We start from the raw sequence: 122,287 nt of genomic DNA, 5'->3' as shown, positions 1-122,287 counted from the left end.
ACTACCGGGCTCTCTAAGTTTCTGTTCCAACTAGGTAAAGTAAAAACAAACGGCGGTTTAGCTTTTTTGATTGTGTTTTTTCTCTATTTGTAATTGTGGATTCTGGCGGGCAGTTAACTTTTTATATGTGTTTATTGATTAGTTGCTGGGGAAATATTTCTTTGATTTTGTACTTGGTACTGGCGGGGGAGGAAACAACGTTTCTTTCTGTGCCTCTGTCAGCTATTAGGACCCGTTATATTTACAATCTTGAAGTTATTAAGAGATAATTTTCCTCACTTTTCCTTTCTTTTTATTAAAAAGATTCTTTTTCTATACCCCTGATTGATTTATCTGGGTTTAAGGGCTGAGGAACGAAGGGGGGGGATCTCTTTGGTTGTTAGATTTACGGAAAGGGGCGTGAATTCTTTGTACTGGCCTTCAGGGTGAGAGGGAAAGGGGGGAGGAAAAAAAAAACCTGCTCGGATGTGTTTAATGGCAGTTTGAAGCACGGGATCTCTAGGGGGGGAACCAGGAGGGGAAGCCTAGGGAGTTGGCAACTTTTAGTGAGGGAAAGAGTTTACTTTCCCTGTGTTAAGATCCAGGGGATCTGGGTCTTGGGGGTCCCCAGGGAAGGTTTTGGGGAGACCAGAGTTTATCAAACACTCAGAGTTTTGATTGGTGGCAGCATATCAGATCTAAGCTGGTAATTAAGCTTAGAGGAATTCATGCAGGTACCCAAATTTTGGACGCTAAGGTTCAGATTTGGGAATTATACCTTACGACAAACACATATTAAAACAAATCACTTTTGCCACAATTAAAAACTAGTCACAGAAGACAACAAATAAGTAATTATGTTCGGACAACTTTATCTGTAATAGGAAGCACTTGGAAACAACACAAAATTTATATATTTGTAATAAACTACACATGAATGTTATCCACATTACTAAAAAGACACAATTGTGCCAGTGCCATGTATCTCCCTCAGGCAAAACTCCCAATGGATTTCAAGTAAGGCATACAGGATTGGACTCCAAAAGATACAACCAAGTAGCCTGAAAGAGTAAACATATAAAACACAATTTTCAAACAAGTCTTATAGATAGATACTAAAAGCCATATATTAGGTATCCATCATTTCTACTTAAATAACTGAATCTTAACTATGTCAGTAGGAGCTGATGACGCTCAGCTCCTCTGGGGAAAAAAATCAAACCCTCTTATTTAGGGGCCAACATATCACTTTCAGTTCCTAACGAAAGGCTTCAATGTTTTCAGACACGGACCACAATCCATGCAACCAAATTAAAACAACTGCATTTTTCCCTCTGACCCAACAGCAGCTTTAACAGTTAACTTTTAAGAAAAGGGTCCATAGAAGTCTTTCCCTTGGCAAAAGCCTTCTTCCTCACATTAGTCCTCCCTGTGCCTTTCAATCTAAATTTTTAAAGCCCCTACCACAGTGAATTTTAGATTACAAATTATGATTAAAAATACCTCATCTGCATAAGTTTGGTCATTTAGTAATAGTTTCTCATAATTATCTAAAGGTCAGTTATCTAGAAGCTCACTCACCAACACTTTAGCATTATTTTGTTACTTCAGACTTCATGGAGTTGAGTTTTTCAAGGTGTTTTTTAAGTTCTTAGAAACGGTGTAGAACATACAAATATGGAGAGAGAACAGAGTCACATTTACAATAGCTGTTTCAGAAATGGCATTACATATCTGACTATGCCAGATAAGATTGTATTGAGTGACAATGATCTTTTTACCCTTATCATGCCCAGTACTTGCAACAGAGACTAGCACACATCATGGTGCTTCACAGGAAAGCTATTACTTTTTATGTTTAAACTTCTCTCCCCAATAACAAAAGTGAAAACAATAATAGAAATAAATAAGTGACTACACTTCCTGGTTTTCAGTAAATAAAGCACAAAACAGCTTGTAGCACCTGGATTGTGGGGTTCATTTCAACCTTAATCCACACCCTCTTCCAAAAAAATCAACTAAATACCAGCAGGGAAAGTAACTGCTCAAATTATTAGAATCAGTATTTTGTTCCAAACCAGCGGTTAACTTTTTCAGTGCTTAGATAAAGAACCAGATTGACAATATAGTATTCCTTGGATTCTTCTATCCAAACCAGCTCAACGTGGACTTTACCCTCTGAATCCATATAGTTTAAGTCATAGTTGTGGCCCATATAGTCATAAAGGCAGGATGCCTTAGAAGAAAGTTTCATGTAGACTGGGGCACTGAAACACCAGAAGGGTTTTTCTGTTTCATCCAAGAGGGTCACATCCATCATGTAACAGTTCTAAAAACATAAGCAAAAAAAAAAAAACATTATTTTTCTATGTGCAGCATATATCAATTACCACAGGGCTACATCTTACAGTCCTTGCACAGTTAGGTAGAACTACCACTCATGTTAGGGGGAATTCTCCCTGATTTAGGGCTGTACAGACTGCAAGATTTGGCACATAGGTAGATAGTCAAACTAAAATTCACAACACTTCAACGGCCACTGTAAAAGAACTGCAATCTATTTAACTGAAAAGGGTTCCAACTAATAGGATTATAGCCTACACATGCCATTGGTAGCCTCCTGCCAAGCACATGGTAAAACCAGCCATGTTTTAAACATTTTTTAAAAAATATTTAAAATTATATATATAAATAATTAGTGTGCTATTAGTTAAAATAGTAAGATGTCCTCCATTATGAGGAAATGTGGAGTTTAAACTTTGGCCCAGGACTTCCATGGACCAGGCAATATCCCGAAACAGGCACAAAGAGTTCCATGACTGTAGAAAAATACAGATGTGCACAAAACAGAGGTCAGCCTTTAAACTAAAAATACTGCTAGACATGCCCCTGCTTCTAGGAATGGGCAGAGGCTGTAGAGTTCTTTGATTCCCAGAGGAACAAATACAATATTTTAATCTTTCTTTTAAATTATATACTAAAATTAAATAAAATACTTTAAAATGATTCTTTAAAGCAATGTATGAAAATATTACACAAGACTATAAAATATGAAGATGTACATCAGTCAACGTATAGAATTCTTGGATGTTTTGATGCAAGTAGTATTTACAGGCTTGTACATTATCATTCTTCAGGTATACAAACACTGGACAGGCATACATACCAGGTGATGTGTCACTGCCAATCAGCAATGAGTTCAGAATTGTTAAAACTACTCCTGTACTCTGAATGAGGACATACATTTTTACTTTTAAGGGTAATATCATATTAATTATGTCATGTAGACAAACTATTTGATGTTTCTCAGCCAAACATACAAAGTAAAAAACAAAGCAATTAAAACAGGCAATTTTTCAAAATATAAGAGAAATATCTGGTTCACACTTGTTTATTCATAGGTTAATCAAGTCAGCGCAACGTTTCACATACAAGATGTCATGAGGGAAGTCTCAGCAAATTTTTCTCTCTCATGACCTTGATTTCTAACCCTTCTTAGTGACCAGATCCTTGTCTTTCATTATTGATTTTGTAGTTCAATTACAGTGATGTTACATTTAGATGCAAAGAGATTAATACTACCTTCAAATTAGTTCGGACTTAGGATGTACTATTTTACTGACATATCATGACACATTAGGCACTCCTTATCTCAAGATTATTTATTCTTTAAATCAAACATCTGTGTATAACATAATGCTGATGTCTTTTGAAATACATTAACTTTAGTATAGTCACTCAACCTGCAAATACGATATCCTGTATCATAAAACAATCCAGAAGTTAATGAAATGTTAATGTAGAGAAATAAAGCATTCAGAAGTCAGGAAATGCAGATCTGTGATGTAAACTCAAACTTAACTCTGTCCCTTATGCATATGCCTTAAAATATGGTCTCTCGTCATACATTATTTTAGCATATAACATATAGTACAGAGTACACTAGATTATAGATGTTATAATACAGTACATACAATCTTCAGAATTAGCTTTCTTTGTAGATCTTGATGAGACTTAAAATACAAGCCAAGTTGAAGAAAATCAGTTCCGTAAATTCAAGGGTCATAGATTTTAAGGGTGGTGTTATCTTCTTGTCTGATCTCTTGCATAACATAGGCCTGTTATGAAAGTTCAAATCTGAACAGCCTAGACTTTGATATCTGCCTGCCTGCCTCACCCTCCAAATATTAGGGGTTCCATAATTACTACTTGAAGAGCAGAGATATTTTTTTCTAAATGGATGTCTCAGTTGCAAATGGAGATTCTTTTTATGTTTCAGCAAAAATGGCTGGACTGCTTTTGCACTGTGTGCATAACATCTCATTATTTTCCAATCAAAATTTATGCACATTGACTCAATTGCTGGAGATAGAAATAAATTTAGCTTATATCTTAAATATCAATGAAATCATCAAAACATGTGAAGGCTGAAAGAAAATCACCCACAGCACCACTTTTTCCAGTAACATTGTACATATAAAAAACGTCAGTTGATATATTATTTGTAAAAAATAGATGTATGTGAAGATATAAAAATAAACCTTTTACATCATAGGCATAATGAGGCAGAGTTCAGATGGTTTTACCCTTAGTTCTCTATTTCTTCTGAGAGCTTGATTTCTCATTCTTTTTGCTGTTACATTAATAATTGTTTGCATGAAATATATTTTTAAAAAAAGAAAGAAAAATAGAGTGCCAGTTAGGTGTAAGTTCCATAATTTTATGGTCTTTAGCTTGACACTTCCTGAACGCAGTATGTTTTTAAACAAAACCTCCTAAAATCATCTTCCATCAAGACTTTTTTGCCCTGATTCAGTAAATCACGTAAGCTTGTGCTTACATCCCATTGACCTTAAGCACATGAATAATTTCATGAAGTTAATGGGACTTATACACATGCTTAGGAATTCTACATAAACAGGCTATAAACTCTAGGCTGACAAACTCAAGAGCCAACGCAAACTTTTAAAAAGCCTCAAAGAAGTTTAAAAGTAATCTACTGTGCAGAGCATTTCTGACTTAAAATGATCATAGCTCTCAAACTTGGCTATTTCTAGATTCAGCTATTTTCAGTTTTCTAACCACAACATTTCTGACTGATTGATACAAATGGGAAATGTGTATTTTTCATATATGTAAAACTAAAAAAAAAAAAAAAAACGCTCAGCTGATCTTGCAGATACTAGAAAAAAAAACTTCACCTCTCGGTAGGGTTGCCGGGCATCTGGTTTTCAACCAGAATATCCAGTCAAAAAGGGACCCTGGAGGCTCCGGACAGCACAGCTAACCAAGCTATTTAAAGTCCAGTTGGCAGAGCAGCAGGGCTAAGGCAGACTTTCTGCCTGCCTTGGCTCCGCACAGCTTCCAAAAGCGGGCGGAATGTCCCTCCGGCCCCTAGGTGGAAGAGAGGCCAGAGAAGCCCTCACCTCGAGCACTGGATCCGCAGCTCGCATTGGCTGGGAACCATGGCCAATGGGAGCTGCAGGGGCAGTGCCTGCGGGCACGGGGAGCGCGCAGAGCCCTCTGGCTTCTCCACCTCGGAACCAGACATGCCAGCCACTTCCAGGAGCAGCACGAAGCCAGGGCAGGCAGGGAGCTTGCCTTAGCCCTGCTGACTGGGAGCCACCGGAGGTAAGCACCGCCCGCCCAGAGCCTGCACCGCAACCCTCTGCCCCAGGTCAGAACCCCCTCCCTCACCCAAACTCCCCCTGAGAGCCCAAACCCCCTCCCGTACCCTTGCCCCAGCCCTGAGCCTCCTCCCACACGCAAAACCCCTCAGCTCCAGCCCAGAGTCCCCTCCTGCCCCCCAAACTCCTCATCCTTGGTCCCACCCCAGAGTCCACACCTTGAGCCAGATCCTGCACCCCCCAGCCCCTGCCCCAGCCCTAAGCCCGCTCCCACACTCCAAAACCCATCATCCCAAGCCCCACCTCAGAGTCTGCACCCCCAGCCAGAGCACTCACCCCCTCATACCGAAACCCCTGCCCCATCCTGGAGCCCCCTCCCAAACCCTGAACCCCTCATTTCTGGCCCCACCCCAGAGCCCACCTTCCAACCCCGTGCCTCAGCCCAGTGAAAGTGAGTGAGGGTGGGGAAGAGAGAGTGACAGAGGGAGGGTCACTGGAGTGAGTGGTGGTGGTAGGAGGAGGGCCTCAGAGAAGGGGCATGGCCTTGGGTATGGGACAGGGAAGGGGGCGGGACAAGAGTGTTTGGATTTGTGCAATTAGAAAGTTGGCAACCCTACGTCTGGGCAAAGACCAAGCATAAGAAATTTCAGTCAGAAAGGAATTTGAGAATGTTATAAACAATTGAAGAGCGAGGACTCAATGGAAGTTATAATTCAATCTTAACTGTAGCGAGTACTGCCAACAGCAGCTGTAGTAAATCACTAAACATTAAGCTGAATTTTACACTCACTGTTGCCCAGGACAACTGATGAACACTGTAAAGCACAATGCAGTTACTTTAAAATATAGGAAACAAATATTAACTCACTCATCATAGGTATTTCTTTCTGCTCAGCCTGCCTAACTGCAAAATAGCAACTATTAATTGTATTTGTTTATGTCAAAATAATATTATAAAAACGTCAAATTCAAACAAAAACTCTTTAGTATATATTCATTTTTAGGACTGTTTGAAAGACTGGTGCACAGATTACTTCAAATGTGTACTCATTTAAAGGTTTCCAATCTACATTAGTTAAGTATGTTAAAAATGTATTTTTAAACACTGTTGCAGTACTGTGGTATATTTCTTCATTCTTCTTACTAAAAATATGCATGTTTGTAGTTTTTGGACACCCTCTTTTAAGAATTTAGTACAACTGAGTCCTAGACAGGCATTTCTCAAGAACAGCATTAGCTTCACAACCTCCATAACATCTGGATTTTATGAGATTTTTACAAGTTCAACTACCCAAAATAACTTTGTAACATATGTAGCATGCATGTCACTTTTTATTTTGAAATAAGTATTTCCAGGAACAAAACATTAGTGATTTACCTGTACATTGCCTTCAAACACATCAGTTCTCCAGAAGAAGCCAACTTTCCCAGCAAGAGGCAAATGTTGTGAATTATTTTTTAAACTTATAACTGTAAGCCTCAAGTATCCATTTCGAATGTAATCTGAAAAGATTAACAATACATGCATAGTTACAGCACAACATATCAAACTAGGTCAGCCACTCAGGGAACGTTCTTACCTCTACAGTTCCTTTTTCTAAACCCTCTATTCATCTCCTGCACTTTAATAGGATACTTTCCTCAAGAGCCAATAATTCTTCATGCCCAACCAGCTGAAAAATTCAAGCCAGCATGTCTCAAAGATGCAAAGGATTAGTTTATTTTCTGAGGCGACAAAAGATGGGGTGGAGTTGGGATTTTCATTTTATTCAAATACAGAAATCTGAGGCCAACCAAGTAGAGTTAAAAAGAATGCAAATAAAGAGTTCCAAATTAAATGTTTCAATCCCTTCGAATACAACAAAAACATCAAGTTTAACATCAGAGAAGGAGAAGACAAGTGGTGCTTCATTATCACTCTTTTGTCCACTTTGTCTGATGCATGTTATCATGCTGAACCAATATCGATTCCAGGGTGCATTTATTTATATCAGCAAGTGGAAAACCTTGATTTAAATAAATGATTTATGCTTCTTCCTTGTCCTGTTTTTTCCCCAAAGAAAGATTCATTTCCATTGGTTAGTACAACCATTAAAACATATTGTTTTGATTATTTACAATTAAATATAGCCTTTACATTGGATCTGGTACATCTTTTTGCTAAGAGAGAAAGAAGTCCTGTGTTCTTCCCCCAAATGGGAAGAGTTTCCTTTCTAAAGGACATGGAATATTCAGTGCCGAATTCTGAGGCCTGATTATACTATGGTGTTTATCTTAGTAATCCATAGATATCTTACAAGGACAAACTATCACTTCATGAGATAAGTGAACTTCTTCATAGGACACACACCATAAAACTAGGTCTCCTTGAAGAAGAGATACTGAGGCTGATAAATCACCATGAGCAAGAAGGAAGGAGGGAGTGTCATTGGAGTTCTTTACTATACTGATGAAGGAAAAGGAAACATCGGGTCTAGCCCTCCATAGATGATCTCAATTACTTATGAATACAGGGTTGGAGTCACTCGTGCTGGCACAAAAGGTGGTGTAAATTATCCTCCTGGCATGAGTATGGCTCAACTACACCAGGAGAATAGTCAGTACTATAAACACCTCTCTCTCTCTGAAGGTTGTTACTAGTTAATGGAAAGTTGGAACATGTTTATATTCCCCCAGTGTCTCCACAGAACACCACCTTTCACAAACACAGCAGGGAAGTGCTGAGGCAGTGCAGCCATCCTAGCCATATCATCTCTATAACCTAGCTGAACACTTTTTGGGGCTCCAATACCTACCTGCAAAATCCACACCCACACTTCTATATCCCCCCCTCCCCCCCAACACACACACACACAAAACAGAGGCAAGGGTGGTCAAATGTTTTCTGGGCTGCAACCTCCCTGGTGGACTCTTCACCTGGCACCTAAAGTTAAGCCAACAGAAGCCCAGGAAACCAATGCCTGAATCTAACTCACAGTATTTCCACCAATAGTTTAGCAAACTGTGGAATTATATATACAGTATGTTACCCAGAAGTGCAAGGAAAATCTAACTATGGTTTGGGTGTAGTAGCGAAATTCATCCACAAAACAATGAAATGGCTAGCACATCTGTGTACCACTACTCTTTATTGGACAAAAAAAGAACTGCTTGACTGTGGCATAGGCCCTATGCTGAGGGTAACAGAGATTTTGCATGAGCTCAGGTGGTAAGGGTCTGCTTTAGGTTTAGGAGCAAAATTATTAGGGGTGCTGAGGGTACTGCCGCACCCCCCTGGCTTGAAGTAGTTTCCATTATATACAGGGTTTACAATTTGGTTCAATGGCTCTCAGCACTCCCACTATAAAAACTGTTCCAGCATTCCTGACTTCTATCCTCAATGTCACAGTGCAGTTCCTAATGGCTGTGGAACACAGTATAGTGACAATTAAAGAATTCACAGAGGGAAAAGGATTTGTTATAGTACCCAGGAGCTGGGAGTCCTGATGCACAGATGAAGAACATGGACCACACAATCCTCACTCTGAAAGCTAGACCCATGCTGGAGAGGACTCTGAAGGATACCATCCTCAGCTAGTATGCGGAAAACCTGAAGCGGAAGCCAGACCAGGGCAAGACATTTGAGATGACCTGCAAGCGGGACACCAGCAACCACTTCCTCCTCAGGGGCAGCATCACCCGATTTGCTGAATGGAGGTTCATCCACAGGGGCCAGATCAACTGCGTTCTACTGAATGGAGCTGTCTGCCACAGGAATCAGGACAGGCAATGTAGGATGTGTGGCTATGCCAACAAGACACTACCCCACATCCTGTGTAGCTGCAAGCCTCATTCCAGAGTCTGGCAGCTGCAACACAATGCCATCCAAGATCGCCTGGCCAAAGCCATCCTAACACCCATAGGGAAGGTTGCCGTGAACTCCACAATCCCCAGAACCGACAGCCAACTATGACCGGATATCATCATCACCAACAAGGACTGGAATATCATCATCATGATGGACGTCACAGTGCCCTTCGAGAACAGGACCCCGGCCTTCCATGATGCCCAAGTTCAAAAGGTGGAGAAATACATCCCTCTGGCTGAAATCTTGAGAGCTAGGGTTTCCAGGTTCAGATCATCAGAGCCCTGGGCGCATGGGACCCCAGTAACGAGTGAGTGTTGCAGGAATGTGGAATCATTCAGTGTTACACTCAGCTGATATGGCAACTCTTGGTGTCGGATGCCATCAGGTGGTCGAGGGACATCTACATAGAACACATCACTGGACATCAGCAATACCAGGAGGGATGAGCTGGAGTGCCAATGACAAGTGCAGTCAGGAAAGTAATTTAAATACTTTCTCCATGGATTGTATTTTGTAAATGGACAACCTATCCTAAATGCTCAATTACTGAGGGACAGTCTTCACTCATTGATATATTTTGCTTTGCACAACTTTTCATGAGTGATATACCTGAATACTTAGATGCTAATATCTAAGCTGTATTCTTAAATTTATTCACCTAAATTTGGGTTATTGTTGATTATGTACTATGTGTATCATATGACTCCTAAAAACAAACTTTGTATTTGTGGATAATCTATGCACTATACCCAGAGGTACAGACACTTTTCTCAACCTATGTATTATATAATTTTTTAACATTAGCATTAATAAAATTGTTAAATTTTTTTTTAAACAGTGCTGTTCTCTCCTTCCACTCATATCCCTACGAAGTTGAAAGCAAACTGATTTAATGTACTACATGACTGTCTGGCAAGCTATCAAAATTCACATTTGTATTGGCTCACATCTAAAACTTTATGCCAACAAAATCCTCAGTGAGAAGCATATGGTATGCAGAAATAAAGCACTGAGAGACAGAGGGGAAGTTCTCTCCCCCCATTTACAAAGGCTTGTAAAATGCTTTGCGAGCCTTAATTGAAAACAGTTTAAATTAAAGAGACAAAGTATTATTACATACAATTTTTAACAAACTATACTCTGGTTCTACTATAAAACAAAATAAAATGCTAATTCCTTAAGTAAAATGGCCAAAATTTTTAAACTTTGATGCTTAAAGCTACGTGCAATAATACAAAATTAAACTGCTTACCTTTAGGCACCATTTGAAAATTTTGATCTATAATGTAACATTGCATGGAATCTGGGGGACACTTGAGAATATTATTAATATGAATATTGTAAAACTGTAATGAGTTATGCCAGATATGCCACGTGAGGTATCTGCAAAAAATGTTATAATTTGCAGATATGATAATCTCCTTTATGTGTTTGTATCCCTTTTGTATTATGGGTTATAGATATGTATGTATATCTGTATTTCAAACTTGTGTTATGCTTCTTGGTGACGGTTTGGCATCAGCACTGCCTAGCCTGCTTGATGGCTCATTAAGGAACATTAGCTATACAAATGACTCATTGAGAGAAGGCAGATACACCTTATGACTCAACAAGGTATGCAGGGACATGCCTATGGACAGAACTCTAAGGATTTCAAGCCATGTGAGGGCCGCTTGTGTTTGAAACAAAAGGAAGCACAGGCCGCATGCCAAAAGACTACAAAAGGCAGCTGCATCTTCTCCATTTTATCTTCATTCCTGCTTTTTACCTCTAGAGGAACCTTTGCTACAAACTGGATCTCTGAACAAAGGACTGAATGACTCATCCAAGCTGTGGATGTATTCCAGAGAGACTTTCAAGCCAGCAAACTCACCAATACTCTAGGAACCTGAAGTCTTTGTATGTATGTGATGTTTTACCATTTAACATCTCTCTTCTTGTTCTTTTTTCTTTATAATAAACTTTTAGTGTTAGGCGCTAAAGGATTGGCTGGCAGCATGGTATTTTGGGTAAGGTCCAAACCTATACTGACCTGGTGATGTGGCTGACCCTTTGGGGTCAGAAGAACATTTGGTATATATGAGCAGTTTTTTAAACAACTTCTCACTATATTGGACCTAAGTGCTGATTGGGAGCCAGAGAACTGGAATGCAATAAGGAGGGATATGTGATTTCTTTTTTTTGCTTCTTGATAAGCAGTGTGGGGATAAGAAGCACAGTTTGCCACTAGTTGGGGAGTTTAACTTCAGTGTTACCCACTAGTCCTGGGAGTATCTGCTCTCCCTTTTGCAGCCTGCCCTGACATTTCTATGATGTGTTATACTATGAAAAAGTTTTCATTTATGGTTAACAATTTTGCTGCTTTTTAAAAACATCATACATTAAGCCAGGGTGAAGGTAACTTATTTTACTTCATTTCTCTAGATCTGAAAGACTAATGAATATTTGAAGAGGTCAAATTCCAAACCTAGGTAATATAAATCCAATACAGCAGAATTTAGATCAGGATAAATACCTACTGTTAGCACAGAGAGAACATTAAGGGTTTCCATTTGGAGCTAAGCTTTTGCAAATGGGATTTTAAAAGACAAAATTGGTTAATAAGCATTTTCCTCAAAGGAATGATATTCACTTATCCACAAGTCAGACTCTATAATGGAATGACTATTTCTACTCTCATAACCCACTCAGAATCAATCACATTTTAATGGAAATAAAATAAAGCAACTGATGGAACCATGCCATCAATAAAGAACGAACATTCAGGACACCACAGTTATTACAGGATATTAATAAAAGGAATCCCCACATCCTTGATGGACCACTTGGGGAAGCTATTTTGCACGTAATACATTTCCTCTTAGAACTATTTCTGTACTCTCTAAGATAGAACTGATAAAAGGAGATCTCATGCTTTAAATACTCCTTAAGTGTGCATGCACACATGAGAAAAATTAAACTTTACACTATCCTGGAGGCTATAAATGCATCTTTGCACTAGAATACTGCATAAGGAGTACTTTACCCATCACCTGGAACAGTGAGGTTCAGCCAACAATTGAAGAAAAAATTAAACCAAATACCTTATCATGGTGTTCGGTTACTGCATGTCTTTTTACATATCAAAGTTTTACCCTCGCCTCCTGGAGGAGGTTCTGGCTACAGACACTGCACTTAAATTCCAAGGACTCGGCAGCTCTCTTTTAAATTTACAGGACTTTGTAGAGCTCTGAACATTTCTCTGACCTTTTCACTAATACCAGCTGAATCATTTGATGCAAATAAAAGCCACTGAGAATTTATGCTTTTAAAAATGAACTCATCATTCATGAATAAATCAATTCATTAATCATCCAAACCTACCTTGTAGACTTCTTCCTTCATTATGGAGACCCCAAGACACACAAACAGATTTATAGAACTATTAGCATTTTAGATGTGTATAGCTAGGCTAGAAAATCCCTGTACTGATGCTGCTGTCATTGTCCAAATTGAGACATATTCCCATTCCGAATACATCAAAATTCTGTCTCTCCCCTCAAAATGGATTCCAAATTTAAACAATTACACAACTTCCTCCCTACCCTTTTCAGGGCTACTTCCCCATCTCCTCCCAGGTGTGCAGAAAACCCTTGGGCCACCCAGCTTATTGCATCCTCATCCCTCCTGTAGTTCACAGAATTCATGATCTGCTCCTCATTCCCCTCTGATGAGGAATACAGCAGCTCCCCCCTCACTTTGTTGCCCAACTCACCTCCACTCCTCAAAAGAATCAATGGTACTTCTGCTGCTGTGTCCAGTACCTCCCTCCTCCTCCCAACAGAAGGAAATAATGGCTACTCAACCCCACCCACACCTGTGCAAGCAATATTTCCATTTGCTCTAGGTGAAGAATGAGTAGGGTTTTTCAAGCCTCAATATATGGGCAGACTGGAAAAATTCCTACTACCCAGAAGCTCAGAACAAGCAGAAGTACTATGTAGACAAGTGTAAGGCTTTTTTTGCCTTCCAAATAAGGAAAACAGGAGGTGCAGCAGCCATAGCAGCTGACTGAAGGACATCTGCATAACATCTGGGCAAGGCAGTTGAGGGGTTGAAAGGGAGTGAAGCAAAGAGCACTGGTAGGAAGCAGAAGGAGGAGGGGCAATAGAGCTGAACTGCCAATCAAAGGGATGGATATGGTTGATGTCACCCATACAAGTACCTCTTTAGGAGAAAGGGAGTTCGGTTCCAAGTGCACAGCTCAGCATATCTGAAGTTGAAACTCTGAATGTGACCTCTACTAGTGCAATGACTGGGGAAGCAAGAGACTGGGCTGGGGCTTTTCAAAGGGAACTGTTTTGCTATATATATAAATGATGCATTAATTAGTAAACCAAGCCAAAGTAGCCTTTGTTGTAAAATCAAACCATCATTTGATTACTTGCTGCTGCAAAACACAACTAGATGTGATTTTAGCACAGAGCTGCTCTCTTTAATGCTTTATTTCATCTTTGCAAGATTAGCTATTGCTGCCTTGCAAAGCTAATCTTGCAAACCAATCCTCAAATGTGTTTCAAATAGCTGGTGTAAAAATTATTTACAACAAACTTGGTTAATTTAAAAATATATACCTGAAAAAAGAGTCTAGAACATATGGAACCACCCTGTTAGGATTCTTGCGTTAGAAAAACAAACATAAAACCAAACACATATCAACCTGACTCAACAGAGAGCAGTGCTAAAGAGTTCTGGGCCAAATAAGCAAAAAACATATGGCACAGGAGAGTATGTTAAAGGAACATGTGAAATCCACAAGTAAACACTATCCAGAATTCAAAGAAAGCTAGATATCCATGGAAACAAAAATGTAGATTATTTTATCCTCCAATAAAACAATCCATCAAGTTATAGTACACAGCCAGCTGCCTGAATAGGGATTATTGTCCATCAAAATAAAGCTTTTGTTATTTGTTGTTCTCAGTTCAAATGGCATTTTTGGGGGTTACCAAATACATGTCCTGAATTAAGATTTCATAACTTTTGACCAACTCTGCTCTAAGAGCTGCACAAACTTTAAGTCGGAAGCCAATAGTGCACTCTACTGTCTTCACCAAAAAAAAAAAAAAAAGTGCATCTACTACAGTGAATAGAAACTGTTACCTATCAGCTGTGTTCTTGGAGAATCAGGGCACATTACCGAGCCTGTCTGACTCACAAAAGACCTTCCCCCATCCCCACAGCCTCCGTTTGAACTAAAGCCAATCAGAAGAAAGACTTACCAAAGGCAGTGGAAGACACACCTAAACTCCTCCGGACAAGGGATTAAGGGAACTCCCCTAGACTCATCTGATTAAGGATGGGACAGAGAGGCATCCCTATTATCATACAAAATGGAGAACAGAGATTCCAAGGCAACAGCAGGGGAGCCTTGCATTCTGGGGGATCTCTGATCCAAATGTTAATGAACCCACGCCTTCACACACCCAGCTCATTAGTTATCAAACCAATTCTAGTAATAAATTCTTTACTATCCAAAATACTGAAGCTGCCTAATTGCATTGTGAGCTTGTCAAGGTTTCTTTCCTCACTCTGAACTTATGGGTACAAATGTGGGGACCTGCATTGACACTTCTAAGCCTAATTACTAGCTTAGATCTGGTATACACTGCCACCACCCAGAATTCCAGTGTCTGGGGCACTCTCTATTCCCCCAAAACTTCGTCCCCTCCCTGGGTTGCCCTGAGGGACTTCATCAATTCCCTGGTGAACACAGATCCAAAACCCTTGGATCTTAAAACAAGGCGAAATTTACCATCCCCCTCCTTTCCCCCCACCAATCCCTGGTGAGTCCAGATCCAATCCCCTTGGATTTTAAAACAAGGAAAAATCAATCAGGTTCTTAAAAAGAAAGCTTTTAATTAAAGAAAGAAAAAGGTAAAAATTATCTCTGTAATATCAGGATGGGAAATGCTTTACAGGGTAATCAGATTCCTATAGACCAGAGGGGCCCCGCCTAGTCTTAGGTTCAAAGTTGCAGCAAACAGAGGTAAAATCCTTCCAGCAAAAGAAACATTTACAAGTTGAGAAAACAAACATAAGACTAACACGCCTTGTCTGGCTAATTACTTACAAGTCTGAAACATGAGAGACTGATTCACAAAGATTTGGAGAGCCTGGATGTACTCTCAGTCCCAAGAGCAAACAACAACAACACAAAGAGCACAAACAAAAGGCTTCCCTCCACCAAGATTTGAAACTATCTTGTCCCCCTATTGGTCCTCTGGTCAGGTGTCAGCCAGGTTTACTGAGCTTCTTAACCCTTTACAGGTAAAAGAGACATTAACCCTTAACTATCTGTTTATGACAGAGCTCCTTCAGAGGAACACCACCCCTAGCCAGGAATGGGCAGCTCCTAATGTTTAGCTCTTTGGTATACTCCCTTGAGTCATCAGTTTACCCAAAAATAAATCTGTGTTCTCCCTTGAACCATTGTTCTTTCCCTACAAAAACCCCTACCCATGCTCAAGTAAGTGCTCTGATGCCTGGATCCAAAATCTGCATCAGTTCCACTGGGACTTGATCTTCTCCTGAATGATTGTACTGGGGGCTCTGCCTGTCTCTACCACTTTGGATTCTCAGCTACCACCACCACCCTGGGAACCCCAATTGATTCAAGCTTCACAGAGTGGTGAGAACCCATCTCTCTCTCTCTCAGTATAGCCTTCCGATTCTGACTTTTGTGATCAGTTATAGTTTTCTAAACCTGATTTTTATAATCAGATTTAAGTTAGATTTAACATTATCACTGTTTTGTTTGTTTGGCTCCCCTTGTATGATTATTACCTGGCAATAAATAATTTTCATGGTTAAGCTGGTTGCTTCTCTCTCTCTTCCTCCCCCCACCCCCCACACGCCCGTCCATGGGTGTTTTTCGGCTTCCCCATTCACTCTGCAGCAGTACTCCTTGTAACTAAGCTAAAGATCCCTGCAGCACCCAAAAATCCTGTGGGGTTTGCATCAAGTGAGTTACTACCAGAACAATTGTAATGTGAACATCAGGACAGGTACATGCTGAACTTGAGGCATATGAGGGTAACAGCTTGGAAGTGCTGCTCGACCCAGGCTACTGAGTCCAGGAACATATACAGGGTCAGCTTGGGAGTGCTGATTAACCTGGTCCTCTCAGACGCGCTCTGTTAACGTGTGTTTGTCTGTCTGTCTGATTCTGGAGCTGGAAGAACCCAGCCATGGGGAACCTAGGTCCTGCAGGATACCTCCAATGGGAGGGGACTTGGAGAAGGGAGAAGTAGAGCTCCGTATGAGAACAGAAGTGACACAAGTAGTACATTGACTGAATTACAGAACGCCAGCCACCAGAAGAGTAACCCAAATAAATGAGCGTACCCCAAAGTAATGGGCAAATTTGGTAACAAAGCATCAACATTAGCCATTTATTGGAAAAATAATATGAAGCAGTAATAATTGCTTACCTCATTTTTTAAAAAACAACTGTTCATAGGGTACAGATTTTGTTCTCTCTCTCTCTCTCTGATTTTTAAAATTTAAAAAGTTTCCTTACCTCCTACATCCAACATAAAAAGGAATGCATATTTTTCATCATGTAATTTGAGAGGGACTCGGGGTGGGGAGAGGTGAGACGCATGGGGGAGAAAACAGGATTTTCTGATTTTATTTATTCTCTGGGGAAATTGTTATCTGAGTTTAATTATTTAATGTTGCCAGCTGGCAGGATTTATTTGTATATTATTATTTAATGCTGCTTGGTGGTTATTATTGTAAGTTTAATTATTATTAGGACCCTCAGAGCTTCTGCATGGGCATGCTTTACTGTTAAGCCCAAGGAAATAAATAAAGTAAATAAATATTATTGTAAATTACTTACAAACACTTACACAATTTCTCACAACTCTGTATTGATTGCCATAACAATAATATATGTCAGTCTAGAGAAGTAGATCAAACAATTATTCTTTGTCTGAATCACAGTATGCTTATTAAGTTGCACTGTATCTGAACAATGAAGCTTTGTTAAAAATCACATCTAGTCAAAGCAAACTTAAGCAATTGCAGAAGAGTAGTAAATTGGCTGACGCTCTGGAGGTTTTTCGCCTTCCCCTGCAGCATGAGGCATGGGTCACTTGCTGGTGGATTCTCTGCTTGAGGTCTTCAAACCACAATTTGAAGACTTCAATAACTCGGACATAGGTTAGGGGTTTTTATAGAAGTGGATGGGTAGGGTTCTGTGGCCTGCTTTGTGCAGGAGGTCAGACTAGATGATCATGTTGGTCCCTTCTGACCTATGAGTCTATGAGTAAAAATAAAACCACATTGAAATCAAGTCCTGGTTATTACATTTGTTTAATACATTATAAAATTAATTCTGTTTTTGGAAATGCTTTGTTTGTTACCAAGATGCTTTATCCCCATTTCAGCCTTGAAAGGTAGAGAACAGTTTTATTTTCAATCCAGAAGCCTGCATTTTTTTTAAAGAAACAACAAACAGTACAATATCTAGACTGTCAATTTGCCAGCAGTAGCCAACAAAATAATTCCACAACAAAAATTCAAGAAAGAAAAAAACTAGTTTATCCTAAAAGCCAATTCTATTTTCCCCCTTGAACAGAAAGGAGTTGAATACAAATGGGGGAAAATGAAGCCAGGAACCATTTTTAAAGGAAAATCTAAAATCCATTAACTCTACCTTTTCTGCAGAACAGATTGCGAAATGTACCACACATGTAAGTATGTCCTCCGCTGTGCATATCAATATGTAGTTGGTAGCCATGCAGTCCATATTCTGGGTCAACATCATCCAGTATAGGTTTATGAGGGGGCAGGATATATTGTCTTAAATAAAATCAAGATAAATCAGGTGGGGAAAAAAACAATTTAGCTTGGCAAGAAATGCTGAGTAGTTTCAGCAGAGGAGGTATTTTAAAAAGATTCGGAAAAGGGCAAATGCAATTAGCAGTCAAGGTGTTCTACTTTCCTACCTAAATTTCTGAATCTCGAAGTTTCACAATAGTTTACCATATTCATTACAAGGTTTATTAATGTGCTGTAAAGACTAGTCAAAGGCAGCTAACTAAATTTACCACTAAAATACACCTAAAGTGTGTACATGTAAAACTTTAATAGATGGACTTGTATGCATTACTCTGAATCGAACACCCATCTGGCCACCTGCTTTTTTCTAACATAGTGGTTCTCAACATATTACACATCGTGGGAACGTATGTGTGGGCTGCCGCCCCTGGACCTCAGGGCCAACCAGCTGCCCCAACACCAGGACCCCTGCCACTCGGGGTGGGTCGGCTGCCACATCCCCCAACCATGCAGCTGCCCCAACTGCCCGCCCCGGTCCCCTGCCACGTGGTTGCCCCAGCCCTCAGGGCTCACAGGACCAGGCAACTGCTCCAGGCCACGGACCCTGCAGGGTGGGCCAGCTGCCCTGGACCCCGGAAGTGGCGGGGCCAGCTGGCTGCCCTGGACCCCAGAGCTCACAACCCCTGGGGCCTCAAGGGAGCCCCAGAGCCCAACCCTCTGGCAGTAGGCAGCGAGGCAGCCCGAACCCTTCTACTCAGGCAGCTGGAAACCTGGAACCCAGGGCACATCCATGGTCTTTAACACACAGCTGACCTGGGCCACAGCTGTGTTCTAACTGGGCCGCATGTGGCCAGCGTGCCACAGGTTGAGAACCACTGCTGTAATAGCTGGCAGGGAAATAGTGTCCCTGTGCCTGAACCCTAGTGGAAGGAGCAGAGTATTGAATCACTGATGTGGGGTAACATTTTCAGAAGCACCTAAGTGACATAAGTCCCAATGAAGGTCAATGAGACAGACTCTTAAGTCACTTACACTTAACAAAATAAGTCACTTAAACATATTGGAAATTTTTACCCATATAAATGACTGTCCCTGTGGAGTGAATGTTATTAGATATTCTGTGTGTGAAGAGAATCCCAATGAAGGGGGTTGGGAGAGGGGGAGAGAAAGAGAGCATATCTACGCCAGATTAAATGTTCCTTCAGCCTAGGAGGAAAGGGTATGAAGAAGAAGAAAAAAAGAGCTGCTCATGGAGGCTAGTTGACATAGTAATCATTATTTTGGCTATTTTAACGTGTAAGGAAAAGCTCACACATTAATATATTGCATTAATATACAATGTTAAATATACCTATTTAAAGGACATTGTCTACTAGAAATCTAATAACTTTTTCAATAAGATTTAAAAGTAGATTCAGGTTCTAAATTAAGTCACCCTGTCACTTTTTTTGGATTTACAATGACATTTCCTATTTTTTAGAATGTCCCTCTTCCCTGTGGGTCTGTCACACATCAGGAGAAAGTGACTAAAATAAACTGAAAGAAAAAAAATACAGAAAAATTTCTAAATCTCTTTCAGCTACAGTAAAAGGTTTCAGACACATGTGTAATTAAGTCTAGCCTCTCTTTAATGTATTACTTCACCGCAGTACATTTTAGCATGAAAAACATAGGCCTCTTCCATATCATTTTGTAAACCAGTTGTTACAACTCTAGTGCACAACAGAGTTCTTATTCTTGGTTAGAGGGAATTACAATTGTTACTGAACTTTATCACCAATCAATTTTAATTTTCAAACTCAATGTTTTATTCAAAAGATCATCCCTAGCATCCACAGGCAAAGAGAAACCAGTACTTACATAGTGGCAGAGCCCAAAGTGCTTCTCTCAATAAGTTGATGATGATGAAGACTCGCTATTACAAAAGCAATTCCATTTCCTTTCTGAAAAGTTAATTACAATGAATACATTTCTCACCTGGAAGTATTGTGCATTAAAGCTCACAGATAAATGCTGCTTCTTTTGCTGCTGCGAGATTACCACAAAGTATTAGTACAAATTTAATAGTAGTTATATATGGGCCACTATTCACATAAAATGCTATCATACACATTGCCTCAGCACAAGAATACATAAAGCACCACTGGATAGCTACCCAGATAGGAAGATTCTCTGCAGTATCAGCAACAATTCATTAATCTTATTTTTCTACCTTATAATTAGAACTCTTAAAAAGGTGAGCACAAACGGGGGAAAAAAAACCCAAACCTTTTTCTGAGGTGCTATGCACCCAAACAAACTTAACTAGGCAAATTTAGATACTTAATAAACAGCTAAGGCCATGGTGAGTGGGACTAGCTGAAGAGTAAGGTGCTACTCACTATCAGTCTAATAGTGGTAGAACCACAGGATTCCACCCAGAGAAGGATGAAATTAGTGATGCACATCACCCAAGGAGAGTACTCTTAAAGGACCATAAAGAGGTCTAAGGCACCTCATGCCCTGTAACTGTGATGGTACAGTGAGACTAGGTGGTGGTGTAGCCTAGTGATCCACTCTCCAGTGGGGGGAACCAGATAGTAGCACTCTGGGAGAAGAGCAGATCAGGGCCTGTCTCTTGGAAAGAGTGCCAACAGAAAGTCTGGGGGAGAGATCACAGGTGCAGCTTGCCCTTGAAATGTGACACTATGTCAATTAAAAAAATCCCTGGCATATCAAAAACTGGACGAGGAAAATAAACTGTACAATGCACATCTGAATGTCACATTGAAATAATCAGAAATCCATATATTTTTAAAGCATAAACAGTACAGGGGGCCTTGACTGTGGATTCCTATTAGGCTATGAAAGTCATTTGCACGCATCTTCTTTATCTGTATATATATATGTGTGAACTTTATAAAAGAAAAAAAAAAAAAGGAAGATGGAGGAAACTGTGCCTTCCAGGCTACCATAATGAACAACATACTGTAGCTGAATGTAATCTTACCTTCCAGAGACCCACCAGGAGTCCTGGGTTCAAATGGAAAAGTTGCACAAGCATGTCAGAGCCAATCATTGTTGACACTTTAGTAAGGTTAGTAAGGTTGAACTCAGCAATCAAGGAACGTCGCCAAGGTCTTTGAAGAGACATAGCAGAGTAAAGAAAGACACGAGTGCGCCATTAGTAATATGAAAGTTCAGACACTTTTCATTTTCTCCCTGGGCACTAAAACAAATTGTTCTGAAACTGTGCAATATGAAAAGCAGTAAAAAGTCTAGCTAGCAGCTTACCAGCAGGTTTGCAAAGCCTAGTGGGAAGAGAATCTCCAATAAGGGTGTCTACCAAAATCTATCACAGGCTGATATAACATATCCACTGTACAGTTCAACAAGAGGAACTGATATGCTCACTAAATTTCTTACATCCCAGAGCGTTCTTTTATTAACAAGTGGTTTATTATAAAGAAAACGCTACCATAGCAAAGGGAATCATGAAATATTCATCAACATGAAGCAGGCAACTTAGGAAGGTAAAGCTTTCTTGGAACAAGTGAAATTTGAACAGAAAGATCATTTACTAGTGAATACGGTTGTATTTTTCAGGTTTTTTGTACCCTACCAATCTGGGATCAAAAACTGGTGTAGAATCACAATGGTAATACATATTTAATACCACTGACCGCTGCCTTGTTGGCTGTTTGCAGGAATGTATGCAGTGGTTCTTTAGTGTATTCAATCCTTCACATCAGAGAAAAGTTTCACAAGATATTGTCTGGCAACTGCTCATTCTCCAGAAAGACCCTTGTAAAGATCCATAATGTCACCTTCCCATGCTTGTTTGTTTGTTTGTGTTTGTTTGTTAGTTTTAAAAAAAGCAGGATGCCATCAGCAGGAGATTGCAGCTGCAAACACGTCCCAATCACAGCAATATGCTTGTAATACTCAGTTCTTCATTCCTAGAACTTCAACAGTGTAATTTTTAGGATATAAGACTAAACGTCCTTTTACTTGAAATTCAGATTCTGCAGGCTCAGTAACTCTCCCAGTGTGTGACCAAGAACAGGGATCTGATGAAAATGAACAAGCAGCAACTCATCCAAATAAGGCAAGAGAGACATTCAGGAGGAACAGGCAGTAGGAACAAAGAGTCTGTATTATCGATTGAGGAGAACTAACTTCTGCTAAAATAGTTCACTACTTCAGGATCCTAATTAGATCCAAAACTGTTCCTGGATTTCCTGATAGTAGCAGTGTTACCTTTCTTCATCTAGCAATACAGCAGTAGGTGAAGAAACGTGAACCTTACAAAAGTTACTGACACCTCTACAACTTCCAGCTTGCCTACTGCCATGGTCCACTTACGGCTTCCTATGATGTCCACTCTGAAACTCCAGAAAGCTAGGGAAGAAAAAAAGACTTCCCATCCCAGGCTGCTGTGAACATAAAAGACCTCCTTTTAATCTCTGCAATGGTTCCCAGTTTGCTTCTGGGACTTGTTCAAGGCGTATGGATCATTATCATCAAAAGGCCTAGAACCTAGTTATTTGAGAGTCTCTCTCTCTCTCTCATATATGTTAGCACATCACAAAAATTAAGCAGAGATGGGGAAACATCAAAATCAAAATGGCCAACCAATTCCAAGACCTGAGAGCTTGCACCTCTGGAATTTGCTATCCTTGCAGCCTACAAGAGCCAACACATAGAAACCTCCAGGGCAAGAAACCCTTAGTGCATAGTTTAAAAGACAAAAACAAAGAAACCCATACATAGCAAAGTGAAGACCTTTTTAGTATTCATTATTATATAATTTTGACAGGTTTCCATGCCCCTACTTGCTTTATGTCCCATGCTCTGGCCTCATTTTTGGAAGTGTATACTTTTTGATATGGCAGGCATTTTGAAAAAAATAATGTTTTAGTTTTTCTTTTATGGTGCATTAGGACTGCTTGTGTGTGTTTTTTCACACATTAACGTTAGATTTTTAAAAGAAAATAGGTTTTTACACATTTTAAATAAAGTTTAGTAAATAGAGATTAGACCCTTTTTCAATAATTTACAAAAGAAAGTGGATTATTGCAAAGTGAGAAAAAGGAAAAAAGAGAAACTTTTAAGACTGCACAAAAGGAAAATACAGAACGTTTTAAAATGGCAAGAAAGGAAAAAAGAAAGAGAAAGGTTCAAAACAGCAGAAAGGGGTAAATAACACTTCCTTATTCACTTTCTCCACAACATTCATGATTTTATAGACCCCTATCATATCCCTCATGTCTCTTTTCTAAGCTGAACGCTGGAGTCTTTTTAGTGTCTCCTCACATAGTAGCTGTTCCATACCGCTAATCATCTTTGTTGCCTTTCTCTGTACTTTTTTCCAATTCTAACATACCTTTCTTGACATGGGGCGACCAGAATTGCAATGCAGTATTCAGAGTGTGGGTGTGCCACAGATTTATAAAGTGGCATATTGGTATTTTCTGCCTTATTTTCTCTCCCTTTCCTAATGATTCCTAATAGTCTGTTAGCTTTTTTGACTGCAGCTGCACATTGAACAGAAGTTTTCAGAAAATTATCCATGACTCCAAGATCTCTTTCTTGAATGCTAAGAGCTAATTTAGACCCCATCATTTTGTATGTATAGTTGAGATTGTTTTCTAATGTACATTACTTTGCATTTATCAACATTGAATTTCATCTGCCATTTTGTTGCCCAGTTTTGTGAGATCCTTTTGTAATTCTTCGCAGTCTGCTTTGGACTTAACTATCTTGAGTAATTTTGTATTGTCTGCAAAGTCGGCAACCTCGATGTTTTCCCCTTTTTCCAGATCATTTATAAATATGTTGAACAGCACAAGTCCCAGCACAGATCTTTGGGATATCCCACTATCTATCTCTCTCCACTATGAGAACTGACCATTTATTCATACCTTTTGTTTCCTATCTTTTAACCAGTTGCTGATCCAAGAGGGGACCATCCCTATTATCCCCTTACTGCTTACTTTGCTTAAAAGCCTCTGGTAAGGGAACTTGTCAAAGGCTTTCTGAAAATCCAAGTACATTATATCCATGAAATCACCCTTGTTGACCCCCTCAAAGAATTCTAATAGATTCATGAGGCATGATTTCTCTTTACAAACGTTACATTGATTCTTTCCCAGCATATCATATTCATCTGTGTGTCTGGTAATTCTGTTCTTTACTACAGTTTCAAACAATTTGCTTAGTACTAAAGTTAGGCTTATTGTCCTGTAATTGCCATGATTGCCTCTGGAGTGTTTTTTTAAAATCGGCATTACATTACATTAGCCATCCTCCAGTCATTGGGTTCAGAGGCTGATTTAAGTGACAAGTTAGTAGTTCTACAATTTCACATCTGAGTTCCTTCAGAAGTCTTGGGTGAATACCATCTGGTCCTGGTAACTTATTACTGTTTAATTTATCAATTTGTTTCAAAACCTCATCTACAGACACCTCAATCTGGGACAGTTCCTCAGATTTGTCACCTAAATAACTTAAGCATGTTTTTTATACCCTAAAGAAACATGAAGAGCAGAAAAATTCTAAGTTAATTTCCATAACTAAATAATTATTATCTCTGTGACATAGCTGAAATAAAGATCTTAGTATTTTTTTCTCTAAATGACTTGCATAGTAAGAAGCAAAAAGTAGTTTACAGGAATGTAAATTGTGAAGAAATATGCTCCCGTGGAATATCAATATTATACAAAACCCTCTTGTAAAGAAGGAGTTTACAATTAAAAAATAAAATGTAAAGACATGTCATAGCTTCCTAAATGTTGAAAGGAGCTCTTTAGTATGGTTTTTAGAGTTTTACCTAAATGAATTGATCAGAATGTAAAAAATCCAATCAAACAAAAATTTCTCTACTCAGAAACTATAAAGAAAGCTTTACAATTTAGGGTACAGTATGAAACCCACCAATGATGTGATAACAGTCACTCTGTGTTCTTGGGGAACTAGGGCGCAGTATCCAGCCTGTCTGACTCATGAAGGACACCCCCTCCGCAGCCTCTGCTTGAACCAAAACCGATCAGGGAAAAGACTTGAAGAGAGCAGTGAAGGTCGGTGGAAGACACACCTAGTTCCCTCCTGACAAGGGCGACAGGATTAAGGCAACTCCCCTAGCCTCATCTGCATCAAAGATGGGACAGGGCAGAATCTCCATTAGCTTACAGAATGGAGAACAGAAATTCCCAAGGCAAGAACCGCACTGAACTCTGGGACCAGAACAGCAGGGGAGCCCTGCATTCCGGGGGATCTCTGCTACAGATGTTAATGAACCTACGCCTGTACACACCCAGCTCAGTAGTTATCAGACCAATTCTAGTAATGAATCCTTGATTGATATCCAAATACTGAAGCTGCTTAATTGCATTGTGAGCTCCCTGGAAGGAATACCACCCATATCCAAGAGCGATCAGCTTTTACTGTCTAGCCTAGAGAAAACCCTTGAGTCATCAGTTTACCCATACACAAATCTAGTGTTCTCCCTTGCACCATTATTGTTTCCTTACCAAAAACAAAAAAACTACCCAAGCTCAAGTAAGTGTTCCGATGAATGGATCCAAACTCTGCATCAGTTCCACTAGGATTTCATCCTCTCTTGACTGATTGTGCTGAGGGCTTTGGCCTGTCTCCAGCACTGAGGACCCTGAACTACCACCATCACCTGGGAACCATGACCAGTTTAAGCTTCATGGAGTGGTGAGATCCTAGCTCACTCTCTGTCTCTCTGTTTTCTTTTCTACCTCAGGTATAACTTTCTAACCCTGACTTATTTGATCAGGTGTAGTTTTCTACATATGACTTTTGTAACCTTTAACAATGTAACTTATGTTTGTTAGGCTCGCCTTGTGTAGTTATCATTATTATTCAATAAATAACTTCTATGGTTAAGTTGGTTGCTTCCCTCCCTCTCTCTCTCTGAACTTTACTCTTTTGTGGTTTTGGCTTCCCCCATTTATTCTGTAGTGTTGTAGAGTGTTCTTCCTTTACTTCCACAACAGCAACGCTCCTCTTACTAAAGCTAAAGATCCCTGTAGAGCCCAAAAATAGCATGGAGTTTGCTCATCAAGTGGGTTACTATCAGAAAAATTGTGACATGAAAGCGGGAATAGGGAAGTGCTGAACCTGTGACATACGAGGGTGGCAGCCTGGAAGTGCTGTTCAACCCAGCCTGCTCAGGCTTACTCTATTCCGGTGCAGTACCTGTGGCATATAAGGGCTGCAGCTTGGAAGTGCTGCTTGGCCCAGCCTATTGAGCCCAAGGGCATATAAGGGTGGCAGCTTGAGAGTGCTGATTGACCCAGTCCACTCAGACTCACTCTGCTAGAGAAAGAAAGAGAGAGAGAGTATGTGAGTGAGTGAGTGTGTGCGCACGCACGCATCTGATCCCGGGGCTGAAGGAACCCAGCCCTGGGGAACCTAGGTGATGCAGGATAGCTCCATTGGGAGGGGACTTGCAGAACGGAGGAGGAGAGCTCCATATGAAAATACAAGTGACACAAGCAGTACATTGATAGAATTACAGAAGCTCCTCCGCCCCCCAAAGAGTAACCCTAATAAATGAGTATACCCAAAGTAATGAGCAAATCTGGTAACAGATAGTTTTTACAATAAAAAACTAAAAAAAGACAAAAGGAATAGCTTTGTGACTGCATGAAGCTAGATGACAAGTCTGTAGCCTTTGACACAGTTTATCTGAAGAAACAGCTCCAACCCCACCCCACTTCCCAACTCTTCTTTTCCTGACGTCTTTTTAAATTGACAACTGTTATTGTCTTTTGCTAAATATACTGTTGTTAAGTTTTAAAAAATAAATGTAAAAGGTTAACGTGTAAAACAGGAGATGGGAATAACAGAACTGCCCTGGATTTTAGGGCAACACGGATAACTGACTGAAATCTTTTTTAGTGAAACAGTCTTGTCATGGGCCATTCTTTGTTAACTGTCATGCTTTGAGCATGGGCAAGCATTTGTCATACAGAAACTTTATGAGGCACTATTTCCCTCAGATAATGGACTATCAGAAATAATACATCAAATAAGATTAGCAAAAACACTGAGGGATTGCATGCTTGGAGATATTCAGAAGTACCTGCAAAGCAACAATCACAATTTTTTTTTTGTTTATCATTACATTCAAGAGGCCCTAAAGAATTGTTTTTTCTGGTGTTCTATAACACTTTACATTTTACCTTTGTACAAGCTGTAACCCTAGATGCTTTGCAGCACTAAATAATGAGAAAAGTACTGAAAAGCTTATGCCCAAATAAATCTGGTAGTCTTTAAGGTGCCACTGGACTCCTTGTTGTTTTTGTACTGAAAACAGAGGTGCTATTTTGACTAACGCCTTAATGCAGAGGGCCAGGGGAAAAATTGAAAGGTACAGCTGAAGCAGAAGAAAGAATGGTTTAAGAGGTGTTCTGAGGCTATTTTAGGATGGCCCAGATGCCCTGCTGCCTAGATTTCTTACACTCACACACAAAACCCAAGGGGACCCTTGTCAGAGGAACAGGTTGTCTACATGCCTTTTGTTGTTGACAAACTGTAACTTAACAAGTACAATACAAAACTAAGGGTGCAACCTACTTCCGTTTTGACCCCAACCTCCCATCTTACTATGACACAGACAGAGGTTTCTCCTTAGAAAGGGATGGAGGCCTATGGACTTTTAAAGCGTTGACCCTAAACTACTGGCTAAGAATGTATTCCACAACCATTGTACAAAAAAGGATGAGCCATGTGAACAGACCTGTAAATTAAATATGGAAGTGCTTAATTTTCCCCTCTCAAGGAAATGAAAAGGTTGACTTTCTGATAGAGCTACACTAGAGTTATACAGGAAAACTTATTTTAAGAGAAAAGGCAACTGACTACGTAGCCTTAACAAATGTTGTATTTTTGATTATATGTAGTTTCATAATCCTAGGGAACTTGATGGTATTGATTGCCCTATGAAAAAAACAACAAATTTCACAATCTCATGTACTTTTTCTTAAAAATCAGAAATCTAATTCGTTGTGATTTGTTAACTAGAATACTTCGTTAATATAGTTCCAGACAAAGACTGGTAAATTACCCAGGGAAACCAAAATAAGCCAACATTTTCCAATAAGAAGGAAAACACTGTACTTTTTATATGCATAAGGTCTTCTTTTAATCATAGTCAAACACCTCTCAATGGCTACAGCTAATAAACTAAAAGTGTAAGTTCCTAGGACTACAAACACACCGCCTTCCCTAATAAACCAGATTGTGTAGGGCAGGCTCAAAAAGTCTTCTTTCCAGACATAAGAACGTTTACTTTTGTAAACTATTTCAGTTAACAGATCAAAAAGAGTTAGATCACCAATTTTAAAAAGTATATGAGGTTGTGGGCACTAAGAAAGTCAATGGGCATGTACCAATAACATCAAAGAATTTAAATATATATATATAATTTTTTCTCTTCTCCACATACATCATTCACTGTTCCTGGACAATGACACTAGATCAACACGTTTGTGCTCTGGGTCTTATGCACTACCATACTGTTGTGTGCAGTTTCACAACGTCACACATAAATATTTAAATTACTAACACTCTGAAGTCCTTCCACTTACACCAAAGAAATCCTTTCATGGATTTTTTTAAAGATTTTATTAAACCTCCCTTTTATTCATATTAGGTCTTCTTAACACACACATTTGTTTTAAACAAAAAACATTCAGATTAAAATATATTTTAACAACATTTCCTTACTTGTGTAACAAATGTCTTAGATTTATATATATGATTAAATAGAGATAAAGAATTGTTCTCACTGGATTTTTAATTACAAGTTTTCCATGGGTCTGGATTTTCCATTCTGTCTTATTTATATCTATGCTTAGACTGTCAGTTTTCCAAGGCAGGAAGTGTCTTTTTTTCTGTATTGTAATGGTCAATCACTATATCATACCTGCTCAGTTCCTAAAATAATGTGATAATAAATAAATATATGATTTTGTTAAATTCTCTATTCTCCCTGGAACTCCCTGGTGCCAGTGAAAAACAAGAAATAGATTTCCTAGGATAAGCTGTGGAAGGGCTAAAAATAATTCACTGGTTGGGTCAGTTTTAGGTCAGGCAATTTCCACACAGACAATTCCAACAATATTTAATTGTATAAAAATACTTTAATTTAAACTCACCCATTCTTGGTGGGAACTTTACATTGGTCAAGAAGCAATGGTGTCACGCCACATAATTCCAGAGCTGACAAGGTGTCTAAACATGGCCAGTTTGTACCATACCAAAATACAGTAATAGATCTGTCTTTATAAGAGATGTCCACCTGCTCCATTACATGTTCCTTTCCATTTCTGTCCTTCAGTACAATCACCCATCTCAAACTATATGTTCTGTTATTGAGGAAGTAAAAACAATTAAAAAGTTATTAAAACAACCTGTCAGAAGTGACAAGAAGAATGTATGGAACTTTAGAAATTCAGGCAGCAATGTTCGTGGGGATTCCTTGGAGAAGGGCATGTATCCTTCCTATTACTTTCAATGGAAATAACCAAGGTAATTTCTCTTAAAGTGTCTTCTTCCCTGCAAGCAAAAAACTTAGAAATATTTCTTACTGCACTTTTATTTTCCTTACTTTTATTTTGTGACTAAATCACATTAATCAGATTGTGAGAGCATCTCCTCATCATGATCTGAATTCACAACTCTATTTCACCATACACAGATATCATATAAAACCACTACACCAACATTCTGAATGTAGCTTGGGAGTAAACACACTTTATGACAAGACAATACTTACTTGATAGCTTCTTTGGTTTTAAGTGGGAGGCCAGTGGAAGGGTTTATAGGTTTCAGAAGCTGAATTATTCTAGTTTTGCCAGTTGCTATTTGTTTCATGATATATTCGTTCTTCCAATATCCCGATTCTCTGTCCTGAATTGTAGCATGGCTTAGTAAGACAGCTGTTCTTTCACCAGAGTTAGTTTTCCAATTTGTTCTTTTAGGTGGAAAAAAACTGGAGTAAATTTTGAACCAGATCACACTGAAAAAAAACATTCAAGAGACAAAGTAAATCCCATAAAAAGAGTTATTACCAGTGAGGGCACAGACCAGTAAAGAACAGATCCACCAGCATCAGAATTAAAATATACAGTTGCAGGTGCATCTCAGGCATTATTGAGAATTTTATTAAGAAAAAAATATATTATCCAACTTTAAGAACAAGTTGGGTTTGTTTGATTTAGGTGGAGAAAGGGAATACAAATAATTTCTAGAAAGTCCCAAAGTCTAGGTTTTGCCTCCTTCTGTATTCATAATTTCCCCTTCTTTTAGTTTGTTGTTAAACCCCATATTCTGTATTAGTGCTGATAGTCTAGAAATTAGATTGCTGGAGGAAAGACAAGTCACATAATGAGAACTAAAGAGCATTTATACACATCTTGATATTTTTGTTGGACATTAAAAGTTTTACCAGACATCCTACTTGTACTCATTACTTTCTCAAACAATTCACACTGAGATCAGTGGGAATGTCTGAGCAAAGACTGAGTAAGGATGTCATAATCATAACCAACAGGGAGATGCAAAAGTGCCATTTGTGCTGCATTCCCAGACCTGTCCTCAGCCAACACAATGCCAGGGCAGTCACTGGTACAAATCAGAAGGCTGCTTTAAGTTGTGATGGCTGCTAATGTCCCCAAGGGCTAATCCAACAGCTGGGCCATACCAAGGATGTACTCAACATGCCCTTTTTGTACCAAGCCACATCCCTTGCACCATGGCTAGAAGAGGGTGGCATCAAAACTGCTACAGTGGCTCCCTGCCACCCAAGAGTCGCCACTTTTCCGCATCAAGAGTGTTTTATAAATGTTATCTAGTTAATCCCCACTGTACCCCAGAGAGGTAGATAAGTATCACTTATGTATGGGGAAAATGCGACAGCAAAGTTAAAAGATTGCCCAATTCATAAAAAAGTCATTTTCAGGGCCAGAATAAGAACTCAGGACTTCCCAATCCCTAGTCTTGTGCTGCAGCACTAGACAACGTCTCTCTCTCTCTTTTTCATGCATTTTTGTATGCATTTAAAAAACACCCTTCCTTCCTCATGTTATAATTCTTTCCCTCTGGGGCTGTCCTTTCCTCATTAAAACATGTTAAAAATCAGACAAATTAGAGACGATAGGAAGAGAGAGGGGAACAGTATGCAATAAATATGTTACCATTTATCCTTTGAATACAATTTTACAAACGATGAACAGGATATGCTACCAAAATATCAACCACACAATCCATAGTAATTATACCAAAGACACATTATGGGGTTTTATTTCTCACTTAGAAATTAGCCTGAGCACAGGATTTTCACATCCACTGGTCAGCCAGATCTTCCTTACCAGTCTCTGCTTTTTCCCAGATGAAAACTATGTTATCTTGCTCTAGTATGTTTCCCTGGGTCTTTTTCCATAAAATATTCAGGGCTTAGATGGCTCCCAGGCTGACCTCCGTTCAAGAAAACAGTCAGTCTCTCATAGCAGCCTGTTTCCCATGCCCTCAGTGGTTGATGTAAGTCATTACACATCACTACCACCAAGCTCTCTCTTCTTATGAGTACATCATTCCTTTTGTAGGGGCTTCTCTGGGAAATCAACATTAGTCTGATGGTCTAATTCATGTAAGATTTATGTGAAGCTTCCTCTCTTGAACTCTTTGAGCTGAAGCTGTGTAAGGCATGCAGCCTGGGAGGCACAACTGAGGAGCTGCCCCCTGTAAGAGGTTGCAAAGATCATACTACCAACAGCCCAAGCTTTCAAGTAGCCTCCTCTCTCCTCCTCCTCGATTCTGATTTGAAAAGGGAATTCAGGATGGAGAAGTTAGATTTCAGAGAAAATCCCAGAAGCAGGACAGAGAGCTGAAAATGTTTAGCACTGGAGGCTGAGATGGGAAAGGAGACCTTGTTCTCAGAAAGGTCCAAAACATCTCTGAGGCGTCAAGTACAGCATTTACCAACTAGGAGGGAGGCATGCACCAGCCCAAGCTGTTGCAATCTCTCCCACTGGCAGTAGTTGCAGTCATTCATGGTGTGAGCAGAAGAAAGTAGCTGGGAAAAGGCAAAGGAGTTACTACGGGCCACAAGCTCCCTACACCAGGGGTGCTCCCTTGCATTTATATGTGACCTGTGTAATATAATCACATTTAAAAATGAAATGAAATCGGAGGTTATTTACAAAGTATATTTCTAGCCCTCATGGTTGCAAAGTAAATCTACCATATGTGAACCAAATGCAATCAATGCAGTGAATGTTAGCAGATGCAAGCATACATTTCAGACCATAACTCAGAGGAGTGGATTTCCCTGACTCTTTAATCTTACTGGAGTGTCCGCTCCAAAGCCCAGTGATGACTCTTCAATGACAACAGTAACAATTCAGTGCATATCATTTTAGCAGATGGGGTAGGAAATGGAATGGGAGAAATTGGAGAAATAGTGGTGGGTCTAAGGAAAGCAGATTTTCTCCTTAAGAGATGCTAAATACAACAACATGGTACTGAAAAAAATGATACCTAAACATTTTAATTACTACACAGAGGTTGGCCTCTCCACTTGATCCATCTGCAAAAGTCCCAATGACATCAGTGGGAGATCAATATGAATTGAGTCTTAAATGTATACTCTGACCCATGGACCATAATTAAACATGGAATTTAGCCCTTTGAACTGATACCCTTGTGATAAACCTCTCTCTATTTGTTTTTTTTCTCCTGTTTTTATCAAAAATAAATTCATTGTACTGTGACAAATGAAAGCTGCTGAAACCACCACCAGAACTGCCTGGTTACATAAACCCCCTGCAACAGCGGAGGGGAAAAACTGGAATGAAAAAGCAGGAACCTGAAAAGAAGGTGTGAAAATCCCTGCCTGTGAGGAGGGAGTCCAGCATCCTGTGCTGGTTAATCTAAATCAGAAAGAAAAGTAAAGTATAAATTGATCTTATAAAGCAATAAATGCAAAAAAACAGGTAAGTTTTCAAAGCAGTGTGCTTGGTTTTAGCCACGCAAGTCCCATTAACTTTAATGGAACTCACACAGCTAAAACTGCATCCAGTATATTGAAAATTTACCATATAGATTGCAATACAACAGAAAAATAGCTGCTGGGTAATTACATCAATTCCCTGGCATCAATGAAAATAAATTAAAAAGTCTCATATAACTCAGGTTAACTTGATTGCTGTGAGATTGAAATTACTATGTTTCCCCCCTTCCTTACTTATCATTGGCCAGATGATAGAAGCGTTTATTCACACAACCGATACACAACAGGGATACAGCATCCAAATAAGAAAATATCTTCAGTAGTATCTCTGATGGCATACTGAAAACAAAAAGGAAGGGAAAATATTACTGGACTTATGTGCAAAATAGAGTTGACAAGTAGTTAAAACCCTTAACCCCTCAACACAGGAAAGTGAACAGAAAAGAGAGAAGCCACCACTTCATAAATCCACACGTCAAACCTGTCTTTGTAAAACGCTGTGTTCTCACCTAGAGTGTTAATCTGCAGCCTCCTCAGTTTTGATTTGTTGCTCTGATCTAAAGCCTTTGCTTACTGCACTTCACAACAGTCTACTGAAGTGGCACAAGATGTTAACTGCTAGCTAAGTTCCTCATGCATTCATGTTACTTTTTTTGAGCTTTAAGTTGTGAAAAGTAACTTCATTCAAATTATGTGAAATTATTCTGTTCACTCCTCCACACACCCCCGAAGTTCACAGTCTTTTTCATATCATGGCTCCACATTCAGTCACTCACCACTAATACTTCTCAAATGTATCCCAGAATCTTGTGTGTTCATTATCACCTTTCAAATGTGGTGTCAGGTCCCAAGGTACTTTACCAACAGCGCCTACTCCAAGACAAACTTTGGTGGGATGCTGTATCTCTTCTCAGCTCCATGTGTACTTGTAAAAGGTTTAATCCAACTGCCATTAAAGTCAATGGAAAGACTACTGCTAACTTCAACAGGACTTGCAGCCACCCTCAGCGCACTTCTGAAAGTGCAAATCTGTCTTCCACTGTGGCTGGCAGGCTGTTCAGTGAAGGGCTGGTGCCTTCCCTGACATCCCATTGCTGCTGCTGCTTTGCAGTCACCTGGTGAAATGTGCAAACCATAGCTTGGAGCATGAATTCTTTGTCTAGACTCTAGGGGTTGGAACCCCCAGGCCATTAGATTAACATTTGCACATGGTACAAAAATTGGAGGGGATAGCTCAGTGGTTTGAGCATGGGCCTGCTAAACGCAGGGTTGTGAGCTCAATCCTTGAGGTGGTCACTTAGTGATCTGGGGCAAAAATCAGTACTTGATCCTGCTAGTGAAAGCAGGGAGCTGGACTCAATGACCTTTCAGGGTCCCTTCCAACTCTATGAGATAGGTATATCTCCATATATTATCATATATTTTAAATAAACATTCTATTGTCCTCATTTTTCTGAGTGTTGCAATACCCTGGTGCCAGATATCCCACTGAACAAAGGAGCTACCGTGGGACTCAGCAACCTTAACATCTTTCCTGATGTCTATGTCCATTTGCAAGTGACCGAGCAAATCAACTGTGGGTCAGAACAAGTCAGTTGTGGTTCTTTTGAAGAAGCTGCAGATTTAAGACTACCGTTTACTCCAGCAATTTGTGATCTTCCAAACATAGGTTGATAAATACCACTAAATACTAAGGGAAATATGTTAAAAACTCGACATCTAAGGGTATGGCCACTTTCAGTCACGGAATCTGATTGAAACTCATGCTCATTTTAATCTAGCTAATTCAGATACTGAAGCACAGAAGCCATGGCAGCATGGGCTCCAACCTGGGCCAGCCTCCCCAGTAATTACCTGGGGTACCAATATAACATCATACCTAGTAAGTGAAGGATATGCTTATGTTCATTTTGGATAAAATGTGGTTTGCAGGGTGCTTATGCATAGGGAAGCATGCTGTGGCTCATCACCCTAGGAACATTCTAGATAAGGCCGGGGGAGGGGGTAAGCTCAGCATGTGGAATGGAGAACTATGAGCACGTGATAAACAAATCCATATATGGAAAGGTTAACTCTTATTGGTTAGAGGTTCATGTTATGTACCTTGTTATGTAACTTGTTATGTAAGTGCCATGTGCTATAAAATAGCAAGGGGAGGGGGACTCCTTGCTGGAGGGACTCTGCCTGATTTTTTGTACCAGAGGCTCTCCTGTACATATTGAATAAAGCTTTATTCAATTGAATCGCATCACACTGAATCCAAGTCCCTTGATTCTACCCAGCATCAAACTCATTGGGGACCACAAAATCCCAACATAAGATACAAAAAGAGTTAAAAATAATATCAAGTAATTCCCTTGCTCTAGAGTCCCATCCACCAGTTTTGAATTTTAGAACTATACTTTCCCTTTTTGTTTTTCTTAGAAAATGTTCTTCCCTCTTGCTGTGTGAAAGACCCACATACACAACAGGGAAAAGTGATTAAATAATTAGCTACATAGAGAAATTAGGAAAATTGCTGCACATAAAGTGCTATCAAATGTACAAAGTAAGCAAAGTCAAAGAAGTTTCTCTAATCTTCCAGTTATAAAAATCTCAGATATTTCTTGTAACAGGAGGTACAAGATTTTTCAGAGAGAAATGTGATTTTTATGTTGAGGGTGTCCCTGTAATATTACCAGACACAGCAGTAAAGTTCCATCTTCAAGACTTGTTCTGAAGAAAGAGGCCATCCAGTTTACACACCCCATCATTCTAAAATTCCGTGTGCTAAATATACTTCTCACCATGAAAAGTATTTAAAAGTTTAATTACAAACTGTCATTTATTAAACTAAAGCTGTAACAACCTTGATTTTAAGAAGCGATATAGTTCATTCATCAAGACCATGGGGTTGCACACAGGTAACTGAGACACTAACCTGGCCTGCAGAACCTTCATTAAAGGGCAAAAATGCACAAGAAAAGACCCAGTTTAATACTCAAGGCCCAATCTGAAGCTTCAAGGTAGGCTGGTAAAAAACACTCTGTTCATTTTTATATTAAAAATATTTGGTATGGAAGTCACTGAGATACAAACATGGAATTCCACTAGGCTATTTTTAAACATGATCAAATTTTAAAGGGCTGTTCTGCTCTGAAATATAATTATCACATTGAAGCCACAGATATACTCACCTCTCAATGCATAGGCAAAATTTTGATTTCATAAAAGTCTTCTGATAATGCCTTTGAATACGAATATTTTGAGTTTCAGATCGTTTCGCAGACATGGCAGTGAAGATTCCTGACCTCTTACTATAGACACAAAGATAAGGCTGTTAATAGTCACACGATCATTACCTGGAAAAAATATATGTATCAATATGTACTATGTATCACAGAAGAAACATGATTGAGAAGGACATGTTATATGGCCAATGATTCACTTCATAACCAGCACTTAAGTCATGTGAAATAACTGAGCTGATGGGAAGAAATGGGGCTGGAACATATGGCCCTGCTATGACCACTCAGGTCAATTTCTACTGATACTCAGAGATGAATGGTGCCAAGACAATACCCAATCAGTTTTACCAATTAAGACAATCCATTCACCTTGTTACAAAGAGTAATTCCACCATGACAAGCATAATCATACTCCAAAAGAGACTACCAAGGACTCGAGCTGCTCAGACTGTAAACAGAGGTTTAACACCAAGACATAGTACATTTTTGTTGACGCACCTAATGTTATGTTAATAAAAATAAAAATCAGCGTAACTTATGCTTTGAATTTGTGAGAGCCCAAGAAAAATTTCACAAAGCTATAAATCTGAATCATATCTAAAATGTGCAAGTATATCACCACTTCAGATCTGCTTTTGTTTAACAGTATATATTTTGCAGTCATAGGAGTACTAAATCACTAGATAGGTGGGTTTTGCTATTGTTTTTATGTATTTAGTTTTTAACATGTGCTGGAAGTGTGAGACAAAATTGCTGTTTCTTCCCACAAAACAAAAAAGTAGCATGCTTGTGCCAAGTGCAAATAAAGCCACATACCTTAACATGCCATACGTTTTATACCTAAGGGCTCGTCTACAGTGGGGGGGCGGGAATCGATCTAAGATACGCAACTTCAGCTACATGAAGCTGAAGTCAAAGTATCTTAGATCAATTTAGCTCTTGTCCTCACAGCGCGGGATTGACATCCGCGGCTCCCCCTGTCGACTCCGCTACCGCTGTTCGCACTGGTGGAGTTCCGGAGTCGACTGGAGTGCTTTTGGGGATCAATATATCGCGTCTAGATGAGACGCAATATATCGATCCCCAAGAAATCGATTACTATCCGCCAATACGGTGGGTAATCTAGACGTACCCATAGTTTCCAAATCAGTAAGTCTATTTGAAACTATCTGTATATTCATAATATTCTTAATCATCATCAAACCCCACAAAAGCTCTGGAAGAAAAAGCAAAATATGTAGATGGAGCCTAAGAAACCTAATCAGACTCTGACAACCAAGCACCCTGTAATGCCATAGAGTAGAGCTTCCTATATTCTCTCTTTGTTAATGCTCCAGAGTTTGCACTGCCAGCTAGCATTCAAATATCTGGTCAATCCAACTCTCTGTACCTAGGCAAGCAAATGATGCTGGAGATGCTTAAAAAGAAATCTAATTTCCATGGACATGTATCAGCAGAACATTTAATACACATGGGTAATAAATATAGAACATTTTATGGTCATGGAGCAGAAATAAAACTTAGATAAGGAACAAAAATTAACTTTGACCTCATTATATACTGTACTACCTTCACAAATTATTATCCCATCACAGTAGAAATCTCTAAGATCCCATTGGGCACCATTAGAAGCATATTTCCTTCTGATCTAAAAGTCATACAGTTCACACTTCAGAAGCCAATCCACTAGTGCAGTGATTCTCAACCTTTCCAGGCTACTGTACACCTTTCAGGGGTCTGATTTCTTTTGCGTACCCCAAGTTTCACCTCACTTAAAAACTACTTGCTTACAAAATCAGACAAAAAAATACAAACATGTCACAGCACGCTACTACTGAAACATTGCTTACTGTCTTCTTTTTATCATATAATTATAACATGAATTGATTGGAATATAAATATTGCACTTTGCATTTCTGTGTGATACCCGAGCCTGTTTTTCACTTGTGAGCCTTGTCATTCTGAGAGGCAGTGAAGCAACACCAACAATTAAGTTTTTCTCCATATTGAGACTATTCCTGTAAAGTGTTGTAAAACTAGGAAAATATTGTATCTAGATGAGTTGACGTACCCTTTGGAAGACATCCGTGTATCCCCAGGGTTATGTGGATCCCTTGTTGAGAACCACTACTCTAATGGACCAGCACGATCAGTAATAACATTTCTAAATATATGTCACATATGATCCTGAAGATCAGATATATGTGTGACTATGTCTACTACTGTTAATAGGTAATTTTGGATCAAAGCTGACATTTTTTATTGTGAAAGGGAAAAATGTCACTTTGCATTTTTCAGTAAAACTGCTCAGCAACTGGAACACAGAACTCCATCCTTAACAGGTTAAAGAAAACATCAATCTTTAGCTGTGCACAGGTTAGCAATACCGCTGTCTAGAAAAAGGGATGAAATGACGTCATCTTGGATGAAGCAATGTCATTAAGATTTCCGTGTTCTGAAGGAAGTTTTCAAATGTGCTTAAGGGATTTAAGAACATACATCCATTTTAAAGCCAATGGGATGTGTTCCTAAATCCCAAAGGTGCTTTTGAAAATCTTTCACTCTACTTCTACACATTTCTAAAGTCTTTGTTTTTAAAGCTTGTATTCCATTTATGATTTTTTATCTTTCAAAACAAAAAGTCCACAGTTCCCTAATTCATCAACTAATTCAATCACTTTCCCATGCACTGTGTGCACGAGGATAAGAAATCAGTCCAAACACTAGAAAAACTTTCATGATGAAATAGATAAGGCTGGCCTGACACTTAAAATCTAAATGCAAGATGTTAATTCCCCACACACTTTTTTTAAAAGCATCATACATCATTATATTAAGAGACTCACAACAGCCTCAAAGGTTAATTCATTAGCTGTTCAATTTGTGGCACTCAGTTTTGTAGCTGTATTTTCACCTCAATAACCTGTAATATATGCAAAGGGGAGACAACCTTTTTTTAGTAATTTAGTATGACAATATTGATTCTGTTTCCAAATTTTAAAATATATCAACTCATAAACAAAAACAATAGTAATTTAAATGACTATTCCTAATTTCATCTGATGATGTCCAAGTGCTTTACAAAGGGAGGGGGTATTACTAACCCTTTTACAAGCAGAGAAACTGACGTGAAGAATGGATAAGAAACTTGCCAAAGGTCACACAACAGAAGGATTGAGAACACAACACAAGTCTTCTGAAATAGCTCCTAGGCCAGAGTTTCTCAAACCTTTGGAAGCTGAACCCCACTCCAGAAAAATGAAACCTGACACACTCACCCACTGAAATCACAGAAAGTATATAAATTATATTCCTGGGGGAATTCTGCACCACTGCACATGTGCAGAATTTATGTCCCCCCCAGATTTCTTTGCTTCCCCGCAGAAAAATGACTTTCTGACAGAGAAACAAAGAGAAGCCACAAGAGCGGTCATGCGACCGTCCCCAGCGGTATGTTTCGGGGGCCCAGGGCAGCCGGCAGAGGCCAGGAGGAGGGACTGGGGAAGACTCAGCTGGTGGCTCCTACCCTGCGCTGGGCTCAGCTGCTAGTCCTGGGGAGGACAGGACTTCCTCTTCCCTTGCACGGCATCCAGGGCTGGGTCAGACCCACTCCAAGATTTCTCCCTCGGCTGAAGGAAGTTCTGAAAACTGCTCCTCTGCCCCCCCACTGACTGCACCCATCACTCCTCAGCTGCAGGGGGAGGGACCCTGTACAGGGAGCTTCTCCACCATCCATGCAACCTTTGTGCACCCAGACTCCCTTATATCCAGACACTCCCACCGAGCCTCACCCTCCCACACCCCAATGAGCCCCACACGCGACCCGGACACAGTGCAAGAGCTGGGATTGCCCCAGAAACATCCCAGAGTCCTGCCCCTCCACACCAGGTGCACCAAGATAGCAAGAGAGAGGGACAGAGTCTCACATGTATGCTCAGCCCTCACCCCCAATCCAGGTGTGGGGCAAGCAGGCTCTGGATGGCAGGATCCAATTATGGAAGGGCTTAGTGTGGGGCAGATCCAGGTGTGGGGTGAGAAGTTTCTGTGTGGGGCAATCTGAAGCAGAATTCCCCCAGGAGTATCTTTGCATGCACACTCTTACCTATGCTCATAACACTTTTGGAAATGCTGGTGTAGATATTCGTAATGTCATGCTCTCTCTCCTTTCTTACATGTACTTTCATGAACAATGAAATAGTTAAGAATGTTATTAACTAGTTATTACTTAGTCCTGCCTTGAGTGCAGGGGACTGAACTAGATGACCTTCTGAGGTCCCTTTCAGTCCTACACTGCTATGATTCTATGATTTAGAGCAGTGTTTCTCAAATGCAGCCACAAGGGGCTTTTTGTGTGGCCACAACAGCCTCCTGGGCAGTGATGGGGGGATGAAGTATTGGCATCTCCCCCTCCCTCCCTGTTCTTCTTGGATGAGCAGCCCTACACCATCTCTGGAGACAGGTGTGGCATAGTGCTTCAGGAGCAAGATGAGTTCTCAACCCACCTGGGGGCGGGGGCCAGCAGTGGGGCTTGGACTTCAGCCCTAGGGTAGTTATGCAGCAGGCTCCAGTGGCAGGGCTTCAGGATCCAGGCCACGGGGCTTTGTGTTCTGGTGCCCAGCTCCAAATGCTGACCCCAGCTCCAGTCCTGAGCTCCAGCCACGTGGTAGCGGGAGCTGGCCCTGCTACTGACCCCTAGCCCAACCCCTGGTTTCAGCCTCGCAACTCTGACCATGCAGCTCCACACACCTCCCATCACACCAGTCCCCCACTGCCTTCCCCATCCATTACCCTATCGCCCTGGGCACCCACTGCCTCCCACCAGCCCCACATCCATCCCCATATTGCCCCTGGCCTCCGCTGCCTCCCCCTCTCACTCCACCATTTAGGACTTAATTCATCCTGGGGCTTGCTGAGAAAAGTGATGATATTAACAAACATGCAAGTATCAATTTTCAGAGCAGACTTACTAGCTAGCTGGGAGGCTGTAATAAGTGACACCTGTATGTTTGTTAATATCACTTATCACAGCCTCTCAGCTAGCTACTAAGTGTGTTCTGAAAAGTGAGACTAATGAGCATACAAATATCACTTTTCACAGCATTATTTTTATTACTGTCTGGAAAAAAAATCCCTCATGTAAAGTACAATGATTTGGATGGATGGATATGCATATTTATCTGTTTTTCCTAAAGTCAATTAAATATTTTAAGGAAAAATGTCAGTGCAGCCACCAGTGAGAGATGGTGGCTGCACGCTGAGGCCACCAAAAATTCTGTTGTGAGAACCCTGAGTATCATCACTGCTATTCAGAGATAGCACTCATTGAAATGAATGGCCCAGTTCACGGCTCAGAACTTGTTTCAAGCTCAGTGCAAATTTGTCTTTGCATCAGCCATCATAACATCTTGTTTTAAAGGTCTTCCTCACAACCATAACAGCTAGAGAGACATCCTTTTTCTCTCTTTTTTTTTTTTTAAATGAACGAATAACTGTCCACATTTCGATAGCTAGTCCGTTGCATTTCCGAGACCTGTGCACCAGAGTTTGGGAAAAACTGCACAACTTCCCTACCATTAGATCGAATCATCTTCTCTGAAGCACTTTTGAATTTTCTGCATTCCAAATGTCAAAAGCTATAGTGAAACCGATGTGCCCTTAGTCAATTCAGTCCTTTTCTTATCATTCAAGTCAGCAGCTGAGAAAAATAATACCGAGCTTCCGTACTAGTGCTTTACCAACACCTCCTGGCATTTGACATTTACCAGGATCACCAGTTGCCAGAAACAGCTGTCCTAAACATGCAAGATGATGATGGAGGAGAAAGGGGAAAAAACAGTCTCATCAGGTTAAGATGTATTTTAGATAGGTAAACTATAACCCAGTCCTAATGGATGATTAATATATAAACCTGAAATTTTCAAAGAAGCCTTAGGGATTAGGCACTCAGTTCCCTTAGAACTTTAACAGAGTTGGGCATCTAACTCTCTTAGGTTCCTTTGAAAATTCCAGGCTTAAAAGCTCCTAAAGACAGGCAAACACCCAAGAATATTGTGTGACACAATTATTTCATAATCTGTACAATCACTTCACCCCAACACACTCTCCATAATCTGCCAGATAAGTTTATTACTTCACTGAAACTTGTTTTCCTTATTCTGGCTCCTTTTTAGTCCCTTACAGTCCATTAAGCCATCGCCACTCTATGGCCACAGACTTTGGCCTTGTCTACACTAATGCTAATTATGTTAGGTAAGTTATGTAAATTACATAATTTAACTCAATGAAATTTACACTGACTTAAAGCAGTGTTTACACCACACTATGTCAATGGGACTAGCTTCCGCCTCTCATTGAGGAAGAATACTGAAGTTGACAGTGTGACACTAGGCCTTGCAGGCGTATCCTGTAACCCTCATATTCCCCATTTATAGATAATTGTGATATTGCATATAAAACAGGCTGTGTGAGGTATCAGGGGAAAGGTTATGATCTGCTGAAAGTCACTCATATCTAAATAAGTATATCATTAATACATATGAGAATTGTGTTTTATGGCTGTCACTAAAATATGCTGTGGGTTTGGAAAGCGATTAGATACTAGCTCTCCAGGGGCAATGCCAAGGAAAGTAACCAATACTCAGGCAGGTGTCAAACAACCATTAACAGCTATTGTCCTTCAAGGCAGCTACAGTTCAATGCAGGGAGCGGCAACCTTTGACGTGTCCGCGGGTTTGGCCGATTGCAGCTCCCACTGGCCATGGTTCGCCGCTCCAGGCCAATGGGAGCAGTGGGGAGCAGCGGCCAGCACATCCCTCAGCACACACCGCTTCCTGCCACCCCCATTGGCCTGGGACAGCGAATTGTGGCCACTGGGAGCCGCGATTGGCCAAACCTGCAAATGTGGCAGGTAAACAACAGGCCAGGCCCGCCAGGGTGCTTACCCTCATGGGCCAAGGGCCAAAGGTTGCCGATCCTTGTTCAATGACTCAGCTGCATAAGGCCACACTAGGGGAATTGCTCACCCTTGCCTCGTAACTCAGGAGTGCCCACCAGACATGCCTGGACTTGTGTTCTCCAAACACATTGGACTGAGAGTTTAAAATAAAACACAGAGGTCCTATGCTTTGCCTTTCTCCTGCCCCCACCTATGCTATTCCCTCCTTCCTTATTTTAGCAATCATGCAACTGGCTGAACTTGGCAAACCTCAGTTTTATAAATGTCACAGAATGTGAATGTTATATGCAATATGGGACTAGATATTAATTTTGGAGATTCTCGTATTCAATGTTTGGCATTTACCGTCATTAGAAATGGGGAAGGAACGGGTGGCAGCATGTCTGTTAGCAATTATTATGGGAAATCTTGTTTAACTGTCACGTATTTTTTTCCTTTGTTTCCCACACTTCCATTGGTAAATACCAGCTAAGCTTCTGTTTGCTCAGATTTCTCTTTCCCATTCTTTTCCTGTACAGTTCATTCAGTAATGCCACAATCTATCTTTTGTGACAAATTTCATGGAGATGGCCTCCGATGTCAAAAACACTGGATTCTGTCATTGCTGAATGAATCAGGCCTGTAAGGAACCACGGAAGAGTTTGTTATGGCCTAGATAGGGCTTATCGCCTTCTCAAGGACAGGTTATTAACGGATGCCGCATACCAGTTTACTTTGCTTGTAGCCGGTTAGCCCTGTGTGAATGAGGAAGTGCAGAAAGCCCCTGGCCGCAGTCCAAGGGGGGCGACCATGGCTGATGGAAAGCCCCGAATTGCATAGGCATAAGCTGCATTGCATGGTATTAGCATAATGCTATAAGTGCTACAGGGTATATGTTGCTTTGGACTTCGCTCCCCATCTCTGTGACAGCAATGCTTGCAGTCCCCGTTGCGGGTGTGTCACGTTACCTTCATTAAAGCCAAATAACTCACTGTGTGTGTGTGGGCCTCATCCTTGCAAAGCACTCAGGCACGAACATTTGGCGCAGCGAGCAGGGCGCTCTGGGGGACGATGCCGTTTTGGCCGAAGGTAGGGAAAGTGGGGAAGCCACTGCTGTCACTACAGCGCATACCTGGGTGGCCCCAGACGGAACGCTGGGGGCCCGTGGTGCGGGTTCTGGCAGGGGGGGTGGCCCCTGCCGAGTGGCCGGAATTCCGGCAGGCGGCCGGTGTTACTCCCGCACAGCTGACAGAGGCTTTACAGCGGCTGCGGGCAAACCGGCGCTCTGGGATGGAATGGCGGGCCATGGGGGAGATCGGATGGCTCCTACTGACAGCCATCCAGGCCCAAGACGAGGAGGTGCTCCGCCTGCAGCGAGCCCTCAAGGGAAAAACACAAGAGTGCGTGGCACAGGCAGATGCCCGTGCCATGGCTCAGGCTGTTGTCACCTCCCAGGCAGAGCGGGCCCAGGAGCTGACACGATGGTGTGAGGTGTTAGTGGCCCGGGTTGCCAATCGGAGACGGCTCAAACTTGGGCGGCGGCCGGTGACTACGGCCCAGGTCCGTGCAGTGACAGCTGCCCCCTTCTGGGACCCTGAGGCATGGGATGGGAATATTTGGGGCTCATCCTCCTCCTCAGAGGAGGACGACGAGCACAAACCGGCGGCGGTGGTACACGTCCATCTGGTAAGGGAGCTTAGAGTCGAGGGCGACGAAATGAAGCCAGAGATCGTGCAGACCTACAAAACAAGTGAGTTGCAGGAGATCGTAAAGACGTTTCGCCAGGAGCCGGGGGAAGGTGTGTTGCGATGGCTGGTCTGAGTCTGGGACAACGCAGGAAACACGGTGCTGCTTCTATGGTATGAGTTGCAACAGTTGGGTGTCATGGCACAAGACGCACAGGTACAAGCGGAAATGTCCAACCCCCCAAACCCGAAGGGACCTGAGGGGCAGGATTTGGAATGCCCTCCCTCTACCGCTGGTTGATGGTAGCTATAGACACGGCCTACCCATCGGCGGGGGAATTGGAAGCGCAAGTAGGCCCCTGGAAGACCATAGCAGAGGGGGTGCAGGCCTTGCGCCAGTTGGGCATGGCCTGGGCAGTGGCCACGGGGGGTATGGAAGAGCCGCCCTCTTGCATATGGCCCCCGATGAGTTAAAACCCTCACTCCTGGCTGTGGTAATGGCAGCGGATCGGCGGGTTGGAGAACTAGCAGCCACTCTCATGCAATTAGAGACAGCCTTGGCCGGGGCACAACCCAGGGCCATCCGAGCTGCCAAGGGGCAGCAGAGCAAGGGACAGGCCGGCAAGGGACTGGAGAAGGGGGAGTTGCGAGTGCCTCGGAGGGTCTTGTGGTCCGACCTCTTGGAGATGGGAGTCCCCCGAGAGGAAATAGATGGGAAGCCCACGGCCGACCTGTACAAGCGATGGGTGCAACTGCCTGCCTCCAAGCAGAGCGCAGGACCTGAGGGGGAGAGGGGTGTGGAGCCAAACAAGCCAGCGGAGCCTTCCGCTCCACCCGCAGAGTGGCAGCTGCCCCGTCCCTACTGAGGGTGTGGCGGGTCCTCCGCTCTGTGCGTGGCTGCAGCCACCTACGGAAGGGAGGCGGGGGACCAACGCCCCTATGTACCCTTAGGGATCCACTGGCCCAGGGGAGGCGTCCAACAGGTTCTGGCGCTCCTGGATACCGGGGCTGAAGTCACGATTCTGCATTCCGCACAAACCCAAGGCCGAGCCACCCTGGTGAAAGGCCTAGGCGGAGCTGAGACCCCGGCGTATGAGGTTACGGTTACCTTGACTCTGGGGAAAGCTCCTCCGTTCCAAGCCACAGTCCTGGTGGCGGCCATCGGGGAGTACATCCTGGGCATCGACGTTCTTTGGGGGCGTTCAGTGGACACGCAGTATGGCCTGTTTGCATTCGGCCACCCCCGGTATGTAAGCGCGGAACAGGCGCGGGAGGTACGGACGTTAATGATCCTGCGAGGCGCCCCACGTTGGGAACCTGTAGTACTGCCTCTCCCAACGGCCGTAGTGTCCAGAAAGCAGTACCGCCTACCGGGGGAGGAGGAAATCACCCAAACAATTAATGCGCTGCTAGAAGCCAAGGTTATCCGGCCCACCCTGAGCCCCTATAACAGTCCCATCTGGCCTGTGCGGAAGCCGGATGGAACGTGGCGCATGACAGTCAATTACCAGGAGCTGAACAAAGTGACGCCCCCGCTGATGGCGGTCATACCAGACATGGTCACCTTGGTCGAACATATCGCAGCCGCGGCCCAACCGTGGCACGCCGTATTAGATTTGGCGAATGCCTTCTTTTCTATAGCTATTGCCCCAAGTAGCCAAGAACAATTTGCGTTCTCACGGCAAGCACGCCAGTATACCTTTTGTGTGCTGCCGCAGGGTTGGAAACACTCCCCGACCATATGCCACCAGTTGGTCAGCGCCAGTTTGGCCCGGATACAGTGGCCACCCCAGACCCACCACTATCATTACATTGATGATGTTATGGTATCCGGTCCCTCCCAAGAGGTGGTAGCGGATGCGCTGCATGCTGCAGTGGAGGGCTTGGAAGCGCGGGGCTGGACGATCAACCACCAAAAGATACAGGGGCCCGCCCAAACTGTAGTGTTTTTAGGCATTCTGTGGGCAGGACCAGAACAACAGATCCCTCAGAAGGTGCGCCAAACCGTACAACGCTATCCCACACCCCAAACCAAACCAAAAGAGAGTTACAGGCGTTCCTTGGTTTGCTTGGGTTTTGGCGCGCATTCATTCCCCATCTTGCTTTTCTTATGCAGCCATTACAAACCTTAGTGCTGAAAGCGGCGACCTGGCAGTGGACACGTGGTCATCAGACTGCCTTTGAGTTGTGCAAGGACGTCTTACTTACGCACACTCGCCTCCGTGCTCCACAGCCAGGAGTCCCATTCGAGCTGGAGGTCACTACAGTGGCAGATGTGGTGTCCTGGGGACTCTGGCAGCCGGTAGGGTGGCAGCAAAAAGAACCCATCGGCTTTTGGTCCCGAGCTTTGAATGGGGTGGAGAGTGGCTACACCCCTCTGGAGAAACAAATCCTGGCGGTGGTATGGGCGTTGCAGGACACCGAGCATATCGCTGGCCCTATGCCAGTAGTGGTACGCACGCCCATCCTCCTAGGGCGCTGGGTAAGGGAGGACCTCGCCCAAATTCAGACCGGAGTCGCGCAGAGCATGCATCTCACACCACCACCGTACCTGCGGGGCAGACCGTGTCCCCGTGAGCCGCCCAGGCACAACTGTGGTGCGAGCCCACTTGTTTGTTTTGTGTCCTTCCAGTTAAGGAGGGTTCCTGGTTTTATCCTCCATACTGGCTGAGCTCAGATCGTTCCCTGGCCCTCCTTTCCTGCACTAATACAAGTGACGGGGGACTGCAATGGGAGCGAGGGGAGGCTCTCTGTAAACTTGTTTCCTTACCTCCAGCAGGTTTGATGAATCGTGACCCCGGTGAGGCAGAATGGCATGTATTGGCAAGCGTCTGGTGGACTCTACCACTGCAAGAACCCCGGGTGGCCATCATTTTGGCCACGGGGGAAGGCTGGGCCTATGTGCTACCGGAAGGGGAAGACTACCTGCGTATGGCCTCGCTCTCATGACTTTCACGACACTCCTTGTGAAAGGTGGGCTGGCTTGGGAGGCTGTCCCGCCCCGATAATGCGTGGGTGGCATTGGCCCAAACTGCTGTTAATACAACATATTTTTGTCTCCCCAGGGTGTATGCGATAGGCGCTCTTATGGAAACCTGTTTTATTGGAGTTAGCGCCACCCCCGAATCGCTGAAGAAGGCTTCATTGTTGTTTACAAGCCCTAAGCGCATGAATTATCTGGATTTGTATGCCCTGGGAGTAGCCTGGCAGACTAAAATGGATGCAACCATGTATTCCTTTCGCCTGGCCAATGTTACCCCTGCAGAGACGTGTGTTTATTTTAGAAATGCTAGTAGTAATATTGTTGATCATAGTAATCAAGAGTTAAGTTGCCAAACTACGATGGATGTGAGTTTTGCTCGCGGGCACTCAAAATTACCTATCGGGTGGTTTTTGCTTTGTGGGAGAATTGCATATACTTATGTTCCCACCAATAGTGCGGGGGGCCCTTGCATGATAGGCCGAGTGACCCCCTTGATGCTGCTGCCCCCCCCCCATAAGCCGTGCCCGCCACCAACGGGACACCATTCCCTTAGATTCTACCTGCAAAGCTGAGGTGACCCTGTATTCGGAAGGGAAGGTGGCAGCCCTCATGTTCTCCCTGGTGGGCATCCCCGGCATGGTTGCACATAATTACCATGCGGTAGCCCACCTTGTGTGTACAGTTGCCAAGGCCATTAATTTAACCTCTACTGTTCTTGCCTTGCTTACCCAAGAATTGGGCGAGGTACTCCAGGGCATGTTGCAAAATCGTTTAGCCATTGATTATTTGTTATTGCGGCATGGCCACTCTTGCCAGGATTTTGCTGGTATGTGCTGTTTTAGTGTTACAGATGCAGAGAGCTCCATAGAGGCAACATTGAAGGATCTGCGCCACCTAGCGGAAGGCATCGGCCAGCAACAGGGAGATTTTTGGCTTTGGTCCTGGCTCACCTCCCTCCATGGTTGGACTGCACATCTTCTCCAGGGCCTGTGTGTTGGCCTCCTGGGTTTTTTGGGCCTTTATGTGTGTTGCGGCTTGCTTAGCTTCTGTGGCCTGTGTGGCCGACGGTGCTGTTTTCCAGGCCCTACTTCTATCCCCTCGGGGTCGTCTGAGTCGGTTTACGCCACCGTGTATGCCGCCGTCGTTTGAGAAGGCGAGGGGAGGAATGTAAGGAACCACAGAAGAGTTTGTTACGGCCTAGCTAGGGCTTATCGCCTTCTCAAGAACAGGTTATTAGCGGATGCCGCATACCAGTTTACTTTGCTTGTAGCTGGTTAGAACCGCCTAGCGTGGGAAGCCCCTGTGTGTATGGGGAAGTGCAGAAAGCCCCTGGCCGCAGTCCAAGGGGGGCGGCCATGGCTGATGGAAAACCCCGAATTGCATAGGCATAAGCTGCATTGCATGGTATTAGCATAATGCTATAAGTGCTGCAGGGTATATGTTGCTTTGGACTTCACTCCCCATCTCTGTGACAGCAATGCTTGGAGTCCCCGTTGCGGGGGACGTTACCTTCATTAAAGCCAAATAACTCACTGTGTGTGTGTGGGCCTCGTCCTTGCAGAGCACTCAGGCACGTAACAGGCCAAACAGAAAGAAGAGAGCTTGTCCCAAATATTTCAGCAAATAACACTTTCAAAAACACAATACCGAAGAAATAAATAACAATTTAATAGAATTGTATCTAGTTACGATTTACACATCCAGACTTCGTAACGTTAACTGTGCAACTTTACTGCTGCATAACAAGTTCAGTGAAGTTTTAGTATTTCATTTTTTTAAGAAGTCCCATTGACTTTAAGTCTTGTTTAATATTAAGCATCCTGACAACTGTCACTCAAACATTTGCCTCTGCTGTCATTCTTTCACTCCGACCAGCTGAAATGTCATAAGTAGTGATACAGGAAGTAAAAAGTTCACTTTTTCTGACTACTAGAATTTATTCCCAGAGCTTTGGCATAGGTAGTCTCCCCTACTCCCCCTTCTGGATCTCTTGCCTCCACTATGCCTCTGAGCCCTGGTCTACACTACGAGTTTAGGTCGAATTTTGCAGTGTTAGATCGATTTAACCCTGCACCCGTCCACACAACGAAGCCATTTTTGTCGACTTAAAGGACTCTTAAAGTCAATTTCTGTACTCCTCCCCACCGAGGGGATTAGCACTGAAATCGACATTGCCGGGTCGAATTTGGGGTGGTGTGAACGCAATTCGACAATATTGGCCTCCAGGAGCTATCCCAGAGTGCTCCATTGTGACACTCTGGACAGCACTCTCAACTCAGATGCACTGGCCAGGTAGACAGGAAAAGCCCGGAAACATTTGAATTTCATTTCCTGTTTGTCCAGTGTGGCGAGCTGATCAGCACAGGTGACCATGCAGTCCCAGAATCGTAAAAGAGCTCCAGCATGGACCGAATGGGAGGTAATGGATCTGACTGCTGTTTAGAGAGATGAATCCGTGCTATCCGAACTCCATTCCAAAAGAAGAAATGCCAAAATATTTGTGTCATAAGCATAAGTCCCAATTCTGAACCTTAGTGTCCAAAATGTGGGTGCCTGCATGAACCCTCCAAGCTTAATTACCAGCTTGGAACTGATAGCGCTGCCACCAGCCAAAAATTCCAGTGTCTGGCTCACTCTGGTCTCCCCAAAACCTTCCCTGGGGGACCCCCAAGTCTCACAACAAGGACTACCCCACTCCCTTCCCTTCTTACCTCCTCCCAAGATTTTCCCGCCTGGGTACACTAGGAAATCACTGTGTTTCACACAGAGAGATCAAGTTTCTCTCACACCTCCCTCAGAGTCCCTGCAATGCAAGCTTTGTAACTCTACACAAAGAATTTCTCTTCCCCCCATCTTCTTCCTCCACAATTCCTGTGATCAATTCCTTGAGCCCAACTAAGAAAAAATCCAACAAGTTTAAAAGAAGCTTCATATAAAAAGAAAGTAAAGAATAAAAATGGTCTCTGTATCAAGTGACAAATATACAGGTCATTGGCTTAAAAGAAAACAAAATGAATAAACAGCTTATTTAAAAAGTAATACAATTAAAACATTCCGCAAACTACAACACACGTAAATACAAAACAATATAAAAACCTATATTCTTATACCTGTCTTACAACTGGGAAAGAAGATTAGAAAGCTGAATATAGAAAGATCACTCTCAGAGCCGAGAGAGCACAGAGACACAGACAAAGGACACACACCCAAAAATTCCCTCCCTGAGCTTTGAAAAATCCGGCTTCCTGATTGGTCCTCTGGTCAGGTGTTTGGTTCCCTTTGTTAACCCTTTACAGGTAAAAGAAACATTACCCCTTAGCTATCTGTTTATGACAATTTGAAAAAAATCTCTAAGGGCGTGATGGTCAGAGGCTACAACAGGAACCCGCAACAGTGCAGCATGAAAATTAAGGAGTTCAGGCAAGCTTACCAAAAAACCAAAGAGGCAAACAGCTTCTCCAGGTCAGAGCCCCAGACATGCTGCTTCTATGATGAGCTGCATGCAATTCTAGGGGGTGGGCCTTCCACTACCCCACCCCTTTCTGTGGACATCTGCAAGGGGGGAGTCTCATGCATCAGGGATGAGGATTTTGGGGACGAGGAAGATGAGGAGGTGGAGGAGGATGAGGATAGCATACAGCATGCTCCCTGACACCCAGGACCTGTTTGTCACCCTGGAGCCAATACCCTCCCAACCCTCCCAAGGCAGGCTCATGGACCATGAAGCCAGAGAAGGCACCTCTGCTGAGTGTACCTTTGTATACATAATGCATATATAAAAGCATGCATGTTTAATGATTAATTTGCCCTGAAGACTTGGGATGCATTCGCAGCCAGGACAGCCCCTCCTTTTAAATGGCCAATCCAATGAGTGCTTGGTATGGGAAAGGAGGGCGCTGTTGTTTGAAACCATTCCCACATATTATGAAGGTTGAAGAAGCTGAAAGACAGTGGCTTACCCTGGCTTAGCATTCCTGCAAGCTGAATTCTGTTCCCTCGCCCTGCATGTGTAATCTCACACAAACCGGCAGACCCACAACATAAGAGGCAAAATGCGACCTTGTACTGAAAGCACGTGCTATGTAATGTTAACAGCTTGGTTCACTGTGAAAGAGTCTACCCATTGTTCTCTAAAATGTGTCTTTTTGAATACTACTCTCCCTTTTTTCCTCCCGCAACTACAGATGTTTCAACAGTACTCCCATCATCTCTGTCCCAGAGGCCAGAGCAGATAAGAAGGCAAAAAAAATGCACTCACAATGAAATGTTTTCTGAGCTCATGCAGTCCTCCCACACTGAAAGATTGCATGGAGGCAAACAATGTCAGAGTCCAGGAATGCACAAAACGAATGCCAGGACAGGAGGGACAAATGAGATGAGAGATGGTGGGAGCAAGATGAGAGATGGCAGCAGTGCGATGAGCAGAGGCAGGATGCAATGCTGAAGCTACTGGGGAAATCACACTGATATGCTCCAGCATCTGGTGAAGCTGCAGGAAAGGCAGCAGGAGCACAGACCGCAGCTGCTGCCTCTGTGTAACCGCCTGCCCTCCTCCCCAAGTTCCATATCCTCACCCAGATGCCCAAGAACGTGGCGGGGGGGGGCCTCCAGACCTCCAACCACTCCACCCCAGAGGACTGCCCAAGCAACAAAAGGCTGGCATTCAATAAGTTTTGAAGTGCAGTGTGGCCTTGTCCTTCCCTCCTCCCCTCATCCACCACCCCGCTCAGTGCGACTCTCCTCCCTCACCCCTCCCAGGCTACCTTGGCAGTTATTTCCCTATTTGTGTGATGAATTAATAAAGAATGCATGATTTTGAAACAATAATGACTTTATTGCCTCTACAAGCGGCGAGCAAAGCAGGGAGGGCGGTTGGCTTACAGGGAAGTAGAGTGAAGCTAGGGGGCGGGTTTTCATCAAGGAGAAACAGAACTATCACACCGTAGCCTGGCCAGTCATTAAACTGATTTTCAAAGCTTCTCTGATGCGCAGCGTGCCCTGCTGCGCTCTTCTAATCGCCCTGGTGTCTGGTTGAGCGTAATCAGCGGCCAGGCAATTTGCCTCAACCTCCCACCCCGCCATAAACGTCTCCCCCTTGCTCTCACAGATATTGTGTAGCACATAGCAAGTGGCAACAACAACTGGAATATTGGTTTTGCTGAGGTCTAACCGAGTCAGTAAACTGTGCCAGCAAGCTTTTAAACATCCAAATGCAGAATGATGGTAGAATGTGCACTTGCTTAGCCTATAGTTGAACATCTCCTTACTACTGTCCAGGATGCCTGTGTATGGCTTCATGAGCCATGGCATTAAAGGGTAGGCTGGGTCCCCAAGGATAACTATAGGCATTTCAACATCGCCAACAGTTATTTTCTGGTCTGGGATGTAAGTCCCTTCCTGCAGCTGTTCAAACAGAACAGAATTCCTGAAGATGCGAGTGTCTTGTACCTTTCCCGGCCATCCCACACTGATGTCGGTGAAATGTTCCTTGTGATCCACCAGTGCTTGCAGCACCAATGAAAAGTACCCCTTGCAGTTTATGTACTGGCTGCCAAGGTGGTCTGGTCCCAAAATAGGAATATGAGTTCCGTCTATCGCCCCACCACAAATATGGAATCCCATTGCAGCAAAGCCATCCACTATGACCTGCACATTTCCCAGAGTCTCTACCCTGGATATCAGCAAGTCTTTGCTTATGTTGGTTATTTGGATCACAGCAGCCTCCACAGTAGATTTACCCACTCCAAATTGATTCCTGACTGACTGGTAGCTGTCTGGCGTTGCAAGCTTCCAGAGGGCTATCGCCACTCGCTTCTCAACTGTGAGGACTGCTCTCATCTTGGTATTCTTGCGCTTCAGGGCAGAGGAAAGCAAGTCACAAAGTTCCATGAAAGTGCCCTTACGCATGCGAAAGTTTCTCAGCCACTGGGAATCATCCCAGACCTGCAATACTATGCAGTCCCAACAGTCTGTGCTTGTTTCCCAGGCCCAGAATCAGCATTCCACAGCATGAACCTGCCCCATTACCACCATGATGTCCGAATTGCCAGGGCCCGTGACAATGTTTTTGCCCCATCAGGCCTTGGGAGCTTAACCCAGAATTCCAATGGGTCGCAGAGACTGTGTGAACTGTGGGATAGCTATCCACAGCGCACCACTCCGTGAGTTGATGCTAGCCACAATATTGAGGATACACTCCACCGACCTACTGAGCTTAGTGGGGACATACACGATCGACTGTATAAAATTGCTTTCTAAAGAGCGACTTCTATAAATTTGACCTAATTTCCTAGTGTAGACATACCCTTAGCTATTTAGGAATGTAACTTAATAACATTAAGTACTCAACTACTTAGCAAGGCCAAAAAAGAATTTGAAGAACAGCTAGCCAAAGACTCAAAAATAGCAAAAAAAAAAAAAAAAAAAATTAAGTACATCAGAAGCAGGAAGCCTGCTAAACAACCAGTCAGCCAGTAAGCCTGACTTCTGTACTGGGCAAACTGGTTGAAACTATAGTAAAGAACAAAATTGTCAGACACATAGATGAACATAATTTGTTGGGGAAGAGTCAACATGGTATTTGTAAAGGGAAATCATCCCTCACCAATCTACTAGAATTCTTTGAGGGCAGTCAACAAGCATGTAGACAAGGGGGACCCAGTGGATACAGAGTACTTAGATTTTCAGAAAGCCTTTGACAAGGTCCCTCACCAAAGGCTCTTAAGCAAAATAAGCTGTCGTGGGATAAGAGGGAAGGTCCTCTCATGGACTGGTAACTGGTTAAAAGATAGGAAACAATGGGTAGGAACAAGTGGTCAGGAGTCTGTACTGGTTCCAGTCCTATTCAATATATTCATAAATGATCTGGAAAAAGGGGTAAACAGTGAGGTGGCAAAATTTGCAGATGGTCCCAGGCAGACTGCAAAGAGCTACCAAAAGATCTCTCAAAACTGGGTGACTGGGTAACAAAATGGCAGATGAAGTTCAACGGTGATAAATGCAAAGTAATGCACGTTGGAAAACATAATCCCAACTATACATATAAAAGAATGGGGTCTAAATTAGCTGTTCCCTGCCACTCAAGAAAGAGATCTTAAAGTAACTGTGGCTAGTTCTCTGAAAACATCCACTCAATGTGCAGCAGCAGTCAAAAAAGTGAACACAGTGTTGGGAATCATTAAGAAAGGGATAGATAAGACAGAAAATATCATATCGCCTCTACATAAATCCATGGTACGCTCACAACCTGAATACTCCATGCAGATGTGGTCCCATCTCAAAAAAGATATATTGGAATTGGAAAAGGAGAAAGTAAATAAGGAAGTGTTAGGCTGTGGCTACACTGGCAGTTCTGCAACGCTGGTAGTTACAGCTGTGCTCGTACAGCTATGTACGGCCAGCGCTGCAGTGTGTCCACTCTGACAGCGACCAGCGCTGCAGCGTGTCCACACTTGCACCAGTTGCAGCGCTGTTATGAGTGGTGCATTGTGGGCAGCTATCCCACAGAGCACCTCGTCCCAATTTGTGCGTGTGGTTGTGTTTGTAAGGGACGGCATGAGGTCCGGTCATAACCTTCCAGCCCCTCCCCCCCACCAACCCCCCCCCCCAAGCTCCGCTCCTTTCCAAAACCCTGCTGCGTAGGAATCGGACCCCGCGCCTAAGAGGCAACATTTTTAATTTTTTTTTTTAAACTTACCCATCCGCTGCGGTCTGCTCCATGGTCCGCTCCTTGAGTGAAGCGCCGGCGCAAGGCGGCATGCCCCGCTCTCCCAGAGTAGAGCCCGCGGCGGCAGGCTTCGGCGCTCCGCGGGGCGCCAGCCATGAGAGTGGGCGGCAGGGCTTGTTCGCGCTCCGCCGGAGACGGAGTCGCGGAGCTTGCCACGCTCTGCGCGGAGCTCCAGCCGGATTGCGAGTCGCGGGCTTGCCGCGCTCTGACCGTGGCTCCACGCGAGGAGAGCGGAGTCGCAGGGCTTGCGCTCTCCGCCGGCGCCGGCAAGCCCGCGACTCTGCTCTCCCAGCTGAGCCCCCCGGCTGAGAGCCGGCGGAGCGCGGCGCAGCCGCTGGAGCCCGGCCGGAGCTCCGGCCAGAGCACGGCAAGCCACGCGACCCCGGTTGAGCTCTGGGCCTTTAAATAGCCCCCCCCGAGCCCTGGGGCAGTGAGGGGGTATTTAAAAGTCCTAGGGCTCCAGCTGCTCTTCCACCCGTCCTTCAAATAGCCGCCGGAGCCCGCTCCTCTTGCATTCCCAGCGCTCCCGCGGCTATTTAAAAGGTCCCGAGTAGAAGGTTTGGGGCTACTTAAAGGGCTGGGGTTCCAGCTGCCTCTGCTGCACCCCATGACCTGCCCACACCAGTCCGCCCCCCTGCCTGCAGCCAGCTCTGCACCCCATACCCAAGCCACTCTGCCAAACACCCTGTCTGTCTCCAGCCAACCCTGCCAACACCCCCTGCAGCCCTGCCCAAAGCAGCCACCCCCCCCCACACTGCTCACCCGCACCAGCTCTGCGCACTCTGCCCAGCACCGCACCCACTGCCTGCCCTGTTTCCAGTCAAACCCCTGCTGCACCCCACTGCCTGAAGCCAGCCCGCCCCACACCCCTTGTCTCCAACCAGCCCCACATCCCTTGCCCTGCCTGCAGCCAGACCCTACCTCCAGTCAGCCCCCCATGTCAGCCAGCCCCCTGCTGCTGCCCTGCAGTTTCCAGGGCATTAACCCCTGCAGGGAGCAGCTGGAACCAACACATGTGCACACCCCGGGGAGTGGCGGGGACCCACACATGCGAAACAGCAGTCATTAATAACCAATCAACATCATATATGATGCAATGTATATAATTTTATTATTCATATAGTTATGGAAAGTAAATAATACATGAAAGAAATGAGAGGCTTTTTTAAGTCATCCCTGCCGATCTGTGCTTTCTTCTCATCCCTGCGGCTTCTCTCTGGTATAGTCAATTCCTTTCTCTTGGCAGCCTTCTCCTTTATCTTGGCAGCCTGTTCCTTTTTCATGGTTTCCTTATCCCTCCAGTCTTGCAACTTTTTATTTTCTGTGGAATACAGATTCATAACTGCTTTCACCATCTCTTCTTAGTCTTCCTTGGTTTTTTTCTTAAGCTTTGCAGTCTTTCAGAAGTCTGCACTGATGGAGCAGTATTCAAGGTCACTTTAAAAAAACACAGAGAGATAAACTGTTAATACAGAGCCTGCATTGTTTTTAAGAGTTTTTGTAGCATCTGTTGTTGAGAGAGATATAGCACAAGAGGCCGCAGCTGCAGATAGAGAGGCGATTTCCACACACGCGGCTCACAGGGGAAGGGGGGTGCCCACTGTGGCTCACACTGAGGAGGGGCGTGGGGGGTTTCACTCTGTGAGCCATGGTTTCTGTGACTTGTGAAGCAAAGAGGCAGCTACAGGGAACTAACACTTGAACCTACACCACATCAGTGCCATCAGAAAGTACTTCAGAGCCATCTGTCACACGCAGCTCACCTGGGAAGTGGTGGGGTGGGGGTTGCTCTCTGGGAAGCCATGGTGGTTCTGTGATTGTGGAAGCAAAGAGCAGCTACAGGGAAATCAATGGCTATCACATGTAGTCATGTCTGCAGGCAGCCATTAGCCCCTCGCTCCAAAACATTTGATCCATTATAAAAAGCTGTCTTCACCAGTAACGGCTTCTCTGACTGTTCCTACTCCAATTCCCAGCGCTGCGTAGACGGCTTAGCTTTTCCTGGCTGGATGACTCCTGGAGTCACAAACCCAGTACCTCCTCTCGGGTTTCCTCTCAACCCTCCCTCCTCCTCCATGGTCTGCCCAGGGCAGTGGACGTGCGAGACAATGACAGAGGAGCTTAAAAGGTATGCTGGGGATACCTTCAAACCCTGGAGCAATTCGCGCGGTGAGTGTCCACACCTTGAATGACCGACAGGCGCATGCAACTTGAGCAGCTCGCTCGCGACGCTCGCTATCCCGTGCACATAGACGGCCGATAGCGCGGTAGTCACAGCGAGCGTCACTCCGCAAGCAGAGGGCGGACACGTAGGTGTGCAGCGCTGAGCGCTCGCGCGTTCGTCATGTGCGTAAACGAGATTAGTGACGTATTGCAGCGTCTGTGCAGCGCTGTAACTCGCGCTCTCTCTACGGTGCGCTATACACTTCAGACTGATGTAGAGCTCTCGACTTCGCCACGCTGTCATGTGTGTATTACCCCTCACTCAGCGCCACATAGGCAAACTTCTCAACAGAGTGTTAGCAATCGATGACTCTCTTAGTGGACTTATGAGCATTTCTAACGTAAAAACGGAGAGATATTATCTTTCCCTGACGCGCTCTACAGTACAATCTGTGAATGGAATAGGCATACGCATGTATTTGTCAGAAGCGGTGATATAGATGAGGGAAATAGTGTCTCTAATTATTTCAATCACAGCGACGATATAGATACAGGCCATGATGGAAACTCCGCTTTAGTTAGATGAGTGCTTGATTGTCGGTAATCCAGCCGATAGATGGTGAATAGAGGATTCAGGTGGACTTATAGGACTACTTAGAAAAAAACATATTCCTCGGAGTCAGTATCACTGTTTATGGCAAGAAGCGGAAGGAGGATGGTGATGCCGTGCCTCTCGCCTGCGCAGAAGCGTGGGATAGCTGGTGACTGAGATCTCAGGATAGTTGTGTCACTCACTGCGTTGTCATCATTGCTAGGCCATCTGTGTGGCGACTTGTGTTATTTTTCTTCTTGTGGTGTGGAGATGGCCTTTTCTGGCTACGCGCCCTGGTTGGCAGACAGAGTATATTGGGCTATGATGGGCCTTTTGTTTGACTCCTTCTCAGTTATGGTCCTGATTTACTATATATGTAATACTTAATTATTTATCACAAATAGCTATAGACTATGTATCTTTACTAGTGTGGGAGACTAGACAGTTTACTACTTAAAGTTAGAAGAAAAGAAAAAAAAAAAAAAAAAAAGTAAAATGTTAGGCTAGCCACTAAACCATAACCGTAACCCTTTTTATCTTGGGTGTAGGGAAGAAATAAATAAATAAAATAGTGCTAAACTGACCAAAAGTAGATTGCAAAGTCCACAGTATAACACAAGAGATCATGGCTGGTTCAAATAATTCTGTCAAACTTGTAGCGTTTTCCACAATTTCTGATTAACATAGGGTGACCAGACAGCAAATGTGAAAAATCGAGATGGGGGTGGGAGGGGTAATAGGAGCCTATATAAGAAAAAGACCCAAAAATCAGGACTGTCCCTATAAAATCGGGACATCTGGTCACCCTAGTTTAACAGGAAACCTCCATCTGCTCTAATCTCAGCTCTCTCCACAAACACAGGCACAAGTTCTGAACACAGTATGTATTCTATTTTTTTTCAACCCCTGTGACTCAAACCTATGCAACTTCTGTGGCATAAGAGTCTGGACAGGTGGAGGGAGAAAGTCACTCATCAGATCTCAAGCCTGGCAGACAAAGGCCTTTATTAAGTTACCTTTTTGGAAGTACCTCATGGTGTGGTGGTGATTTTGTTTGTTTGGTTTTGAGTTGTTATTTGTTTAGCAGGAGAGGGCCAAATTTGTTTGAACTGGTCTTGCCTGAGGCTCCTGTCACATGCAGTATAACAGTTTCATCATGTGGGAGGCATAATATCTTTATATTTACAGCACAGAACCTGCATGTATGCATTTAAACTGGCTAGGCAGCCTGGAGACATCACAATTAAACTTGGGTAGTTTTCAGTGTGGAAAATTGTATATGCTTAAAGTGGAAGTGGAAAAGGCAGGGGAGGAATAGATAATGAAACAGTGGAGGAGGACCATGGGGTGGGCACCACAGTTAAAACTGGGCTGTTTTCCATGTTGAATTTCTGATGCAATAAGAGGGCACGACTTCAGTTTTATATCACATCCAAGAATCGCACCTCTAGCAACCAAGTAACCACTTCTGACGCCTTTTGTTCAAAGGCAACTCTCTCTCAAGTATCACCTACTAAATTACCAGTACCACGTCCTACAACACCCTGGGTTTTCCCTTAGAGGTATTCCATCCAAAGTTCTCACCACCTAGACCTGAAATAAGGTCTTCCAGGGCCAGAAAAGTTTAAAGTCCTACCCCGTACCCTTACCCGACCCAGATCCTCTTCTGTTTTTGCAATATAAATTAATTGGACTAATTGGACATAACCTTACAGTCCCTTCCTCACTTCATATTATTTATATACAACCTTAGAATGTACTTTACTCCCTTTCTTACTCATCAATTTAAAATGAAACTACAAATGCCTCTTCTGGAGCCTCCCTTGACTACAAGGTCCCACCTAAGATAGCGCCCCAACCACAGAGAAGCTGAGGTGTTCCTTAGCAACACTTATGTGACCAGCAGCAGTCATCCTGAGCCTGCTTCAGAAATGGTTTGATTACACCGCCGTGGCTTTCCATGTGGACAGCTTTCTTGGACCTACATTTGCCTGTAATAGAAAACTGCAATTTTGGGAACCAGGAAGGAGAATTACATCAAATACATATTTAAATCAGGAATAACAATGCATTCTCTATGTGAAGTGAATATATCTTTTTTGCCATTTGCTTGGCCTTTCACATTGCTTAGTCCTTTACACCCCTTCTAAATTAAAAACCTCCAACAGTAAGAGTGAGAATTTTGCTCAAGCTTTCAAACCAAAAACAAACAAAATATCTTTATGCCATGAACAAACATGAAAAATGCCACCTTTGAGAGAGAATATTCCAGAAAGATTTAAACACATGAGAAAAGAGGCTTGACTTGTGCAGGAGGTCATCACTAGATGATCACGATGGGCCCTTCTTACCTTAAAGTCTATGAGTCAATGAGACTTGCAATATTAAGGCCCAGTCCTGCAAGGATTGGATACTCAATTATTGCGGATACTGGTACCAACCAAGATAGTTTTGACTGACTAACATGAAAAAAAGACAATGATTCCCAACAGTGAGTAGCAGCTGCTAATACAGTTTCTTCGCTTGTATTACTAGTCCAAGAAATCAAAAAAATCACGTTAGGCCTTCCTAAATCATCAATTTTTTAAAATTACTTTTGGATGGGGATTATGGAAGACCTTTATTTGCTTCTTTTTCGAGTCTTTAAAGTTAATGTTTTCAAGCTTTTCTACACACCAATTATGGCTGGAAACTAGAAATATTTACATAATTGCATGACTCCAGGAGCTAGGACCTTGAAGAAAACAGCATATATTGAGAGATTCATGATGAAACCACAAGATCCAGCAAGTCTACTTCACACTTCTAGGCCTAGTTTTACAAACCTTAAAACTACCAGACCCAAAAATACCAGATCTAGTTTCTTCCTTTATTGCCTTCTAAAAAGCCTTTTCACTAAAGATTGATTAACCACTTCTGCCTCTCTCTCAATGACCTTTGGTGTCCTAACCCCTGATGAAGTTTTGGTTTCAAAATAGCCCAAGGTACAACATGGGCAGCAAGACTAACGCATAACGTATTAGGGCTCTGAAGCAGTCCAGTCAGTGTCACAATGACTGAGAGGAGAAATAAGAAGGGAATTGTTCTCCTTTTGAGATTGTTCTCCATTGTCATCCTACTGAAGTCCCTCTCATGCACTTACTTCCCTGAAAGTTTTCTAAGCAGTTGCAGCTATGGGCCCAAACTATGCAGCAGCTGAGTGCAGCAGACAAACCCTGGGAACAGGGACTCCAACCAGGTCACACTCCCCAGTGGCTGGCACTGACCTGACCAGGGAGAAATAAAAAGTGGCTACACTTTCCCAAGCTCTGCCCATAGGTGAAGCAGATCTACAAGCTGCCGCTCACGGCAGACTTTACAGCTCTCCTTCCCCTTGCACGTGGCGCACTAGTGAGGACGCCATCATTAGGGTTCCGAGTCAAAGCTCCCACGAACAACCTCGGCCCGGGGGAAGATCGGGAGCGGGCCTGGCTGCATGGGCACCACAGCACAATTAAACACAGCGTCTGGAGGAGGCAGAGGGACTCGCGTGACTCGGCTCTGCGCCCAGTTCACCTGGACCTCGAGTCCCGCTCGGCCAGGGGAGCCAGCAGGCAAGGAGAGCGGTTACCTGAGCCGCACGGCCAAGCTGCCGCGGTCCGGGCCTGGAGCAGGAGCCGCGGAGGTCGGGGGGCTCCGGCTGGGGAGGGCGGGCGGCGCTCGGCGCTGGGGAGCAGCCGCTGCCCAAGCTAGCCCGAGGCTGTGCTGCTGCAGGATCCAGCCGCGTCCAGTCGCCATAGTGACGCCGGAACCCGAACGGCCCAGCGTTCCAAGCGGCCCGGCTACAAGCCTGCCCGCCCGCGTGGTGTTGCCTCTGCCTGGCCTTGCACGGGCACCCGCGGCGCGAGGGCGGCGTTGGAGTTGGCCAGGAGGTGGCAGCGGCCTCCGCACCCTGAAGTTACTGGCTGCAGCCCATTGACGGGCCTGGCTCTTCCACGTATCCTGGTTACAGGGGTTCCGCTGCCCCACACACACTCAACACATTTCAGCCCAGAGAAGGGCCCAGTCTAGGGTTCTATCTGGTAATGAGTCCCACATGCTGTCAGGGTTGCAGTCCAGGGCAGAGCGGGTCCACCCCCAACCACACCCTAAAACATCCCTGGATTGTGTCACCCCCATAGTGGGCACATAAAGATAAGCGCATTCCCCTAATTTATAGCCGTCTTCTCTAGAACTGAGTTCAGTGTTCCCACCATTGCTTCCCCCAAATGCCCACTGCCTCATCAGGCATCTCTATGTTCCCCTGCGCACGCTCTCTCATTTCCTCCTCCATTTTCCACTGCAGGCACAACCAGTTTCCCATCTGCACCCCATATTTGCCTGCATACACCTGGACAGCCCAGCTCCATCTCCCTACAACACCTCACTTTGTTCTAGAAATATACCAGTTTCCCCCTCTTTCCTGTTATCCCTTTGGAGCAGATTTGGTGCAATGGATAGATTTTTGGAAAGAAGACTATAGGATTCATAATGGTTGACTCGTTTTTGCCATTTTCATCACTGAAAGCTTGTTTGCAGAGGTTGCTGCACCAAACCAGGGGCCACTAACAGGGAGTTTCGAGAGGGAGTTTGGAAGGGGAGTGGGAAGGGGGTGAGGTACGCTTGCCATTCTTTAAAACCTTTAGCCTAAACTATATAATCAAATCTTAAACAAAAATCCTTTCATTAGCCTAGGTAGCTGTAGGAGCGAATGCAGACAGAAGCCCAGCAGCAGACCGGGGGCTATCCAGTTGATTGCGCTCAGTGTAGCATTTATGATTACCTGCCCTGTGGGTGGGTGGCATATGTGTGCATTCACTGCAAGAAGCTCCTGGCCCTCAAAGACTGAGTATGGGCTTTGGAGGCCAGGGTGGCAGAAGTGGAGGAGCTAAGGGAGGCAGAGAAGTATGTTGATGAGGCTTTCGAGGACACTGTAGATTTGTCCCACCTCCGGTCAGACAGCCCCTGTGCTGTTAAGTAGGATGAAAGGTTCAGTGAAGGAGAGTAGTCAATGGGAGTGGAGGAAAACCTTCCCATAGTTGGGACCCTCCTTCCAGATGATGTTGGGGTTTCCTCTCGCACTGAGTTTTCCTCTCTGGGGGAGGGAACTCCAATCATTAGGAAAAGGTAGGTGTTAGTAATGGGAGATTCAATCATTAGAAACAGCTGGGTGACTTGCCTGCCTGGTGCGAAGGTTGCAGATCTCTCAAGGCATCTAGATAGACTTATGTGTAGTGCTGGGGTGGAGCCAGTGGTCATGGTACATGTAGGTACCCATGACATAGGGAAGGGTAGGAGAGACGTCCTGATTAAATTTAGGCTGCTAGGAAAGAGTCTGAAATCCAGGACCTCTATGGTGACATTCTCAGAAATGCTTCGAGTTCCACGGGCAGGGCCAGGTAGGCAGGCAGAGCTTCAGAGTCTCAATGTGTGGATGAGACGATAGTGTAGAGAGGAGGGGATTCGATTTATTAGGAACTGGGGAAACTTTTGGGATTGAGGGAGCCTATACAGGAAGGATGAGTTCCACCTAAACCAGAGTGGATCCAGACTGCTGTCACTTAACATTGAAAAGGTTGCAGAGCAGTTTTTAAACTAAGAGATGGTGGATAGCCAATTGCTGCAGCAGAGCACGTGGATCAGACAGAGACTTCTCTTAGAGGAGAGTCTATGATAGAGATTCTCTAGGTTGTAGTCAAGAGGAGAGGATGGAAGAGGATAAAGCATGAGCCAGATCAGATGAGAAATATTTACATAAAAAAGAATCTGACACATCAGAGAAGAGCAGACAAATAAACAATGACAAGTTTTTAAAGTACTTGTACACAAATGCTAGAAGTCTAAATAATAAGATGGGTGAACTAGAGTGCCTGGTGTTAAAGGAGGATATTGATATAATAGGCATCACAGAAACCTGGTGGAGTGGGGACAATCAATGGGACACAATCATTCCGGGGTACAAAATATATCGGAAGGACCGAACAGGTTGGGGGGATTGGCGGGGGGGGAGAAGTGGCACTATATGTGAAAGAAAATGTAGAATGAAATTAAGTAAAAATCTTAAATGAATCCGCATGTTCCGTAGAATCTCTATGGATAGTAATTCCATGCTCTAATAAGAATATAACTGTAGGGATCTATTATCAACCACCTGACCAGGACAATGATAGTGATGATGAAATGCTAAAGGAGATTAGAGAGGCTATCAAAATAACTTGCTAATAGTGGGGGATTTCAATTATCCCCATATAGACTGGGTACACATCACCTCAGGATGAAATGCAGAGACAAAATTTCTTGATATTTTAAATGACTGCTTCTTGGAGCAGCTGGTACAGGAACCCACAAGGGGAGAGGCAATTCTCGATTTAGTCCTGGGTGGTGATCCCAGCAATTACAGACCAGTAAGTCTAACGTCAGTACCGGGCAAATTTAGTTGAAACAATAGCAAAGAATAAAATTGTCAGACACATAAAAGAACATAACTTGTTGGGCAAAAGTCAACATGGTTTCTGTAAAGGGAAATCATGTCTTACTATCTATTGGAGTTTTTGAAGGGTTAACAAACATGTGGACAAGGGGGATCCAATGGACATGATTGTACTTAGATTTTCCAGGTCCCTCACCAAGGTCTTAAGTATTAAGTTGTCATGGGGATAAGAGGGGAAGATCCTTTCATGGCTCGAACTTGGTTTAAAGCAGGGAACAAAGGGTAGGAAAAATGGTGGTTTCAAAATGAGAGGGGTAACTAGTGGTTGTTCCCCAGGGTCAGTCTAGGACCAATCCTATTCATTTATTCACAAATGATCTGGAGAAAGGGAGTCAACAGGTGAAGTGGCACTGTTTGCAGATGGATACTAAACTGCTCAAGATAGTTTAAGGACCAAACGATTGTTGAAGAACTCAAAAGATCTCACAAACTAAGTGACTTGGGCAACAACTGCACTGAAACTTTAATGTGGATTAAATGTAGTATATGCACATTGGACAAAAACAATCCCAACTATACATACAATATGCTGGGGGGCTAATTTAGGCTGCACGAGTCAGGAAAAGATCTTGGAGTCGATTCGCTGGATCGTTCTCTGAAGATGTCCACGCAGTGTGCAGTGGCAGTCAAAAAAGAAAACAGGCTGTTAGAATCATTTAAACGGGATAGAGGAATAGATGGAGAATATCTTTATTTGCCCTTATAAAATCCCATGGTCACCCATATCTTTGAATTCAGCGTAAGATGTGGTCTTCTCATTCAAAACAGATATACTGGCATTAGAAAAAGTTCAGAAAAGGACAACTAAAATGTTAGGGTTTGGAAAGGTCCCATATGCGGAGAATTAAGGGCCAGGACTTTTCAGATTGGAAAAGAGGAATTAAGGGGCAGGCCGGCGTACTATTTAGGCGACCTAGGCAATGGCTAGGCGCCAGTTGTGGGGGTGCTATTTGCGGGCGGCTGGGGGCGGCACGCAGTCCAGTGGACTACGCGTCATGCCGTGTGAGGTCCACCGGGCCATAGACAGCGGACCGCCGGCCGAAATGACCTGCGGCAGCTCCAACCGGCTTTTCCAGCAGCGGACCGTCCGCGGCCTGACGCGGTTAGGATCCACCGGACCACAGCGGGTGCCGGCAAAATGGCCGTCTGCCTAGGGCGTCAGAAATCCTGGCGCCGCTCCTGAAAGGGGGATATGATAAAGGTATATAAAATCATGAATGGTGTGGAACAAGTGAATAAGGAAAAGTTATTTACTTGTTCCCATAATATAAGAACTAGGGGCCACCAATTGAAATTAATGAGCAGCAGGTTTAAAACAAATAAAAGGAAATTCTTCACACAGCACACAGTCAAGCTGTGGAACTCCTTGCCTGAGGAGGTTGTAAAGGCTAGGACTATAACAGGGTTTAAAAGAGAACTAGATCAATTCATAGAAGTTAAGTCTATTAATGGCTATTAGCCAGGATGAGTAAGGAATTGTGTCCCTAGCCTCCGTTTGTCAGAGGGTGGTGATGGATGGCAGAAGAGAGGTCACTTGATCATTACCTATTAGATTCACTCCCTCTGGGGCATCTGGCATTGGCCACTGTTGGTAGACAGAATACTGGGCTGGATGGACCTTTGGTCTAACTCAGTATGGCCATTCCTGTGTTCTTATGTTCTTAAACTTCTTCAGAGAAACTCCCAAAGAAGTGCCCTCTTTCAAACTGGCCATTTGTTCTGATGAGAGTAAAACCAAGAAAGATTGTTTTCCCCACACTTTTTGTGAGGCATAGAGCCCAGTGCTATTGAGAATGGCCACCTGAGGACAAACAATGGCTTCAGGCTTGTTGAGAACAATGGGAGATGGCAGTTGTTTTGAAAGAGGGCAGCTCTGGTTGGAATTCTCTGTAGCAGAACTTTATTGTTCAGCCTCTGCTGAAGGAGAAACTTGCAGTTATGAAGACTAATTGGAAGAAAATTATCAGTCCTTTAAAACCCACCAGAAGAGGCCTGTGCACAAGATTTCTGTGAATTTAAACTATGTAGGGAGATTGAAGCATCTGTGTATTGTTATTGAGCTAATTTGGGACAAAAAATCAGTTTGACACATAGTACATTTTTAAAAGACCTAACTTGTTATTAATTTGAATTCCTAAACTAATTAATGGGTTTACTTGTAAATTCTCAGAAAATTTAACCTATTTTCAAAGAGTAATTGTGTAAAAGAGTAGTGTATGATTTTTATACATTACAAAAGAGTTGAATCTCAGCTTTAAGTGCAAAACTTCTAAGCTATGGAGCTGCAATTGGTACTTCCATAATAACCTTACTAGGGGCTGTGGTTTTGTGACCACTTCACCAAAGTATTTTTTTTTTTTTTTTTGGTTTTGGTGATCTTTTTAACTTATTTATACCTAAAGTGTCCTAGGTAAATGATATAGACTGGACCAAAGAAAACCATTACATACGTAACAGAGAAGGGAACCTATGGAGTTGTATACATAAATAAATAGGAATTTCAGGGTAACCATGGTAATATTCAGACAGGCACTACTACAGCCACCAGCAGGGAGTAAATTCAGTGTGAGGTTATATGGCAGAAGTAGAGGAAGTATTAGGGATAATAGGTTGGTATAGTCATTGCACTCACCCACTAGAAGGAGACATAATTATAAGCCAATATATTATTATGTAAGGTGAAATGTAGTTCATATTGCTACACCGAACTAGAGATAGACTCACTGAAAGCCCAGAATCCAAATGTAGAGATGTCCCCACATCACTATATTGAAGTATACCAAAACTCAGCATCTGAACACCCTCTGGCAGGGTACCTGCTTCATCTCATCCTGTGGCAAGAGGAAGGTCCTTTAGCCATTGGTGGGCTTGTGCCCGCCCACTTCCTGGAACCCAACTGGACTGCTCTCTTATGTCCTTCAAGACTGACTTTGTCACAACCCCCAAATTTTGGAGACGTTTGGATTCAAATTTTGTGCCAAAAGTCCTCTTCTAATTATATATTACATGGGACTTCCATCTGAGTCTTAACAGCAAGGCGGTAAGGTGCTTTGAAAATGTAAAGTACTAGAGAGATGGTAGGTATTATTAGTTATTAAGCACTGTATTTAAACTCCAATGAAAGTTTTATGTAGATAGGGCCTAAAGAAAATATTAAAATAATCTAGTATTACAAAGAATTTATAAACAATGAACCACCATCTCAATAGTGCATTGATGTAGGTTACGACATAAAGAACTGCAACTCTGTTTATGGAATGGGATATCATAGATTCTTAAAGATGTTTTAAAGTAAAATTCTGTTATTTCTGTTGTTATCAATATTACAGCATCCATGGTAGAGGCAGCAGAGTCTAAAGTTGTGATTGAATTCCAACTGTCATTATAACCATTGCTTTTTCATTGCTCAGAACTTCCTTAAACAAATTCCTTTTGGCTGTGAATTTTCCTGTAAAGTTTGGGTAAAATCTTTACAGCTGTTTTTGAGTGGTGGCTTTCTACAATTATTTACTGAGTTGAATTAATAAGTATATATGATTGTATATGAGTTTTATGTACATGCTGACCACAAAGGAATTATTAAACTGAGGAAAAATAATAAATAGAATTTGAACCATACGGACAGAGTTACATCTATGCTGATCCAGTTGCTGGATCAGGGCCTTTTAAAATAGATTTTGCATCCATTAGTTTCCTTAACAAAAACTACAACCTTAAATACTCCAAGACAATGAGACAAGCCGTGTACCTAAATCTTTTGTTGGATTGAGGTCTTAATGTGATTAATTTTATTCACCCTGGAAAAGGAAGAAATACACCTCTACCCCAATATAATGCGACCCAATATAACACGAATTCGGATATAACGCAGTAAACCAGTCCTCAAGGAGGGCGAGGCTGCTCACTCCGGTGGACTAAAGCAACTTCGATATAACCTATAACGCGGTAAGATTTTTTGGCTCCCGAGGACAGCGTTATATTGAGTTAGCGGTGTACTTCCAAATTTGTATTTTTACCACTTTATTTAAAAAAGAAAAGAAAACAGATAGTTCGCATTATTGCATGATCATAATGTTTTCCTAAAGATAAGATGATCGGAAACTTTAAAAAAAATCAAAAGAGAATAAACACTACAAAACACACGCTAATTTTAATTACAAGTTAAAGGAGGTCAAAAAAGTCCAGCCTCCCTTACCACTTCATGTGCTAGCTGTACCAGAACCAGTGGATTGAAATTACTGTAGTTTCGTGTCTAGCTGTAATTTGATCTGAACAGCGGGAGGTGGCGCTTTGCATTGTGGTAGTTGTAGTCATTTTCCCTTTAAGCTACTATTAACAGTGGACGTGAAGAGACTTTCTGTGAACTACAATTCCCAGAGCTTCCTGATATTTTTTTTTCCAGGGAACTTTGCAAACGCAATGGCGAGGAAGTTGCAAATGTCGGCGAGCAAAGGGTAGTGTAGGTTTCTCAATTAAAATAAATCAACAAGGTAAAAGCAAAACTCAAAGTCAGAGATTGCTTTAATTCTGTTTCATTATAAGGGCTGCACCTTCCGTGCACACACCGTGCATGTGTTGCTTGGGTGCAGGTTACCGTAGGATTGATCTAGGCAGCAATCAAGGGATGTTTTTAGTTCAGCTAATCTAGATCTTAGTTTGTTGGTAACATATTAAGACTTGTTTTGCCTCATCATGTTTTCTGCTTCGTTTATGCGAGTTATTCAATGCAGCGAGAAGTTACAAGGCTCGCCAGGAAAGTGGTTGCTTGCACCCCATGGGAAGGTGTTCCTAAGGACTTGGCGGTGTTTTAGGTGGGGGCAGGAATTTGCCCCCAGAGAATCTGTGTTGCGCCCTCGTATGTTTTTACAAGTTGCTAAACAAAATATCTGGACCCAGGAGGGGTCGCTGAGAGCTGGGAATGAAAGTAAACAAGTGTCTGCACAAAAAAGTCAAAAAGAAGGAGCACCCGTGTCGGCTGCTCAGAAAGGTAAGTGGGCCTATGGTCAGCATTAATTAGGAGCAACATGTTTTGTTTTTAGAGATTGTTGCTACAGGAACTAGCTGCAGCTTTGCAATTGAGATTTTAGGCACCCAAAACCGAGGAATTAAAAATTGTGGAACTGCCTTGGACATTCATAATTCTTTGCTTAAACCTTCAGTAGAATAAAGACAATGCTAAACCATGTAATTTTATTTCTCTGAGGCCAAGGAGGTTCCACTTTCATTGATAGACATAAGTGAATATCAGAATGTAATGTCTTAATTGATATTGAATGCTTTGAGCATCTGTCAAGCAGTTACAATATGTAGCTTTTGTTACAGTGAGCAATTTAGTTCCCTTAAAGGCTCTAGCAGTTTTTTCTGTTTAGTTCTACTACTAGTGAAATAAAAATGAAATACTTTACTTAGAGGTAGAATAGGATGAGAGGGCTTTTCTTAGAATTATAGTAATTTAGTTATCTTCTAGTCATTATGTTTGTAATTATGTAATGTGTGATGACAGTTCCATCATATGACCCCTAGTTCCTCCCATTCATTCCTTTGAGCAAGAAGTGATTGTTACACAGCTTCAGAAAGTGAAAGGACTTTTCTTTGGATAAAACCTTCTCAGCTGTGAAAAGTGGGAGGAAAAGAGGTTATTAAGTTTCCCCACTAATTTGGAACTTGCTAAAAAGCACAATTTATAATCCACACAAATTGGTGATCTCTTCCCACTTCTCAAGAAAGACTTTATAGCAGAGGTTGTAATGAGGTTTCATAATAACTTCTTACTCTTGTACATGATGAAATATTATAAATACATTACAATTGACTAAATAAAGTATATGCTTTTGTGGCATCCTTGCTTTTTATTGTTCACATACTTGGTAATTCCTCATTCACAGTCTTTGTCAGTAGTGTTGACTCTTTCCCCCATACTTTTGTTAAAAAATTGCTATAAATGTTATATTGTACCTTGAATACTTTGCAGCTGAAAATGTATTACTAAAACTTAAAAGAAAATGACTTTGTATGTCACCATGAGAGCAATAGCACAAGTTGTTCTGGGTTTAAACTAGTTGAAAGGTTTAATAAAAAATTCTGCTGGAACTGACAAAAACTTTTAATGATCTCTTTATTTTACTGCTGAGATATAACAGAAGGAATAGACTAAACGTTAACTTTTTCCCCCCTTATCACTATGAGACCTACTAACCAAAATGCTAATTGAATCTTAGACTAGCACATAGAAGAAAAGAAAATTATTTATATGATACAGTTATTCTAATCTTATTAACTGACATTTTAACTAGTATATTTTTTCTCTCTATTACAGTGAAAGAAGCTGGAAGGGATTTTACCTACTTAATAGTGGTGCTCGTTGGGATTGGTGTTACAGGTTATATAAAAAGCTGTATGCCCTGTAAATATTCTTTATTTATTGTTCATCAGATTAGATTAATTCTCATTTTATTTGCTTTTGTTTCCCTCTATTTCAGGTGGTTTGTTCTATGTGATTTTTAAAGAACTATTCTCTTCCTCCAGTCCCAGTAAGATCTATGGCGATGCCTTGGAGAAATGCAGATCTCACCCAGAGGTTGTTTTTCAAACCTAAATTACAGCTTCATAGTTGAACAAAAGGATTTCTTATTAATTGCTGTCTTTTTTAGATCTTTCATTCAAAGATCATGTACCATTAAGCTCCAAAGAAAATTCCAGTTGACTTAGTCACGCACATAATTCCACTCAATACAGTGGGAATTGGTGCCCACTAAAATACACCATGTAGTTTCTGACTGCTTTCTTCACTGAATGATATACTCTTCTTATTTATACTGTGGTACTAAACAAGAGTCTCATTAAGATCAGAACACCATTGTGCTAGGTGCTATACAAATCTGCGGAAGACATGGCCCCCCTTACCCAAAAAACTTAATGTAATTTGAAACAAAGTGTCTTTAACAAATAGTAGAAGAGAGGGAAGGCTGAAGTTAACAGTAATAAGACCATTCGGTTGTGTAGGTTAGCTAGATACAAATAAAAATGAACTCAGAGCTAGACCTTAAAAATCCCATTTTCAGATAAAGCCATAAATGTATGTAATAGCCTCCAGACAAGATTACTAAGGTGTAAGTGGGATTCATCTAGAAATATAAAAGATATTAGATAAAAATAGAGATCTATACTTTGGAACTAGGCTTATAAAAATAACCTCATTCTGGTGCCATACCGCAAAATCATGCTTGCTCTCTGATCTGACTAAATTTAAGTTTGAAAACCTGGCTGATTGTTTGCTGTACTTTGGAACTAGATTTATAGAAATGACAAAACCTTTTGTTTCTAGTTTTTAATAAAAGGAATCATTGCTGTTTTGTTAGATTATCAGATTACTTTTTAAACTACAACTTTGAAATACAGCAAGACAATGTCTCTGATGAGATGGGAGTGGATTTTGCTTTTTCTTTCTTTATACAGTAAACCTGGGAAGAATAAAGTCAATAATATACATACAGTACAAGTAAAAGTTAGAATTGTGTCAGCTAAGATAGATGCTCATAATGCAGGTCTTTACAGGATTTTAAGGATAACTGAATAATCTAGTTTATAAAGAAATCCATTGAAATATAGAAATACTGTTTGATATGAATCTGCTGCTCTCTTCTAGTTTGTTTCCTAAATTCTTGGGTTGTCACTATCAGTAATATACTAGAAACATTTGGTGAAATGAAAATGATTTCAGATGAGGAGGTGGGATGACACTGGAGTATCTGTTTGAATGTAACCCTTTAGACATGCTATACCTCATCTCTGTTCTTTTTCGCAGGTAATAGGTGTTTTTGGAGAACCCATTAAAGGTTATGGTGAGCCAACGCGACGAGGAAGACGACAGCTTGTCAGGTACTTGTTTGCATTTGTTCTGTACAAACACCAATTTCTGCAAAGACACTTTTTGGGCCAAGGTTACATCTAGACTAATTTAGCTGCATAGGATATATTTGATCTGTCATTTATAAAAGGAGCTGAACAACCTTTTTTGCAGGGCTACTTACATGGCACATAGGTCGCAAGTGTTTGCTAGGGTTAAAGAACATTTGAGAACAATTTTAGGTGGTGGAAGATTTTTTCCAAGTTCGTCTTTTTGAGGGCACAGAATTTGAGTTATTAGGATTGCAAACACAGAGGCAATATTTTTCATCTTCTATTTATAGTTATGCTGATCATTTAACCTGCAGAATTATTTGTATAGATTGAAAAGTATTATGGTGGGGTCTATTTTGTTTAAAGAGTAGCTGGACCCTGTTTCCTGAACTGCCACCGAAAAGAGCATTTTATTTTTAAAGGAAGAGAGAAGGCTGGAAAAGGATCTTTTTAAGAAAAGGTCAGTCAAGGACAGGTTTATTTTCCTTGTCCTAAATGTAAAGATGCACAAACGTCCTCTATTCCAAGTGGTCTAATTCCTTCTGTTGTAAAACTGGCAGGAAACTAAAGAAACACTTTAGTGGTAGAATACTAAAATGAACATGCTTTGTAAAAGCTTTTAATACTGCGGGTTGGGACCTCTCAGGGGGTCGTGAGGTTACTACATGAGGGGTCACATGCTGTCAGCCCCCACCCCACTTTGCATTCCCCATTTATAATGGTGTTAAATATATTTTAAAGTATTTATAAGGGGGATCGCACTCAGTGGCTGGCTGTGTGAAAGGGGTCACCAGTACAAAAGTTTGAGAATAACTGCTTTAATATGATACAGCAGAATGTCTGTTTATATCCAACACTGACCACTTTTCAGTCATATAGTTCCTTACATTTGACACTACGCATATATTATACACTAATCATTTTGATCTCACACAACACCTTTGAAATGGATGTAGTCCTCTGAAAGTGTGAGAATTTATTACATTCCCACTTCTCTCCTATTTGTCATATTCACTTGCTCTAGCTCTTCTTAAATTAAATTATAAGCACTTCGGGAGCATGGACTTCTTATGGCTTAGTACAGTGCCCAACACGATTAGATCTCAATCCCCACTTGGGCCTTTGGGCTTCAGTTTACCAAAATGGATTTAGTGTGAGGCAAATTGATGGGCCTGCATAGAAAAACTCAACCCCAAAATTGAGAGGTTGTTTTTCTTTTTTAAAGGAAAAGAATTCTTTTACCAGATTGTGTGTCAAAAATGCTGCTCACAGTTGATCAGTTGAATACTAAAATGTAAAACGGAAGCTTTAAGCATCTGTCCATAAAAACTGGAACTGTCTTTCTCGGGCCATACTGAATGAAGAGGTAATTGGTTCCTATGATTTTAGTTCCATCTTTTTGCTAGCTGTGCATTTTTTTAAATTATTTTTGAGTCAGGACTTTGAGGAGGGTGGCAGTCAAGTCTGTGGCCTGACCCATGATCTCACGTGTCTCAGAATACCATGGGCCTGTTCACTGGGTGTATTTTTGGATCTCTGGACTTTCTGAACTCCAGGTTACCAGAATGGGGAGCTCCTTCATTAGCATAAAGGTAATTAATTATATCCCATTGCAAGATGCTAGTGACCTCAAGAGAAGTAGCTCCAAGCAGGAGGAACTAGCTGTGTAGTGCAACCATGCCTGACAAAACGTTTTGACTTACTCCACACACCTGGTTGGCTGTTGAGTAGTAAAAGTCCAGCAAAATGAAACTTTTAAGATTAGACATCTACAAGCAAGTAATCTTTAGTCAGCCACCAAGTCTATCAAAGTTAAACTTCAAAGCCAATAAAACCACTGGCTTTTGTGTTTTGTTTTTTCTTTTCCAACCATGTACCGGCTTCCTGAAGTTGAATAAAACCACAGTCAGCAACCATTATACATAAGCATTAATTTGTTTTGTTTTCCAATCTTTAATAGTAGAGTAACATATCTACTTCAGCATTCTTGCTCTTGATTTTAACTCCCAACGGACGACTGATATTGAATGCACATGTATGGCTGGAATCCACAGAATTTTTTCTGAATGGGACCTACACAGTAGTTCCTCAGATACCTAAACTGGTTCTAAGTTAAACAACTTTGCTGTCTAAAAGACCATGCCAGTGTCTCTTGAAAGCACTGGACTACATTCCCTCCCAACATAGCTAAGCAACTTCTCTAGGTAAGAGTGTTAACTCAAATACAATTCATTAAAATAGCAAGAAGGCCACAGTTTTTTTTAAAAGTGCAGTCTGGCACCTTTTCCTTAAACTGTCTTACGTCTAATAAGTAAGAGTTAAGACCTTCTGTCTATACAATTACAATCTGGCATTGAGATGTAGATAAGATCATACATTGAGACAGAATTGCTGTCAGTACAGATGTTTCACTTCACATAATTGTGCCTGCAGTGTTCATGGTTTCTCAAACTGCAATACACAGAATGTGTAACATGTTTCCTTGTTCCTTTTTCTTAGTCACATTGAGTATGTAAAAAATGGGTTGAAATACATGCGCTTGAAGTTCTACATTGAGGGCTCAGAACGGGGAAAGCAAGGGACAGTCCATGTGGAAGTGAAAGAGGTAAAATTGTCTCAATGAGTTATACAGTAAACAAGCATCACCTGATGCTTAAACTACTGAAGGGAAAAAAAAAACCCTTGCATATTTTTTCTTATTACAGAATCCAGAAAGCGGAAGATATGAGTACCGTTACATATTTGTGGATGTTGAGGCCTACCCTAGAAGAACCATTGTAATTGAAGATAATAGATAGTAACTTGGTTCTTTCACTGTGACAGTTCTTGAAAAGTGCTGAATGATGCTCAGTCAGTGTATGAATGAACACCAAGTGATGCAGCATACCATCTACAATTTCACAATCTTACTCCCTTACTTACATCCATGGAATCTCATCGAAGGCACTGTGGTTGCACGGGTGTAACTGGGGGCCAGTAGAGAGTTGGTCACTATCAGTGTATTTATAATGGAAGTATAATAGGATTTGAAGTGAACCAAATTTTAAAATAGTGTCATCCTTTATGGCAAAAAGGCATGAGACAGGAAAGAATGGTTATACAATGAATACAATACTGGATAGTATTTCTACACAAACCCCTAATATTGTCTTCCAGCATTTCAAAATTATTTTTCTTTTGTTTATATTTCACAACAGCACTTCAATAAAGAATGACATACAAAATGTAGAAAAATACATGTTTGTTTATGTGCAGCCAGTGTTTGATGGTGAGATAAAATGAGAAGATATCAGCAATACAAGGAGACTTTATTGCAGATGCAGCTGTGAATATGCATCACAGTATTGTGTGGCCCGACAAGATGAATTAGGATGAAAGGCAACAAAATTTAGCAGCTTCTAAGAAGTCTCAATAGAATGAGGAAGGTACAAACTTCTAAGCTAGTCAGACATATAGGACCAGGGACCTGATTGTAGTACTCAGTACTGTGGGGATTTTGGGCTGCAAAGCAGTCCCTACATAACTATGGGGAGTAGTTGGATGGCAGAACTTCATACTGTGGCCACTGTCTATTAGATGGAAAACAATGGCAGTTTGGTACCAGGTGTGTCCTTGATTGTCAGGCACTTTAGAGACCAGGCCAAAATGACTAGTAACAAAACCTTCAGAGCTGCAGGTCTTCATGCTTTAGTTGTGGTGCCCTTAGTTCTGAATCGCTTTCCCTTATCTGATGAGGCAAATATCTCTGCTCTTCAGAGGAGGCTTAAGAGACACTTGTTGTTTAAATGACCAAAAAAAAAAAAAAAAGCCAAATTGATTCCTCCACCCTTTGCCTCACTTCTGTACAATCCTCTGTGCCACAGGATGTGTTGCAGGCCAAGGAAAAGGGTTTGTTTTTTAAAATGGGAGCCTGTGTATGATGGCACAAACCCCACAAAGGTGAGGGTTACGGAGTTGCTCTGGCCACAGGACGTCACACCCCTTTACCCCTGCTGGGGCTAATCTCAATGGAGGGAAGAGTTTAAAAGGGAGCAGCTCAGTCTAGACCGACTGAACAGGAGAGCAGTTTGGTGCTACAGCCTCCAGCAGAAAAGGCACCAGGACTCCAAGCAACCAGGCCCAGGCCTCACAGTTAAGCTGCCACAAGCCTTTCAACAGTGGAGGCCGAGGGCAATGCATTTCTGCAGATAAGGGAAGATGCTTTGGAGCATGACCTGAAAAGACAGTGAGGGGAGCCCCAAGACAGACCTGTCACACAGATGGACAAACAGAATCAGGTAGGAAGTGACCCAGGGAACAGGCATAAGGGCATCCACCCTTAGGCCATGTATCTGGACCATTGTTTTAAAGGGTCCTGGGTTGGAACCTGGTGCAGCAGGATGGGCTCAGGTTCCCCTATCCCCAACCATCAGCTCTTGCCCATGAGCGACACCGCCACTGGCTCTAGCTGCTATGCCAGGCAGCCAAAACTCTTGCCATTGGATGACATCACTGGGTCTAGCCACTAGGCATAGTGGCCACAAACACTTGCTATTGGGCAGCAGTCTGGAGTATTGTCCTCACAACACTGTAAGTATATTAGAGGTTTGTATAAAATTCATACTGAATTTTTTCATGGTTGATTTTACTAGTTGAAGGAGCATATACCATCCCATAATTAGAAACACACAAAGTGACTAAGACAAAGTATAAATGTTACACACCTCTACCCCGATATAACACAGTCCTCAGGAGCCAAAAAGTCTTACCGCGTTATAGGTGAAACCGCATTATATTGAACTTGCTTCGATCCATCGTAGCGTGCAGCCCTGCCCCCGGAGCACTGCTTTACCGTGTTATATCCAAATTCGTGTTATATCGGGGTACAGGTGTATCCACATCATACTACAGAGTCCAAATTAAGTGCACAAAAGGGAATAGGGCAGTTTGTGCGTGTAAACAGTACCATGAGCTGACTAGGTTGATGGCCCCTTGGGAAAACATAGGGAAATAATTCCAGTGAAACAACTTACTGCCCCAAATATACTCCATAAATGCCAGTTTGTTGAATTCTAGTGCTGGAAAACTGGTGTCCATTTTGTCCAGTTTAAAAATTTGTTACCAAAGTATAATTTAAAAACTAGAACATAAAGCTAGGCTCTCAGGGATTCCATGCTTTTGTAAAGGAAGTCAATAATGCATCCCATGAGGTGTGCACGACTTTAAAAGATCATGAAATAACAGATTTAAAGATAAAGTCCAAAATAGTTTAATGGGGAAAAAAATCAGAATTTACTAAGCAGTGTGCTATTTTCTTAAGATTTATTTTAACAAATTAAAAGTTAAATCAATGGTTATACCTCAATCCCTGATGTCCTGGGTTCTTTCCTACAGAAGTTGTATATATTCCTTTTGGCATGACAATACAGGTTGAAAGTCTCAGGTAAGAAAATTAAGAGAAAGCGATACTGAACAAATATATTGACTGATGTGGCTATTTTTATAAAGTCCACAGCTAACAGAAAAGGAGTATTTAATAGTCATGATATATAAACTCCACAGCAAAACAAAACCTCAGGCAGGACTGTTACCCAGGGTTCTTTCAACCCAAAGCTCTTGGTAACTTTTACTGTGTGCGAGGTGGTGTCAGCAAATAAATCAGGGGAGACACGGCTGTCCTATCGATAGGTGGCTGGCACATACAGGACAACACAAGGGTGCTTTCACTTTAAACTAAACTTTACTTAGTCACAAGCACTTAACACACGTCCTCAACAGGTTAGTAAAACACCCCCAACCCTTGATAATTACCAAAGCTGAATGTGGTTCTCGAGTGACACAGCGGCAGGCTTCCAGTGGCCAAATCTGTCTGCCGATGGGGACCACAAGATGTATCCAGAGGGAGAGTCCAAAAAGAGTCCAAAACGAGTCCAACTACCTCAAACTTTTCCCTCTTATTTATACATTAGTAATAGAATGACATGTCCCTTAAAACTTGTTAAGTAAGCAGTTTCAATGGTCAAGCAAGAGGTTCCTTCTGATTGATTAACCAGGTGTGGGTTTTTTCAGAGTTTGCAGCCTTGAGACCCCCATAGACTTTCCTGTGGCACCTCCTGCTCTTTTAAAATGCATGTATCAGCAACCTCAACACAATTCTTATCAGGAAGGACATGGGGTCAACTGCCCTTTCTGTGGCACCCAAAACCCCCTCCTGCCTTGGTCAAGCTGAGACTGCTGACTCGGCTGCTTTTAGCAATAAGCCATAGTGGTTTCAGGCACTTTACTGGTTTGCCAAAAGCTCCCCATACAGAACTAAAAAAGTATCCCCAGGTTTGCATCTATTTATTGAAATATATACACTTGTCACAGTTGCAGGGTTAGATGTATCCCATTCCTCTCTGGATCTCAGGGCACCCCAAAGGTGACAAGCCTCAAACTTTCACCTCTCTCTAGCTATAGTTATGTGATTCTCCCACTTCTAGACCAGGACCTGTGTTACAGATCCTTGTTTGCTAACCAGGATTAGCTCAGCAAACCCAGCTTAAATTCAGTTCCTGCAGTTATGCACTCTGGGAGCTGTGACCAGTGGTACATACACAGTGACCATACAATCTTTGAACATGGATTTTTAAATTGATTACGTACCTCGAGCTTACTATTCCTACATTGGTAGCCAAGTAAGCCCAACTTCATCAGATTCCCTCTGTAAAGTGTCTTTGGTAGCCATTCCCCCTGAAATGGACTCCCCCCGCACTTCTCTTTCTAGAGAGTGACTAAGGGTGGAAGTCAAAAAGGTATTTAGATAATACCAAATGGAAGTCAAGTAGCTAAATATCTTAGCAAATCACAATTGTTTAGAGTCCTTCTAGTCCTTAAGATTAGGCATGATAAGTCTCTTAACATAGAGCCAAGGCAGGTAGGTCTTCCCCGTTGTTAGCCCAGTCCCTGTTCTCTTAACAACCCTGAAGTGATATACTGGAAGGTATCTTGCGTCTAGTCATAGCAAAAACAAGCAGGAAATGAAATTTAACAGCCCCTTTTTATTTAACACTAGTCAGAAAACATCCCTTACACTTACAGCAATTGCACAACCATATAGCATTCATGAATTAATACATAGCAACCCACATTTATCACAACAATTATATATATTGTATATTGTGTGACAGACCCAGACCAGTGGGGTACAGGAGTCTGGTCGAGGGCAAATATACTGGTCACTGGGTGAGTAGTTTTCTGTTCCTGAGTGACCAGAGTGGGGGCTGCACTAGACTAATCAGGAACCTGCTAGAACTAATTAAGGCAGACAGACTGATTAGAACAGCTGCAGCCAATCAAGGCAGGCTAATCAGGGTGCCTGGGTTTAAAAAGGAGCTCACTCCAGTCAGAGAGGGGAGAGCCAGAGAAGAGGAAGTACGTGTGAGGAGCTGGGAGTGAGAGGGTGTGCTGCTGGAGGACTAAGGAGTACAAGTGTTATCAGACACCAGAGGAAGGTCCTGTAGTGAGGATAAAGAAGGTGTTTGGAGGAGGCCATGGGGAAGTAGCCCAGGGAGTTGTAGCTGTCATGCAGCTGTTATAGGAGGCACTATAGACAGCTGCAATCCACATAGCCCTGGGCTGGAACCCAGAGTTGAGGGCGGGCCTGGGTTCCCCCCAAATCTCCCAACTCCTGATCAGACACAGGAGAAGCTGACCCAGACTGTGAGGAAGATCACTGAGGTGAGCAAATTTGCCAAATAAGCACAGGACCCACCAAGGTAGAGGAGGAACTTTGTCACAACTGCTAATAGAAAATAATGGACATAGATCATAGATGTGCAGCTATTGATACAAATCTAATTAACACTAAAGCATTTTAGTCTTTACTTAGTTATATGAAATAGTTTGGTTATGTTGAAGACAAGAGGCAGATTACAAGGTTAGTAATATCAACCAAGACTGACCAAACCAAATTCACATCAGTGAACTTCTGTGGAATGACAAAGAATAAGTTGTTTGCAGGATTGTTGTAGCCATGTTGCTCCTACAATATTAAGTATGAAGTAATCTCCTTTATTGGACTTATCCTTAGAAGCTGGACTCATTTCCTTTGTTCCTTAAAGGAAGCTCATCAAGGCTAAGACCCCACAATTCAATTTTACTTATAGCAGAAGCCATTAAATTGAACTTTTGCCAACTGTTTCTACAGCTTTCCTATTCCAAGTATAGGCGATAATTATGGAAATTGAGATTCCACCATGTGGTAACTTTAATGACTGCTATGGTAGGTAAAAATACCTGCTTGTCACTTGAAAGGGTCACTTTCAAGAATAAAGGCAACGGTCCAAATTCATCTCTCACGTCACTTCACTGAAAGTAATGCAGTCAGCATCATTCATGCCATCTCCCCAATTTTTAACATTCTGCTTTATTTCAGAATCTTCAAATCACTCTTACATTATCACGACAGCAATAAAAAGTAAACTATTAAGACATAATATTCATGTGCAAGCTTCAGTGTTGCATATAATGTTTCCCTGCTTGTGTCTATCTGTTCTATTCTTATAAGCAGGCACAGTATTGACATTTACAAGAGACTTGCTCTCTAAGGGTTTTATTGTATGTACTAGGACAGAGCAAATAGCCACAGCAAAGAAAAAATATTAGGCACATGCAGCTGGCATGACTGTGCATTCTACCTTGAAAAAGGGTTTTCCCCTATACAGTACTTTCCATTTACAAAATGTCATAATGTTGATAGTCTAGCTCGTAAAATGCCCACATTTTTAAAGTAGAGTAACTCTGTATTAATATATTTTTCTTTAACAAGTTATCTCAACATTCTTGTAAATTTCCATGTGAAATTCTGCCATTAGGTTAGTTCTTCGCCCTTTACCTCTAAACTGCACTTCAGTTCTCTTGTTTTTCTGACTGAGGTTTGTTTTCAATGGGCTTCATCGCTGGGAAGAATAGCACTTCCTAAAGCAGGGCGGGGAAATACACATATACCACAAGTCAGTGTTGCCAAACCCAAAACTTTGAAAAAAAATCTTGAATAAGGCCCCAAAAAGTAATGAAACTAGACTAAAAATGAGATTAAAAAAATGTTGGGTTCTTATTAGTCTTTCCATTTTTGAGCCTTTTCAGTGCACTTGGGTCACTTTTTCAAGTTTCTCTCTGCAGCTATAAGGGCTAGGAACTTGAAGGGGGAAAAAAGAAGAAGAAAGCTGAGATTCTCACCTAAACGCTTGTCTGTTTAGGGAAGTTAAACATCAACTCTCACAAGACTTGCAATAAGATTGCAAGAATTGGCAATGCTAATTATTGGCTTCAGATTCACTTCAGTTAATCTGATAAAGCAAACTCCCAACCTTATTCACAATCAAAGCCTTTTTATCCTGTTCTAGTAGTAAAGGAGTTCTAAAGAGGGAGTAAATATCATTTACTTACAGATCAATGTAAGAGAGCCTTTGTGTAAGTGAGAATCAGGCCCTGAGTCTTCTGAATGCTGGACATTCTACACTGGAATTGAAAGCCCTTTAAATTCTCTAAGCATCTTAGCACCATTGGCTGGAGATGCAGAGTTAAGGCACCTACATTAAGTTATAGTTACACTGACAACTCCTGCTCTCCTAATTCATAGTCTGGACTGGCATTGGTATTTGCCTCAATGCCCAGTCACGTGCCCCCTAGTTAAGGATGAGTGCTACAAATACAGTTGTCAAAAGAGGTACTGCAAAGTAATATACTTGTTTTGTATGACCCTTCAAAGGGCAGCCACATTTGACCCAGATGAGGGTACAGAGACAGATCATACCTGGTTTCTTAGGTACTAGGGGGAGAGAGAGACACTTCTAAAATATATGGATAAGTGCTTTTTGAATTTGACCTTAGTGCTAGTGACCTATTGTAATTTACTGCAAGAAGCTGTAGGTGTCTAATACTGAAGTACGGAGCTTTATGTACTGTACTGCTTTTTAGGGAGCTGTAGAATACACAAAGAGATGAGGCAGGAGTTCCAAACTTTTTTTGGTTCAATACACCCCCAACATGATCGAGCTGTACTCTGTTGCAACTGCCACATCTCACCTTTTTCCTGGGCAGAGATACTTGGAAGTTGGTAGGTGGCTGCCAGAGTGAGATTGGGCTTCACAGCAGTGTGGCTGCTCTTTCCACCACATCATTCATTATGAAGGGGAAAGCTGAGGCATATACAAACATGCCCTAAGCAGCAGCACTTGCAGTAAGAATGCATATGCAACCCTGGGTGTAGGACACCCCTCGCAGGTTGGGGAAAGTTGCAGTACAGGACATTTTAAACCTATTCTGCATCCTCGTTTCTGCCTGCTTTACAAACAGCAAAGAGCTGCAGGGAAGCAAAATATTTTGCCTTTTATGGAAAAAAATAGCAGAATAGTAACCATAGGCATAAAAACTACTTATCTACCTTTTGCTTTTTTCTAATTACAACCTAACCCACCTTAATGTTGTTGGAGTCTGTGAGGAACATGGCAAGACGGTCAATTCCTATCCCCCAGCCAGCAGTAGGAGGAAGTCCATATTCCAATGCTGTGCAGAAGTTTTCATCAATACTCATGGCTTCTTCATCACCTGCTGCTTTAGCCTAAGGCCCCAAAACAATATGAACATACAGTTTTTCAAGTATCTGGCAAGCCTCTAGGCACTTGTAACTCAATGGTAAAAGATGTGCAGTACCAGCTGTATTTAGTGCTGCTGAATGTCCCAAGTAACACCCTGACATTCTACTGACACATGCTGCTGAAGCTGCAGCATTTTCTGTCAGTAGGGAAGAGGCTGGTGTTTATTGATTCAGTCTGGGTAGCTGTTGTCTGTATCTCTCCTTGCCTGAGATGCAGTTGAGTAGCAGAGCTGCAGTCCTTATGGATCTATATAAACATGTGTTCTTCAAACAGAGGTGTAAGACCTACATTTAGCTTCTCCCCAAGATAAAAAAAAATTCTTAAATATATAAGTAATATCACCTTAGCTGCAGCTCAGAAGGGCAGAGCTTTGGTTGTGACCAAGAGTGAATTACTCCTTAGGCTGATGATGACAGGATACAAGACTGTCATTCACTATAGGAGAACCTGGGCTTAAAGTCAGTTGGCGCTGTCCAGAGCGGAGTGCTGATAAACATTTTCAGACCCGTGGGGCAGAAACCCCAAACCCCATGGCTCCAGGAAATACTCTTGATAATTTAATCCCAGAGGAAAGCTAGACAATTCACCATGTAATGCTAGTTACTTTCCAGTTGGCTAAAGTGGCCTGTTTAAGCAGGGAAGATTCTTAACCCCCGGATGTAAAGTTGTCAGATACTTCAGGTACTTCCATAGAGCAGACTTTACTGGGGAACAGACAAGGCATCTAAATGTGGTATGCTCAGTCAGCACACTCCACCTCCAAGTCTCAGAATGGAAATGTTAGCCAAGTGCAGCATCATGTGGGAGGGTCACACAAATACAATATGGCTAGGGAGTCAAAAAGCTCAATATGATTTCTGCTGTGGACCTCTTTTAAACAAAAAAAGGTAACTGGTAATGAATGTCATGGGCTCAAAACATTTTGAAGAACTGACTAAGCACTATATTTAAACCTTCCCTTCTTCAGCCAATCACTACCTAGAAGCATTGGCACTAGCAAGAGGAAGAAAAAAAATTGAAATTGAATAACGTTTTTCTTTATAATTTGGGTTTTTAGAGAAAACCACTTTTTCCTGCCTTCTGAAAAAGCTCATAACATGCAACATAAATGTAGACAAAAATGTCTGTGGATGTGAAAAGAAAATCCATCTTTAACCCGGCTTCCGTAATACCACAAGGTTTTCAAATCAGACAGATGACAAATAAAAGATTCAAAGGATTTTTTAAAAATTTTATCTTACCCAAACCCAACTGAAAGTAGATGAACATTTAGAGGAAAACCTCCTCTGAGTTAAGCACAGCAAATGTAGCCCAACCAATAATTCAGATGCAGTACAGAGAATATAGATCAATTCAGCATTTGGCTCAACAACATGTTGTCTTGTGGCTGTTAATTTTCAAGGCAAGAGCTTGCGGTCATTGCTCTTCAATGTAATATTTTAGTTCATACTGTTGTAATTTTGAAAGATGTTACCTTCAATTGGTCCATAAAAAGCTCTCTCTGCCTCATTGGATCATTGAGCTCAGTGTAAGCATTGCAAATCTCCTTCTCCATCACAAAGAGTTCAAAACGTTCACTCAGGCCTTTCTTTGAACGATGCCTAGTTAGAAAAAGACAAATTATGAAGCACAATTTAACATTTTTGTGTCCTGCTGCAGATTGGGATAAAAAATTCCAATAAAGAGTTCAACCCATACAAACAATTTAGGGTTTTGACTTTGTTTTCAAACATCCTTCCCCTAGTTCTGTAGAAAGCCACTTAATTATACCATTTGCCACTTATTTTCTGAAGAAAAACTATTTAATACTTATTAGAGCTGTGAAAAGAAAAAAACTCACTACCAGCAAATCAGAGCCAAAACAGTGAAATTGTCATGGAAATTAAACATTTTCTAGAGTTAGTTTTGATTTTTTTTCTTCCCTGCAACAACCACTTGTCTCTCTTTCAAGGGATGAAAGAGTGCCTATGAAAATGACTGTTTCTCCAGAAAAATGTATTATGGATTATTTAAAATGGACTTCGAGGCATATTTGCATCCTGGCCTTAACCAGACTTCCACTTTTGTGCCCTCAGTTTTGTAGGTGCAAATAAGTGTGAGCGTAGTACAGGGAACAGACATCTATGTAGCTGGTTTCTGGGAACAATCATGTTACTTTGACGTATTAATGACCTAAATTGCATGTATGTAAACAATTGTTTGAAAATCTGTTGTATGTCCTTACGTACCGTAATTGTCATTGAGTGTGGGTCCATGAAAGTAATGTGTCTGGAGGGGATTCATTTTGCTGGAACTCAAAAACCTTAACTACAGCACCAGCAGCTGACTAACTTTTATACCATAGTATAATAAAACAACGTGAACAGAAGTCACAATTTACTGAATCCTGAAATGAATTGAATAAACGGTTAGCTGAAGTTTAAAAATCCACCACTTGCACTGAAGTTACTTACCATTTAGCCAGAGGACTCATGATCTGGGGATGGTCACAAATGAATGTGGGGTTGATGCAGGAAATTTCAATAAACTCCCCTACCAACTGCAGAGAGACAAGACTTCTGTTTTTCCCTTTTACTTGCATTTCATTTTGTTCTCAGTGTCATCTTGTTATCCTAGATGGCACCAGTACAATTTCCATTCATCCCAGTATTTGAGAGATTATTCCAATTTTATCAGGGCCAACTAGTTTCAGGGATATTGATAGGACCTAAAATCACTTTGGAGGCATATTGGGGTGGACATTGAGTCCAAGCCCACTTCTGGGGCTCTTTGTGAGAGGGAAGCTGACAGAAAACATGAGAGGATGAGGAGTTATGAAAGTTAACACTGAAAATACATTACAGCAGTAGCAGAACCAGAAGAACACAGAGTTCAAAGACTACTGGGTAGAAAGACTCAAAGATAAAGATCACTTGACTGCATCAAAGATGGCAATAAGGTCTTCAGAGGATGAAACTAGAGTAGGGACCTCACAATTTGATCACTGTGAGCGGAGTTGGGGAGAAGCTAGGCTTCAGAAGAGACGTCACTATTTCTCCTCAATAGTGGGAACAAAGGGAATCTATAATCCATTCTAATATTCTGAAGTTTTCAAAGGTATCTCAGGCAGTTAAGCACACAACTCACATTTGAAAAACCTCATCTTTAAAAACCCCAGCTTTAATCACTCTACTTAGTTTCTAGTATATTATATGTACTATGGTAGAACCACAGTGTACACCCTGTCTAGGCTACTTGCAATGTTGTCAAACATACAATTGAATACACCAGAATAATGTTGAAGTTATTGACAACCATTCTAAGCTAACTAAAACAACTCTAAAAGATCTTCTAAAAGAACCATATGATGAAAATATCTTTGATCAAGTTTCAGTAAAATCTCAACCAAGTTTTTATATATGTATATATAATACATAGAGCTGACATTTATATATACAGTATATAAAGAACCATACAGAAATATGAATTGATGTCACCCCAATACACACAGCATATTAAGATTTTTTAAGTATTATGTAACCAAAAGTTGGAAAATGTAGCAAAAATGATACATAAGCTGGAAAAAAAACAAACCCAAGAAAACCTTATCTAGAAGTCTTGCTGTAGTCCGAGGAGGAGAACATTGGATTCCCTTCTTCACACATAGCTTGTCAAGGAACTTTTGGGCTTCTGTAAATGAAAATAATTATAACTGTGTGTCAATAAAGGAGCTCAGTTACGAATGATTTTGTTTGCAATGGAACAAAAGAAAGGTACATTTCCTCTCAACATTCAGTATCAACTGTTGTTTACAATTTAAATTTTGACATAACAGAAAAATACAAGCTCTGGAAACCACCCAATAAATAAGCTTGTAATTGTCTCCATAAAGGAGATAGGAGCAGGAGCTAGAAAAGGAAAGTGTCAGGGAATTTAAAGTTATTGAAAAGTGTCAGATTTTCAGGCCAGATCTGTCATGTACAAACGTATCTATCTATCCACAGACCAAGTCCATCATGGGCAACAGCTTCCTCCAATTTCCCCTGCATCCACCAGTGGAACTCTGCCCCAGCGTGGAGGTCAGGGGAGACTGTGTAGGCCAATCTCCACTCCTATGCACTCTTTGTTGAGAATCTCAGCTGAAAGGGCAAATGTGCTGATTAAGACAGCAGTTTCTGCAATACCATAGCCTATCCAAAAAGACTCCAATTTATTCAGATAGGCCACTGCACCACTGTCATCTGATATAGAGACAACTCTCTTCTGTCACTTGGATTCCAGGCTCTATCTGAATCTCTGACTGAGCTGAATGACCCTATACTATATCACTAGTTCCCCGAGACAACTGAATTTCAAAGGTTGGTCTTCCCTGCAGTGTTAGCTCGAGCTATAATGTGAGTGTTGCCCCTAATCTGACTTTTGCCTACCAAAAAAAATCTTAAGCTCCCTGTTCTAGCTGGCCCAACAATGAGGGTAGGTTGAAGTCTGAGTGCTGCTGATCCTGGGGAAAGTAATGCTGGAAGGTGGGCAGGCAGGGAACAGCTACTCTGTGCTGCTAATACCAATTGTGCAATCCATGTGTTATTTCACAGTTAGACAACTTTCACTAGAGCTAGGCTGACTGGAGAGGTGTTAACACAAGTGTAGATGAACTGTTCTTGCACAATGAGTTAATTCCAATTATCCTCTAGTTCCAGAACACGCTCATGTTTCTGCTCCCTCATCTTAAATCACCCTGCCTGCTAACATTCTTGAAAACCTTTACAGAATAATCATGTTCATCCAAACTCCATTTAATCACAACTCCCTTTTATTTGAATCACAATTACGTTCCCCAGCATGAATTGCTTTCTAAAGTTCCTCCCTCTAATTTACTTGACCTCCATTTATCCAAATGTGTTTTCCTTGCACTTTTTTGGATATAAACCAGGTTGTACTGCATTTGCAATCTTAATTGAACAGTGATAGCTCTGTGTTCCATTGAAAATTCTGTAATTTCAGCCATACTGATGGGTTCTAATAGCTCCCATGCATAGACGCTAAACACATGGCTGAATTCATCCTCAAAGTTCCGCTGTGCTTCATTAGCATTACGTCAAGAGAGGAGCTTGAGAGAATTGTAGCTTTGTATTCAATCTGTCCATTAGCCTGCATTTCATAACACAAGCCAGTTGCAAACAGAGAAATATATCTATCCTCTAGACATGGCCAGTTGCTTTCCTTGCATAACAATGGACATTTAGATCAAGAGCTGTGTACAGCTCTTGTTTCCTTTTACACCACTGCTAGGTCAGAATGTGGGAGAACAAAAGCTAAAAGGAACAGGAAGCAATGACTGAGAATGTGAGGACTCGGATTGGGGGCTCTTTATTCCAGCCCTGTGGAAAAGGAGCCCCCCAACTAGAAAGGAGCTCTTCTGTCAGCCACCTTCCTGTCCACCCCACTTACAAGAACCATCTGTATAAGCCATGACTATTCCTCTCCCCCAGTATACCTATGTAAGGTATCCTACAAAGACACTTCTCTCGTGTTCCTTATACTCTTTCCAACCACCCCTTCTTTTGCCTGAAGTTCACCTCTTTCCACTACTCCAGGAATTCTGCCACCTCCCATCATTCCCCATTTTTCCCACCATTCTCTTATGCCCACCCTTTTCCTCTAACAGCCACACCTGTATTTCTTCTCTCTCTCCCCCCTATCCAGTGTTCCACCCATTGTTGATCTTTTCCTTCATCCTTGGCTCACTCCTCTTATATGCATAAGCTTTTATTCCCCCCCCCCATTAAATCTCATTGCACGTGTGTTTCTATTCATGTTATTTCACACGAACCACCACTTTTTTTTTTGCTTTAAGAGTTAGCTCTGAACAGAGAAATCCAGCCACCAAATGATTCTAATAGAATGAGGAAAACAGTGTGAGCAAACAGCAGAAACTATTAACACAACCTCCACAGGCTAAGGTCTTGCAGGGAGAGATAGCTCAGTGGTTTGAGCATTGGTCTGCTAAACCCAGGATTGTGAGTTCAATCCTTGAGGGGACCGTTTAGGGAACTGGGGTAAAAATCTGCCTGGGGATTGGCCCTGCTTTGAGCAGGGGATTGGACTAGATGATCTCTTAAGTTCCCTTCCAACCCTGATAGTCTGTGAACTCTTAGCAGTTTTCACCAGCATCTCACAATTTGTTTCACAGGACAAGTTCCAAGAAGAATTGCTATTCCCTTTAGAGTCAGAAGCATGTGTCAAATAGGATGCACTGAGGCAGCTCCTCTTCCTTTCCCCTTTATTGGGAATGGGATCCCTGCCCAAGACGAAGGTTTCTAACCATTAGAGGAGTGAAGTTCTGGAACAGCCTTCCAAGGGGAGTTGTGGGGGCAAAAGACATATCTAGCTTTAAAACTAAGCTTGATAATTTTATGGAGGGGATGGTATGATTGAATAGCCTAATTTTGGCAATTAATTTAGCAATTGATCATTGGTTATCAGCAGGTAAGTATGCCTAGTGGTCTGTGATGGGATGTTAGATGTGTTGGGATCTGAGTTACTATAGAGAATTCTTTCCTGGGTGCTGGCTGGTGAGTCTTGCCCACATGCTCAGGGTTTAACCGATCGCCATATTTGGGGTCGGAAAGGAATTTTCCTCCAGGGCAGATTGTCAGAGGCCCTGGAGATTTTTCGCCTTCCTCTGCAGCATGGGGCTCGGGTCACTTGCTGGAGGATTCTCTGCAGCTTGAGGTCTTCAAACCACAATTTGAGGACTTCAATAACTCAGACATAGGTTAGGGGTTGTTATAGAAGTGGATGGGTGAGAGTCTGTGGCCTGCATTGTGCAGGAGGTCAGACTAGATGATCATAATGGTCCCTTCTGACCTTGAAGTCTATGAGTCTACCTCACTCCTACCCAGGAGTTGGGCTTCCCTGGCAGGAAGCCAGCTACTTCATTCCAGCCTTGAGGCTCCTCTTCCACAGGGCTGGAATAAAGAGCCCCCTAATCTGAGTCCTCACATAGATATAGGTTACTTCACATAACATACACTGGTATGTATTCCTGATGCTACACCCTGGACCTGGGTAGGAAGTAATTCATGCTAATATAATCATGCAAATTAAACTTGTGCATTTGTGCAACCATATAAAACCCTTTTTACATTACTAAAGCACTTTTCTTTAACACCAGAATAGCAACTCATCCCTCACTGAGGCCTATTCATATGCCAGGCCTGGCATTTTTGTAGTCAGTAATTTTTCACTGCAATACAAAAGTGTCTTCTCAAATTTCCATCATTCAAACACAGTGGACTCAATTTTTCCTGAACTTTAACAAAAAAAAAAGAAAGAAAGAAAGAAATCACCTTTGGGCTGAAAGCAGAGAATAGAACATTTCTGTCTCAAAGGAATATTCAAGAGAAAGGCGTAAATAAGTGGAGGAAAGTGACTAAATGGATAACCATACACTTAATGATAAATATTGATATTATGGTAGAGATAACACACAGACTTCTTTCCTCACCATAGAGGTGAAACTTAACCATAGTGTGAAATACACTGTTACAAGAAGCGAGAGACTATCATGCAGTTGCAATCCTGTGAGACAAACATTTCTTTAGTGATCACTGAAATGTCAAATAACTTTAAAATGAAAATGTCTTACTACTTAATTCATTACACCATTCAAAACCCAGAGACAAGCCCTGACAGGTTTAATGTACCCTCAGTATCCAGACTTTCTGGTGCTGGCATTTTTTCTCCCGTGACTTTCTCCAATTCTTCCATCATTCTGACTCGTTTAAAAGGAGGAGTGAAGTCAATTTCTACTGCCTTTCCCTCAGGACCATCTGGATGGTAAGTGATCTTGTAGCCACCTGTCACATGCTTCACCATGCCTTAGAGTAAGTAAAATGTGAGGTGTCAGAGAAGTCATCTTAACCTGACTGAATTCCTGGGCTTTTATATAAGCAGCTGCAGTATAACTTGCAACATATTGTCTGTTCTGATCAAGAGATACCAAACGTTACCTGATAATCATATACAGCAATTTATTTGCAAGAGGGAAGCCAGGGAAATTTCTCTCCTGTCCCCTCATATCTTGTTCTAATTATTCAGTATTATCCAAGCAAGAAAGTATTATCTCCCCTCCTCCCCTTTATATTTCTTAATTGGTTGCATTTTTATTTGGGAAATATAAGTTATGGACCTTTTTCCACACCTTTATGGTCTTTGAGTGACTCTCACCCAACCCAAACCACTGAAGTTACTCATTAATCAATGTATACAATCATCACCCAAGGACATACCTGACAGCAGCTGTTCAGTGATGTCCATGAGATCATTGTAATCTGCATAAGCCATGTAGAACTCACATGTAGTAAATTCTGGATTGTGGGTTTGATCAATTCCTTCATTTCTGAACTGACGTCCAACTTCATATACCCTCTCCAGACCTCCAACTACTAGCATCTGGGAAGAAGATCCAGATTATTCCCTAGTGACTTCCTTCTATTCTATTCTATAGAATAATTCTATATTACAAGTGTCTAACAAAGGATGATTAGCTATACTATTCACCATATGTTAGGTGAAGCAGTATATATGGGTATGTGATCTTTGCCAGTTTTTCCTGCCAATTCTGTATGGCAGCCCTTCATTGAAATAATAAGAGCCAGCCTAAAATTAGAATCCAGTCTTGCAAGCCCTCTGTATATACAACTCTCAGTGACTGCCTGTTGCTTTCCAATGGCTGGTTTGCTGTGGGAGGGGACTTACAGAAGAGGAATCCTTAGTATTTGGGACTGAGAACCAATACATAAAACACAGTCTAAAGCCACTTTTTTAAAGAGATGTTTTACAATTGGCAGGTATTTGCTTTTCCTAAGTGTAAATGAACTGCAAATGTTAAAAGCAGATCCATGAAGACTTAGGTAGCTTTAAATCATGCTGCAGCACCAATGTGAGAGATAAGATTCAATAACTCCTACCTGTCTACAGAGGAATGACACTGATTCCTAAGTCAAATAGATATACTTAGTCACCACAGAACATTTCCAAAACAATTAGTTATTGCCAGCAGTACAATTTTTATTCATTTACATATATATTAAAAATATTAGTAATCTACTTACTTGTGGGAACCTCTTGATATCTAGAAAATGAAGGCTATGTAATTCATATAGCAGAGTCCAAGTTTTTGGGCTTAACCTGTTTATAGTATTATACGGACAACATTATAATGCAAAAATATATGCACAATCTTGTTCTGTGGGAAAGTGAGAGCATTGCATATCATTGTTAGGCATGTAAGCTGATATTATACAGTTGCTGCACCTTGTGGTATAGTTCAGGAGCTATCCTCATGTACAAGTCCATGTTGAGGTCATTGTGATGTGTGATAAAAGGTTTGGCTGCTGCACCACCTGCTATCATGTTCATCATGGGAGTCTCCACCTTTAAAAGAAGAAAGAGCTTGGATGTCTTTCTAAAAAATATTCTGTAGCTCAAACAGAAGTTATTGGCTTGATGCAGGAAATATTGGGTGATGTTCTATGGTCTGTGATATATACAGGGAGTCGCACTAAATGACCATAATGGTCCCTTCTCGCCTTAAAGACCTATGAAAGAGCAATTCCCCTACAACATGCCAAGTCTGGCAGATAAGAAGCAGAAGGATGAACTAGAGACAGACAGCCATTTAGACTGGAAACACATTACGTTTTTCCACATGGATGCTTTAATGAGAGTTTGAGTAAGGGATGAGTTCAGCCTATTATAGTCAAGAAGTAGATAAACACGTCTAAACCATACTCTGCAAAGGGAGAAAAAGTTCACTAACATCAGCTGTACAAAAAGATTCTCACCAATATTGTTACTAGTTTGCAATAAAAAGCAACCCTCTCCCAAAATAATTATTTGTCCTAATTGTGACTTTTTTATTCACAAAAATAAAAGGTGAGTTTCTCACCTGCAGAAAGAAACTGTTTGTGTTTTTTCTGTAAATGTGTCACGTTTCTGACAGCACAAATACACATTTTTGAATTTTGCACTAAAAAAATGGTGTTGGAGGCCAACATGTAAGGGGGCAGGAGGTAGAGACTTTTCAGTTGCAAGCTCAATATCCTAGAACACCCTGTCACAGAAGAGGACAGGACAAGTCCCAACTTCACTCTTGCTCTGATCCAGTACATTCTTAAGTGCATGTGTAACTAAGCACTCAAGTAGAAGTATTGGCTTCAGAGGGACTACTCACAAGTTTAAACTTACACATGTGCTTAAGTCTGTGCTGGATAAAGCCCTATATTCAGGTGGCACTATAAGATGCATCTTTTTTGTTATAACAAACCAAAAAGAATCAGAATGGAAGAAAATTCAGTAGCACACTCAGAACTATCATCTTGGTCAGGGGTGAGCAAACTTTTTGGCTGAGGGCCACATCTAGGTATAGAAATTGTATGGTGGGCCATGAATGCTCATGAAATTGGGGGTTGGGCTGGGAGCGCAGGCTCTGGGGTGGGGACAGAAATTAGGAGTTCAGGGTGTGTAAGGGGGCTCCAGGCTGGGGCAAGGATGTGTGAGGGGGCTCCAGGTTGCAGTGCAGGGGGGCACAGGCTCCAGCTGGGGGTGCAGGCTCTGGAGTGGGGCTGAGGGGTTGGGGGTGCAGGAGGTTCCTCCAGGCTGGGACCGAGGGGTTTGGAGAGTGGGAGGATGCTCTAGGCAGGGGCAGGGGGTTGGGATGCAGGAGGGGGACCAGGAGTGCAGGCTCTGGGCAGCACTTATCATAAGCAGCTCCTAGAAGCAGCAGCATGTCCCCTCTCTGGCTCTTATGTGGAGCCAGGTGGCTCTGCACACTGCCCTGTCTGCAGGTGGTCTGGGAGGAGGCAGCGTACAAAGCCCCCTGGCTGCCCCTACATGTAGAAGCCAGAGGGGGGATGTGCTGCTGCTTCCAGGAGCTGTAGGGAGTGGGGCAAGCCCCTGACCCCGCTCCCTGTCTGGAGTGCCAGAGCAGGGTAAGCCCCAGACCCCACTCCCCTGCGGGAGCTCGAGGGCCGGATTAAAATGTCTGGAGGGCTGGATGTGGCCCCCAAGCTGTAGTTTGCCCATCCCTGATCTTGGTGATTAAAGCTAGAAAAAGATACAGACTTGTCTTGGGGTTACATTTTCAGAAGTGCCTAAAGATATGTCTACATTGCATCTGGGAGGTGTGATTCCTAGCACGAGTAGATAGACTCGAGCTAGAGCCCCAAAAATGGCAATGTGGATGTTGCAGCACAGGCAGTGACTTGTGTTAGCTAGCCAAGCTCAGGCCCAGGGGCTGGGAAGGCTTGCACTCAGGTGTCTAGCCCAAGCCCATGCCGCAACTTCCACACTCCTATTTTTAGTGTGCTAGCTTGAACCGAGCTAGTGTGACTTTTACACTAGGAATCACACCTCCCAGCTCCAGTGTAGACATATGCTAACTGACTTAGGAGTAGAGCAGGTTGGAAAGTTTCTAACAGAACATTGTTGCAATTGGAGAATGCAGATTCATCAAAATGAAAAGATTTCACAGAGAAAGTTTGATTTTGATGAAGCAGCAATGGTACCCAGGGTTCTGTCAGAACTGTGACTATGGTCTGGAATGGGAGGAAGCCCAGCCCAGTTCTTTTCTTCCTAACCAGCCTCTCCAGCAGCTCCCAGGCATTCCCAATGCACCATGTGCTGCCGCTGTGTACATAGGGCCTGGTGCCACAATTTTCCTGAGGCATGAAAGGGTAGTTGTGATTTAATACTTGCAATCTCAGCAAACCTTAACAGAATTTTATGGGGCAAAAAAGGCACTTTTCTAATCTAAGGGGTTTCTCCCTGGTGAATTTCAAAGGCCTGCTGCAAACAATGGAGATCTTAGACTATCTCAAAAAAGTCACAAGAATCCTTTACCATAGAACAGTGTTGGGCAACCCAAGTAGAGAGGTCATGACCAGCTTCTCCTAGAATACTGTCAACTAGGAGATACAAAAGCTACATAAAGACCTCTTAAAAAAGCAAAAATCAAACTAAGACTAGTGCACTCAGCAGGCGCCAGAATGTTTGAAACACTGCCTGTGAAGTGGGCTCCACACATAGAGGGTATCCCAGTACCCAGCCTCATAAAATAATCAGCCACTGCACTGGAAACACTAAACATTCAGATGACCCAAGTGGCCCCTGGGTCTTTTGACACCCAGTTTGCTGAAGGGCTCCAACATATCACATTGAAACAGGTCCTTCTTCTGACTTCCACCGGCACAGATTACAAAAGACCTCAGAATTGGCACAGTAACGAGATGTGAATTCAGCATAAACTAACATGTGCAATAACTTTCCAGCAACTAATATCTCTGTATATTCTATTGTGGTATGTTCATTTGAATTAGAATGCTGCAAGACAACACTAACAAGATTGCATGTCCATATTGTTTGAGTATGTATTCATATACACAATGGAGGCACTTGTTGTGACACCTTAACTAAGTGTGTGTTGAGTTTTTAAACATATGGATGCATGCACCCGTGCGTGCACACACACAGTCAGTTGAAGGGCCCTAAACCCCAAGGGCCACACTGGCAATTTGATGGCAGGCTGAAGACTACATCCAGGCCTGCCCCTGCAGTCTTTATTAATTTCAATGTGAGCTTTGCCTGATAAAGGACATGAATCATATATCAATACTTTAGAAACCAAACATACCTACACAATCATAACAGTAACTTGCACTTCAATCTTCCTTGACATATGGTTAGATATTGTTTGTTAGTCTTTTTTGTTTCGCCACCAAAGAAAGCAGAACCATTTGAAAGGAATTTGCATCTGGCTGGGGAATCATTCCTTTCCATGGACCTCTCTTCTATGTGCAAGACATAGCGAGTTGGAGGGCAGCTGCAGGCTCCATTTTAGAACTCTGCAGGCCACGCATAGCCTTCAGGCCACACTTTGAGCCTCCTTGCTGTATATGGTACTGTATAAACTGCCTTAAGATTTTAAACACCAGGAATAACATGTATCTTTATGGAGGCTATAACTGACTATGAATCACTAATGAAACATACTTAGATTAATTCAGCATGTGAATTTCTTTCACTTAGTTATTCTGATCAGTGCAAATCAAGCCTTTTCAAGTAATGAACAGAGTACTTTTTATACCATGTAAGATGGTTTGATCTAGAGGAATGAGGACAGAAATGGAGTCAGGAGATACTGGCCTTGTGCAAGTCATTTAACCATTTTCTCTCAGTTTCACCCGCTAAAGCATGGAGAATAGTTATACACCTACCTCTGAGGAGTGTTGTGAGAATTAATGTCTGTACAGTGCTTTGAACACATATGCCAAAAAGTCTTCAAAAGCAACAAATGATTTTGGGCGCCCAACTTGACACACCTTAAGAGAGACTGATTTTCAGAAAGTATTGACCATCCTTCAGCTGAAAACTTGATCCCGTAAACTTGTCTCAGGTTGGGTGGGCACCCAAAATTGTGTGTCACTTTTGAAAGTCTTGGCCATTAAAATATTATGTATCTGAATGATTATGAAGCATGTCGTGACATAATGCAACCATCATGTCAATCATCTTCTCAGGCCATACCTCAAGAAATCCAAGGTTATCCAGGAAGTTTCGTAAGAAAGTGATAATTTTACTCCTTATAATAAACTTCTGCCTCACATTCTCATTCATGATCAAATCTAGGTAACGTTGACGATATCTGGTTTCCTACAAAGAATCACAAAAAAATGATAATATAGATACTGATGAAGCACAATATCCAGCTATTAAATCAACATTCAAAATTAATCGAGTTACTACTCAAGTATGTAATTTCTTTTGACTCAGATATTTCCCTCAGTAGGAAGAATAACCTGCATTCCTATTCCAGAAAGGAGCAAGAAAGCAGATATGTTATGACCTGCCAAACAGAAATCCAAATTAAAAAATAAAACCCCACAATTTTTTAAAAATTAAGTTTATGTTTCAGTTTAACTGTCCCAAATTCCTTCCTTTTGAAACATAACATTATCCAAGTATAAAAAAACAACCCAGGGATGTATCTGTGGTCTAAGCATCAGCCTTGGAATACCTAGACTCCCTTGAACTGTAGATTCAAATTAAGCAGGTCCTACTCAGCCTTCACAGTAAGTATATTGAGTGCCATAAAGAACTCTGAGATAGGGTCTTTTGTAGGGTACTGTAGCAGGCTTCATTTGGGGGCCATCAGGCCTAGTGGTCAGGCCATGGCCAAACTCTCTCTCTCTCTGGTCTTGGGACTGCTCTTCTGGGCAGTCCAGAGGGCCCAGCAGCCAAGTCACAGTTCGTTGTCCCCTGAAGTCCCCTATGACCTCTCAGATGGCTGGGGGAAAAGGGAAACAGGGCTGGCTCTAGGCACCAGCAAAATAAGCAGGTACTTGGGACAGCACATTTCTAGGGGGCATCATTTTGGCCATCCTTTTTTTTTTTTTTTTTTAAACTCACTTCCTCCCCTTTCAGAAGTTGAGCCACGGAGCAGCTGGGGATCCACAATGGGAGCTGAGAACCCATGGGACTCTGGGACCTGTAGTTCCTTGCTTAAGTTCCCTGCCTATAGAGCCAGCCCTGGAGCAGGGAAAGAACTACATTTCCCAGCAATCCCTTGGCCACTATCAACAGGAAAGGGAGGAGTAGGGAGTGAGATAGCTGAGCCATGCTGCGAGTCGAAAGGGGTGGCACTGCGAATGGGAAATAAGTGTGCCCAAGTAGTAGAAGGGTTTGCCCCAGATGTCCCCTTCAGAAGACTTCCCCAGACTGCATTATGGATACTGGTGTGACCTCACCCTGCAGCCCACAAAGAAGGAACTGGGTGGACTAAATGAACAGTACACCTCTCCATCTGAAGCCTAGCAAGGGAGGTACGTGGATCCCACTAGAATTTAAAATGAAAAGTAAGGGAGGGGAGGCTCTGCTAGGGGACTTTGGCAGCTTTAGATACAGTACCAGGCACGTAGGAGAATTTGCATGTCTGAGCCATGGAAGCGGAAATTGACTTTTCCTTTCCAGATTTAGCTAATATTCAGAAAGGGAATCTAGCATCTGCCTTCCAGATTTGAACACCTCAAAATTCAGGAGTGCTCAAGTTCAATTTGGGCAACTGTTACTTCATTTCTCCCAAATCAAATATACTGATCCACTGTAACTTGCTGTAGAAAAAGTAGGATAAGAAATGAAGAAGCAAGAAATGCTTCCCAGTGGTTTTTAGGACTGGAATTGCTATTATCAACAGCTACTGCCTTTTTTTTTTATTTTTAAGTTTTATTTATTTAAAAGGAAGACAGTGATATTGCATTGGCAAATTCCCCATAGAAACAAAGAGTGGAACAAAAGAATAATAAACGCATCTCAACTTTTCCTCATTTATGTAGGACAGTCTTATAGTATGCATCCAGATATCCTCCAATCACACAAGCTGAAAATTGTTCCACTTTACTGCATTTCTGTAACCATATGGGAACCAATCCTGTCTGTGTTCTGTGCACATCCAAAATTCCTGCTGAATGACCCGCCCTGGGAGCGAGTTACCAGTGACCCAGGCTGGGACAGCAGGAGGCTGCAGGTTGGTGGGAGAGCCCAGGGCTTGGGGAGTGTGGGTGGGGGGAGGGCACTGGTGGGGAGGAAAGGAGGTAGCCCAGTGCTGGGGCAGCAGGGAGTGTGTGGGGGGGAGCCCAGGGCTGGGGTGAGGGGAAGCCAAAATTTTTTTTGCTTGGGGCGGCGAAAAACCTAGAGCCGGCCCTGAAGGGAAGCATAGGAGGACCTAGGCCCTCGTTCTCCACCAGGTCCCATGTGGGGGCTCAAGGGGAGAGAGGATGGGGTGGCTCTGTCACTTCTGGTTGCCACTCCAGATTTGCCTCCCCTGGGCTGCTTTCTACCTTCTCTACAAGCAGAAAGCTGGGGCCATGCCCCAAACTGAAGGGAAAAACAAAGTCTCAGGAATTCAGAGCCTCAGCTACTGGGAGATGGGGGCTTCCCAACTCACTCAGAGTCCAGTTGTTGCCCCTAGTCAAGAAAAGGGTGGGAAAGATGGGAAGTGGGTGTCAGGCTTCCAGCCAAGTCTCACTCACAGTTTGGTCCTACCTCTGTCGATTGCTCTGCCTCAGTGGATACAGTCTGTCTGCCTTCCTTCAGGCTACCCCCCGCCCCACCCTTACACCCAAACAGACACTCACACTCTCTCTCTCTTTCTCTATGAGCTTCGTTTGGAAATCACTGCCCGAATAACCTAGTACAAAATTTCCCCATCCCTCTCTGTGCAAGCTGACTTCTGCCCTCCCACACCCCAGCAGTGGCTGAAATTCAGTAATGGTGTTTGCATGCAAATTTTTCATAAAGCACTTTGTGGCAGTTTGAGCTGAAAAGTGTTATATCAATTCAAGATATTATATGAAATCCATAGCTTTGTGTTCAAACTGTACAGACAAAAAAAGGCCAACATGAATTTACTTGTACAAAAAAACCAAAAGTAAATCCCATGGAACAATTGCTTCTAGGCAGCCAGCGATGGGCTCCCCAACCACTGTCCCTGATTGAAGTTACCTGATCTTTGAATCCATAATGAAGATGAGGCAGCATATGCAAGCATGGTGACAGCAGAGTTATTTCTGTAGCTATGATGCTAAGTTCTCCATGCTTAGTTCTCCCAGGATATCCCAAAACTCCTATGATGTCTCCTCGCCGCAGCTTATCTATGGTCTTGGTGAAAAGGTCTTCAGACTTAAAAAATCTGACAAAAAAAGCAGCTGACTTAGAAATGCAGATTCCTTTCCCAACCATTAGCTTTGTGTCTAAGGTAGAAAATAACTTTTAGCACAGTTAAACTAAAACCATCCTTGTAAAGAATTATCCTAAGATATTTCTTTCTTGATTGAAATATAGTTATTTACGGTTATTGTGGGTAGAATATAATAGATTACAAATAATTTAAATTTAAAATTCACCTAAATGAAAAGCACTGTGAATTTACACTAGTAGCTAACTGCATACATGTGATTGAAAGGATCAGTCAACTTTAACTACACTACCCAAATTCAAGTTATATTCCAATTTTTGCATCTTGATACTATAACTATTCAAAAAAGGATTTCTCCACTAAACCACTGGGTTGGTTAATAAAAATTAAAATCTCATCATTTTCGGAATGTAAGCAATCATCAAAAATAAATAAATAGATAAATACAGCAAATAGACACAAAGATTCTTTCAGATTTTCACACGCATTCACTTTGACTATATTCACATCCCTTTTGTATTTGCTTTCTGCCAATAGTCTAACATATTTACTAGCAGGAATATTTGCCCAAATAGCACATTTTAAGTGAATATTGCAGAAAGCAAATTTCAAATTCCTATTCCCAAGCACACACCAGAAAACTGGATTTCATAAGAGTCACACTCACACATTCAGGAAACACATCCTCAGCTGGGGTAAACCAGCATAGCTCCTTTGACATCCAAGGGCTGATTTACTCCAGCTAAGGTGCTACCTCTCCTCTACGTGTCCCATCAAAATAGAACACCACAGCAAACAGTGCAAGAACAATAAACAAGTTAAAATCCATTAGCATGCAAACATTCAGCAAATAATTTCTAAGTGTGAACAAAGGTATAGAAGCTAATCTGCTGCAGTATAATTCATGAGCAGAACACAGCCAAATCTGACTAACAATTATTAACAACAAATAGTTTGCCCAGCCAAAAAGTAAAAACACTTAGCCTTTAAGCAGGTGATGGTTAGAAGCCCACTGAAGTGAGTGGGGAAACTCATCACATCAGTGGGCTTTGGGTCACCCCTATAGAGCTTTATTCGGTTCAAAGCATTGTGTAAATATTAACTAATTAAGCTTCCAGAGCTATTGAGCAGCTGTTTGGAAGAGCACCATCAATAAGGGGTTAAAACCACAAAGTTTTTAGAGCAGTTTGGATCTGGATTTGAATTTTAGGTTTGGACCACAGAAAGGTTTGCTTCCTTCTAACACTGAACAAGGAACTCCACTAGGTAAACGGCTTTATTCCTAAAGCTACTCCATCTCTCTTTCTGTTTCACTGCACAGCTTCTGCCAGCAGCCTTCCCAGGCTCCCTGTAGCAGATTTAAAGAAGCAGAGAGAGAGTGAGTGTGTGTGGGCTCCACATTATTCAGAAGTAAAGTTTACTCACTTAGCATTGGCCATAACTTGTAATTTAAGTCCATTTCCCCGGAGATCATAGAAGTAGAGCTTTGCACCAGCAGATCTCTTGGCATGAATTCGTCCTGGAAAAAAAAAGAAGGGAGGTTGTTTGTAGATAGATGACAAGAAAACAACATGGGGGGAGAATTCCATGTCTAGTGACTAACCTGACTGATGTATGGATGAGCTGGAGTTATCCAGCCTTTTCTTTCTTTGGACTACTTGATAAGAGAGAGACCATCTCATTGACCCACCTTCCCTCCCAGAACCCCAGTTTGGACTACCAGGAAGGGCTCTGCTAAGCACTGGCGATAAACAGAATATAGTTTGAGAACCTATAATGTAGAGTTGCAAAGCCTGAAAATAATCAAGAGAAGTGCATGTCTAGTGCCACATTCTATTAGACATTAGGATTATTTATAATCACAGAGCAGACTAAGTGCACTTTCCAATCGAGGTGCAGAATTTTGAAATTCTTTGTTATAATATAGGACTTGATCTATTTTTCTGATAACTTCAAAGCAAGAGACAATTACAGTGGTTAGCAGCCTTCTGTGAGAGGACATCTGCATGCTGATAGAGAGTTTCAGAGATTTCTCAAAAAATGAAGAAGATTATTGATATCAGTGACACACTGGGAGGCTCATGGTTTAGAACAAATACACTGTTCCGCACAATACAAAGGAGGCGATACTAGAATTGGTGCAGGTGATGAATGCAGGAATAACTGATCTGCTTCAGATACAACGACTAACTCAAACCTTCAATCAAAACTGAAGACAAGTTTTTGTTTTGCTTTGTTTTGGGATGGATCTTATTTGTTTAATGAATTATCTTTCTTTTCTGTACCCTGCACTTCCTGCAGGCTGCTGTCAGTTGCAGGGAGGGACCAGTCAGCATAACACGACCAGGGATTGAGTGGAGAACAAAGGTGGTTTAAACTCACTTTGGCACACCCTTGCCACTGCTATGCTGAGCACTCCTCAGTCACAGTTCAGAATTTGGGCCCATAAATCCAGGGAGGGGATCAGGTTACTAGGTATGACTCACACCTCAGCTTCAACTTGGAACCCCAAGTGTGAAAGGAGTTATAAATCCTCCTGCCTCGGAACATAAGGCAACCCCTAACTAAAGTTGGCCATGAAGGAACTTTCCCTGCAGCGAATTATTCTGTAACCATTTTCACTACCATTTTTTGCACCTTCGTGTGAAGCAGCTGTTACTATCCTGGCACTCGGCTGTGCCCTGGAAGCGGCCAGCAAGTCCGGCTCCTAGGTGGGGGGAGGCATGGGGTTCTGTGAGCTGCCCCTGCCCCGAGCACAGGCTCTGCACTCCCACTGGCTGGGAACCACAGCCAATGGGAGCTGGGAGACGATGCCTGTGGGTGAGAGCAGCACATGGAGCCTCCTGGCCCCCTGCCTAGGAGCTGGACCTGCTGCTGGCTGCTTCCGGGGTGCAGCACGGTGCCAGGACAGGTAGGGAGCCTGCCTTGGCCCCACTGCGCTGCTGACCGGGAGCCGCCTGCGGTAAGCCTATGCCCCAACACTGAGCCCCTGCCCCTGCCCCAGCCCTGAGCCCCCACAATCCAGAGCCCCCTTCTGCACCCAAACCCCTTATCCCCAGCCCAGAGCCTGAACCCCAGCTGGATACTTCACCCCCCTCTGAAGCTCAACCCCTTGCCTCAGCCCAGCGCCCCCTCCTACACCCTGAATCCCTCATCCCTGGCCCCACCCCAGAGCCCACACCTCCACCCCAGAGCCTATACCCATCCTGCACCCCAAGCCGCAGCCCCCTCCCACACTCTGAATCCCTCAGTCCCACCCCCGCCATCCTGGTGCCCTCTCCTGCACCCCAAACCCCTCATCCCCAACCCCACCCCAGAGCCCATACCCGCAGCTGGAAACCAGGGGCGGCTCCAGGCACTGGTGCAGCAAGCACGTGCCTGGGGTGGCAAGCTGCGGGGGTGGCCTGCCAGTCGCTGTGGGAATGGCAGTCAGGCAGCCTTTGGCGGCATGCCTGCAGGAGGTCCACCGGTCCTGCAGCTTCGGCAGCAATTCGGCGGCGGGTATGCTGAAGGCGCAGAACCAGCACATGACCCACAGAAACACCGCCGAATCTGCGTGACCAGCAGACCACCCGCAGGCGTGCCACCGAAGGCTGTCTGACTGCCGTGTTTGGGGTAGCAAAAACATAGAGCTATCCCTGCCCAAACACCCCTCTCCACACCCTAACCCCCTGCCCCAGCCCAGAGCCCACACTCGCACTCCAAATCCCTCATCTCCAGCTCCACACCAGAGCCTGCACCCGCAGCCAGAGCCCTCATTTCCCCCCACACTCTAACCCCCTTCCCCAGTCCAGGATCCCCTCCCATACCCTGAACCCCTCATTTCTGGCCCCACCCCCGAACCCGTACCCCCTCCCAGAGCCTGTACCCCCTCCACACCCCAACCCCTTGCTCAGCCCTGAACCCCCTCCCATATTTTGAACCCCTCATCTCCACCCCCCAGTCTGGAGCCCCCTCCTGTACCCCAAGACCCTCATCCCTGACCCCACCCCAGAGCCCACACCCCCCAGCCAGAACCCTCACCTCCTCCCATACCCCAACCCCCTGCCCCAGCATTGTGAAAATGAGTGAGGGAAGGGGGGGAGAACGAGCGACGGGTGGGGGTGGAGTAAGCATGGGGCAGGGACTTGGAGAAGGGGCAGGGCAGGGCTGTTCAATTTTGTGCAAGAAGAAAGTTGGCAACCCTAGTTTAAAATTTCTGCAGACATTGTCAAAGAACACCTTTTACTCAGCTTTATCCAACGTACAAAGGCTCACTTAAATGTATTTTGACAAAAACCTGTTGTAGCATAAGCCAGAGACCTCTTGTCAAATTCAAATAGGATTTTACTTTATCTGCAGTTTGCGGTATCACCTAAATAGTGCAGGAGAACATTAATAATACAGAAAGAGAGTCCTTCTGAATATATGTGATGTCGCATGCAACAGTAACAGCGGGTCTCTAAGGATGGAAGGCTTTGAGTAAATTTACAGGCTAAGTCCAGGCTATCTTAGAGACTACTTGATGCCCAGAGCCAGATAGCTTAATGGACATTAGCATTAGAGAAATAGAGTAAAAAGCATGTGGTCCTCTCTGAAATCAGAACAGATGACATTTTGTTTTACTTTTGTTGTACAGTTGTACATAATCTGAAAAGACACACAATATGACCGAGTAATTGGATCTCATTCAAACGTATGCTCTACTGCAAGCCACCCTTCCATATGAATAACTAATAAATAAGATGGAGGCTTTGGGAGCAATTAGAAATTACTACCCTGTCATGCACTAACCTGCCAGAGAGAATTGTTCATCAGGAAGTTGCTCTTCATTTCTAAGGTAGCTGAATTTGGCAAGGAATTCAGCAAGTGTAGTATCTGTATGGAATTTGTGTGGGTAAGGTTGTTCCCCTTTTTCTTTCAGCTTCTGGACAAAATCACTTCGAATCAGCTGGTATTGCTGCAATGAAGATTTGGAGCAGAGTGAAGGACTTACAAATGATACATAGTCCAGTGTCTATAGTATTATTATTTTATATTATGTGCTGCAGGATGAACTATTATTATGAGTGGGGCTGGTAGCACCTCCTATTATTAAAGTTCCATGATACTTCTCTTTATAAGACCAGGTTTTCAGTTACTTATAACTTTGCCACACCTTAACGGTGGCTGCAGTTTTCCCATGCCAAGTGTCTGCCTCAGCCTGACTTGTTTTAAAAATTTTCAGCCAAAACAGTTTGGCTGTTTCCGAGAACAAGACTAGATGTGGCTTTGCGAAAACACATTAAAAAATGTGGATGACCTTTTCTTTGAAAAGCTATAATGCCCCCATGCTTGGGAGCAGGGAACTAGAAATCTGGCAGGGGGAGGCTTTTGTGTTAGGTATGTGCTATTTGCCATCCCCACAAAAATCTGCCATAGTGTGACCAATTTATAAACCCTTGAAAAATATTGCAGTTTGTGCATGCTTCTTAAGATTTTTGCAGCTAAAATTCCCTGCAGATGCTGTCTACGCTTGGCATGCTGCAGCCTGGCACTGAGCAGGACTTTCTCTGGGCTGCCATGGACTGTGCTGCATTTCTAGTTCCAGACACCTGAACTGAGAACAAGGAACCTGTCTCTCCTGTGCACTCAGTGACCCCCCTGCATGGCCCAGGCAGCATAGAGGAGGAAGCCATCAGAGTTGAATACACAGAGGAGAAAAACTGAACCTGCAGGAAGTAGAGGAAAGTGCAGAGTGGGATGGCAGGGAGGAGAGATTGGGATTAGCTGTGTAAACAGACTGAGGGCTTGTCTATGCTTAAAATGCTACAACAGCACAGCAGTGCCACACAGCACTTCAGTTTAAACACTACCTATGCTGATGGGAGGATTCTTCCATCAACCTAGCATTGTCTACACACTTAGCTTAATTTTGCCATTCAGGGCTATGGATTTTTCACACCCCTGAGCGAGGTAGTTACGCCAACCTACTTACCAAGTATAGACTAGGCCAGAGACTCAGAACCAGTGGGAAAGAGGTGAGAGAAGACAGAACTGATAAGGAGCCAGAGCAGACAGGGAGAACTGGGCCTGGTTGAATCAGGAAATGAAATCAAGAATGGATAGTGAAGAAGGCTGGCTATAGGATCCGTGCCTCATTTGTTGCGGACGTTGGAAGGTGTTTAGTGAATGAGACAGGAGACTTCAGGAAGAGAAAGGACAGTCTTATGGTTAAGGCAGCTGAATGCTGCCCTGGAAGACTGGATTCTATCCCTGCCTCTGCCACAAAGTTCCTGTGTGATGCTGGGTGAATCACTTAAGCCAAATTTTCTCTAAATCAGAAATTCTTAAGAGAACCTACTCAACAAAAAGCAGCTAACCAACAAGAAGCAAAAAAAATTTTGGGGGGTCAACTAAAGCTTGACATGTGAAGAGAAAAGTAAGCTTTTCGGGGCAGAGATGGTATTTTATCTTGTGTGTGTGGGTACAGGGCCCAAAACAATGGAGCTCCAATCCCTGACTGAGGTCAGTCAGTGCTACTGTAACACAAAAACAATAATAAAACCTGTTATAGGAAATTGAGAATTATATGGCAACAAGGAGAACTGGTCACCACATGCATTCCTCCTGCATATGCTACCAAAAACAGGAGCTTTCAACCATCATCCTCACCCTCCTTGATCTAATACCAAACAAGAAGAATTATAGCAACATGTTAACTCCACATCTTTCTGATACAGGTGTTTACACTAGACGATTCCATGGCCAGTCCCAGTTTACATAGCGGTTTCCAAAGCAGCACAATCAGAAATAAATCTGGGTCCTAAAAACGACCACTTCTCATGTGACAATCTGCAAACATTTCAGAAGCCATAAGGAGCTAATCTTGGCAAATTTAACACTAGGGGGTGCTGCTAGGCATTTGTTATAGTACATACACCCAACATTGAGCCAGATCCTCAGCTGGTGTAAACTGACAGTCCATTGACCTCAATTGAGCTATGTCAATTTACACCAGCTGAGAATCTGGCTCATAGTTTCTTACATGGTAGTTTCAGTTTGGGAGCAATTGAATCATTTATCTTGACATTCTGTCTAGATCTATCCATCCTGCTCCTCTAGCCTCATGCTAACTGGAATTTGAAGTGAGACAATATTTTGAGGCACAGATTGCTAGATAATAGGGTCTCCATACCACTGAGAAACTCCTTGGCATATATTGATTTCAAGGTATTCCTAATTCTGGTAAAGATGAGAGATTGCCATCTACTGGTCTCTTAAGCAAGCTGTACCATAGAATCGCTTTCCTCTGGTAGGTATCTTATCTATCCTTTGATCATCATCATTAAACATGTATGTATGTTATAGCCTATTCCTGCTTCTTATTTATTTTAATAATAAAGGGCCAACTCCTCAGCTGGTGTAAATCAATGGAGCAACACTGATTTAAATCTGTCAAGGATCTGGTTTAAGAGAGGTAGCTCAGATGTCTGTGTTTTATATACACGTAAGTGAGCATACTATTCTGAGTTTAGAAATACACAGGATTACACTTGCAGTATGCTGTTTTTCCATATTTGCAACAGTTGCCAGGCTCCCCATTCCTGTAATACACCTGAGCTAGCATACGCCAGAAACTGTTTTCTCTGACACACTGGGCTGTTTCCAGCAGTTTCAGTTCATCAGAATAAAGCACAGGCACTTTTGCTTCAATAGAGGACTTTGGAATTGATTTATAGGCTGGATTAAACTTTTCCCCTTTGATGGCTATTGACTTGATTCCCAGCTATAACTTATATGTGGAATCACAACATTGCAGCTTATACAATCGGTTGCTAAGAATCTACAGCAGTGGAAATGGAAGTAAAAGCCTTTATTATTAAGGCCTCTGCAAAAAGGGAGTTCACATATTAAAGTCAAAATACTAGGATAATTGCAATCATTCAGCTGGCCTACTGTTTGATGTCACAGGAGACATTTAAGCAGCAATCGGCAGGTAACATCAACCATCTGTTTGGCAGTAAGGAACACTGGACAATCTATTAAACAGCAGTGGAATTCAGAGGAAAGGATAAGAACCCTTTTGAAGGTTTTACCATTGAAACTCCATGCCTTTCCTAAAAACCAGTTGAAAAAACAACATAGGTACGCAATGTTGCTATAACTGTGTTGGTCCCAGGCTATTAGACAGACAATGTGGGTGAGTTAATATTTTCTTGGACTACTGTTTGTGAGACAAAAGGTTTTGAGCTTTTACACTGAGCTCCCCTCTGTGTAGCTGAAAAGCTTCTCTCTCTCACCAACAGAAGTTAGTCCAAAAAAAGATAATGGAGAGTAGCTGCTCTTTACAGTGCTTTTACGTAATGGTTGTTAAGATTTTAATTTATGATTCTAAACTCTTCTACGATCCAAAAATCAACACACCCACGATGTTCAAACTGCGAAGTCAGCTGAGCAACTGACCACAGGAAATCAGCTTTGGCCATTAACTTCAGTTATGTTACTGTAAAATCCAGCCTCAGTCTCAGAGAAAATATTGATGGTAAAAAAAACCAAACCAAACAAAAAAAACACTACTTTGTTCCAGGCTAGCCTCTATAAAACTGAAGAGCCATATGTTGCTCTTGGGGGTGAAGACTCACACCACCATAGGAGGAGGTTACATACATCTGTGAGGCCACACAGATGCCATTTTGGATTAAAGTGGAGCTATAACATCGAGCTTGAGCAATAGGCCTCAGTTGCTGAGCAGATTCTTACAGATTTCTTCTAACACAGCTGTATCCCTTGTTCTTCAACCAAAAAACCCACTCACCATGCAACAGTACATTTTGTTTATATAATTCAGGTACAAATCTTACTGAAATTATATCCCTCACTGTTATTTTACATGGGGCTGTATTCACCTTCTAGCAGAGTTCTAACAAGCCTGAGCACTAACTGGCTTGAATTCCAGATGATTCACAAGCATACACAGGGAAGTCTGAAATATTTGGAGGTGAATGTCTATTCTAGATCAATGGAAGAAAAATTTCATTTGAACATAGATCTTTGTTCTATCATCTGTTCCAAACAGCTGAAGTGTTGAAGAGCTAAAAGGCAAACATCAGAATATGATGGCCACCATAGCAGAGCCAATCACAATGGGACACAAATACCTTCTGTAACATATGAATAAGAACTCTGAGCTAATATTCCACACCTGATATCCCATCAACCACTGTGTCCTTTTGAAGCCAAAATATAATCAAGTGGGGAGGAAAAGAGGAACAAAGAAAATATTTTACTACATACATATCTGCTCCTTATCTACATATAAAGCTCACGAGCAGCAATGTTCTACCTTGTGACGTTACTAATACCTTCTCCTCTGCAAGGCAATTGGCTTTACTGAATGAACCAAGGGCATTTCTTTCCAATGTAAATACAGAGTAATCACGTGTACTATCACCTCCTTCACACACACCCATGTGCTGGCGTGGAAAAACTGGCTGCTCCTCTCTTCTCAGCTCCCTCCTGCAACTCAAACAGCTAAACTGAAAGTGATGTATTCAAGGTTACATTTAATACTATTGGAGGCTAAATAAAGAACAGAGTATTCAGGACTTGTTCTCTTCACTGATGTGGAGTCTCATCATTAGGAAAGTGAAGCTGTATGTCTCAGTAATCCTGCTGCTGCTGCTTTGCTATGCTACAATTTGTATAGCAGCTTATAATAATGTGTACATGTAATGCCGACAGACCCCAGTCGTTGGCGGGTGGGATCAAATCGGGCACCTTTGGAGCTTAGCTCATGTTGTAGAAGCTCATGCACTAAAAGCCAGCTGGCTGTTCGCAAAGGCTGTAGAGCAGACTCATTTAACTCTCTAAGTGGTCTCGGTGCCAGTAGGTGGGACAGAACACTACACCCCAGAAGGTCTGTGGGTTACATATAATCAATTTTACTATATAAAGTGTTGGCCAACATTTTCAAATATGGGTGCCTAAAGTTCATGTGAATTGGTAGTGTACTACAGAATCTATTTGAAATAAATTATTAGTGGTCGCAGGGTAGCCGGCTTTCTTCCTGCTTTGTACCAGGACAGCGGAACAAAGTAGCAGGAACAGGAGTCAGAGTTGGTGCAATGGTGATTTTGACCAATTCTGATGTTAATATACTGGAGATAGAGATAAATATCTTGTGAGATTCAATTAAAACACAATGAATATCATAAATGAATAATCAAAAGTTGCCTCTGCATCATATTGTTTGTTTTATTAGTGAAATAAGTTTGTATACGGTACCATAATTTACCTGTCACTTTACAGACCTAAAGAAAAAAAGAAACAGGTCCTACCCTAAAGAACTTATAGTGTTAGGGTTAGATTGAAAAAGTTGCACACAATATTGCACAGCTTCAGGAGCTATTTCCTGAGACAGACTTCTTCCTGGAACTCCCAGCATGCAGAAGGAACAAAATTCTGCTACAATCTTTAAGAAATTTTAAGTCAATTTCTTACTGAATTAAGTTTAAAAACAAAAAACAAAAACAAAAAAACAATGTAAACATTATTGTCCCACTGGGCAAAGATGACCTATACCTGTTGAAAGCCCACCTGCAGAATAGCTTGAATCACGCCCCGCCCTCCCAGCTGTCCTCCCTGCCCTTACCCTGTCTCCCATCCCAGAAAGCAGCAGCCCCCTCCCTTCTGCTTCCAGGTTTTGCTGCCTCTTCCTGTAGGACACAGCTCACTGGCTCTGGCCCGGTTGCATGTGTGACCACGCGGGGCTGGGCTCTGCTAGGTCCAGCAGCCCCCTAGAAGCAGCCAGCAGCTCTGCAGAGCCAATTGTAGGGGAAAAATTAAACTCGGTGCAGAACATTAATTCTGCATTATGCAGTGGCACAATTCCCCCAGGAGCAATAGACAAAATCTTCTTTGAAGGGCCATTAGCAGCACATCTTGAAAGATTCAAAACAGTTTAAGTCTGGTTCTCCTTATACTCAGTTATAGTTCAGCAAGGAATACCCACCTGGGGCCCATATTCCTCTTCAGGTTCTTCTTTTCCCTGGTCAGACACAGTCTTGGGCTTAATTGTTTGAAAATCCCTGCAAAAGAAGAATCTCCACAGTGAATTCACACTGAACTTTCAGAGGGCACTGCCAGTTCTTGTAGGCCAGTATTCTGCACACACACATACACCCAAAAAGTTAAATATATTTTTAAGGGGGTTGGTTATAAACCCTAATATGAATGATTTCCCCCCCACACACAATTTCTTTTTGTCAATGAAACAGCAATGCCAACCCTAAGCTTTCAAAAATCATGATTCAAGCTCCCAAAACTCATAAGATTTAAAAAATAATACATTTGGCGTTCTTTTTATTTGCCTTCTTGGTTTGAGCATTTATGTTTCATGCTTGCAAACTTTTCTCCACAGCAGCGAGGGTTAGAAATTTGTTTTTGTTTAAATCAAAGCTGAGAGTCTTAGATAATCACCTGACTCCAGAAGCTGTGGCTTTATGAAGAATAAAGCCTCATAATAAAAATCATGAGAGCTGGCAACAGTGTGAAAAATAAGTGTCTTTTATTTAGGGTCAAATTCAGCAGCATTGTTCCAAACCCATGAGGATCGAAGTGAAACTGAAAAGAATAGAACTATAAACAAAAGTAAATTACTGTTGACCAAGCCTAATGAAATGCAAGAAGTGAACCAAAAAGTTGAGGTAAGGACTAGTATTTAAAATGTTTTCATCTTAATATAATGAATATATCTAGTTATTAGTAACAAGTGAGGCTTTTTATATATGAAATCTTAATGTAATAGTGTGACTTAAAATCAAGCTTTTGTTTTTAGTCATATTGAGGGAATTTAATCAAATTTGTTATTGACCATGCTATGTATCTGAGTGGCTACACAAAGACTATATAGCAAGTGAACCAATGCCCTAGTATGCCTCTAAAGGTAATATATTTCAGACATAAATCTGAGGTCCTGCCATTTGTGGTCTTTAAAGATCCCATGACAACTGCTATAGAAATTCGGGTGTTAACTCCAGGGTTCTGGCCAAATTCAGATCAGATAGTTACATTCCATTAACCTAAATTTCCCCTGAAGTTTCAAGTGGAAAAAAGTTATTTTTCCCTGGCCAGGCATTTATGTCCTGAACTGTTGGTTGCTTTTTTCCTGAGAGTGGGAGGAAACAGGGATTGTTTTAAATGTTGTTGTTTACTGTATAATGGCTGCCTTTAGAAAGATCAGTCATCATGATTATGTTTAGTAACAATGGGCCTGATGCTGAGAGCCAGGAGTCAGTGGGAGCTGGGTTGCTCTTATCAAATCTCAGGATTCAGGCCCCTTAATGTTTAAAAAATTATTAATACAAAATGGGCCCTGATTTATCATTGCCCTGCGGCCCTTTTACTCCAGCGAGGCTAGCACAAAGGAAACCTAGGGCAGGTGCAAGGCCCCCACCTTTGGGCAATACTCCTGGCACAGAAAAGCTCTACTAATGCTGTGTCATCTCTATTCCAAACCTGGGCCCAGCTGGTTTAGGGTACAGGTGGAGGAGGCAGATTGGGGGTGGGAAGGTGTTGCTGGAGAAGATCTAGTCCACTGGCAATTCTATGTCCCTGCAAAGCCTCACAAGGGCCTTTGCAAAAGGGGTGCAAGTTACAGTAGCACTGTCGATTGCACTGTGCCTGTGCAAGGATGGATCTGGCCCTGTGCGGGGCTAGTGACTTCAGATTGCAACATCCAGGACTGTTCACTAATGATCAACAAGTGGGCTGATCATCTAAAATGTTTTAAGTGTTGAGTTTTCTGGAGGATTCATCCCCAGTTGATTCCCAGCCACTACTGCCAGGGCTACCTTGTCCTGCAGGACTCAAAGCAGAGTTTCCAGCTGCAAATTTCTGCCTGTACTGACAATAAATCAGCTGACTATGGCACTGACATTGGCTCAGAACTTTGCGTTGTCTCAACCACAGATAGACTCTTCACGTCAGCAGCCTTATCTGATCCTTGATCCTAAGGATCCTTGAATCAGTTTGACTGTAAATAGAAAACTGGAAGATAAATCCACTTTAGTTTCAGATGCAAATACTCCAACATAATAGCACTATATAACAGCTAGATGGTGCTATTATGTTGGAGTATTCTTTGCATCTGAAACTAAAGTGGATTTACTCTCCAGTTTTCTGCTTAACAGAGCCATGCAGACAACATTGATATTAAACTCAATCCAATGGGATCATCACAGGGACTTTGAAACAGACTCCCACACTGTCAGTGGACTGCCTCACAGAGACTGCATCACCATTAGTGAGACAGCATACCATCAATAAAACGACACAAGAACAGGTGCATGATTTAAGACATCCATTGCATGGATACATTCCACTACCCAAGAGGCAGAAGTCCAGAAAGAGCTTTACTTCTGAAAATCCTTACCCCAAAATACCACCATGGAAGGCTACAGAGTTACAAAAAATGCCAGTGATCCTGGAGAATCTGCTTCATTCAGGACAACTCCCTCCAGGCACTGACCTCAAAGGAAAAAAACACTGGTGTATTCTAAATCGAGGGAGAGCTGGGGTGGCAAAGACCTATGACAACATGATCAGGTGGAAGATGAGGAACATCTCCGAATAGGAATGCAGAGCGGCTAGCAAAACACTTGTTCACTGCTCCCAACAACATCCTATACCCTGAGGAACTATTTGTGATAAGTGACAACAAGTCTTGGATGTGGTTTTGGAGCAATGATTAACCACTGGTATATAGGGACCAGATCCTCAGCTTCTCTAGATCAGCTAATCAATGGAGCTATGTTGGTTATATATTCAACTGGTATAAATCAATGTATCTCCATCTATTTCGATGGAGTTATGTTGATTGACATCAGCTGAAGATCTGGCCCTGTGAATTCTTAACTGCCACAATAGAAACCCATAACTAGAAATCAGATAAATGGGGAAGAAATTTCTTAACAAAGCAATCATATAAAACTGCACTGCACTGGACTGCTGCCCAGAACCAACAGGTTACATGTAAGGAATGACACATTCTTATCTGCCAAGAGATAATCTTGGACACTGTTCTAAATTCATTCCTTCACCAGGAAAGGAAAGTTTCCTCCTCTTTGATGATTCCTCCAGAAATCAAATATTGTAAAAAACAATCCAAAACTGCTTGAAGTGTGTGTGTCCATTGCCATTCACAACCATAAAACCTAACACTTGAAATCTGATGTTGCTCCACTCTCTTCAAAAATGCATCCCTACATTGTGGTTTGTGAATTGCTCCTTTGGCCTCTGAAATTGTTTTCTAACTGTCTAGTGTCTTCACATTGTGTTACAGTATTGCACACATAGGCACTTTATCCCAAAATTATGGCAAAGGAAAAACAGATGAAAGATATCCGTGGGTTTGTTTTCTCAGTCTTCCTAAACCAGAAACATCTTCGATCCAAAAGTTTAACTACTTGTAGCCCAGCTAATCTTTACAAAAAGAGTGTTATAACAAAATTATAGCTCTTCCATCATCATACACGGTTTTTCTTATTGACTATAGTGACGTATAAAACTGGGAAAATGGGTTCCATCTAAGATTGATTACTAGCATAAATATGGAAGTATGACAATCAAACAAGCTGGTTTGGGCAAACCATTGATATCTTTACTGGTGTGTCTGAAAGGACCCTTTAATACTCTAAGATGTACTATCAGGGGAAAGAAGAAGCTGATTCACTGGATACACCTGACATTGTTAGGAACCAACTTGAAACTATTTCCCATGTTGGTCTATTCCTTCAAGAACTGCGTCCTGTATAAAAGCTGGGATGGATTTTTTGGAGTCATCACTACTTTGATTATTACAGTGTCCTGGCCCCATAATGGAAAAAACTTCCAGTGCCTTCAGTGAGTGACTTTCACCTCAGTCTGCAGTTGGGTGACTCATTCCATGACATTACATAAAATTGCAGAATTGCCTGTAATTCATTCCTGAAAGTCAGTAGACAGACACTATTCTTATCTCAAGAGAAAGAAGACATTTAAAAGTAGAAATAGAGACACAAACATAGCAATTAATGTGTTGCATCACAAAGAGGTGGCCACAAATCACAGATATATAGTAAGTAGAGCTGAATCATATCTATCCACCCACTAAAGAAGAAATGGCCCATTAGTCTCAAAACATGTATTTTCTTTCCAGAGTAGTTGAAAATATCAAAGTGTGAAAAGCATATTTACTACATTTTCTACTAGCAAAATTAAAGAGAAAGTAGATTTTCTATTTTCCAGTTTGCAAGCCCATAGCAGAGGAAGCCCGTGCCTGGAGTGGCACATGCTAAGAGGTGGCATTCCATCCATTCTTGGGGCGGCACAGTCTGGGTGACTTTTGCTTTGACAGTTTGGGTGGGAGTCCGAGCGATTTTTTTTTTTTTTTTTTGGCTTTGCTTGGGGCAGCAAAAATGGTAGAGCCAGCTCTGGTTGTAATCATAATAGCACCTAGCATTTATAAGAGTGCTTTATATGTTAATGAACTGACATTTAATAATTAGTTCCAAACAACAAATAACTTAGAACTGGAATATTTTCACTAAAAAAAAAAATCAAAATTTGAAAAAAAATTGAATTTCAATTTTTTTTACAACACTTCACATAATGATGGCATGTTTGACTACAATAACTTACCCTGAAGAGGCAGCTGAAGTCTTTCCTTTATCTGTCATCTTTGCAAAGCTGAGAACAGATGAAGTTACAGCATAAGAATTCTGCCTAGAATGCTTGATCTGTCCCCTCACTTCGCTTTATATGGACACTTGGAGGCAGTCGTGAGTATCACAGAGATTTAAAAAGTGAAAGTTAAACTTCATGCTCTGCCCTAAAGAGTGATATATAAACCAAAGCCAAAAGTTTAGATGCGGAAATGTGTGACTTCTCTTATTTTTATGGGCACTTATAAAGATTAAGGAATTGAAAATGAGGGGATAACACATATAACATATGGGGATTTTAACAGGGGTCCAAATGGTTAAAGATTAAAGACATCTCCTCTTTCACTTTCCCTATCGAAATATAAACACCATTATCTAAAGACTTGGAGTCACCACCTATTTACTGGAAAAGAGTCTTATTCCTTTAATTCAATACAATGTGGTGTCACAGTGCCAGTTTCTTCACGTATTCAGCTCAGAGGACTAGGAAGAAACATACAGTACTTCCCATTGTTAAATGCTTACAGGAATTATGTTTTACTCTGACTCTTAGAGGGGCACCCCTGTGCATTGCACTCTCCAAGCAGTCTCCCCAGCTTGTTCTGGAATTAGACAAGTATTTACATCACAATACACTGGGGTAGGGGAGAAGGAGGAGGAGAGAAGATTCTCAGCTGGCATAAGTGAGCATAACTCCATTGAAACACATTAAACCAGCATGGTCAAACAGACTCGATTCTATCCAGGTCAAGGGGATCAGAAAGATCTTCCCCATGAGCAATTGTTTCACTTAAGGGTAACATCTCCAGGAAAGCATCTGAGACTAAAATATCAGAGTACTTAAGTTATAGTATTCACAAGCAACATGCAAAGCAAAGTCATACAACAGAGAATGTTAAAGAAAGACATATGTAAGCAGGGGAATGGTTTCACTATTATGGGGAACTTTCCTGGCTTCTGTACTACCCCAGTGAAGTGGGCTAGTGAAAGGATCTGAGTCCTCACTCCCACTTCCTTTACCCAGAGGCCTCCCTGCCCTTCAGGACTCCCCTTCCACTCTCCTGTCTGGCAGAGTCCTTGTAACTCCAACAAGGCTGGGCCCAGGATTCCTAGGGGGCTCAACTCCCAATCCTGCTGTGGTTGCCTGGGACAGGGGCTAGGGTGTCCCCACTCCAGGGTACTCTCTCTGCACCACCTCCCTGACCCACTGATCATTTCATACAATTTAAAGCAAATAAAAGTTGTTTAATTAACAATTAATTTAAAAAAAGAATAAGGAAAAATGGGAAAAGTTAAAGGAAAACATCACTCTGCTCTGTGGCAGGGAACATTACAAACAGTGTCTCTGGACATCAGGACACTTCACAGTCTGTTCCTTGTAGGTCCCAGGTCTCCTTCTCAGGCCCTGGCTGTGCTGCAGGGATGCTGCGGGTTGGACACTTGCAATGGTGGTGACCACACACCTCCGGGCTTTGGGTGATGGGACCCTACTTCCCAGCGTCAGCCCCCCATCAGGTTAAGATCCCCCTCCCGGTCTGGCCTGCAAGGACCCTTGACTGGGGGTATCTTTCTGTGCTGGGCCCTTTGCCCAAGGTCCCCCCAGTTGCTCACTACACCTGGCTTGGTGCCTGCAGCTCTGCTCCCAGCACAGGATCTGCTCTCTCCCTGGGCTGTCTCTGGCTCTGCTCCCAACTGTGACCTGCTTTGTGAGCTGCTTTTCTGGCCCCTCTGGATCTGGCACGGCTCTGCTCTCCAGCTCTGCTTGGGCCCCTGCTTTCTCCTTAGCTCGGCCCCACTCTGTCTGACCCAGGCAATTCCAGCTCAGATGGAGGATGGGACACCCCTGGCCTCCTGACTCCCTGATTAACCAGCCCGCCCTGTCAATCAGACTCAGAAGCTGAGGCTGACCTGGAGCACTGGCCTCTCCCCAGTCTTTTAGTGCTGGGAGCTAGCCAACCAAAACACCCCCACTGAATGTTAGTAAGGGGGCAACAGTCCCCTTACACATATAATAGGAATGTATGTATAAAATGGCTACCTAGGTTCACTTGATCAATAACTCAGCTGGGCAAAGATTTTCAAATTATTGAAGTTGCTATAAGTACAAGAGGAAAACTCGTAAATACAGTTAGTAAAGTGGTTGAAAGAATCACACCATTTCTAATCCCCCTCTCTGCTGGGAGCTGAAAACCAGGCCTGAAGTGTGAGAGCACATACTAACGCTTCCATCTGAATTTCTCAGAGCCCAGCCATGACATCTCCTGGCAGGATGTAGATACATTTTGAATGACCCCTCCCCTATATGTAGGTTCATGGTTGTGTGCTCAAGGTGATAAGAGCTGGGGGTATTACTCATTATAGTTTAAGAGTTGGCTCATTTCTGCACAAACTCCGTGTAATAAGGTGACATGTTGTTTCCAGATAATTTTCAATAGAAGAGGGGCCTGATCAATCATCAGCTGGGCATAGGTTTCCTTTCCTGTACTAGCGATTGATCTGTGACTAGCCATTTAACCGGTAATCAATATTATCCCTTCAGGGCCTTCCACCGAGCTAAACTTTCCTTCCATCATAGAAATAGGCAGGTTTAAAATTTCATGTCTCACTGAAAGCAAACATAAAAGGGGGAAAGTATACCCAAAAAAAAAAAAAAATTTAGTGTGTCATGCTCAGGGCTGTCCAATATTTTTGCCTCAAAACCAGGCAAAATTCACTCAGTTTTAGATTTTGATACATACCCAAAACTCTCCAAGACAGACGAAAACTTGGACGGCCCAGGGAATCCACCCAACTGTGCTCCAGGCAGCCATTTTCTCCACACAGACCTTTAGGTGTCTTCCAGACAGGAAAGTTGCCTGTTACCACTACTTCCAATATCTTTAAGAAGCAACCAACTGCCCCAGTTCCCCTTTCTAGGCTTGTCTGAGGGCAGCCAGCTGATCCACTCTCCCCTCTTCTTGGGAGATGGCTGATTACCCCATTCCTGAGTGTAGCTCTGATCTATAGAAAGTAGAAACACTGTCCTCAATTCATAGTTCATAAGGGAGGAAGGTGAAGGAGGCAAATATGTGTTTCAGGGGAAGGAAAATAAAATAAAGATGAGGGGAGGGACAGGATGTATGCCACCAAAGTTAGCTGTAAGAAAGTAGTGATTTATCTAAAGACTTAGAAGTCATTAGGGCTTCTGACGTACTAGACGTGGAGACAGGAAGACTTGGGGGAAGGGGAGAGGGAGAGGAACTCTCAGAGGTATCTAGGAGTCCCTAGGCTTTTCTAATGTGTGCAAGTTACTAAAAACAACTGCTCTGTGTAACTGCCCTGAACAAACCAAGGGGCATATGCAAAGCGGAAGCTGACCAAGCAGCAGGAATTAGATAAGAGATCTCTTTATATGCATAGCATGAAGTTGTAACTCTCCTCAGGAGATAGAAAAGCTGGAACTTGCTTTTTAAAAGACCCAAGACTTTCCTGTAACTAAGCTGACAGTCCCTTCTCTAGTTTAGCTTATGAGGAGTATACAGTAGCCATTTCTTTGGGCTTGGTTCCTTTTTCCCCTCTACTTTTAATAAAACCTTGTTTTAAGGAATTCTACTATTGGGTGGTAGTACAATCACTCTGTCCAAGGAGAAAAGAATTCATCAGCCTCAAAAGGAGAGATGCTAAAGGGTGTTGAGATTCCTTCCCAAACGCTCAGTTTGACTCCAGATTTTGTCACTTATGTATTTTATTTGGCATACACCAAGGCTACTCTGAGTTGATCAGATTCAAACACAAGGGGTGGATGAAGAGTACATCACAGATCCAATGTTACACAGAAACCCTCTTCCTTTATATACATTTACACATCACATTGCATCTACTCTACATTGCTTTAGACTAGGGCTGTCAATTAATCAGTTAACTCACGCAATTAACTCAAAAAATTAATCACGATTAATCGCAGTTTTAATCACATTGTTAAATAGAATACCAATTTAAATTTATTAAATATTTGAGACATTTTTCTACATTTTCATATATATTGATTTAAATTACAACACAGAATACAAAGTATTTTTATTACAAATATTTGCACTATAAAAATGATAAAAGAAATAGTTTTTCAATTAACCTCATACAAATACTGTAGCGCAATCTTTGTCATGAAAGTGCAATTTACAAATGTAGATTTTTTTTGTTTCATAACTGCATTCAAAATCAAAACAATGTAAAACTTTAGAGCCTATAAGTTCACTCAGTCCTACTTCTTGTAGCCCCATTGCTTCTTGTCCTAGCCTCAGGGGATAAAAGAGAACAATTTTTCCCCTCCCTCCTTCTTGTAACAACATTTTATGTACTTGAAAACTGCTATGTTCCCCCCGCCACCTAGTCTTCTCTTCCCTGGACTAAACAAACCCAATTTTTCCCCATCTTCCTCATTAATAGGTCATGTTTTCTAGACCTTTAATCATTTCTGTTGCTCTTCTGTGGATTTTCTCCAATTTGTTCACATCTTTCCTGAAATGGGACTGTAATATGACGCTCTGCTCTGTTCAATGATGATAACAGTCAGCTGCATGCGTGTGTTCCCTCTGTGTGCTGCCCTGGATCTGCACCGATAGCTGACACAGCAAACCCCAAAAAGATACGAAGGCACCCGGCCAGGTTTATTGTCAAACAAAGCACAGTAATAGTTTCCCACAGACTCTACAGGACATACTACAAATATGTGCTTCCTGACAATGGACCGGCACAGTCAGTGGTGGGAGTTGCCACTGGCCCCTAGGCCAGATAAAGACATCCACTCAGGGATGAATTCTTATACACAGATACAAACAAACAGATTATGCATCATTGTATGCACTGAGGTACTGCTCCTCTATGCATTATGGTGTTGTCTTTCCCCTGGTACAGGTTGGTTCGAACAAAAAAAGTCTATCCATCATACTGTTTATCCTTCGTACTGTCCTTTCATATTGTCTAGCCATCATATTGTCTTTAGGCTGGGTCTGCCTGTTCCTTGTTATCTGTGTGGAATGTGTTCGTACCAGGCTGTTCTGGTGCCATCCTGGCATACGTTCATCTTATTAGTGTTTACTGCGGCGCCTCCTGCTGGTCTTTCAGGGAATTAGCTCGGTTTCCAGCTCTGGAGCGCCCTCTGCAGGCAGGTGATCCACCTGTCCTCTGGCTCCTGTGTCCCTCCCTGGACCCTTTTACCTGAGGTGCTGCCCCCCAGCAGTAACCCCTTTCTCTTTGGGTCTCCCCTCCTCAGGGAACCCCCACCCACTATCCCCACCTTGCCTCAGTATATGGCTACTGCCAGTCATTGTCTAGCCCCCACACCCTGGGGCAGACTGCAGTATCAGCCTACTCATCACTGGTAAGTTTGGGTTTGGACCTGCTGCCTTGACCTACCCCTGGCCTGCCTCCTGCAACACCCAGTACCTACTTGCCTTCTGCTAGGCCACAGCCTGGGGCTTTCCAGACTGGAGCTCCCCGGCTCCTCTGCCTTTCCCCAGCCCTGCTTCACTTAGATACCCTCTCTCCAGCTCCCTACAGCCAGGCCCTTCTCCCTCTATAGGCAGAGGGAGGCTGCTTGCTCCTGGCTTCCCTGGCCTTTTTGTAGGGCCAGCTGGGCTCTGACTGGGGTGTGGCCCAGCTGCAGCTGCTTCCCCCAATCAACCCAGCTCTTTCCTTCCACAGCCCCAGCCCTCTGCAGGGTTGGCTTTAACCCTTCCCAGGCAGGAGCAGGTGACCACCCTGCTACACTGCCAAAGACCCCAGGCTCCCATAATCCTCCGGGTGGCGCTGCTCATTCCTTCTTAAGTGGAGTACTTTGCATTTGTCCTTACTAAATTTCATCCTATTAACTTCAGACCATTTCTCCAGCTCATTTTGAACTTTAATCTGATCGTCCAAAGCACTTGCAACTCCTCCCAGCTTTGTATTGTCTGCAAACTTTATAACTGTGCTCTCTCTGTCATTATCTGAATCATTGAAGATATTGAACAGAACTGGACCCAGAACTGGACCCAGAACTGATCCCTGTGGGACCCCACTTGATATTCCCTTCCCGCTTGGCTGTGAACCACTGATAAGTACTCTCTAGGAATGCTTTTCCAGCCACTTATGCACTCACCTTACAGTAACTCCATCTAGGCTGCATTTCCCTAGTTTCTTCATGAGAAGGTCATGCAAGATATCAAAAGCCTTACTAAAGTCAAGATATTCCACAGCTACCACTTCCCCCCTATCCTGGGGAAAGAAAGCT

General features: G+C 42.5%; 3 protein-coding genes across 4 annotated transcripts; 1 reads left to right on the top strand and 2 right to left on the bottom strand.

Annotated features, from left to right (window-relative positions):
• Positions 1-771: 771 nt before the first annotated feature.
• Positions 772-62,329, bottom strand: FBXO15 (F-box protein 15). Its single transcript, XM_032771690.2, has 10 exons — positions 62,228-62,329; positions 36,484-36,603; positions 33,542-33,646; positions 30,074-30,316; positions 29,454-29,663; positions 21,272-21,401; positions 20,143-20,225; positions 18,158-18,303; positions 6,985-7,109; positions 772-2,308 (listed from the first exon to the last, which is right to left on the bottom strand). Exons 2-10 carry the CDS (start codon positions 36,576-36,578, stop codon positions 2,039-2,041), a joined length of 1,407 nt encoding a protein of 468 aa, XP_032627581.1. The 5' UTR covers positions 36,579-36,603; positions 62,228-62,329; the 3' UTR covers positions 772-2,038.
• Positions 62,330-69,507: 7,178 nt separating this feature from the next.
• On the top strand, positions 69,508-76,258 carry TIMM21 (translocase of inner mitochondrial membrane 21). Of its 2 annotated transcripts, none has more exons than XM_075062912.1 (6): positions 69,508-70,112; positions 71,442-71,519; positions 71,605-71,702; positions 72,930-73,003; positions 75,524-75,629; positions 75,730-76,258. In XM_075062912.1, exons 1-6 carry the CDS (start codon positions 69,818-69,820, stop codon positions 75,820-75,822), a joined length of 744 nt encoding a protein of 247 aa, XP_074919013.1. In that variant the 5' UTR covers positions 69,508-69,817; the 3' UTR covers positions 75,823-76,258. The 2 variants fall into 2 exon arrangements, with proteins under 2 accessions (XP_074919013.1, XP_032627576.1); XM_032771685.2 differs by having other exon boundaries at positions 69,509-70,112; positions 71,442-71,504.
• A 5,129-nt stretch (positions 76,259-81,387) lies between these two features.
• LOC116819722 (lysine--tRNA ligase-like) lies at positions 81,388-118,859 on the bottom strand. Its single transcript, XM_032771687.2, has 15 exons — positions 118,776-118,859; positions 116,015-116,062; positions 111,348-111,423; positions 105,149-105,314; positions 101,801-101,894; positions 100,183-100,369; positions 97,210-97,335; positions 92,941-93,060; positions 91,914-92,076; positions 91,329-91,502; positions 87,227-87,312; positions 86,097-86,182; positions 85,118-85,244; positions 83,463-83,606; positions 81,388-81,961 (listed from the first exon to the last, which is right to left on the bottom strand). Exons 2-15 carry the CDS (start codon positions 116,050-116,052, stop codon positions 81,893-81,895), a joined length of 1,656 nt encoding a protein of 551 aa, XP_032627578.1. The 5' UTR covers positions 116,053-116,062; positions 118,776-118,859; the 3' UTR covers positions 81,388-81,892.
• Positions 118,860-122,287: the final 3,428 nt, after the last annotated feature.

Source organism: Chelonoidis abingdonii, chromosome 2 (genome assembly GCF_003597395.2).
Source record: "Chelonoidis abingdonii isolate Lonesome George chromosome 2, CheloAbing_2.0, whole genome shotgun sequence".
In the NCBI taxonomy this organism is placed as follows: domain Eukaryota; kingdom Metazoa; phylum Chordata; order Testudines; family Testudinidae; genus Chelonoidis; species Chelonoidis abingdonii.
This window is presented reverse-complemented; position numbering and strand designations above follow the sequence as displayed.

Coding starts and splice junctions, on each gene's coding strand:
- FBXO15 (XM_032771690.2), bottom strand. CDS start 36,578: ATGTCTGCGAAACGATCTGAAACTCAAAATATTCGTATTCAAAGGCAT. Junction 29,664..30,073: donor AAAACCAAAGAAGCTATCAA/GTAAGTATTGTC, acceptor CCTCAATAACAG/AACATATAGTTTGAGATGGG. Junction 20,226..21,271: donor TCCTGGTGGGTCTCTGGAAG/GTAAGATTACAT, acceptor TTAACTTTTCAG/AAAGGAAATGGAATTGCTTT.
- TIMM21 (XM_075062912.1), top strand. CDS start 69,818: ATGTTTTCTGCTTCGTTTATGCGAGTTATTCAATGCAGCGAGAAGTTA. Junction 71,703..72,929: donor AATGCAGATCTCACCCAGAG/GTTGTTTTTCAA, acceptor TCTTTTTCGCAG/GTAATAGGTGTTTTTGGAGA. Junction 73,004..75,523: donor GGAAGACGACAGCTTGTCAG/GTACTTGTTTGC, acceptor CCTTTTTCTTAG/TCACATTGAGTATGTAAAAA.
- LOC116819722 (XM_032771687.2), bottom strand. CDS start 116,052: ATGACAGATAAAGGAAAGACTTCAGCTGCCTCTTCAGG. Junction 93,061..97,209: donor ATAACCTTGGATTTCTTGAG/GTATGGCCTGAG, acceptor CTTCTTTTAAAG/GTGGAGACTCCCATGATGAA. Junction 86,183..87,226: donor CAGCAAGACTTCTAGATAAG/GTTTTCTTGGGT, acceptor GTCTCTCTGCAG/TTGGTAGGGGAGTTTATTGA.